The following is a 144,179-nucleotide window of genomic DNA, read 5'->3' on the forward strand; positions in this document are numbered from 1 at the left end:
GGGTTGAAACGATAAAACAAAATTTGCTAGTTTCTCGTATGAGACAGGATCCTATCTCGCACGATAAACCAAGAAACCCGACCTAAAACCCGTAAAAAAACGTGAAAAATACACAAAAAAATTCAAAATTGGAAACATACAGAGGCTAAAGATTGATCACTTACCGCTGCCTCGTAGTTTCGGGGTCGATTATGTCTTCTCTGGCGCTCAAATCGATGCTGACGAGTTGGGACCACCATTTTTCTTCGTAGAAGGCTTTTTGAATTTTCAAACTTGGAGGGTTAAAATGAATTGAAAATGACACTTTTGTCCTATATATAGCCTAAAACCTAATTTTTCAACTTGCTCCGATGGACATGAAAATTGTACCCTTGGCTAATGTGCCTGCTTTGATTCCATTTTCGGGATCGAAATCGAAATTCGAGATCGTCTTGCTAATCAATTTCACAATTTTGACCACTTAGCGCTTTTTTCATTAATGCTCATTCTTTCTTCAAATTGCGCTCAATTTCAACGCTGAATCTTAATTCAATTTCAATTCTACACATCCACATTTCAATTCTACCAATCAACTCTACGCTCAGTTTCTCATCAATCATTGCCAAATCTTTAGAAAAATCCTCAAAATCAATTTGTGCTCAAATAACTTATTTTCGCCAAACAATTGCCTATAATTAACTACCCTTGCTATCTTTCGATTTTGCTCTTGAGGGGGCATACTCATGACCTTATGACTTCACATCTCACAAGTCGAGAATTTTTTTCAAATCTTCATCAAAAGTCGAGCAAAATCTTTCCAATTAAATCTTTCCAATTAAAGAAAAAAAATCCTTATTACTAAGGGGCATCTCAACTTCATCGCTTCACATCAAGTTGAAATCTCTCAATCATCTGAATCAATCAATCGCTAGGGGCATATCAGTTTCATCGCTTCAAATCAAGCTGATATTTGTCTTTCATCTGAATTAATCTCTTAACATTAATCAGTTTCATCGCTTCAAATCAAACTGATTATTCGTTTAAACCCAATCAAAAGTTTAAAGAGTTTCTTTGGTCATTCTAAATCTAAGCAGGTGTTCAGTATTCGTTTCTTGATCAAGCTGGACGGTTTATTCTTCGCTCATTGTGTCTTGATCAATCAAGTTCAAGATCGATTTTTATCATCATTCACTGTATCTAAGATCAATCAAGTTCTAGATCAGTAAGATCCGCTTCTTGATCAATCAAGTTCAAGTTCGGTATCTTTGTTTTCTATCGTTCCTTAGTTCAATCAAGTTCGAGATCGGTATCACTTTAATCAGACCTCATTTAGCTTTGTCGCTTCGAATCAAGCTAACACCTCACTTTTTATCTAGTTCATGATCAATCAAGTTCAGAACTAGTATCTCCTAGACATCACACATTCTTTGAATCAAAGCGCTGCTCGCACATTAATTCAAAGAGGGGCAAATGTAATACCCTAAAATTGGACATCTAAACCATGGGCCCCTAATCTCGACAACATCACCAAGGTCCTAACCAAAGACAATTAAATCAATCTTGAGCACATTATTAATTCTTTAATTATCAAAAATCACGTGGCAAATCAATCACTCAATATTAATTAAATATTTATTTAATTAATTGAATTATTTCAAGAATAATCATTTTGATCAATTATCCCATTTTAATTTATTAAATATCTTTGCATATTTAATTAATTAATAAATTTGCCATTCAATCATGCGAAAGGATTAATTTATTACAAAAGATGAATTAATTTATTACAAAGAGTTGAATTGAAACAAAACAAAAGTCAAAAGAATTGAACTGAGAGAGAAATCAAACTTGAGATATTATTTCTTTTTTTTAAATTTAGAACTTGAAATCAGAAAAGCAATTTAATTGAATTGTTGAATTATTCTCTAAAATTGGAACTCAAAGCTTTTCAGAAAAAGAAGTTCAGTTGCATTAAGAAAACTCTTTTCTTGATTAAATTGAAGAATTATCTATTTTTATCAGATGTGCATGGAACTAATTTATTATTATTTTCCAATACAACTTGGACTTCTAATTTGAATGCATTTCAATTAAACTATAATTGGAATCTGTCTCAAGGTTAACTCAACCCGATTTCTCAATTATTTTCAATTAATCCTAAATTGAGCTTTTTGTAATTCTCTATAAATTCAGTCTTCAGCTCTCATTCCAATTCACCCCAGAGATTTTTGAGAACACACTTGGAAATTATTATCACGCTAATTTCGCTCTGGAGTCATTGAAATCATTGTGCTTTTTTTTAGATTACTTGCATCCATTTTACATTCATTATTGCTTGCATGCATTGTTGTTTGAATTTGCTTGAATTACTCATCCATCTTGCATCCATATAGCTTAATATCATATAGATTAAATCCTTCGTCTTGGTGTAGTCTAGTCACTGGTATTGCTTATAAAAATCTGAGAGCAATCTTATACTCGCATTTTTTAGAAGGCAATTAGTTGCTTTGCTATGGTTTATTTCTTATTGATTATTGATTACTAACCATGCATATAATGACTTAATTGAAGTGTTGTGCTTGCAGCTACAGGTTCACTTTTTCACACACACAAATATCATTGGCGGCGATAAAGGCAACATTTGGGCTCGACCAAATCACATTGCTTGGATTGATGGTTCACATGAGTGTAATAGATTTCGTGATGGCGAAATCATTTTAAACACTACTTGCAATAATCGCAACGTTTATTGCATGATTTTATTCCAGAGTTGGCTAAGTTTTCTTCTCAACTCTACCTCTGCTTTGGTTCGGCCCTGTTTCTTTGCTGCCTTGTTTCTCATTTGCTCTACTAAGCTGGAAGAAACGACCATGGGGGGTGACAGGCTAAGACTGGAACCAGACAAAACTAATGAATTTAAAGCCAGGTTGGCGGTGTGGTTTGTCTGCTCGGAAGGCGGGATAGATAAATTTATGGAGAGCATGAAAGGAAACGATGAGAGACTGTCTAAGCAGTTTGTCGTCTCCTGGGAGGATAGAAGGGTTACCATGGGTGGTATTTCGTTTAAAATCATCGAAGAGGTGATCGCTCAGTCGACAGGTCTATCCATGGAGGGTAGGAAATGGAAGAAACAAAGCTGCATTTCAGACACCACCAACCTGAATTGGTTTTTTCGTGATGGGGAGAACCCTGTGAAGAGGGCAAGCGGCTTCAACCAAGAAGAGCTTCCACCGCCTTGGGATGAGGTATGCTACATCATAATGAAATATTTCACCCTTGAAGGACGGTATGGGGTCTTCTATTATTATCGCCTTCCTTTCCTTAACCATCTTAGGAATAAAGATCTTATCTCCATTCCTTTTTTTCTGCTGCACTCTATGGACCCTAATGTTAAAGATATTGTGGAAGCTAAGAAGAAAGGCAAGGACTTTCCTATTCTTGTAACATACATAAATCTCTCAAGCATATAAAAGTTTGTTTTATACTTTAAATAACAAGAAAAGCAAGTAACGATTAGTTTTATTCTGAAAAAAAGAAAATAAAGAACATAAATACTAATGCCATTATCATATGCATTTTTTATGATAAGCTAAATGACAGAGCAGGAAGAAAAAATATTCTTTATTGAACAAAATAACATCAATTCTTTGGAAACTTGAACAAAAAATATGTTTGCAACTATTTTCTATATATAAGAAAAAGATGAAGGGTTTAGAATGTACTTTTCATTTGTTATCTAGCAAACTTGCTCATCTTTAAATTCTCTATGAATCATAGAGGGGAAAAAGATATCACCTGGGCGTTTATTCACCCATCCTTAGATCGTTTCCGATCCCCCTTGCTCACTTCTAGTTGAAGTGGCTCGACCCTCTGCAAGGGTAAGAGAATGGTTACGTCAAGTCATGCTGGAACTAGTGTAAGACCCTATAGTCGAAATCAATTACACCCTATAGCTGCCTGCTAACTGGTATAATTCCTGACTAGGACTGTATCTGGATTCTTAGAACTGACAAGCACTACATGCAACTAGTGCACCTTGGCCAAGGTTTTGTCTACATGTTTTTGTGAGACTCCGTTCCACCCTATCTGACTTGCACTTTTAATTTATTAACAAAAATAAGAAATTGGAATTCACCAGAAATTTCTTATGGTACTTGTGAGGTTAATACTTTTATCTCACACTTACAAGTTAATCTTTTCTGACTGGGTGTAAACCCTTATATCAAATTTACCATTCATTAATTTAAATTCTCTTTAATTTCTTGCTGCAGTAGAGGTTCCTATTGAACAGTAAATGATTATATTACCATTCTTTAATTAAATTCTCTTTAATTTCTTGCTGCAGCCGAGGTTCCTACTAAATAGTAAATGATTATATAAGGAAAAACTAGTACTCGTATTTACCAAAGACTCCTTCAGGAACAACAACGCATAAATTATGAAGGAAAGAACAAATAAGAAGCTTTTGTTGAGTTACAAAGGAAATTTAACTAGCTAGATTCTTAGGAGAATACAACTCTTAAAACTAAGTCCCATTCGTAGTTTCTGGCTAAGACTCATTGCAACAGTATTTTTGCTCTCTACTGAAAAAAAGAAAAAGAAAAGAAAGACATAAGAAATTCCATGTGCCTGGAATGTGAGAGAATTTGCACAACAAAAGGATTGAACAACGAGACTGACAGAGAGGTCCTGGCAACCATGGTGATTGGATACACTTCCTTCCACTGTAGAAGAATTTGAAATTACAGTGCCTTCACTCAATCCCATAGGTTCTCCTGTTCATCAAGAAAAATGAAGGAAAATTAAACTAGAGTTGTCAAAGAAGGAATAATGCCCCTCAAAACCAAAATTCATTTTCCTTTAAGCCCCGCCACCCTAATGTTTTACGGGAGGCAAAGCTTCTATGATTCCGCCATCTCCCGTTGTGGCTCTGGGAGGCAAAATCACGTCTGATGGAAAATAAATAAATTTTCAAAACAAATCTCATAGCTTCCCCCCCCCACCTATACCAAACAAGTACGAAAATATAAATGTAGCCCGATAAGGTTAGAGGATAAAGTATTTAATCGAGAAGGTTCAACATTAAATAAAATTAGATTTTAAAAGAACGTAAAAGGTCCAAGAGAGATTAAAAGACTAAGTCATAGAATATTTTTTTTATAATAACATTAAATTAATTAATAAATATTTCTTTTCTTTTTTTTCAAAAAAAAAAAAAACAATTTAAAATTTAATAACAATATATCTTTATTAGGATCATTTTTCAATTGATCAAAGTATATATTTTATCGTAAATATATACGGAGTCGACTTTCACAAGATGAAAACATGTCTTATTAAGGTATTAATTAAGACAATAATAGAAGGTACATAATAATGATTTCGCAACGCAAGAACAAAGGTTCGACAAACAAGCCGGAGGGAGACACTAATAGACATAATTTCCATGGTCCTAATAGGGAAAACTAGGTTGACTAAGTCACACTAGTACATACCAGTCTTATATTTCATTCGGCCATTGACCATAACCATTTCACTTCCCTCTTTCCCGGTGATATCTTTTTCCCCTTCTTCTTGGAGGCCAAGTCATTACTGCATCCGCTTGTCCAAACCAGAGTAGTTAGTCCATCATCTCGATAATTCAACCTTAATGTTTATATTCGTTAAATCAAAAGATGAGTTACAACATTACTTTACATAAATGAACATCACAACATTTCATATATTTATAATATTAAAAAATAAGAAATAAATGCATTTTCAACTAGGGCATCATTTAGGCTAAACCACTGTTTCTAGCATTCAATACCATTTAGGGCATCATTGAAAAACCAATACCACTGTTAGCAAAACCAAAATCTTGTAGGGCATCAAAATCATTGTTTCAGTAACCAGTATCCATCTAAGGCACCAACACAACTAAGTATCAAAATAAGAGTATCTAGGAGGGAATGTGACAATTTTGCACCAAGGCCTTGACCTCCGCCTCTACAATTTCCACTTGGCCCTTTGCCCCCCTCGCACAATTTCTATCCAGAATGTCCCTGAAAACCAACCCCTAGCCATTGCTGCTGATAAACCCGATTTAAGCCCTCCTTGGTTGCCTGAACTTGGCTCCTGTAGTAAGAAGAATAAAAAGCGAAGTTCAGAGGATGCTAAACCCCTTAAGAAAGTTAGAATTCAGGAAATTGACTCTGATGTGGAGATTACAGATGAGGCTAACACTCCCTGCCGCTCTGTGAGACTGGCCTCCAAACCCACTAAGAAATCCTTAAGGGACCCCTCCTCATCCCATGAAACTAAGAATTCCATCCCTTCTGACAATGTGGCCCCATTTTAGTCCACCTCGACCCCCCACTCTGTCACCTCCACCCATGCTTCTGAGAGTCCTGAAAATTCCATGAGTCCGGATGCTGGCCCCAAATCCCATACCAACTCTCCATCCCCTATTCTTAGGTTTGATAAGATGATGGTGGTGGAGGAAGTGTGCAACATAAAGGAGGAAGAGGACTGCAAACTGACAGATTTGGGTAAGAAAGTGGAGGGTATGTTTGAAAACCTATAGGAAATCACCAGCAGAACATAGGCCATTGAGAACAAGCTGCAGGATGTCTCCAGGTTTGCTTTGAATGTTATGCACTGCTCGACAACCACTCTGTGTCTCTTGCAGGAAAGCACAATCAAAGGTAAATGGAAGGAGGACGAAGACTACAAGGACCTCTTCAAATTCCTCACCAAGGAATGGGCTAGGAAGCTCCTCCCCAAGAGGAGCCATGGAAAAAAGAAATAGCTATTTCCTATGGTTTGGGTTTTTGGTTTTTTGATTGGCCATAATGGCCTATCGACTTATAGTTTTAGTTTCTGGTTAAGCTTGAACTTAACTATCTTTTGCCATGCGTGACATACTTTAATTAAGACTTTTATTTACTTGATTAATATGCGTAGAATGATTAAAATTTTTGATAGAGGAAAGTTTAGGGGGCTGTGATTTTGTTGCTGCTCTGCTGACAGTTGGCTTGCCACTGTTTTTCCTTTTTCTATACCTGGGTCAGCCCCCTTGTTTTGGCTGCTTTTAATATAAAAAACATAGGTCTTCCATCTTTTCTTCATGCATTCAAAATTCCATAAAAAGACACCTATACTCTTTAAATGTGTGTAAAAACCAAAAAAACAAAACAAAATAATTTACCAATTTCCACTAAAATTTAACACAAATAAAATTGAAATTTAATATGTTTTGATTAAAAATAGGGCAATCTTCAAATGAATTTAAGCTTACGTGGTCACAACCTGGAATAGCACGAGTCGTGAGTATATTCCAGCATGAATCCCGGACACATACCAATCTTTAGCACGTAAATAGTATCTCCGCTTGTTTGTACCATACTTCGATGGAGGGCCCACCGGCCCAGGGATACTAAAAGCCCTCTCGTAACTAGTATTAGAACTCCACGTCACTACGATCACAACGGTCGTATATCCACGTGTCATTGACTTTGAGTACGTGGCAAATGGTGGGCCTAGAAATACATCGTGTCGAAGAGCCCACCCTGAGCCCTAAACAACCGGCGGGCCCAAAACCTTGTTGAGGTGGCAGCAGAAGATGTTTTGCATGTGAGCGCGGAGACCTGCAAAGCGGCGCCGCCAGCGGTTTGCGTTTTGTCTGAAATTGGCGGAAGGGGATTTGTGTGCGCGAATAGAAGAAGAATACACAAAGATTCAAAGATAAGGAAGAGTAGTGGAAAGCCAAATTTACATCCATTGCGGGCTCTCAAGGTATTCATGATCGCCTTCCTTCGGATAAATCTTTTTTTTTATAGAGCTGTAAAAATCTCTATTGCTGGTCTCTTGTTTTTTCTTTTTCTATCAAATTATCTTCATGCCTTTTATGTTTGTTTTCATATGTTCTTTATTGTCTCGAAGGAGCTTTCCGGAAGTTTATAACAATCTTGATTTTAGTTTTAGCTTCTGGCAGCTCTTAGGCGGCGTTTGTGTGATTTGTTTAAATGCTTGGCATGTTTTCAATCGTTTGCTTGGCATGAGCTTATTTGTTTTTCAGCAAATGCAAGGGTTTAGTTTAGATACATCACTTAATTGAAAGCATTTTATCTTCATTTTGGAACACTGAACGAGCTGTGTTCCTTTCTGTAGAGAATGCTTTAATGGCGCTCATATCAGAAACTATGCTTGTTTATTTTTCTGCACAAAGTGCCTGTCTTGTTCTCCATATAATTATTTTATAGTTGTTTGTTACATATTCGGTGTTTTGTCAGATGCTATTTATTATGGTATCAAAGTCCAGATTTTACTTATGAGTTTAACCACGCTAACCACTCGACCCTGTGTTCTCTGTGCTCTTCTTCTAAACGTTTTTTTAATAAATTTTTTGAAGTACTTATTTTACCGAGTGTACATTGTAAGTTATCACTAAAATATGCAACTTTCTTTACTGATTTGAAAAAAAACCAGTCCGATTTCAGTAAATTTGTTTCTTTCGGTTTTTATGCTTACGATGTAACACCTACAATGATCCGATTATATGCTCTCCATGCCCTCTCTTTTCCGTTTCTTGGTCAATCAGAAAATGTGTCTTTTTTTATGATTTTTTCTAAGTTTTTCTGCCTGCTTGTTTATTATGTTTTTCTTTTTGAGTTTGTGGTTACAATTCTACGTTAACTACTATCATTATTTTCTTATTCTTTGATCTCTATGCACTGTACTTAAAGTTTCATGGTTAATTAGAAGACGTGCTTCTTTATGCATATTTTGAAGTTTATGGTTAGATTTTCTGCTTTTAAAGATCTTCGTGGAATTCTATACATCTCAATGATTGTATTAGTTTATGTTCTTTATTTATTTATATCTGTTTAGGTCTTCCTTGATCGTTCTTGTTTTGCAAAAACTCACGCTACCTTGATGGCAATTTAGAGTCTTTTAAGTCTGCTGAAAAAAATGCCTTCTCTTTTTTTGGTTTTAGCCATGGAACGGTACCAGAGGGTTGAAAAACCACGGCAGGAGGCTCCAATAAGTGAGAATGAAATCCGTATTACCACGCAAGGAAGAATGCGAAATTATATTACATATGCAACTACATTGCTTAAGGTAAGATTCGTGGTTCCGTTATTTATGCTTTATAAAGGTTTGGAAGTTCGAGGAAGGGAAAGGTTTGCCAGAATTTGAAAATCTTAAAAATGTTCCAAACTATGTAAAGGAAAAAAAGAAAAAGAAAATTAATAGTCACATAAATAAATATAAAGAGTGACGTAGATGATTTTCATTGCTTAGTTCATATTACATGAAAGTTTGATACATTATAGTATCATACGACATTCAAAAAGTGGCATAGCCAACCTTAGGCCGTTGGGGACTCTTTGCTTTAGAAAACTTAAAATCAAAATCTGCTCCATTATCAAATTCGTAGTCATTACCAGCTATTCCAACATCATCCTCAAATGCATCTGCACTACCACTGATTCTGCTACAATGATTTAAATTGTTATATTCATCTTTTTCAAATCATCCTTCTCTCATTTGAGAACTGTCATCCTCAATTTAAAGAATATTTTGAAGCAATTGCATATTGCTATGAACGAACATAAGATCTCAAAGTTTTTGAGCTTCTAATTGATTCCTCTTGATGCTGTGTATTAGAAGCACCATGATTCTACCTTGTACCTGCCTTTGCCTACATTATTCCAAACAATTTCTTCTGAATCTTGAAATGGTTAGCTACCCACTAACTTTTTACCCAACTCGATCTTGAGGGGCCAACATATATGTTGCTTTAGATTTTATCTCATCATTTCTTCACAATCAACTTCTACTAATTTTGAATCTAAATAATTAGCAACCGCATATTCCATCTTTTGTCCACCATTTTCCATATACTCTTAATCTATTCCCCATCATCTCCAAGAGCTTTTTGAATATCTTCCTTTCCTTTATCCATATTGTTATAAATGAAATCTTTGCAAGGTTTATCTTCATCAACACTTCTCAACATTCCGATTAGGGGTACTCAAATTTTCAAGGTCTTCTCAGCTCCCTCCCAAAATACCCTTCTCAGGATAATGCTTTCAATGCATTTGTAATTGTTTCCTTAGAAAGCTTGGAGTTCACTCATTCATCACTATGATTACCTTTGTCAAAGCTGTCCTCTCTTCTAATTTTCTCTGCAAGTTGTGGCAAACCTTGTTTCACCAGGGAGTTTTGCAAATTTGCTTTACAAACTCAAAGTCAAACAATGGTTGAGTGAAAACCTGGCCTTTTCCTTCTTGTTTGCTTGAACACCTTTCATGTTAATTTTAAGTAATCAGATGTTAATTTAACCAATTAGATTATAATCAGACTGTGCATGAACAGTAACAGCAATAAAACACAAGACACAAGACACCAATACCCTGGGAAAACCTCCCTCTTGGAGGTGAAAAACCCAGCCTTTAAATGTGATATGTATTATCTCAAATGTAGACAGTTTACAACGCAATGACTTATCTCAGATTGCTGTTCAAGATATCGGTGATGAATGCAGCCCTTCATTAACAGAAGATGATTAGGAGGAGCAGCAGATGTTTAGATCAGATTCGCACAAGAGACCTTATGAAGAGCTTTGACAACGTCGCCACAATCAACTTTGAAGAGTTTGCACAATCGCCTTATACAAGTTCGCATGAGGAAGGATTGCTGCTAGGAGAGCAGATAGCATTTGATTATTATTGTGTGTTGAAATGACTTCATCTTGAAGTGGTTATATATCAACCTTTGGCGCCAATTATCCTAAAGTCGGCTTGCATGTTAATAATGTTATATTGTCATTGTACATTTCCCACGTTAGACATTTGGGCCCAGCCCAATAGTCATTGAATTGCCTTTCCACGTTGCCTTTGGGCCCAGCCCAATAACATATGTAATTCCCTTTACATGTTACATTTGGGTCCAGCCCAATAATATATTTAATTGCTTCCCACGTTACATTTGGGTCCAGCCCAATAACAAATTTAATTGAGATAATACATGTGAATTTTAATTGTCATTTGACAACATTAAAATTCGATAATTAGGTATTCAAACTAGCTAACATTTTCAACACTCCCTCTTAGCTAGGGAGGATATCTGCTATATGTCATGATCCATTCATGACTTTCATCTTGCATTGCCCGCAAGGATGAATGTATAAGCTCAATGGAGTATACCTGCAACAAAAACACATAAATATCATGAACTCATTTCATGATGTCTATCTTGCATTGCTCGTAGAGGATGGATCCACCTTGCATTGCCCGCAGAGGGTGGAAGAGGTCTTACACCTCAGCCTTCTCCTAGAGGAGGACACGCTGTCACCTTGCATTGCCCACAGAGGGTGACTCCACCTTGCATTGCCCGTAGAGTGTGGAAGATGCAGACTGAATTGCATCACTAAGATTGAGACTCCCTCTCAATCAATGCTGTGTTCTCCACCATTCCAAGCTTCTCCCTGAAGTACCCAAACTTCACTTGAGCTAGAGGCTTGGTGAGAACATCAGAAACCTGTTCATCAATGCTGATATATTTCAGCTGGATGGCACCTCTTTGTGCCATATCACGAATATAGTGATAATGAGTTTCCACATGTTTTAACCTGTCATGAAACACGAGATTATTAGACATTTTAATACAACTCTGATTATCACAATAAATAACAATGGATTCCCAAGGTTGTTCAAACAACCCAGCAAGAAGCTTGCGAAGCCAAACTGCTTCTCTAGTTGCCACACTTGAAGCAATGTATTAAGCTTCTGTAGTATTTAATGCAACTGAGGACTGTTTCCTACTGGCCCAAGAGATCATAGCAAAATCCAAGCCGAAACAGATTCCTGAAGTGTTTTTCCTGTCAGCAACACTTCCAGCCCAATCAAAATCAGAGTAGCCTTCCAAATTGATTACTGTGTTGATTGGATACTTCAGCCCATAGCCAATTGTTCCACGCAAGTATCTCAGGATGTGCTTGGCTGCAACCAAGTGAACATGCTTTGGCTGGTTCATGAATTGGCTAAGTGCACTCACTGCATAGCAAATATCTGGTCTAGTGTTGACTAGATACATCAAGGATCCGATCAACTGCCTATATTATGAGGGATCTACAAAATCAGAGTTAGCTGCAGAAATACTCAACTTCTTCAAGTTAGTTTCCATAGGAGTAGACATAGGTTTACAATCCATCATACCAAATCTTTTCAATATATCAATAGTATATTTACCTTGACTTAGAATAATTTCATTAGGTCTTTGCCACACTTCTAACCTTAGAAAGTAATGCATTAGACCTAGATCCTTCATTTCAAATTCAGTAGCTAATTCTTTCTTACACCTAATGGTGAGACTATCTTCACCAGTTAGAAATAAATCATCAACATATAGAACTAGAATTAGCATTTCACCATTAAATGCTTTAAAGTAAATGTTAGGGTCAGCATCATTCTTATAAAATTCTAAACTGACTAAGTACTTATCAATTCTTTCATACCAAGCTCTAGGGGCTTGCCTGAGACCGTAGAGAGCTTTCTTCAGTCTGCAAACATGAGTCTCCCTATTATGAATCTCATAACCTTCAGGTTGTTCAATATAGACTTCTTCCTCAATAACACCATTAAGGCAGTCTTTACATCCATTTGATGTAATTTCCAACCTTTGGCTATAGCAATAGCTATAATAGTTCTAATAGAAGTATATCTAGCAACATGAGCAAATGTTTCTTCATAATCTATGCCTTCCTTTTGAGAAAAACCACGAGCTACAAATCTAGCTTTATATTTCTCTATACTACCATCAGCAGCATGTTTAATTTTAAACAACCATTTGGAAGAAACAACAGACTTACCCTTAGGTCTAGGCACAACATCCCAGACATCTTCTTGATGATGGATTGATACTCTTCGTCCATAGCTAACTTCCATGCTTGCTGGTTCATAGCTTCTTCTATGCTGGATGGTCAATGATGTTGCACATAATTGCAACATAGTTAGGGAGCTTCTGAGGTCTCTTACTTTCTCTGAAAGTGCCACTAAGAGCTGCAAACTTTTCTGCATCTTGAATTGTGCTCTTAACCTAAAGTGGTCTTTTCTTGCTAATTGCAATATCTCTAGGTCCATTAGTTGGAACTAGAGGCTCAAGAGGATTATCATGCTCAATAGGTTCAGGAGGCTCAATAGGCTCCCTCTGAACTTCTTTATCATTATCAATATCCATATCTTGATTATCATTAACTTCTTTATCATTATCAATAAGAGAACCTTTAGATTTCTTGAAAGCAATATTTTCTTCAAAGGTGACATCCCTACTTACCTCAATGTACCTTTGACCAGGAATGCAGATGCTAAATGCCTTGGAAAATTCACTATATCCAACAAGGATACCCTTCTTCCCAGAAGGCTCTAACTTAGTCCTCTTTTCCTATGGCACATGAACATAGACATGACTTCCAAAGATCCTTAGGTGGCTGATATCTGGTTTGACTCCTGTGAAAGCTTCCTCGGGAGTTATGTTCTTCAGGACACGGTGAGGACATCTATTTTGAATGTACACAACAGTCTTGGATGCTTCAGCCCATAAGAAGGTCTCCAGGTCCTGATCGTGAATCATAGCTTTGGCAGCTTCAACAATGGTTCTATTCTTTCGTTCAGCTACACCATTTTGTTGAGGATTGTAGGGAAGGCAAAACTCCCTCTTAATTCCTGTTTCTACACAAAAGTCATTGAAGCTACTTGAGGTGTATTCACCTCCATTGTCAGATCTTAACACTTTAATCCTTTTACCAGACATATTTTCAGCTAGAGCTTTAAATTCTTTAAACCTACTTAACACTTCATCAGATTCTTTAGATTTTAGAAAGTAAATCCAAGTCTTTCTAGAAAAATCATCTATAAATGTAACATAGTATAGAAATCCGCTAGGTGAAGGAACAGACATGGGTCCACATAGATCAGAACGAACAAGTGCTAATTTTTCTTTAGCTCTACTTTCACTTTTATGAAATGGACTTTTAGTGTTCTTACCTAATGCACAACCTTTGCAAGCATCATCATGAGATTGATTAAGTTTAGGCATACCTTTAACCATCCTTTCAAGTGAAGGAAGTGCCCGATAGTGAAGATGACCGAGCCTTCTCTGCCATAGCTCGCTAGATTCAGGAGCTTCATGAATGAGTGCTCGAATGGGGTTAGCTGAAAGCTTATACAAACTATCATATCTATTTCCAATAACAGGAGCAGATTTAATACTAGATTTCTTAGGCCATTGAAGTACTTTACCCTCATAAAATGCTATTTGATAACCTTTATCTTCTAGAGCAGAAATAAAAATTAAATTCCTCTTAATTTTCGATACAAATAAGATATCACTAAGATGCAAGGACATGCCAGATTCTAAATTTAAAGAAGTGCTACCAAAACCTCTTACCGAATACTGAGCATCATCACCAATTACCACATGAAGGTTAGACTCTTTCTCCATCAAGTCTGAGAGATGCTCTCGATATCCCGTGATGTGTCTAGATGCACCACTGTCGATCAACCAAGTGTTGCCATCAGTTGACACATTGCTGGACAAGGCAGAAATTAAGTGGTAGTCTTCATTGTCTTCTGAGTTTGCAACTTCATTTAGGTTGGCCTCTCCTTGCATGGGCAGGTTCTGACATTCTTTAGCATAATGTCCAAACTTGTCGCATCCGAAGCAATGGGCACGTGAAAGATCCCTTGGCTTCTTCCTTGAATCGTAAGCAGGAGGTCTGAAGTCTCTATCTCTTTTGAGGTTGTTCTTCTTCCAATGACCTCCCTTTCTTCTGACATGTTGAGATGCAAGCACATGTTGATCTCTTCCATGAGAGCCTTTATGCATTTCTCTGGCAGCAAGGCGTGACTCCTCTTGAATGCAATTTGACCGGAGGCGATCAAAGGAAGGGAATTTAGCTCTTCAACTTATGCTTTGAATAAAAGGATCCCAAGAGTCAGGAAGACCATTCAAAACAATCATGACAATATCCTTGTCCACAACCTCGCTTCCAATGGTGCTGAGTTGGTCCTTCAATTCTGAAATCTTCATGAAGAAGGACATGACTGAATCACCTTTGCTCATTTTGACTTGAAGAAGTTGCTGCCTCAATGTAAGTGTCCAGCTGATGTTGTTGATCTCATATATCCCTTCTAGATGTTTAAACATCTCTCGAGCTGTCTTCAATTTGGAGATGATTGGAACAAGATGATCTTTTACGGAATCAATAAGGAACTTCTTTGCTTTGAGAGCATTCTTCTTGAATTGCTTTAGCTCTTCTGGATCCGAAGGTTTAGTCAGATCCATATCTTCCACAAACTGTAACAGCTCTAATTCTTCAAGAGCAAGGAGAACACAAACCTTCCATGATGTGAAATTGAGGGCACCTTCAAGTCTATCCTCTACTTTCAGACTTGTAACTATCTTGCAAAATTAAAACAACAAACTAAAAGTGAAGGGCAACTAATAATCTGATTATTTGAATGAACCTAAAGCTCTGATACCATGTTAATTTTAAATGTTAATTTAACCAATTAGATTATAATCAGACTGTGCATGAACAGTAATAACAATAAAACACAAGACATAAGACACCAATACCCTGGGAAAACCTCCCTCTTGGAGGTGAAAAACCCAACCTTTAAATGTGATATGTATTATCTCAAATGTAGACAGTTTACAAGGCAATGACTTATCTTAGATTGCTGTTCAAGATATCGGTGATGAATGCAGCCCTTCATTAACAGTAGATGATTAGGAGGAGTAGCAAATGTTCAGATCAGATTCGCACAAGAGACCTGTTGGGACTCATTAAATTTGAGTCAAAGTTTAGAAGCCCATTTCAAAATTTTGCTCTGCATTTCTAAATGAGTCAGTTTGAATGGCCTAGTTACAGAGGGGGCAAAATGGAGCCAGTTGATTTTTAAAGGGTAAGGCTTTGGAAACATGTCCTACACCTTTCATTTGGCATATTCAGTGATGTGCAACTTTCAAAATTCAGTTTGGATAAGTTTACCTGGTACCCATTTCGAGGGGTGAGCTGAAAGTGCATTTTAGGCACAAATGCAGATTTTACCAAGTAGCCTACTTTGGGTGTTTATATCTTTTGCCCTGTTGATCATCATGAAGAATTTCAAAATGGATTGAATTGTATGTATAAATGTGAGTCAGCATGCAAAATTTCAAGTCTTCATGAATCCATTTGCTCAGTTTTCAAAGCTCGATCCGTTTGCAGTTGGTGTTGTTTGACAAGTTCCTGTTTCAGGACCTAGTTGGAGCCCTGTTTTGCATAAGTGTAAAAGTTGCCTCAGTGAATGTCATGTCATAATGTTTGTTCCGGGTTGTTATTGGTATAAATGACAAGATATGTTTCAAGTTTCAAGCCCCTACCAATCCGTTTAGTTGGTTTTCAAAAGAGTTCATTGAACCATCGTTTTCAGTCTTCCGCACTTTCATTGTTATATCAGTCAAAGTGGCCATTTTCATGAGCGCACTATTTGTATCGAGTCAAACTTTTGATCGAACTGAGAATTCAAAGATTTAATATGTACTTCAAGGTACCTATGTTTCAAATTTGAGGGTCTATGGAGGTCATTTGATATTTTTGAGAAAGGCATCATGTGTTGCCAGAACATTGACTTCATCAGGTCCGCAGTGTCGACAAAGCCAGTTGGTCATTTTCGACAATTAATATCTCTTCGCTCGGGATTCGTCTTGGAAAACCATTTGGTAGAGTTCATGCTTGTATATCAGAGTACACGCCTGTTAGATGGCAAGGTCCAGAAAGGTGTTTTGACAGCTTTGAAAATTACGTCTTCGCGATTAAATGTGAAAATGTGTCGCACGCGCCTGAAAGTCGCGAAACTCAGTTTGATGATCCGAAAATGGTTCCGATCGATTCCAGAGGTATGTGTAAGGTTCGTGAGGCGTTTCAGAGGCCAGATTGCATGAAAACGAAAATTGTTTTAGTCGGACCCACTTTGGGGCCCGACCTGGCTCATGCTTGTGCAGTATTATTTTATTGGTGACTTGGCCCTATGAGCAATTCCAGAATAATATTGACATCCATTGTTGGAGTAGAATATTTGTATGTTTCCCACTAGAGGATAAGGCAAAAATGGGAATGCCTCTTGTAGTCAAAACAACCAAGGCATTTTACGAGTTCATGGTAAACACGCAAATACTAGTGCAATTTTGAAATGGGATGTGGCAAGTAATGGAAATTCATCACCACCAGAGTTTGAAGGGGAACAAAAGCAAATGGAAAAGAGAATCAAGAAGTTACAAGAATGGGCAAATGAAACTAATCAGCGAATGCACACTATGGCAGGTGTAAAACCAGTAGCTCTCTGCCGTAGCATGGTGAAAGACTGAAGTTAAGGATTCAGCAAAGGCAATGAACTTCAAACAGCAAATGGAAATTGGCATGTGTATTGCAAATGCTCCAACTTGACCTTTGTTGGCCTCCTCTCCGCGTGCATAAGTAAAGGGCATTCAAAGTAAACAGCAAATGCATGTAGAGCAGATAGCTCCCTCCTCCCCCACGTGAAGCCTCTGATAGATGGCGAAGTAGGTACATTAGTAGCAGGTAACATGGCTTTGGCAGCATCAAACGTTTCAAGCAAATGCAACAGTGTAGAGTTCCTCTCCTTCACGTGGACTATGAAATCGTCAAGCAAATAAAATGGAAGGTGTACATAATTAAGAACCACGACCTTTGCCAGCAATCCTCCCTCACGTGCTATGGTTGGGCGTTGAAGTAAGAAGGCTTTAGAACTTTCAAAGCAAATGTAATTCACAGTCAAAGCCAAAATCCCTCCCCTATGTGCAGCAGAATGCAGAAATCCTCATGTGCAGCAGGCAACGTGGTGGTGAAAGCCAGTTAAAAGTTCTTTTTTAAATACATTGAGCCTTCCCCCTCCTTGTCGTGTGTCTCTGACCTGTGGAGATGTGAGTAAGGTTTTAAAATTTCAAAGTTTATATTGGCCAGTGTAAAGCAAAATCCACGCCCTCTACCAGCATCCTTTGCCAGTGAAAATGCAGTTAGCAGTTTTCTCCTCCCTACCGTGAGCTGGAGAAGGAGTTTTGAAAAGGTTTAAAGCAAACCTCAGCCCTCCTGGGAGGCAACGTTGCAGACATAGGTGGTTTTAAAACTTTTAAAGCAAAATGTAACCTGCAGGTTACTTTCCTTTGGCGTGGCAAATGCAATGGGTAAATTGTCAAACAAAGCAATTGCAATTCCCCTGCGCGGTGTTTTGAAGAAGGCAACAAAAGGTTTCAATGCGGATGCAAACCAACCATTGAAAGTCTCAGAAAAAGCTTCAAAATGCATTCTCAGGCTAAAATGCATTATCCCACATTGGCTGAGGAATGAAATTTTTTGGTATTTATAACCAAAGGCACACACATTCATAGTGTCAAAGCCTTAAGGGCTTTTGACACAAGGTGCTGATGGGCGCGCAAGGTAGACCCCACCCGGGCGGGCACGGATACCAAGGCGACCGAGGAGGCTGACTGAGCGGCGACCTGCTGGATCCCACGCAGGCACGAATCCTGAGGCAAATTTTGCAGACAAAGGCCGAGTTAACTGGTGAGCAGGTTGCAGGAGATCGACGGTCGACGCGACTTCGTGAAGGAAAGAAGCTCGCCAGTTATGGTCTGTGAAATAGCGAAAAAATATGTGCGAAAAACCAAAGTTAAAGACCCTGCAGGTTCCAGGTGATCCGACGGTGCACGTGGATTCGCGAAGGAAAGATGCAAGCTCGTTAGCCATCGCGAAATGGCGAAAGACAGGTGGAGGTCCAGCTCGCGGGTCCCAGTGACATGGCAGTGACGTGGCGCACAGGTGGCAGACACGTGGAGATGACGTTGCGATGAGCAAGCAGCCTGGTGGCGGACACGTGGCGGAGTGATGATGTGTCATCCGAGGTGGCGCCCAGTGGATCCTATCTGCGAATCAGAGGCTGCCACGTGGCAGGGTGTCAGGCAAAAATTAGAGGCAAAAATGGATGAAAAATCAAATTTAAATGTATAGTGCAAACTATATAAGAATTTCGAAAAATTTAAATGATGGATCCATATTTAGAATTAATTCGCCCAGGGGTCCATTTTTGCCCGAAATGCCAGGTATCATATATCACCGGAAAGCTCTTGGGATAAGGAATCCAATCAAGCAGTTAGTTTCAACAAATTTTGGATGATGGATTCTGATCTTTTTCCCTCTCCTTATTCTAATTTTCTTCTCATTGTAAGGGTTCCAGAATTTTGGAGGAAGTGCTCCAGTTTTCATGGCTTCCATTTTCTGAATTTCTTGACCCAAACTTGTAAAGTTCTATGGATCTGTTCAGGCTATAGAGGTTACATTGCAGGATGACAGATTGTTTTCTAGTTGCAGGTCTTACTTGTGTCAGGCATGAGTAAACTTCCCATAGTATTGTCTCTGTGCATGTATTTCATTGTTATGAATTGAATCCTCAAGGAGGCTTATAATTTGTCATCTCAAGGAGATTGTATGATTGTTTGTAGGCATTCTTCAGTGAAGAGTTTAAATTCTATAATCAGTCATAAACAATGGAATGTGTCCCAGATCTGATAATTTTTTGAATGGATTGAGTAATGCATTAGTATAAGGTATTAATGTAGGGATATCTTGTAAGGAAAACAAATTTGCAGCTATGATTGGCATTTTGTAGTTCTGTGTGTGACTCTGTTGCCCAATGAACAAGGCACTGGTCTTTGACAAATTTGGGGATGGTTTCAGATATACAAAATTAAAGACAAATCTATTTCCCTTTGTGTTTAGGGGTTGTGTTCTTTCATTCCAAGCTCTTTTTCATCTGTTGTTTATACAGATTTAGCCAATCTGTAATGTTTTTCTAAATTTGGTGAGTCTGTTGAATGATCTATTTGCTTCATTGATGCTGTCATGGTGAGTAAATGAGTTAATTTCATGCATCAAAAGGGTGTCCCCCCCTAGGTCTAGCAAAACCTAAAGTGCAGGAGGATCAATTAGGGTCCTGTGTTATGTTGTCCAAGCCTTGATATGTTTCATAGACTGAAATTGGCCATTTCATAGAAGGATTGCAGGTGTTCTTGGGTTAATCACTTTTGGTGAACAACAAAAATGGCGACTTTGCTGGGGAAAAATGAAATGTTAAGAGTCTCTGGTTAAGAAAAATTTGCTTAAATATAAATCTTGTGATAATCCCATCCGAGTCACCACAACAAAAATGGCGACTCTGCTGGGGAAGCTGAATAGAAATTGCCTAATTTCATCCTGTTAGTCAGTCCATTGAGATTGCACAGAGTAGAAGATGTCTTTTATGGTTGAGGGATTAGTGGATGATTTGATAAATCACATTGAGATCCAGATGATTAAATTAGTTGTAGGCTCAGACATGAATTCTTCATCATAAAAGCTTGATAAAAAAGTGCAGTATAAAGAGACTCATAGATTTGGTGTTGTTTTTCCCAGATCTATATGTTAAATAGCCTGGAAGAGTGTTGGTTGCAGCGAGATTGAAGGAGACAGCAGAGAATTAAAATAAGTGTTGAATGGTATCCTGCTGTTCAAAATGTCCTCTATGCAAGAGGTGGCGACTCTGAGGTAAAAGACCGTGCTGAAAGTTGAAATAAGTGTTCAGATCTGAAGTCTTACAGCTGCAAATCTCCAGGTATTTTCAGAGGTTTCAAATGCAAAACAATTTGTTCTGAAAATTTGAATGTGTAATGTAGTTTTCCCATTAAGTGAACAGCACTAGTAAAGAGGGAAAGAGAGGAATTAAAAAATTTATTTGCATATCTATTTTGCTGAAATGTCTAGTGTATATGTTCTTCCGTAGTATGCAAATTTGGAAAGCTTTGTGTCAAGCAATGTTATGAAAAGATTCGAAAAGGATACATGCTTGAAGTGTTTTATTATTCAACCCAAGATTGTATAATCATTTGTGGGAGAAAGAAGGATTGGGATAGTGAAGTTTTTCAGCCTTTTGTATTTCCACATAGAGCCATGCCTAGTGAAATGTCACGCCCATGTAGTAGGAAAGGTTTTAGTATGAAGTACTATGCTGCTCTAAATTTCAGAGATATTCCGGGTTACCCAAATCCCATACCCACAGAAATTAGAAAGTATTTGCCAATGTTCAGTGGGAAGAAATCAGAATCAGCATGTCAACATTTGAAGAGATTTTCAGATTTGATAGGAGAGTTTGAAATTTGCCAAGAGGATGTGTGCATGAAGTTATTCGTACAGTCATTGAAAGAGGATGCAAGGGATTGGTTCTCTTTTTGGCCGGCAGATTGTATTTCCTCATGGGAAGAATTGATTTCAGATTTCTTAGACCAATTTGATGAAAAGATGAGTGATTGTGATTTGCTGAAAGAATTCACTTATATACAAATTAGGGAAGATGAATTGGTACCAACATTTAATATTAGGTTTTCACAAACATTGACCAAAATTTCCAGAAAGTATAAGTTTGATGATAAAGTATGTTTGGATATTTATATGAGTTCTTTTGACAAGAAGATAGGTTTCTTATTGAGAAACAAAGAACCCGAAACTTTGTATGAAGCTTTTAACACAGCTAGGGACATTGAAAATAATTTGAAATTTGGGATATCCAAGAGAGTTGTGTCTGCTGCTGTTTCTTATCAAAATACCTTCAATGGTGAAATACCATGTGAAGCTGAACAAAATATTCCTTGTCAAAATATGTCAAGCCCTGCTGTTCCTAGTAGTTTTGCTGATGTATGTGATTCAAAGCTAAATGAGAGTCAAGAATATCTGCTGTCAACGCCGGTTGCGTCTCACAGTAATGATGGAATGATCAGTGGGAATTGTTGTGATAATGCTGATACAGAGATAGACATATCTAAGGGATATGCACCATTTGATTTGTATGCCGGTTATGCTGATTATGTAGCTGCCAATTATGAAGTGAATCATGCATCTCTCAAGGATAGTGAAAATGAAAACAATGATGGTGATGACCATCGATATTTACATGCTGCTGATGTGTTTGATGTTGCAATACCAAATACTGAAGGATCACCAAATGTTGTTGATTATGCAAGTGAAGATGTGCAATATGATGTAAATCAGATTTTGATTAAGTTTGATAAATCTGAAAATGAAATTGTGGATGATGCTGATAGTGTTCTCAACGCAAGTATACCCAGTGATGAATGTGTTTCAGAATGGAGTGGTGCTGCTGATTATGAGGACACTGAGTTCAATTTTCAGCACCTTGAAGGTATACAGAGGAACAATGAAGATAAAATTCAGAATGAGAGCGATCTTGGCACAAGTTATTCACTTTCTTATGATCAACAAATGAATGCCAGTCATGCAGCTGATGATGGTTATGCAAATTCTTATTATTCATCTTGTGAAGATGATATAAGAGGAGACCAAGTCATATTCTTCAGTCATGAATCTGAAAACGAAAGTATTTTTGAAGATAAGAACATATGTGAAAGTGCTGATAATGTTCCAGTTTCAGATTTAAGTGAACCTATGTTTGAATGCTTTCAGAATTTCAAGTACCATGAAGAGAATGTGAATGTTGATAGTATGCTTGAACCGGATATGGAATTCTTTGTCTCTGATATAAATGTTCATGGTGCTGATTTCATTGATGAAAATGCTGAAGTTTTCCCTTGTTTTGAACAAGTTTTTAATGCTGATGAAATTCTGAACAGCAGTAGCATGTGTTGTAAAATTTTACTTCATGATGAAGATAAGAGGCATGGGTTGTGTGATGACTTCTTCAGACCACAAATGGAAGTTTTTCGGGTGGATATAAGTTTGAATGAAGAAGATTTAGTTGAGGATTTGCTTCAGCCAGAGGTATGCATTCTTTTCCATGAATGAGATATTGAGAATGCGGAGGTTTTGAGTTTGATAAACAAGGATAGTATGGAGTGTGATCAGCATAGTGAAGTATCACATCCGGATTGTAACATTTATGTTCCTTGTTTGCATCAATTGGTTAGTAATGTCCCTCATTTTAGGAATTTAAATGGTAATAAGGCATGTGCTGATGGGAATTATAATGTTGAGATTGAATGCTTTATTTTTGAAGTTCAACATGATGATGCCTTTGCAAATGGTAGAATTGATTGGGATAGTGAAGTGTATTGCAGCTTGTGGGAAGGCCTCTATAGTGAGTTGTCTCATGGTTTTACTTTTGTTGAGATAGTGTGTGATTACAAAGTTCAGAATCAGACAAGAGGTATGCACACCAGCTGTTACAGTAATGAGACAAAAGAGGTTGATTATAAGGATTATTTTCAATTGTTATTGAAAGGTTCCTTTGTTTGGATCATGATGTCAAGTGATGAAAATCAGATTTTTGACAGAGGTAAATGCTAAAGTTGTTTGGAGCAGCTTATGATCAGTTGTGAGTATGTTTGTATCTATTGTATAGTTGCTTTGCTTCAGTTGTGTGGTTTTCAATAAAGTGCCCTGCTGTTTGGGTTGAATAAGGAAGCCCTGTTTTTGAGAAGAGAACAGAAGAGTTAAGATCCGTTTTTGGGTGGTCTGCTTAACCATAGATTCTGGATTCTTATGTTGATCTTGCAATCAACCATCCCCAGTCAGAGCCACTGTTGGGACTCATTAAATTTGAGTCAAAGTTTAGAGGCCCATTTCAAAATTTTGCTCTGCATTTCCAAATGAGTCAGTCTGAATGGCCTAGTTAGAGAGAGGGCAAAATGGAGCCAGTTGATTTTTAAAGGGTAAGGCTTTGGAAACATGTCCTACACCTTTCATTTGGCATATTCAGTGATGTGCAACTTTTAGAATTCAGTTTGGATAAGTTTACCAGGTACCCATTTCGAGGGGTGAGTTGAAAGTGCATTTTAGGCACAAATGCAGATTTTACCAAGTAGCCTACTTTGGGTGTTTATATCTTTTGCCCTGTTGATCGTCATGAAGAATTTCAAAATGGATTGAATTGTATGTATAAATGTGAGTCAGCATGCAAAATTTCAAGTCTTCATGAATCCATTTGCTTAGTTTTCAAAGATCGATCCGTTTGCAGTTGGTGTTGTTTGACAAGTCCTTATTTCAGGACCTAGTCGGAGCCCTGTTTTGCATAAGTGTAAAAGTTGCCTTAGTGAATGTCATTTCAGAATGTTTGTTCCGGGCTGTTACTGGTATAAATGACAAGATATGTTTCAAGTTTCAAGCCCCTACCAATCCGTTTAGTCGGTTTTCAAAAGGGTTCATTTAACCATTGTTTTCAATCTTCCGCACTTTCATTGCTATATCAGTCAAAGTGGCCATTTTCATGAGTGCACTATTTGTATCCAGTTAGACTTTTGATCGAACTGAGAATTCAAAGATTTAATATGTACTTCAAGGTACCTGCGTTTCAAATTTGAGGGTCTACAGAGGTTGTTTGATATTTTTGAGAAAGGCATCATGTGTTGCTAGAACATTGACTTCATCAGGTCCGCAGTGTCGACAAAGCTAGTTGGTCATTTTCGACAATTAATATCTCTTCGCTCGGGATTTGTCTTGGAAAACCGTTTGGTAGAGTTCATGCTTGTATATCGGAGTACACACCTGTCAGATGGCGAGGTCCAGAAAGGTGTTTTGACAACTTTGAAAATTACGTCTTCGCGATTAAATGCGAAAATGTGGCGCACGTGCCTGAAAGTCGCGAAACTCAGTTTGATGATCCAAAAATGGTACCGATCGATTCCAAAGGTATGTGTAAGGTTCGTGAGGCGTTTCAGAGGTTAGATTGCATGAAAACGAAAACTTTTTTAGTCGGACCCACTTTGGGGCTCGACCTGGCTCATGCCTATGCAGTATTATTTTATTGGCGACTTGGCCCTATGAGCAATTCCAGAATAATATTGACATCCATTGTTGGAGTAGAATATTTGTATGTTTCCCACTAGAGGATAATGCAAAAATGGGAATGCCTCTTGTAGTCAAAACAACCAAGGCATTTTACGAGTTCATGGTAAACACGCAAATACTAGTGCAATTTTGAAATGGGATGTGGCAAGTAATGGAAATTCATCACCACCAGAGTTTGAAGGGGAACAAAAGCAAATGGAAAAGAGAATCAAGAAGTTACAAGAATGGGCAAATGAAACTAATTGGCCAATGCACACTATGGTAGGTGTAAAACCAGTAGCTCTCTGCCGTAGCATGGTGAAAGACTGAAGTTAAGGATTCAGCAAAGGCAATGAACTTCAAACAGCAAATGGAAATTGGCATGTGTATTGCAAATGCTCCGACGTGACCTTTGTTGGCCTCCTCTCTGCTTGCATAAGTAAAGGGGATTCAAAGTAAACAGCAAATGCATGTAGAGCAGATAGCTCCCTCCTCCCCCACGTGAAGCCTCTGGTAGATGGCGAAGTAGCTACATCAGCAGCAAGTAACGTGGCTTTGGCAGCATCAAACGTTTCAAGCAAATGCAACAGTGTAGAGTTCCTCTCCCTCACGTGGACCATGAAATCGTCCAAGCAAATAAAATGGAAGGTGCACATAATTAAGAACCATGACCTTTGCCAACAATCCTCCCTCATGTGCTATGGTTGGGTGTTGAAGTAAGAAGGCTTCAGAACTTTCAAAGCAAATGTAATTCGCAGTCAAAGCCAAAATCCCTCCCCTACGTGCAGCAGAATGCAGAAATCCTCATGTGCAGCAGGCAATGTGGTGGTGAAAGCTAGTTAAAAGTTTTTTTTAAATACATTGAGCCTTCCCCTTGTCGTGTGTCTCTGACCTGTGGAGATGTGAGTAAGGTTTTAAAATTTCAAAGTTTATATTGGCCAGTGTAAAGCAAAATCCACGCTCTCTGCCAGCATCCTTTGCTAGTGAAAATGTAGTTAGCAGTTTTCTCCTCCCTGCCGTGAGCTGGAGAAGGAGTTTTGAAAAGGTTTAAAGCAAACCTCAGCCCTCCTGGGAGTTAACGTTGCAGACACAGGTGGTTTTAAAACTTTTAAAGCAAAATATAACCTGCAGGTTACTTTCCTTTGGCGTGGCAAATGCAATGGGTAAATTGTCAAACAAAGCAATTGCAATTCCCCTGCGTGGTGTTTTTGAAGAAGGCAACAAAAGGTTTCAATGCGGATGCAAACCAACGATTGAAAGCTCAGAAAAAGCTTCAAAATGCATTCTTAGGCTCAAATGCATTATCCCACATTGGCTGGGGAATGAACTTTTTGGGTATTTATAACCAAAGGCACACACATTCATAGTGTCAAAGCCTTAAGGGCTTTTGACACAAGGTGCTTATGGGCGCCCAAGGTAGACACCACGCGGGCGGGCACGGATCCCAAGGCGACCGAGGAGGCTGACTGAGCGGTGACCAACTGGACCCCACGCAGGCATAGATCCCGAGGCAAATTTTGAAGAGAAAGGCCGACTTAACTGGTGAGTAGGTTGCAGGAGATTGATGGTCGGCGGGACTTCGCGAAGGAAAGAAGCTCACCTATTAAGGTCTGCGAAATAGCGAAAAAACATGTGCGAAAAACCAAAGTTTAAGACCCTGCAGGTTCCAGATGATCCGACGGTGCGCGTGGATTCACGAAGGAAAGATGCAAGCTCGTTAGCCATCACGAAATGGCGAAAGACAAGTGGCAGGTCTAGGTGGAGGTCCAGCTCGCAGGTCCCAGTGACATGGCAGTGACGTGGCGCACAGGTGGAAGACACGTGGAGATGACGTGGCGATGAGCAAGCAACCTAGTGGCGGACATGTGGCGGAGTGATGAAGTGTCATCCGAGGTGGCGCCAGTGGATCCTATCGGCGAATCAGAGGCTGCCACGTGGCAGGGCGTTAGGCAAAAATCAGAGGCAAAAATGGATGAAAAATCAAATTTAAATGCATAGTGCAAACTATATAAGAATTTAAAAAAATTTAAATGATGGATCCATATTTAGAATTAATTCGCCCAGAGGTCCATTTTTACTCGAAATGCCAAGTATCATATATCACCGGAAAGCTCTTGGGATAAGGAATCCAATCAGGCAGTTAGTTTCAACAAATTTTGGATATTTTGGGAGCAGTTTCCACGGGAAAGATGAAGGAAGTGAAATTCAGTTGGAAAAAGAAACATTGGGCAAATTCTGATGGATTGTGATTTTTTTTCCTCTCCTTATTCCAATTTTCTTCTCATTGTAAGGGTTCTAGAATTTTGGAGGAAGTGCTCCAGTTTTCATGGCTTCCATTTTCTGAATTTCTTGACCCAAACTTGTAAAGTTCTATGGATCTGTTCAGGGTATAGAGGTTACATTGCAGGATGACAGGTTGTTTTCTAGTTGCAGGTCTTACTTGTGTCAGGCATGAGTAAATTTCCCATAGTATTGTCTCTGTGCATGTATTTCATTGTTATGAATTGAATCCTCAAGGAGGCTTATAATTTGTCATCTCAAGGAGATTGTATGATTGTTTGTAGGCATTCTTCAGTGAAGAGTTTAAATTCTATAATCAGTCATAAACAATGGAATGTGTCCCAGATCTGATAATTTTTTGAATGGATTGAGTAATGCATTAGTATAAGGTATTAATGCAGGGATATCTTGTAAGGAAAACAAATTTGCAGCTGTGATTGGCCTTTTTGTAGTTCTGTGTGTGACTCTGTTGCCCAATGAACAAGGCACTGGTCTTTGACAAATTTGGGGATGGTTTCAGATATACAAAATCAAAGACAAATCTATTTCCCTTTGTGTTTGGGGGTTGTGTTGTTTCATTCCAAGCTCTTTTTCATCTGTGGTTTATACAGATTTAGCCAATCTGTAATGTGTTTCTAAATTTGGTGAGTCTTTTGAATGAGCTATCTGCTTCATTGATGCTGTCATGGTGAGTAAATGAGTTAATTTCATGCATCAAAAGGGTGTCCCCCCCTAGGTCTAGCAGAACCTGAAGTGCAGGAGGATCAATTAGGGTCCTATGTTATGTTGTCCAAGGCCTGATATGTTTCATAGACTGAAATTGGCCATTTCACAGAAGGATTGCTGGTGTACTTGGGTTAATCACTTTTGTGAACAACAAGACCTTATGAAGAGCTTTGACAACGTCGCCACAATCAACCTTTTAGAGTTTGCACAATTGCCTTATACAAGTTCGCATGAGGAAGGATCGCTGCTAGGAGAGCAGATAGCATTTGATTATTATTGTGTGTTCAAATGACTTCATCTTGAAGTGCTTATATATCAACCTTTGGTGCCAATTATCCTAAAGTCGGCTTGCATGTTAATAATGTTATATTGTCATTGTACATTTCCCACCTTAGACATTTGGGTCCAGCCCAATAGTCATTGAATTGCTTTTCCATGTTGCCTTTGGGCCCAGCCCAATAACATATGTAATTCCCTGTACATGTTGCATTTGGGTCCAGCCCAATAATATATTTAATTGCTTCCCACTTTACATTTGGGTCCAGCCCAATAACAAATTTAATTGAGATAATACATATGAATTTTAATTGTCATTTGACAACATTAAAATTCGATAATCAGGTATCCGTACTAGCTAACATTTTCAACATTTCAATCACCCTAATCATGATAAATCCTCCAACAAAACATTTGTGAAATTTGTAGCATGCTATGCCCCAAAGAGGTGAGAAAGCCTTTCCACAAGTAACTTGCTCTTTTTGCAATTTGATGTGTTTTGTAATAACTGCAGTGACATTCTTTTATCCTTTTATGACTGTTATTCTTCGGATCACAACATTTTATGGCTGCTGTACGACATCCTAAGTTAGGCATAGCCTAGGGTTTCACTCATTCTGTCATACAGTTGGTATTTTTTGCAAAAGGGCATGCCACACATGGGTATAGAGCTAGATGTGACTTCCTTCTGCTATTTGCTACCTCTAAGGTGTAAATAAAATTTGTTAATGTTTGCAACTACACTTAGCAGGCTTGCTATACCACCCACCCGCTAGGTATGACATTCTTTTCAAGCTAAAGTTATTTCAAGTTTTGAAGATTGTGATGCGATTGGAGCATAAATTGTATGAGTAGTTTATCATTTAAGAAATATTTAATAGCTGATATTGAGGTTTTCTTAAGTTTATTGGTGCTGGGTCAATAATTGTTAATGAGGAATTTTGCTGATCATGACATTAAGAAATTGTGTTGTCCATAATAAAAAAATTGAATGGTGTGCAGTTCTCTGCCAGTTTGTATATTCATTATTGATCTTTGTGTGGGGTTTTGGATAGCTTAGTCGCCAAATTAGCCTATCAATTGTTGTTTAATAATTTGAATATTGTTCGCACCTTAGCCATTGTATGCTCTCACCTTGCTTTTTTTGGGATCTTAGTGATCAATAAGTGCTAGTTGATGCATGAATATTGGGTTATTAACTTATTGTCATGATTATCAAATATTCCAATTGGGGACATTATAAAATCTCGATGACCCAAACTTACAATTAGATTCTTTCACAAATAGAGACTATTGCTCTAGAATTCCAAGGACCATATCTAGGTGCCTAAGGTGATCTTCCCACGTGTTTCTATAAATCAAAATATCATCAAAAAATGCTAAAACAAATTTCCTCAATTGACCCTTGAATACCTAATTCATTGCAGAGTGGAAATTGGCTGGTTCCTTAGTCAAACCAAATTGCGTGAGCAAAAAATCAATGTGTTCATAATGGTATTTGAAAGCTATTTTGTGTACATCCTCCGTGCAAACATGGATCTAATGGCAGCTAGGTCCCAAATCAATCATTGAGAAAGAAAATGCCCCATGCAACCATCAATTAGCTCATTGATCATGGGAATGGGGTATTTGTTATCTATTGTCTTCTTGATCAAGGCTCTATAATCTATGAACATTCTATGGTTCCAACATTTTTTTTCAAAAGAACCACAAATGCAACAAAAGGACAAGAACTCAATTTGATGAGACGCATCTCCAATAATTATTTTATCGCCTTTTCTATTTCTTATTTGCATATCCATGGATGGCAGTAACGGGTGGTCATGATAGGCGTAAATGCTTGTTTCCAACTCTATGATGTGATGGAATCCCCTATTCGGTGGTTATCTTGGTGGCAAATTACTGATCACCGCACTATGTATATCCAAAATATTTTGAATGTCAAAACCAGTTTGATGCTTACCCAAAGATGTATTAGTAGGCATTCCTTCTAGCATCAAGCAGCCGGCTGCCCATGCAACTTGTCCCTTGCAGAAGGCCCTCTCCATATTTTTTGCTGTGATCACTTGTGGTGATCCATCAAAACTGCCTCTAAGAACCATGTTTTTTCCTTCCAATTTGAGCTTTGATTCTATGGATTGATAATTCGGTGCAAATTATCCAATTAATGCAACCATCATTCTCTTAAGACCATTTAGTTTCTCCCAATCTTAGGGCATAAAGATCATCACATACCTTATGATCAGTAGGAGATAATTTGAGTAAATTATCTTTGTTCATGGAATAGTGAATTTATTGGCAACATTGACATTGAAAATAACGAAGTCTTCAACTCTCAATCCTCTATTAACAATAAGGCCTTCATCAATGAAGTTGAGGGTAGCTTCAATAACAATAAACACCATGATCCACTACTTGGATAGCAGTCCACAACCCTTAAATGGATGATATTAGGGCGCTCCTACCAACATCCAACTTCTCCAGTTTATGCTTGATGGATAGCTCTTTTGTGACATGTAGTAGTTTAGGCTCCTCATGATTTGACTTATCATCATATATTACCTCAATATAATGGACTTGGCCTTTGCTAGTGCATCACTGACTAAGTTCCCATGGCTCTTTTAAGGGGAAACAAACTTATTTCGTTTGAGTTCATTTCTAGTGGGATCATCCAATCTTTTGGCTGCAAATGGTTGTGGTGTGGCTCTTTGAAGTTATGAGTTGAAGCCTTCTTCCATGTTTAATTGGACCATGTGTGTGTGTGTCCAATTGTGTTGAGTAAGTCATGCTTGAATGTGTTTTCACATGTTGCCAAAATCTTGTGCGTTTGACACGTGTTGCAATCCATGGGCGTATCTCTGTAGTCTTTAAATGATCAGAAAAATACATTTTATAATATTAGAAAATGAGGTTAAGCCACTTGTCTAAGGGATTTACATCTATTTTGCCTTAAAAAATAGAAATATTTAGATGGACTTGTACCTTATATGATATTTGGCCTCCAAGCATCTATTTGGTGTTGGAGTTGATGGATTTCATAGAGATTAGGCATGGTGCAAGTGCTGAGCAAAGTGATCAGTGATCCCTACTCTTTCCTGTGCATAATGTTGCTCTAATTTATCTCTATCATTAGTGTTCTTTATCAACTTTTGAAACAATTATGAATATGGGTGTCTTTGGTGTAGCTTTGTCTGCCATCTGCTGAGATTTTAAAGGGAGATACAATGTAAGGGTCTTGAGTTTTGAGACCAAGCTTCTGGAACTCGGACTTCGTATGAGTGGGCATACTATTGATCTGGGGCCCAGGGGTGCTGGGGCACCATATGCTCAAACAGGTTCAAAGTTTTTATGTGTGGAAGCAATTTACAAGAATGATAGAGTGCAAATATTACTGATGTTCTGTACAAAATATGAGATAACAAATGCACTACGAGACGTGTATCTATCATATACCTTCATCAGCTTATGAATGAATAGTCATAATTGATTAATATACAAGTGTGGAAGACAAAGAAACGTCTTGATGGTTACAAGATGCAGAACTGTCTGTCTTGAGTTGACTCATTTACTTTGTTTCATTGTTTCCTTAACTGCTGCGAAATGGTTGTGCAGAACAAGGTTGACACTATTGGACCTGTCTGGCATAAAAAGATAAGAAATAGGTTGTTGCAAAAACTTCATATGTTCTAGGGCATCTTTAAAAACTAATGGTGAAGATGGCATATCGCATGGGCTAATGCCATTGCACTGTGAATCAATCAGAGCCACAAATCCTCCTCGTTCAAAAGGTGTGTAGTTCTAATTTAGAATTGGAGTCTGATGGATATTTGCCCCATCCAATATTTCAATTTGATGACATGCTATATTTCCCTGTTAAATACTACTTGCCTATGACAGTGCTTAAATTACTTATTTTGAAGGTTACTAATTTACTCTTATCATTTCAAATTTCCAAGTATGCAATAATCATTGTTTTCTTCTGTGTTGGTTTTATACTTTTGTTTTCTTCTGTGTTGGTTTTATACTTTTTTCTGATACCTTATAGATGTTGCAGAGACATTTTCCTCCTGATACCTTATAGCGTGTCTTATGATATATTGACAATGGTGCAAGAACTGTAATTTGTCATGAAATCATTTTGTAAACTAGTGATCAAGTTCCCAATGATAGGCTTTAGTATAATCTATTTTTCAGAAATGAATTTGTCCTCATCCTTAAATTTTTTTTATAAGAATGTCTAAACTTTGTTTATTGCAGATATGTTAGATGCTAATTTTCCTCAAGTGTGTTTAGGGTTGTTTCAGATTTGCTTCATATAGCATTTATATGATATAATGATTCATTTGGTGCAGTTTTTATCCTCTGTATCTTCTGGAAGGTGAAGTTTTATGTTTGACTGATGCCCTGAATAATTTGCATAACATTCAATTTTAACTTGTCAGTTGTTGAGGTAGAGAATCGCATGAAATGGTACACCTGAGAGTAATGGAGAGAGCAGTGAACTATAATTTAATGTTGCAGTTTGCTTAACAAGTTAAATTTGCTGTATGATATTTGTTCTTTTGTGAATTCATGTTATTGATTACGCTTTATAGTGTAGATCTGAAAATAATTATCTATTTTTTTTGTCATGTGGCTTCTGGTATGAATGCTTGTCATTGCCTCCTGCTATGTATAAGTGCATACAGTGGACACTGTATTGCAGGATTTTTATAGACTGTCCTTCTCTAAAGCAGGATATTTATTTCGGTATTTTGTTTTTTAGTATTTTTGATATACTCTACCTTTAGTGTATGTTTATGCTTCTGTGTATTTTTCAGTAGCCTCTTACTGTATGTAAGGCTGTTCAAGTTTTTTTCTTGGACAATTTTTGTGCTCATAAAATTTGCATGATGTTTAAGGATAAAGGATCATCTGAAATAGTCCTGAAAGCTATGGGAAGAGCGATTAACAAAACTGTGACAATTGCTGAATTAATCAAGGTAATTCATGGCTTTAGTTGGTCTTTTGTTAGGATCAAAATTTAAATAAATCAGGAATTGGACTTTAGGCTTCATAGCACGATTGGACAGGTGCAAAGATGATTTTTTTTTGATATATTCAATTTGTTAATCTGCACATATTCTTATCTTGCAGAGAAGGATTGCTGGTCTTCATCAAAATACAAGCATTGGATCAACTGATATTACTGATACATGGGAGCCACTAGAGGAGGGGCTTCTCCCGTAAGCATTATTTGCAGAATTCCTATTTTTGTTTCTATAAGATGGAAAGATTTCCTACAGGCGTGCTGACCTTTACTGGTATTTATTGGCATTAAGATTATAGGTTTAGTTTCTAGCTTTTTGACTAATGGCTTGTTGCTTACAGGCTTGAAACAACACGACATGTCTCTATGATTACAATTACTCTGTCTACCAAAGAGCTGGACACCAGCTCAACTGGGTAAATGAAGATGCATGGTTGTCTCTTATGATGTCTGTTCTTCTTTGTTGTATTTCATTTTACAAGTTATTTACAGGCAGCTAAATGCCTTTTCTTCCTTGTTCAGGTATCAGCCACCTCTGCCAGAAGATCAAGTTAAACCATGGACTGAATTTGAGTATGAAGGAGGTAGCTATAACTTTGAAAGTATTTCTTGGATTGTTTATTTGAGCTTCATCTTATTGGAGTTTTCTACTCATAAATTCAATTCCATCCTCATTGGTTCTGTAGAGGGCTCGCATGGAGGAAGAGGCAGGGCACGTGGTGCTCGGGGGAAAGGTAGAGCAAGAGGTTAGTATCTTGTTTTGAAATTAGTGTCTTTGGAAATATGTTCGTCAGATTCTTAATCTTCTAGGTACACATCTTTGTTGAGTGTGATGATGAGTGTGTCCCTATTTCAGGGAATGGCAAATTTGGTGGTGAATATACTGGTGATGTGAATTGGGAAAGGGGCCGTGGTTCAGGTCAGGGTAGTGGTAGAGGACGAGGAAAGGGTTATGGTGCTGTAACAGTCCAGCAGAATGCAGGTGGATACAATGATATTGACACATCAGAAATGCCTGTACAAGACTCCAGTAATCATCTTTGTGCACCTAGCTTTTGCTATTTTCTTTTATTGTAAATTGCACATTGACTATTACTGTCAAATGCTCTTAATATTGCTCACAATATGCATGAATGTTCTACTAGTCAGGATGGCTATAACTTGACCTTTTTAAATATGCATTTTTTCCATGTTTTCACTTCAACTATCCTAAAGAGCTTCTCATGTTTTTTAAAAGAGATAAAGTTTTAATTTTGTAACTAATTTCTTTAGTCTGGGTACCAGACAATCATATTCAATTTTTTGCTTTAAATTCAGCAGAAGAACTAACTTTAAATATTGGAATCCAATTTAGACTACCAAAATAGGTATCTTGTGATTGCAATAAACAATTTTTGAAATACTTTCATTGATCAATCTTATATCCTGTACTTCACATAGTTGATTAATATGCTTTTATCACTCATGGTTTTCAAGTTCAAATAAGTTTAGATTCAAGTTAGTCTTAGATTTTCAATCTTCTTATTATAATGAAAATTTCTAGAAACACACACTAAGTCTGTTGTTTAGAATAGAATACAAAACTTTACAACTAGAACCTTCCCATCACCAACAACCACTTTATATCCCAATGTTATAACAAGATCACTTGATCACTTTTAGTGTCTTTATTCTTGATACCCTTGGGCTATGAAATTGTAGGATTTTAGAATTGCATTTAACAAAATGCTAAAAGCTTTAAGTACAATTTTGATAATTAAACTAACTACTATTTGCTCTTTCTATGCATGGAAGCAAAAATTGAGAATTCATGCGAATAAAAGTTGACTAGCTCATTCATTATTCAAAAACACAAACACACACTGCTTATCGGGTACATAAGCCTTAGTGACAAGTGTCCAAGAGGAGTGGTATTTGTTACCCATTTTTTTTGCTTACAGCTCAAATCAAGTTGAGCTTATTGCCATTAGTTTTAAAAGGAAAAAAAAAAAAAAAAAGTGAGGTGCATTTAATTTTGGTTTTCCCTACATTGCATTCAGGTGTATAAACATAAGAATCAAGAAGCTTTTATTTTTAGTAATGGACTGTTGCATTTATACAAATGTATACAATATTGAAAAGATTACACAAAATTGCTGAAAAGAAGTCTTTATTGATTCAAAGTTAAAATCTATCTCACACAAGCCGTGAGATTTAGCTTGTCTCATATACATAAAATGCAATATACACAAGAATGGGTTGAAAAGAAATATAAGATACATATATAGGAAGGGAGACCGGTTATTGCCTGATGGCTAGTTTGGGTCTCCTGTCTGAGAGATCTTCAGCTCCAGTTTGCTTGTCTTGTGTCCTCTGTAGCTTTCAATCTTCATATCCTACATCTGAAGGAATTGCAATGGTTAGAGCTGGGCTCTAAGCAATAAATAGTCTCTAATCCTACATACATATGCACCCACTAATGTATAAACTGTCTTTTACATTTATCAGGCAAGCTAAAAGTCACTCCTGACAAGCGAAAAGAGAGAAGGAAATGATCATACATTTTGAAAATATTTTATTTCTAATCTGTTTGTTTCATATACAGCTACAGGTGCAGCTATAACTTAAATCGGAATGAGTGGAGTGAAATGTGGCTCCCACAAGGGTTGAGCCCAGCTCATCAAAAGATAGGCAATATGAACAACATGAAAGTCTATATTGTGTTTTGCAGATTTTTTGCAAAATTCATAAAAAAAAATGCAAGTGTGAATATGTTAAGTGTTGCATATTTAATTCATTTTCAAAAAAAAAATGCACTATTTGCAAGAATGCCGAGATCAAGAAATAGCAAATGAAGAATCTTTTATCATGCTTTTAACAGATTCAGAAATGAACGCACACGAAAATATTCATTTTGAAGTGTTAAGATATGGATAAGTTTTCTGTCATTTCAATGGAGTTATAGCAGAATCAAACTTATTTCCTCAGAAAACCTTCAAGTATGGTACTGGAAATGAAGCTCAAACAGCATGTAATGGCGGTCAACCCAGAAAATGTAAAAGCAGCAGTCTTTTTAGGCCACGCCTAGATTAAAGGAATATTGGATTTATTTATGGCCGCACCCAAGACACAAGTAAAAAAAAAAAAAAACATGGCCATACTCTCAAAGATACAAAACTCTTCAAATATGCAAGGAGATTCATATTTTCTATGAAAATGAAGGCCGAGTAATATGCCAGGCACAATAGAGGAACAAAAAAACGTATTTCCCTGTTAAATAATAGTACATAGCCCACGGCCATAAGGAAAAAAGCAGAGTTTTGCACTAGGGTTTCCAAGTAGCAAATATGAGAACCAGAAAAGGAGCCATTCGAAGAGGCAAGGTTAGCCGCGACCTGTAAACACATGCACAGAATAATAGAAAAGTGTGAAATCCTCTATAATAGGTTCGCAGAATTGAATACCCAATGGAATTCTAGTTTCTAAAGAATATATCACAAGAAAATCATCAGGGAAATGTTAAGAAGTCGCACCATAAGCTGAAAAAAAAGCTTCAAAATGAGTTAGAAATTCCAGATTTGAATACAATGGAAACAATAATAAGATCTTAATGGCGGCCATGACAGAATGAAGAACCGAGCTTTGAGAATGCAGTAAAGAACATGGACTAGCCAAAGGAAAACTTATTACCCAACATTTTTGAAGTTATCATCTGCTAAAATCTGCCAGAATACGAGCTAAAAAAGCCATATTCATGCGTACAGAAGGCTCCATGAAACCTGTTAACAACACTCCTTCCAGCAAAATTTCCAGATGGCCGCTAGGGTTTCCAGCAACATGGCAGCGCTTCTCCAAGAAGCCTTCGAAAAATAAAGTGAGAATGAATGTCTTTACATTCATTTTAGGGTTCAAACCCTAAAAGTTCGATGAAACTTGGCCTTGCTTTTATTAAAGCTTTATTCATCCTATTATAGTCATCACTTTAAGTTTTTTTTATATAAGCTTAGGGTCTTATTTTAATTTTGCATTTTAAGTCAAAATTGTAAATCTTTATAAAAAGTGATTTATTAATCATTTTTAATAAATGATATTATTTAAATGCAAAATTAGTGCTTTTTGATAAATTTGACCTTGCTAGGTGTTTTCCTTCTTGCATTTTTTTTTAAATTGTAAACTTTATTTAAAAAAAAAAATGATAATTATAAATCATTTTTTTTATAAAAAATAAATGTTATTAATGCAAGTTGAGGTCATTTAATGTATTTTTAAGACCTAGTCAAGTGGTGGAGCATCAAATATGGAGATGTGGCAAAATGTTTGTGCCAGGTGGAAAGACTTTGTCATAGAGGTTATGAATTGCTGGATTGAGGGAGAATTTGACGGAGCTTCTTTAAGTCTTTTTAAGAATACATCTTGGAGTTGATTTGAGTTATCATCATATGTATTCATGAGGAGAAGAGTTTCATACAGATGGGATACCTTTTGGAGTCTTCGGAGTCATCTTTTGAGGGATTTCTGTTTTGACCCGGGTCTTGGAGACTTTTTCTTGATTTTGAATAGGTTGTCGATAAGTTTGAGGTCCTTCTTTTTAGGCCTTTTACTAAATTCGACCCCTTTATTCAGGATTCAGTTCCTCTTTTCTTGGGTTTTTTGGTGGGAGATTGAGCCTACTTATTCTCTTCCTGATTTCCTTTTGAAAGGATGCAAAAAATTTGGGAGTAAGTAAAAAGGAGACTTTGTACTTTCTGGAGAAGATTGTGCTATTTCGTTCCAAGTATTGTATCAGATTTTGGAGTATGCATTATCAGAGCCTTTGAGAGCTTTTATACAGCATTTTCGATCTATTTCTGGTGTCACATTTGTATGCAGATTGGTGATTGATTTTTCTTTTCTGTGTTTCTTATCTGAAACCTTTTAAGTTTGTCTCATTTTGGCATCTTTGTGGCTAAGATTTCTCTTCACAGGTCAGGGATTGAATAAATTTCTAAATATATTTATTGTGATTAATGTCCTTTAAATATTATTCTGATTACTGATCTTCCTTTGAAATATTTATGTGTTGAGGGTTTTATCAGATATTGTATCATTATATGAAGCTGTAGGTTCAATCTGTGTTAAGGGATGTGTTGCCCCATTTAGCTTTTGGTGTATCACCTTTTTAATGATTATTGAGTTCTTTTTAAGTTTATGTTAATCTTTCCCTTTTCCCTCCATTTAGTTACATTATAAAGATCTTTAGGTGCTATATCATATAGGAACCGACCTATAATCCGGAGGTTCAGTCTAGTTATAGGTTAGCCACACTTTTGACTGATCCCATGTTCTTCAGAGATCTTGAGTGTTTAGGTGCTTGAGAAAGGGTGCAATTTTTGGAGTTAACAGTATTAATTTGACAATAGAGGCATTCACAACAGTAGGAATTGGTGGCATCTAATTGCCTTCAATCAAGGAAACATATGTTAGTGTTTATAGCTTAGGGAGATATTTTCTCCTAAGTTATTATTAAGATAATCAAGGCAGGTTGGCCTTGTTAATTAATGCTGTTTTATGTTTGTTATTTAAACTAAAGAAGGCCGACCTATGTGAAGGGTCACCTTGTCTGGTATATATACAAGGAGTTCATTCAATTATATTAAAAAGTAATTCTTATTCCTATCTGGCCTAGCAGCAGCAGAGCACCATTTCATGACAGCAGATCTATATGAAGAAGAGTCATGTTCTTTGTTTCAAGTTGACCCTTGTGAAGGGTTTGATTGTAAAGCAGATTTCTGCTCCTTCATTAAATATATATGAGATATATTTGCTGGGTTTTTTTCTCCCTCGAACAGGAGGCTTTTCCTAGGATAATCTGATGTGTTCATTGTCTTATGTGTTTTCTGATTGCTTACATTTCTGATCTGAATAAATTCAACATGGCATCAGAGCCAGGTTAAGAAAAGACATAATCAGATTTGCTTAAGCACTCTAGTGTGGTACCTGTCGTTGAAGGAAAGAGACAGCCAATGGTGAAAGAACGATTTGTTTGTGAATCTGAAAGAGTCGATTATTGTCTACATCGTTATTTGATACAAGTTCGTTCATTCCAGAGCAGCATCTCGCTGGAGTCACAATTTGAACAAAAAGGTCATCTGCATTTGAGGGAGTTGATATTCAATAGCAAGTAATCGAGCACGGGGAATCTACAGAACGGTGGCCTTAACTTGTGAAGTCATAAGTGACGATCGGGAGTTGATTGGTTTCATCGCTTCACATTGGCGTCCCTGGACTTAATAGGTCTATCCATTGCTGGAGGTTTCACACACACCATCATTTTTGAAGAATCATGATATCATTCACGATTGATTAATGCTATGGACGCTTGGTGAGCACACAATACTCCCGTGTTTGCTAGCCGCGTTGAGTTCCCGTGGACACTTCGCCCGTGTGTGGATGGAATATGTGCAAGGACTATTGGTGCTGGAAATACACCGTTGACATCTCTACAGGTAGGAGTCGATTTACACAGATTGAGAGTCGATTTACACAGATTGAGAAGCGATTATTCATTTGAGCGGTGGACCATCGGGACATGCACGATATTCGCTCCTGTGCTTTGTAGTGATTCCTTGTTGTGTTAAGAGATTCTCTTCCCAGTTGTGACAGGAGGTTTTAAATATAATAATAATTCCTAGTGCATTTGTGCATATTAATCTATTTAGATTCCCGTATTACAAGGGTGCGACTTAATTGGTGTTGCTTTCCAAGACTTTCGAGTCCAGTGAATCGTGTTTGGTTTTGCATGCTTCCGAATATTGAGATGCTCATGTCACTTTGTTCGTCATTTCTATGTTTGGCACTTGATGAAGGAGATTATTATAGAAATGCTGGATGCTGTTTTTGCAGTATGGGGATGATGATGAAGATTCTAATACATTGCAGTTTTTTTAATTGATAGTGATGCAATTGTCGGCCAGAGCTGAAAGTTCGACCTCATCGCTCCTATTGTGTCCCTCCTGTAGTGGAAGTGGACTAAGGTTTTGAGATTAATCAATAAAGAGATAAGTATTCCATGTTGATTAATATTCATGAATTTTTTTTATGTAGTTATTAATTCATGCAATAACATCGGGATAGTGAATCATGTATGCTTCTAGCATTGATATTTCTCTTCGACATAGTTTAGTTCTATGAACTATCATTAAATTGTCTAAATGCTTTCAGGAAGCACCAAGAAGCATAAGATATTGCATTCAAGGGAGAAAGAACTTGATGCTTGCAGTCATGGGACTGAGTTGATGGCTGAAAACATTTCTCGAAGAGGAAGAACCCATACAGATTGTCTTTGCGATCAGTTTTTTCAAAGAGGAGGAAAGAACATTCAGAGGGAGTCTGACAAATCCATTGGAGGCAACCTTGGACGAGGAGGTCAGGAGGTTGATGCATGTACTTGGAGCTTCACAGGGAGCTGTTGTGACCTAATCACACATCACCCCATCCCAGATAGGGACCCCCCCTAGCTTTTAGGCCCTTTCGGTCGTTTGGTCTTGGTTTTTTGTGTGTTGGTGGCAATCTCTTCAATCTCTCCGCGTTGCAGGTGTTCGGGGGTCGGTAAGTGTTAGCCTGCTTCTCTGTCGGGTGAGTCCTGTGAAGTTTAGGGCCTGTTTTGTCCTTTTTCTAGGGTTTTCCCTTTTGTCCTAGATTTTAGGGGTTCCTGTTAGGGTTTCGGGAAAAATAAGCATACGACTGGAATCAGGACCCTTCAGGGGACCTCCTAGCAAAATTTGAGCCCAAACAGAGCAACTTTCTGTTTTTAGAAAGTCCCTATTTTTTAGGGATTTTTTTGAGCCTCGGAATGTCGCCATTTTGCCAAAAATCAAACTTACTATTTTTAGTAAGTTTCTATTTATAGTAAGTCATTATTGCACCCCGTTCGGGGATCTAACACTGACTCCTGGAAAGTTTCTATTTTTGGAAAGTTATTACTGGCAGGGTCAGTCAGCCAAGGCGACAAGGATCAGGCATTCGCAGACATTTCTAATTCTAGAAAGTCAGACAACAGACATAGATAGCCAGAAATGGGTCAAGTGCTGGAAATCCATGCCTAAAATGGAAAGCTCAGAAAAACACTTCAAGAGCACAGGAGGTCTAAATATCCTAAGTCTAAAATAAAAAATGCATTCACACGTGGAAAATTCCATGTATCCATGGACATGTTGAAAATGCGCCCAAGACTGGGCTGGGGCGCCAAAATAAAAAATGCATTCATAGGAGGAAAATTCCATGTATCCATGGACATGTTGAAAATGCGCCCAAGACTGGGCTGGGGCGCCAAAATAAAAAATGCATTCACAGGAGGAAAATTCCATGTATCCATGGACATGTTGAAAATGCGCCCAAGTCTGGGCTGGGGCGCCAAAATAAAAAATGCATTCATAGGAGGAAAATTCCATGTATACATGGACAAGGCTAAAATGCGCCCAAGTCTGGAAAATTGAAAATTTCGCCTAAGGCATGGAATCCAAGGAGTCAAGGAGGAATAAAAAGCAGAATTCCCCTCGGGCGAATTTTCGAATATGCTATTTTTAGACACCAAACCCCGACCAAATGTGGAAATTTTTATAGATCCGGAATCAGGATGAAATTCCCCATCCAATGAACCTAACTCCTAAATTTTAGGAAGATCCCTAAAAAATAGGGATGTGGAGAAAAGCCATGAAAGTTCCTTCGACAGTGAGAGATGACAAGTTGGAGCAGAATCGAGCAAATCCTCAGAAAGATCCTTCAGAATTGGAAAGAATAAAATCAACGAGTTGGCAGGAGGAATCTTCCAAGTATGACGCATGACTAGGAGCATTTAAGGAAAGTCCTAAATTTGAACTCGTTCACATGGGAAGTTGCCTTTGCATGGCATAGTGATTGAGGAAAGTATGACGCGCCATAAATGCAATTACTAATTTGATGCCTCTTGAGAATTCTATATAAGTTGGGAATGGCATTTCATTTTTCACGTGCAAGATTCAGGAAAGGAGTGAAGAAGTGAAGAATATTCATACATAGTCTCTATTTTCATCATTTCGAGGTACTCCCAAGATGGCAGAACCTAGCAAGGCAGCTACTATCTCCAGGCAGGCGTTGATCAAAGCGGAGACGAAGGGTTTTCTCCCCCATTCTCGGTGAATTCAAGATGGGATGAAATCAGCGATACCAACCTTGGCACGTTCAACTGGGCTGCATTCAAGATAAGAATGTTCGGAACTGCAGGGCACAATCCATCCCCGACAGCTGTCAAAATTGTGAGAAGTGGAATAGTTGCAGCAGCTGGCTTTCCTCCCGCTATTCAATGCCCAGATTTGGTCTTGGAATGTGCAGCACATTACAATCTGGAGCGGAAAACAATCTCAACGCCAGATGGCAAGTTACTGGCAACATTGACTCCAGAGTCAATTGGTGAAGCCTTCGGAATCCCTTCACATTATTCCATGACGTACAGGACCAGCAGCGGAGCTCAAGCAGTATATGAAGCAGGCCCCGCTAGGTGCGCTGATTTTATCAACAAGCAGTGGTTGCTGAAGCCTAGAGTGCACGCTTCCAAGATGCCTAAAACTCTCACAATTTTCGAGTTTAAGCAGGAATATGTGGACATGATAAAGATGCTGAGCAGAGTAATGGGATGCCCATACTCGGTGAACTTCGAGCCTTGGATGTTCTTCTACATAGGCGAGATCATGAATTCAAATACACTGATCGACTGGGCTAGATTGATCAGTCACTACTTGCATGAACAATTGAAGAACCTTAAAGAGAAAAGGTCTCAGTCCTTTTTTATGAGCTCCTACCTATTCTGTATGCTTGCAAGAAGGAGAGGATTCGATGGGCTGCTAGCAAGAGGAATCATGGGCTGCGGACTAGCTCAGTTAAAAGTGCATGAGTGTTATCCTCAGCTACATCTCTCCAATGTTAGCTCTTACAGGTTGGCGAATGACACCTTCACCATGTACCTGACACGACTTATGCAAAATAAGTTACAAATGAGGTTGTCTCCACAAGCAAGTGCCTTGGTCCAGAGGTATGGCATTGCGTTCTTGCAATTCCCCAAATTCACCTACATCAGGACGCAAGGGTTCTCCTTCCAGTCTTACAAATTGCCCAGATATCCATTAGATAAGCTTATATTGCTCGAGCTCATAAGGCAGTTAACTGCCTATGATCAACTACAGAAGAAGAAGAAGAAGCAGTCATTTGAATTTCCAATTGTCTTGGGGGATTTCATGGAGATATACCCAAGTTTGGAGGCCGCTGAAAGTGCAGCAGGGGAATTGGCATTCTATCGCCTACCATTCTACACATCCAGGGCCCAATATGATCCTTACAGCCAGATTAGGAAGGTTGCCGGTGTCAAATTCGTACACAGATTTCACTTGGAGGATTACTGGGCAAGTGTCGAGGATGACCTTGAGGTCCGGAGAAGAATGCACTCCAGACTGCCCCTCGACACCATCAGAATAAGTGAGATTCATCAGGTATCGGATCAGGTAAAGGAAGATTCAGATTTGACGCAACCCGAATTCGAGAAAGTAAAAGATCAACCTATCCAATTGCCAGATTGGTCAGAGCCTGAGGTAGATGATTTGAACATCTTAGCTAGACCAGTGCTTAAATTCACTAAGCACTGGATTGACAGGCAGACAAGAAGGTTGGTGGAAAACAATGTCCATCTAACATACCAGCTGATGGGAAATCTGGATTCCCACAATGAGGCAACTGAAGGCTCTTCACAGGGTCAGGTAGGAAGAGAATCCCGGATGGACAAAGGAAAAAATGCCCCAAAGAGGCCAAGGGCAGCAAAGATGAAGGATATCCAGCAGGAAATCCCGCACGAGGTTCAACAAGAAGCCCAACAAGAGGAACCTCCACAAAAGAGAACAAGGACAGGAAGGGAGCATTCACCAGTTAGCTCTTCAAGCGTACGAGAGGTGGAGATGTTCCCACATCCCGCAGGCCCACTTCCAGGGAACATTCCAGCACCTGATATACTCAGCATCAATGCTTCACAGGGCCGTCACCAGCCAAGAGGTCAGAGGCAAGAGAGTTCCCCGCACCAGGAAGAAGTTCGGCAGGATAGTTTCGTGGAGACTATCCTTTGTGAAATGGAAGAGGAATCTCAAGAACGGGAGCATGCAGAAGATTACAGCCATTCCATCCCCGCGCCAGATTGGTTGGTAGGTGTTGTGACGTTTTCACACATCGCCCCATTGCAAATGGGGACCCGTGTTTTTTGCTTTTTAGGGTTTTTTTTTTAGGTCTTTTAGGGTTTTGTCAGTTGGCTTTTGCATTTTTGAGTGCTGTCGGGGAGATCAATAGGATAGCAGGTCCTGCTGGAGTGAAGTCCTGATCCTGAAAATTTGGCTAAGTTTGAAAGTCCTGATCCTGAAATTTGGCTTAGTCTGGAATGTCCTGATCCTGAAATTTGACTAAGTCTGGAAACTGAAAAACCTCAAAAAACTAGATTTTGCAATATAACTCCTGGAGGTCTGAAACCACTCTCAAACATCCTGAAAGTATATATGTCCATAAAAATTATCCTGATAGAGAGTTCAGAAAGTCAAATTTCGCTCCTGTCCTTCATTGAGGATCCAGAGCGAATTTCGCTCCTGTCCCTCTCCAAGGGACCAAGGCAAAGCGCTCCTGTCCCTCACCAAGGGTCCAGGGCGAAAAGGCTTATTTGAGTCATTCCTGACCTTGTTTGGTCAAATTGGAACATCAAAGGCATGGTGGAGGACGAAATGAACGTGATAGAGCATCCAGATTTGATTAAAAACAATGAAATGATGAAGTTTTTGCCTAGAAGGTCAAAAGTGCTCCTGTCCCTCACTGAAGGACCAGAGCGCTTTTCTTTATATGCACAATTTTAGACCTTTTTTGGACATTAACTTTTATTCATAGCATGAAGTAAGGTGAAATCTTCCCTAGCAAAGGAATTTCGAGATGAAAAGTGAAAAGGTTTGGCCTAGAGGGCAAAATTCGCTCCTGTCCCTCGTTGAAGGACCGGAGCTTGAATTTTAAAATTTGCATTATCCTTGCAAGAGTAAAGTGATTTTACGATTTGAAGAGGTCAAGGGAGGCGTGTTTTGTCTGTTGAATATAACTTGAGTGGACCACAAAGGAGGGAATCAACCCAAAAGACAATAATCGCTCCTGTCCATCTCCAAGGGACCAGGGCGAAAATCTTGGGAGAGCCTATTTTGCCTTGAGGAAACGAGTTAAGCATGCATAGAATGAACAATGGGGATCATTGCTTACCCCACAACATGAATTGGCAATTTAAAAGATAAAGATCAAGGACAAAAGTAGAAAATCGCTCCTGTCCCTCACCAAGGGACCAGGGCGAAAATGTTCTAAGGCACGCTCCTTCTAAAGATCAAGTGAATTAAACTCAAAGTTCCAAATAAAAATGCCATTTTGGACGCCAAGGATGAGGTTTTGAACGTGAAAGCAAGGAATGCAAGGCTTAAAATGCAAGAGCGCTCCTGTCCCTCTCCAAGGGACCAGAGCGAGGTTATTGACATTCGTTATTTTTTACCATATTTGGGCATTAATATCCTCCAAATCGCATTAGATGCCAAATTGCTAACTTTGGAATATTTGAAAAAAATTAATTAAATTGGCATTTAATAAATTAATTTTTAGCCTCAAAAAAAAAAATCGAATTTCTATTGTAAAGGCATTTAAAATTAATTTTTGTTTTTCAATTTTATTTATTTCGGAGCCTATTTTATCAAGTCGGCCTATGGGGAGGTAAAATGGTGAGCGCTCTATATATTTGGGTGTGTTTGTTCATTATTCAAATCATTCACTCATTATTTCAAGTGCGATTTGGAGGGCAAAGAAGTGCAAAAGCTGGCGTATTTGGAGCAAATTTTCCTCAAGTGTTGAAGACTTAAGGTGGTGGAGTTGATGCTTGTGAAGACTAAAGGAGGCGCATTTTGCTAAAGGGAGTCTTGATCTACATTTTGCCTAGCAAATTCACCTTATTTTTGCATCATTTTTTAGAATTAATTCTCAAGTGGAGGTATCAAGATGGCGACTCCAAAGCCCAGAGGATCTACAAGTCGGCAGGTTCTCATCAAGGACGATCAAGCAAGGACAAGGGCGACCTCCTCCAGCCTAGCATCGACAAGGACGGCCTTCTTTGGACTAACGTCATCAAGGGCGACTTCTCCAATCCAGTATTCCAAGGCGAGGTACATCAATCATCCTGCACATCAAGGACACAAGAAGTTAGAACAAGGGTTCGTTGAAGAAGCAGATAGTTCTAGATGAATTAATTAAAGCTAGCTTCTCAACAACATCAAGTTGAATATCTACCAAGTTACAAGTGTCAGACGAGGTGGCATCCTAGTCATCACTTCTCCAGTCAGTGTGGTCCACCTCAGCATTTCCAGATTCAATGTACCTAACTCATGGAAGGTGGCACAAACTCCGATGTACCTACCCCAACTATCCATTGGTGGAATTTTCTAGAGAGGACATGTGTCCAAGCAATACAATTTTATCATTGGTCAAGCATTAAATGTTATGTAATGGTTGTAACAAACCCTAATTAGGGTTTTCATTGTTGAATCTTGGCCATTGATCTCGAATTGATCTAAGCCATCGAATTGTATTGAGGGCACTATATAAGCCGTGGCATTTCATTTTGTAAAGGCAGTTAGAATATAGTTGGAAGCAGTTAGAAGACAGATAGAGAGTAGTTAGAAGGTGATTAGCTAGTTGATAGAATAGCAATTAGAGTAGAGTAGAGAGAGAAGGCAAAGATTGTTGCCAAGATGTTGTAAAAGACTTGTAACTTCATTGAAGAAATGGTGAAATTTATGGGTCAATTTGACAATTTGCATGGTCTCTATACTTCTCGTATTTGATTTCATGTTATTAGATGAGTGGAAGAAATGTGCTTGATTGATGGTGGAATTCGTATATCCATACTACTAGCAGTTTGTTGATTGCAGACTTGCCTTGTGTAGTCAACTAGAATCATTCAGCTTAAGCTTAACTTCAATTGTCGCTTCTTCATTGATATGCATCAACCTGATGGTGTCCATGCCTGCAGTGATGATTTGAACATCATAAAGCTTTCCTTCGAAGATCGCACTAACCTTGTGGAGATGGTCCTGGGATGTCAAAACAAGACTTAGTTAGAATTTCATCAAAGATCATTCATTGCTCCTACATTCTTAGTATTAGAATTAGATCCTTTCCTCACCCTCCTCTTTTTTCCTTTTTTTCAAATCAAAGCTAGTAAGAGCCTGTGTTCCAGCAATATTCAAAGCAGATCAGACGTTCAATCATCAAATGTAAGTCCCCTTGTGATTCCAGCAAATCACATCATACCACAGAGAGCTTATCCACACGTAGAGATCCTACAACGAAGAACCTTGGAGTCATCCTGATTGATCCTTTTTCGCTATATCTTCAGCAATCAGAGGCTTTACTCAAGAGAGGATAAGGTACCTTTAGGTATTTTATTCTGTGTTTGATAGTGTACAAAATACACGTCAACAGTAGGCAGATTGGGGAATGAAGCAGAAGGAGGGACCAATCCTGCTCAGGAATTAGAAGAATTATTGAAGAGGATGGATCGACCACCGGAAGAAAGGCCCCTCGGAAGTTTTCCAAGGTAGTCAGAGAAGAATCTGGAGCCTGGACCTTGCACATTGTCGAGCCTGTAGTGGATAAGGATAGGAGTGAGATTAGACAGGAGGATTACGTCATCAGACAGGTTGATCTTGGCCATGCTTCCACCGGTCAAGTAATGGGAGATTTCGACGATTCCTCCTTAGCCATGAAGGAGAAATTGCTGAAGTCAAAGTCAAAATGTAAGCGGCTGGGGGAGGAAAACAGATTTCTATGCGAATACGTCAGGAGTTTCAAAAGACCCCTCAGGGAAGCAGGTCCTTCATCCACTCCTCCTCCCTTCCTTCCCAAGGAAGTAGTTGATGATGCAGAACTTATTAGAGCAATGGCACAAAATTCCGGAGAATGGGTAGAAGATGTTTATGCTGAGGCAGGAAAATTTGTAGAAGATCTAGCTCAGCTCCATTCTAGGTTCGTGGCCCCCTAAGCAGGTTGGAAACGGCGGAAGGACTATGGGAAGATGTTGATGTCTACCAAGACTTAACCATTTCCTGACTCAGGGCTCTAACAAAGACTCCAAGGCAAACATTGGTGGACGGGAAAGTGATCCAAGAGAATGAGGCCTATGACTTTCCCCGATGGTTCTATGCCATCTGTTCAAGAAAGAACACCCTTGATTAGTTCAGCATTGATTCTGTCACCTTGAAGGAGTCTATCAGAGGGATACAGGAAGAAATCCTTAGTGCCATGGAAGCTTTATTTTCAAGGAAACTCAACGACGGAGGAATAACGGTGAACTCCTTGAAATCCCAGTTGCATGATTTCTTCTTCGTCGGTTCGTTTACTAAGGAACACTTTGTAAATGTTTGTTCATTCTCTGGTATGATGAAGAAAACACAGGAAGTCATGGCAGAATGGGAAAGTTTCTTTTCCAGAAGCGAAGAGGAAATTGCCTTGATGGAATTCAACATCGAGAATGTGCCAAGTGTCTCCATCGGAGAACTAGAGGCCGTCGTCGGTAGGTTCATTGCATACGCCAGTAATGAACGAGATAATGCTCATCCATTTTTGGATAAAAGTCTTTTGACTGAATAGTGATGGTGTATTTATGGCTGAAGGAACATTGACTAGGCGTGGGACCGGTCAACGCATGCCACCACGGGATAGGGAATCTTCTTGCATGTCGTCCTCTCATTATGGTTTTATGACGGATTCTTCGTGCATGTCGCCATCGCTTGGAGAGTGATGGGCATTTATGATGACGTCAGTTGTATTCTGGGCATAATCATCATCATGGGGCGCATTTAATGTGCTAATGGGCGCTATTGTAGGCTCTTTTAAATTTATTGTAAATGGACGTAATGGGTTATTAAATACAGATTCCCACCTTGTTGCACCTTGAGTGGGGAATCTTTAGGGCAAACCCTAATTAGGGTTTTGGATGTAATCATGGCTTGAGGCCTCTATAAGGGGGTGACCCCCTCATTTGTAAGGAGGAGAGACTATCGTTAGAGATTGTTGCTAAGAGTTTTTGAAGCAAACACTTAATACATTGTTCAATTGTTGGTGTGTTCTTGTGTTGTTTTGGAGCTTGCATGGTCTCATTCTCTTCATAGATTAGATTTGCTTTCATGCTGTTAGACAAACTGGATCTGATAGGATCGCTTGTTGCAAAATTCGTGCTCATACTTTAGGTATGCAGTTGATTGTTGCATACCGTGCAAAGTTAGCCTGAGCCTCTGTTATATGTGTATGTTTAACTTCGATTATTAGGAGAAGTTGTTTGATTTGATGGTTTCTCTTGATGATTTGAAAATCCTTAAACACACGCCCTGAAGATTGCCCCGCCTTCGTGTAGCTTTGCGTTGCTGGCAAAGCGAAGCGTGGTTGGATTTTGCACAAGTTATCCCGTCTGTTTGTTCATAGGATTAGATTACTTCTAGTTTAGTCTTTCTCCACCCTGTTCCTATTTACTTTCTGCATAATTCAAAGTCCAAAGATCCAAAACAAGAGCTTTTATTGCAAATCATCCGTACAAAAGATCCTTGAGCCTATATAAGTTTCTTCAACATACGTAAGGCCCCTTGGGTTATCAGCAAACCCATCAAACAATTGAGTCACATCCACGGAGTAAAGAAACCTTGGGAATTAGCCGCTTGACCTTTAAGTAATCCTAGCATACAGACTAATCTTGATTGAGAGAGGATAAGGTGACTGTTGGTGACTTTATTCTGCGTTAGATGCAGTCTTATGAAACATGCAACAGAATTGGCGCTAGAAGGAGGGCATCTGTTTTCATTTGAAGAAGAAATTTTATTGTTTGAAGAAGAAGTTATGACTCAAGATGGTGCTACTTGGCACTAGAAGTTAACCTCCTGTTTTGCAGCCTGGTTTGGGATTTCACGATCATCAGGAAGATATCATTGCTGACTTAGCTTATTTTGCTCAGAAGATAAGTAGAAGCGAAGAACAGTACAACGAAATCCGACTAGTATTACAAGGAGAATGAGAGAAGGCTCTTGAGATCGCTATTGAGATTGAAAGGGATTTGCTCAACCAAAGGTTTCCACTTGCTCCACGTGCTCCCCGCCTCCGGTTATCCAAGAAGCTGGAGCGTATTAATTCATTCTCACTAGAAAGACATCAAAGAATTCTGCGATCTACCCCCAGGAGCAAAGGAATTCCAAGAGCTTACATTCAATCCAAGACGTGGGAAGAAGGAAACCGCATCCTCAAGCCAAGGTTCACCAAGTGTTGAAGATCTTACCCGCTTGTTCCAGACCCCACCATCACATCGGACAATAATAAGAGTAGTTGGTGCGGGTATTCAACAAAGGTTCACTCAAGCACCAACACAACCAGTTGTTCAGCAGCAACCGATACCTGCAATGTCACACCAACAACAACAGCAGCAGCCACAACAGCAACAACATCAAGCCCCGGGGCTGAATTGGCGCCCTGTGAATGCCTCACCGCTCACTTCTTTTGCCACGTATCACGACATGCCAAAGAATCCGGAGCATTTATGCACCAAGTTCTACATTAATGATGTCAATCGTACTGCTGAAGAACATATTAAAGTATTTGAAGATACTCTCCAGAATCGGGATATCCAACACGAGGATGTCGCCTGCCGACTATTTCCATATTCTTTGGGCGAAGAGGTGTTCTATTGGTACATCAATTTGCCGGTGGATTCTATTGGAACTTGGCAACAAATGAAAGACACATTCTTGGCGAAGTTCAGATTGTCAGTCTCCCTAGCAGAAGTATATCGACAATTTATTGAAGTAAGGAGACAAGAACGGGAGCCAATTGGCGCCTTTAATAATAGATTCCAGAGAGCCTACTCTAGGCTACGCTCCCCTTACAATGTGAATGATGAAGCCGCCCGAAATATATACTATGCGGCACTGGACTGTTTACCTCTATGTTTGTCCAGCAAACTAACCCCGTTGACCTGAAGATGGCCTATGATGAAGCTTTCAAGATTAGCCTACGATCACCGGCGACTGCTGCAGGAACGATGCCTTATAATCCACAAGTTGGCGTAGCAAATTATCTCCCTGCCATTAATCCAGTTCCCGCACCAGTGAATCAGTTAGTGCCGCATCGGGGGGCCCCAATGTCACAGGCCCCACCATCGCAGCCGGTCTATCTACAGAACACAGCCACTCCATCTAGAACTCAAGAAGAAAGGGATGACATGAAAGAACTGATAGAGCAAGTGAAAACGCTGTCTACTGAAGTGACTTACCTTAGAAATCAGAATAACTAGATGCAAAGCATGCAGAGAAATTATCAGCCATACCAAGGAGGCAACAGAGGGTACCATAATAACCCTCCGAATCATCATGAAAACCATCAAGGACATAGTGCCGTACATCAAAACAACAATCACGGTTTTCAAAATAACAGTAATAACCAAGGATTCCATAAGAAAGCATGGAACACGACACCAAATAATGGGGGTGTGCCTTCATCGCTAGACAATCCGCCACCATTCGACAATAGGCCTGCAGATAAAATATTCCTCGCAGAAGCTGCCCTGTCAACTTGGTGTAGGCTACATAATACCAGTCAACATTCTGAGCTACAGTGTCATGAATTTCAAGTAGCTGCTGATATTTTCCGGCAAGAAATGAGGAATTCTAAAGGTCTCGAAAATCCTCCAATAATGGGATATGAGATAGTCCCGACACAAAGATATGACCAGGCCCTTATTCTAGAGGATTTCAGATTCCCACCTGAATTCAAGGATTACACGCCACCACAGGGATCTTATAGATTCCCACCAGCATCGGCAAATGGCCCCGTGGAGGCCCTTGGATACCAGGGATCCTCAAAGGTCTCGCTTGACGAACCTCAGGTTAAAGATGGATACATTTTTCCTCCATTGAATAATAGTGTTTTAGTGGAAGCGGTTGGCGAAGTTCAAGCATTTCAACAAACAAATGGAAATGCCGCCCCAAGGGCATATCAGATAAATTATCGGAACCATGAGCCGCTCACGTCTTCTATCCCTCCAAATAATTTCTCAACTCCGCCCAATCCCAACGCCAGCAACGTTCTTGGTCCGCCGAAGGATTTGCCAGAGTATAGACAAGCAGCCGCTCCTCAGAATGAACGAGTCCCACCATCCGCTCAACCTGCAGAAAGGAGACAACAAGATAATCATCCCAGGGAGGAATTCAAAAGATTAAGCTCTTACGTTCTGGAAGAGTTCAAGAAGATTAAGATAAGCTTGCCTTTGTTCGAGCTAATGAAAATCTCGGAGGTGAGAGAGTCATTGTTGGGAAGCCTGAGCGATGCTCCAGTACCTAGGAGTGTCCCGCAAGCCATGACGAATGTTCAAAAGAATACGCCCAACAATTCAAACCTGACATCAAACACGAACGTTGTTCAAAATGTACCACCAGTCTTTCCCAATGCATTTGACGCTCCGCAACAGCCCCCAAGCTTTATCGGAATGGTGCAAAAATCTCCTTATGATCCACAAGAGCAGAATCCTGCGACGACTCAACCAGCCCTGCAAAAGACCCCTGTAGCAAGGGAAGAAGAAACAACTCAGAAAGTTAGTGAACTTGTAAGCCAACCTTTACAAAGATCATCCAAGCACTAGCCACGGGTCAAGACTCACAGCAAGAGGCAAGAAACCAAGAAGTCATCAACGACAGTGAATAGAGGAGGAAGCCCACAATTTGTTACACAGGAAGGGATGAGCTTGCTCCTTTCCTGGTCTCTGTCAGGATTTTTGGCAAACTCTTACACAATTGCCTGATAGACTCTGGTGCTTCAAGCAATGTAATGCCATTGGTGGTATGCCAGAAACTAGGATTAATGCCTTTACATACAAACAAGAAGGTGACACAATTGGACAAAACTGAAGTACTCGTTGTTGGGGAGCTCAACAACATCCACATGCAATTGGCCGCCGACCCTAGGGTGCAGAGTTGTATTGATATTTTAGTGGTCGACATCCCAGACGGATATGGCATGCTGCTAAGTAGAGATTGGTCGAGGAAGTTAAATGGATATATCTCTACCGACTTTTCCCACATGTGGCTTCCATGGATGGGCGTTCCCAACCAAATCAGAATTGATAGCATGCCCAAATTGCGCTTGACAATCACTGAATATGGAGAAGGCAATGAGATCCTGTTTCTAGAGACCGACTTGGGTACCTACAGGCCCAAGGTTGAGGAGGTTCTGATGCTGTGTGGCTCAACAAAGACGGAACGGAGAGAAGAAATGCTTGACTCCACGGAAATTCTTATTGAAGATGACCTTTAAGAACAGCCAGGTGGAGGTAGGGATATGTTTGACAGTTTCAGAGAGTTCGTCATGAGAAGTATAGAGCAAGAAGCCCAGTTGGGTGAAGGCATTGGCACCCGGGATCTATTGCTACCCAATTGGTGCAGAATCCATAACACCTTCCATTCAAAACTTACCTGCGAGATGTGTAAACTTGCTATTGAGCAAGTAGCAAAAGTGGTCCCCTCAAACCTAGCAATAGCAAATATGGTAGAGACCAGTAATCTTGGAGCCCCTTCCAAAGTAGTTCCGGATCACAAGGATTCTCAAAAGGAAGAAAAGAAGAAACAAGCCATCCAACCACCCCAAATTCAAAATGCTAATCAAATATGGACTCTAAGGTTTGATGGGTCTAAATCCAAGAATGGAAGTGGCACTGGAATTGAACTAATTAGTCCAACTGGAGAAGCTTACCTGGCGGCATACAGGCTACAATTCCCCTGCACTAACAATGTAGCCGAGTACGAATCATTGGTCCATGGATTACTCCTTGCAATCCAGAAGGGCGCAAAGGCCTTGCACGTACTGGGAGATTCACAGATTGTGGTGTGGCAAATAAGAAAATTATATGCTTGTCATGACAGAAGGCTGTGCCGCTACCGTAATAGAGTATGGGACCTGATTGAGAGTTTTGATGCATTCAACATCAAGAAGATACACAGAGGTGACAATGAGGCCGCAAATGCATTGGCTCAAGCAACTAGTTCCTTGGAGCCCCTCGCCATGGAAGGTTTGAAGAAATTGACAGTGGAATTAACTTCTGTCCCCTCCGTGCCAGATAATGTTACGAATTTCCAAGTCTTCGAAGATGATAAACACATCTTGGATTTTCTTACAAACTCAGATGTGTTTATGGCACAAATTATTGACGAGGAGGAGCTTGAAGAAGCAAAATTTGATGCCGACAGGATAATGAACTTGAAGACAAATACTATCCCTCGTGGAATGATTGAGTTGGAAAGACTCTTCGATCCTGATAGGTTGAGTAGGAATCAGACTACAGAAGGAAGTGAATGTGAAGCCGTGAACCTGGGGAAAGATGGACAAACAAGAAACGTGTTCATTGGGAAAGTTTGCACCCCAGAAGAAAAGGAAGGAGTTTTAAAGAACCTGAAAGAATTCTCTGATGTTATTGCATGGGGATACGAGGATTTGAAAACCTATGATACTTCCCTTTTCACCCACACAATTCCATTAAAGCCAAGAAGCAAGCCCTTTCGGCAGAGACAGAGGCCTGTGAATCCATTGCTGGAGCCGCTAATTTATCAAGAATTTAAGAAACTGCTCTCAGCAAGGATAATATTTCTTGTCAAGCACTCGACGTGGGTCGCTAATCTGGTTCCTGTAAGGAAGAAAAATGGAGAAATAAGGTTATGTATAGACTTCCAGAATCTAAATAGGGCTTCTGAGAAGGATAATTACCCCCTGCCATCTTTGGAGGAGGTGTTACAAATCGTCAATGGATCTCAAATGATGTCGTTCCTGGACGGGTACTCTGGATATAACCAAGTTCTGGTGGAGGAAGAAGATAGACTGAAGACAACTTTTACCACCAAGTGGGGCACCTTCGCCTACAGAAGAATGCCGTTTGGCTTGATCAATGCAGGAGCCACCTCCCAGAGGGCAATGGACATAACATTCTGTGATTTGGTGGGAAAATGCATAATAATTTACATGGATGACCTCACGGTATTTTCCAAAAGAAGGGAAGATCATGTTGATGATCTCAAGAAAATCTTCCAACGCTGCAGAAGGTACGGGATATCTTTGAATCCCAAAAAATGTATGTTTGGCGTTACTGAGGGGAAACTTCTTGGACATGTTATCTCCGAGAAAGGGATTTCTATTGATCCAGAGTGCATTGAAGCCATTTCAAGGATCGGCCTGCCCGCCAGTCAAAGAGAATTGAAATCATTCTTTGGTAAGATTAACTTCGTTAGGAAGTTTATTACTGGATTTGCTGAAATCGTGAAGCCATTGAATGACATGCTGAAGAAAGGAGCAAAGATCGAGTGGACAACTCCAACAAAGCAAGCATTTGAAGAGATAAAGCAAGCAATTGTCAATGCCCCGATCCTGGTCAGCCACGATTATACCAAACCTTTCTATTTGTATTCCTTTGCCTCAAAACATACCTGCGCGACAGTCCTCACCCAGAGGAATGAAGAGAAAGATGAACATCCAATTGCTTTTATGAGTTCTCCATTCAAAGACGCAGAGTTGAGGTACCCAAACGTGGAGAAACAGGCCTATGCACTGGTCAAGAGTATTAAGAAGTTCAGACATTATTTATTGAGAAGCAAGGTGTTTGCCATTGTTCCTGATGCGGTTGTAAAGACTTTATTAATGCAGAATGAATTGGGTGAGAGAAGAGGCAAGTGGGTCGCCACGATCCAAGAATATGATATCGAGATACAACCAATGAAGATAGTCCGAGGTCAAGCACTAGCATAGACAATTGCCACGATTGGGCCTGGACTTATACAGCAGACTTATATTCTGGAAGAGGTGTCTCCCGGAGAATGGTACGATGAAATTGTTTTCTATCTACTGAACCACAGATGCCCTCCGCAGTTGAACCCTGTCCAGAAGAGGGCATTGAGAATGAAGAGCCAGAAATAATGTTGCAAGGAGCTGTCCTATACAAGAAGAATCACGAAGGAATATACTTGAGATGTGTAGGTAGGGAAGAGGCCAAGCAAATTATGGAACAATTTCATGGTAGATTTGGAACCAGTCACAGGGGCAGTTTGGCTACAACACATCAAATTGCCCGGGCAGGATATTATTGACCCACACTGTTTAAGGATGCATACCAATATGTGAGGGCATGTCATACATGTCAGATGACCGCTGTGCGGGAAATGAATCCTGCTATGCCGCTTCAGCCACTTATTGAAGTAAGACCATTTGCTCAATGGGGATTGGATTTTATTGGAGCAATCAACCCCCCTTCTTCAGCCCAGCACAAATACATCCTTACTGCCACAGACTATTGTACCAGGTGGTCCGAGGCCCAGACCCTGAAACTATGTACCTCTGATGTAGTAATCAAATTCCTTGAAGAGAACATTATTACAAGATTTGGATGTCCACACGCCTTAGTGTGCGACAATGGCCCTGCATTCTCATCATTAAAGTTTTCTAACTGGGCCTTCGAATACAGAATCACATTGAAATTCTCTTCGAATTACTATCCCTAGGGAAATGGGCTGGCCGAATCAACAAATTAAAATTTGCTGAGTGCTATTAAGAAGCTGTTAGACAAAAATCCCAAGGACTGGCATACACAGCTAATGTTTGCTCTTTGGGCAGACAGGACGCGAATGAAGAACTCCTTGGGAACATCTCCCTATCATCTAGTCTACGGACAAGATCCAGTGTTTCCCATCCAGCTGAGAATCTCGACTTTACAGTTCTTGCAAGAATATTTGGATGGTGAAGATGGGATTTAGACACATCTCTCACAGTTGCTACATCTCGAGGAGAAGAGAGACCAAGCATTAGACAACTTCGCAAAGAATCAGGGAGCGGTCAAACGATGGTTTGATAGACAAGCCAAGGTCAAATGTTTCCGGATTTCTGACTTGGTTTTGTATTGGGATAAGGCCCATGAAAGAAGAGGTGATCATGACAAATTCGACAAGCTGTGGATGGGTCCTTATCAGATTTCCGAAATCCTCGGGATAATGCATTCAGATTAAAGGCTTTGACCGGAGAGGACGTCCCATTGCCCGTCAATGGGCAGTTCCTTAAGCATTATTTCCAATCATAGGCCTTTCTGTGAGGCTTTCTTTGTACCATATTAGTTTAGGGTTTTGGGTTGTTTCTTTTGGTGTGTTTTGCTTGCTTTCGCTTTGGTTTTGGTTTTCGGCCTTTGGTGCCGGTCTCCCTCGAGCTTGTCCGCTCGTGTGGTTTTGCTTAGGTCTAGGGTTTTTGGTGGCCTTAAAGTATTTGGAGTCTCCGTCTGTTGGTGGGATGGTGGTGTTATGTGGCCTATCTTTTCTACAGTACCCAGACCTCCATCCTGAATCATCCAGATCTTTTAGGAGAAGTTATGGTTGGTGAAGACTTTACATCTTGCTTCAGCGCCACTGGAATCTCCAAACCCATAGTAGGCTTCATCGCTTATGAGCCAAAGGAATTGATGGGAATACAATGAAATACCAAAAGAGAAAGAAAGAAAGATGAGAAATAAAAGAAATATTAAAATATTGGCTTTGGGAATATGGGGATAATTGCATCAGGGCTATGGATGCCTGGCCGGTAGTGGAGCTATGTTTGTGGAATTCCAGAGACAACCTCGTCGAGGCTATGGACGCCTGACTGGCAGCGAGGCAATGTCCCAGATGCTTTTGAAGTACAGATACCACTAGCCTGCCATAACTAATTCTAAGAGCTTTTGATGATCTCTTGGAACAAGGTTGATACCTACGCACTTGAATTTTACTCTGGGTTCAAACCTTGAAGTGTTTCTCAACACTCAAAGTGTTTTTCAACACTTCACCCGTGGAGTCGCCAGATGTTGTGACCTAATCTCACATCACCCCATCCCAGATAGGGACCCCCCCTAGCTTTTAGGCCCTTTCGGTCGTTTGGTCTTGGTTTTTTGTGTGTGTTGGTGGCAGTCTCTACAATCTCTCCGCGTTGCAGGTGTTCAGGGGTCGGTTAGTGTTAGTCTGCTTCTCTGTCGGGTGAGTCCTGTGAAGTTTAGGGCCTGTTTTGTCCTTTTTCTAGGGTTTTGCCTTTTGTCCTAGATTTTAGGGGTTCCTGTTAGGGTTTCGGGAAAACTAAGCATACGACTGGAATCATGACCCTTCAGGGGACCTCCTAGCAAAATTTGAGCCCAAACGGAGCAACTTTCTATTTTTAGAAAGTCCCTATTTTTTAGGGACTTTTTGGAGTCCCGGAATGTCGCCATTTTGCCAAAAATCAAACTTACTATTTTAAGTAATTTCTATTTTTAGTAAGTTTCTATTTATAGTAAGTCATTATTGCACCCCGTTCGGGGATCTAACGCTAACACCTGGAAAGTTTCTATTTTTGGAAAGTTATTACTGGCATGGTCAGTCGGCCAAGGCGACAAGGATCAGGCATTCACAAACATTTCTAATTCTGGAAAGTCAGACAGCAGACAGAGATAGCCAGAAATGGGTCAAGTGCTGGAAATCCATGCCTAAAATGGAAAGCTCAGGAAAACACTTCAAAAGCACAGGAGGTCTAAATATCCCAAGTCTAAAATAAAAAATGCATTCACAAGTGGAAAATTCCATGTATCCACGGACATGTTGAAAATGCGCCCAAGATTGGGTTGGGGCGCGCCAAAATAAAAAATGCATTCATAGGAGGAAAATTCCATGTATCCATGGACATGTTGAAAATGCGCCCAAGATTGGGCTGGGGCGCCAAAATAAAAAATGCATTCACAGGTTGAAAATTCCATGTATCCATGGACATGTTGAAAATGCGCCCAAGTCTGGGCTGGGGTGCCAAAATAAAAAATGCATTCACAGGAGGAAAATTCCATGTATCCATGGACATGTTGAAAATGCGCCCAAGTCAGGGCTGGGGCGCCAAAATAAAAAATGCATTCACAGCAGGAAAATTCCATGTATCCATGGACAGGGCTAAAATGCGTCCAAGTTTGGAAAATTGAAAATTTCGCCTAAGGCATGGAATCCAAGGAGTCAAGGAGGAATAAAAAGAAGAATTCCCCTCGGGCAAATTTTTGAATATGCTATTTTTAGACACCAAACCCCGACCAAATGTGGAAATTTTTATAGATTCGGAATCGGGATGAAATTCCCAATCCAATGAACCTAACTCCTAAATTTTAGGAAGATCCCTAAAAAATAGGGATGTGGAGAAAAGCCATGAAAGTTCCTTCGACAGTGAGAGATGACAAGTTGGAGCATAATCGAGCAAATCCTGAGAAAGATCCTTCAGAATTGGAAAGAATAAAATCAACGAGTTGGCAGGAGGAATCTTCCAAGTATGACGCATGACTAGGAGCATTTAAGGAAAGTCCTGAATTTGAACTCGTTCGCATGGGAAGTTGCCTTTGCATGGCATAGTGATTGAGGAAAGTATGACGCGCCATAAATGCAATTACTAATTTGATGCCTCTTGATAATTCTATATAAGTTGGGAATGGCATTTCATTTTTCACGTGCAAGATTCAGGAAAGGAGTGAATAAGTGAAGAATATTCATACATAGTCTCTATTTTCATCATTTCGAAGTACTCCCAAGATGGCAAAACCTAGCAAGGTAGCTACTATCTCCAGGCAGGCGTTGATCAAAGCGGAGATGAAGGGTTTTCTCCCCCATTCTCGGTTGAATTCAAGATGGGAAGAAATCAGCAATACCAACCTTGGCACATTCAACTGGGCTGCATTCAAGATAAGAATGTTCGGAACTGCAGGGCACAATCCATCCCCGACAGCTGTCAAAATTGTGAGAAGTGGAATAGTTGCAGCAGCTGGCTTTCCTCCCGCTATTCAATGCCCAGATCTAGTCTTGGAATGTGCAGCACATTACAATCTGGAGCGGAAAACAATCTCAACGCAAGATGGCAAGTTATTGCAACATTGACTCCAGAGTCAATTGGTGAAGCCTTCGGAATCCCTTCACATTATTCCATGACGTACAGGACCAGTAGCGGAGCTCAAGCAGTATATGAAGCAGGCCCCGCTAGGTGCACTGATTTGATCAACAAGCAGTGGTTGCTGAAGCCTAGAGTGCACGCTTCCAAGATGCCTAAAACTTTCACAATCTTCGAGTTTAAGCAGGAATATGTGGACATGATAAAGATGCTGAGCAGAGTAATGGGATGCCCACACTCGGTGAACTTCGAGCCTTGGATGTTCTTCTACATAGGCGAGATCATGAATTCAAATACACTGATCGACTGCGCTAGATTGATCAGTCACTACTTGCATGAACAATTGAAGAACCTGAAAGAGTAAAGGTCTCAGTCCTTTTTTATGAGCTCTTACCTATTCTATATGCTTGTACGAAGGGGAGGATTCGATGGGCTGCCAGCAAGAGGAATCATGGGCTGCGGACCAGCTCAACTAAAAGTGCATGAGTGTTATCCTCAGCTACATCTCTCCAATGTTAGCTCTTACAGGTTGGCGAATGACACCTTCACCATGTACCTGACACGACTTATGCAAAATAAGTTACACATGAGGTTGTCTCCACAAGCAAGTGCCTTGGTCCAGAGGTATGGCGCTGCGTTCCTGCAATTCCCCAAATTCACCTACATCAGGACGCAAGGGTTTTCCTTCCAGTCTTACAAATTGCCCAGAGGTCCATCAGATAAGCTTATATTGCTCGATCTCATGAGGCAGTTAACTGCCTATGATTAGCTACAAAAAAAGAAGAAGTAGTCTATTGAATTTCCAATTGTCTTGGGGGATTTCATGGAGATATGCCCAGGTTTGGAGGCCACTGAAAGTGCAGCAGTGGAATTGGCATTCTATCGCCTACCATTCTACACATCCAGGGCCCAATATGATCCTTACAACCAGATTAGGAAGGTTGCCGGTGTCAAATTCATACACAGATTTCACTTGGAGGATTACTGGGCAAGTGCCGAGGAAGACCTTGAGGTCCGGAGAAGAATGCACTCCAGATTGCCCCTTGACACCATTAGAATAAGTGAGATTCATCAGGTACCGGATCAGGTAAAGTAAGATTCAGATTTGACGCAACCCGAATTGGAGAAAGTAAAAGATCGACCTATCCAATTACCAGATTGGTCAGAGCCTGAGGTAGATGATTTGAACATCTTAGCTAGACCAGTGCTTAAATTCACTAAGCACTGGATTTACAGGCAGACAAGAAGGTTGGTGGAAAACAATGTCCATCTAACATACCAGCTGATGGGAAATTTGGATTCCCACAATGGGGCAACTGAAGGCTCTTCACAGGGTCAGGCAGGAAGAGAATCTCGGATGGACAAAGGAAAAAATGCCCCAAAGAGGCCAAGGGCAGCAAAGATGAAGGATATCCAGCAGGAAATCCCGCACGAGGTTCAACAGGAAGCCCAACAAGAGGAACCTCCACAAAAGAGAACAAGGACAGGAAGGGAGCATTCACCAGTTAGCTCTTCAAGCGTACGAGAGGTGGACATGTTCCCACATCCCACAGGCCCACTTCCAGGGAACGTTCCAGCACCTGATATACTTAGCATCAATGCTTCACAGGGCCGTCACTAGCCAAGAGGTCAGAGGCAAGAAAGTTCCCCGCACCAGGAAGAAGTTCGGCAGGATAGTTTCGTGGAGACTATCCTTGGTGAAATGGAAGAGGAATCTCAAGAACGGGAGCATGCAGAAGATTACAGCCATTCCATCCCTGCGCTAGATTGGTTGGTAGGCAGATTGGGGAATGAAGCAGAAGGAGGGACCAATCCTGCTCAGGAATTAGAAGAATTATTGAAGAGGATGGATCGACCACTGGAAAGAAAGGCCCCCCAGAAGTTTTCCAAGGTAGTCAGGGAAGAATTTGGAGCCCCAACCTTGCACATTGCCAAGCTTGTAGTGGATAAGGATAGGAGTTAGATTCGACAGGAGGATTACGTCATCAGACAGGTTGATCTTGGCTATGCTTCCACTGGTCAAGTAATGGGAGATTTCGATGATTCCTCCTTAGCCATGAAGGAGAAATTGCTGAAGTCAAAAGCAAAATGTAAGCGGCTGAGGGAGAAAAACAGATTTCTATGCGAATACGTCAGGAGTTTCGAAAGACCCCTCAGGGAAGCAGGTCCTTCATCCACTCCTCCTCCCTTCCTTCCCAAGGAAGTAGTTGATGATGCAGAACTTATTAGAGCAATGGCACAAAATTCCCGGGAATGGGTAGAAGATGTTTATGCTGAGGTAGGAAAATTTGTAGAGGATCTAGCTCAGCTCCATTCAAGGTTCTTGGCCCTCCTAAGCAGGTTGGAATTGGCGGAAGGACTATGGGAAGATGTTGATGTCTACCAAGACTTAACCATTTACCGACTCAGGGCTCTGACGAAGACTCCAAGGCAAACATTGGTGGACGGGAAAGTGATCCAAGAGAATGAGGCCTATGACTTTCCTCGATGGTTCTACGCCATCTGTTCAGGAAAGAACACCCTTGATAAGTTCAGCATTGATTCTGTCACCTTGAAGGAGTCTATCAGAGGGATACAGGAAGAAATCCTTAGTGCCATGGAAGCTTTATTTTCAAGGAAACTTAGCGACAGAGGAATAACGGTGAACTCCTTGAAATCCCAGTTGCATGATTTCTTCTTCGTCGGTTCGTTTCCTAAGGAATACTTTGCAAATGTTTCTTCATTCTCTGGTATGATGAAGAAAACACAGGAAGTCATGGCAGAATGGGAAAGTTTCTGTTCCAGAAGCAAAGAGGAAATTGCCTTGATGGAATTCAACATCAAGAATGTGCCAAGTGTCTCCATCGGAGAACTAGAGGCCGTCGTCGATAGGTTCATTGCATACGCCATTAATGAACGAGATAATGCTCGTCCATTTTTGGACGAAAGTCTTTTGACTGAATAGTGATGGCGTATTTATGGCTGAAGGAACATTGACTAGGCGTGGGACCGGTCAACGCATGCCACCACGGGATAGGGAATCTTCTTGCATGTCGTCCTCTCATTATGGTTTTATGACGGATTCTTCGTGCATGTCACCGTTGCTTGGAGAGTGATGGGCATTTATGACGACGTCAGTTATATTCTGGGCATAATCATCATCGTGGGGCGCATTTAATGTGCTAATGGGCGCTATTGTAGGCTCTTTTAAATTTATTTTAAATGGGCGTAATGGGTTATTAAATGCAGATTCCCACCTTGTTGCACCTTGAGTGGGGAATCTTTAGGGCAAACCCTAATTAGGGTTTTGCATGTAATCATGGCTTGAGGCCTATATAAGGGGGTGACCCCCTCATTTGTAAGGAGGAGAGACTATCGTCAGAGATTGTTGCTAAGAGTTTTTGAAGCAAACACTTAATACATTGTTCAATTGTTGGTGTGTTCTTGTGCTGTTTTGGAGCTCGCATGGTCTCATTCTCTTCGTAGATTAGATTTGCTTTCATGCTATTAGACGAACTGGATCTGATAGGATCGCTTGTTGCAAAATTCGTGCTCATACTTTAGGTATGCAGCTGATTTTTGCGTACCGTGCAAAGTTAGCCTGAGGCTCTGTTATATGTGTATGTTTAACTTCTATTATTAGGAGAAGTTGTTTGATTTGATGGTTTCTCTTGATGATTTGAAAATCCTTAAACACACCCCCTGAAGATTGCACCGCCTTCGTGTAGCTTTGCGTTGCTGGCAAATAGAAGTGTGGTTGGATTTTGCACAAGTTATCCCGTCTGTTTGTTCATAGGATTAGATTACTTCTTGTTTAGTCTTTCTCCACCCTGTTCCTATTTACTTTCTGCATAATTCAAAGTCCAAAGATCCAAAACAAGAGCTTTTATTGCAAATCATCCGTACAAAAGATCCTTGAGCCTGTATAAGTTTCTTCAACATACGTAAGGCCCCTTGGGTTATCATCAAACCCATCAAACAATTGAGTCACATCCACGCACTAAAGGAACCTTGGGAATTAGCCGTTTGAACTTTAAGTAATCCTAGCATACGGACTAATCTTGATGAAGAGAGGATAAGGTGACCGTTGGTGACTTTATTCTGCGTTAGACGCAATCATAAAAAACACGTCAACATGAGCCACATTAACATGAAGGTCTGGTATTAATGCATTCTTCTTTGAGAGAGGGAAGTTTGAGGTGCAAGCCCTTGTTAATGCATCTTTCTCTGTGATGGAGAAATTCGAGGTGAAAGCCCTTGTTCCACCCTTTGGGAGTAGCCATGGTGGATGTTATGTTGAGAGACTCCATGACAAGCATCACTTGTGTTTATCCACCCTCTGGAAGTAGCCATGGTGGATGTCATGTTGAGATGACAACATCACGTTGAGAGACTCCGTGATGAACCTTTGAGATTTTCACAAATGGGAGTAGCCATTGTGGGCGTCATGTTGAGAGACTCCATGACGAAGATTTCTGGAAATATGCTTAGTGTTTATAGCTTAGGGAGATATTTTCTCCTTAGTTATTATTAAGATAATCAAGGCAGGTTGGCCTTGCTAATTAATGCTGTTTTATGTTTGTTATTTAAACTAAAGAAGGCTGACCTATGTGAAGGGTCACCTTGTCTAGTATATATACAAGGAGTTCATTCAATTATATTAAAAAAGTAATTCTTATTCCTATCTGGCCTAGTAGCAGCAGAGCATTATTTTATGGCAGCAGATCTATATGAAGAAGAGTCATGTTCTTTGTATCAAGTTCACCCTTGTGAAGGGTTTGATTGTAAAGCAGATTCTTGCTCCTTCATTAAATATATATGAGATATATTTGCTTTGTTTTTTTCTCCCTCGAACAGGAGGGTTTTCCTAGGATAATCTGATGTGTTCATTGTCTTATGTGTTTTCTGATTGCTTACATTTCTGATCTTAATAAATTCAACAACATACACGTTTATTGCTACCTAGAATAAATCTTATTTGCTTGAGTAAACTTAATTAAAGAGGTGCAATACAAAATATTACACCAACACCTCCACACCTTTCCCCACCTTGCCTCTCTCCCTCCACCCTTAAGTGCAATCTAGGGAGGATAAAGAATGGGCCCTAACAAACAAGGTGTCATGTAAGGTAACAAAATATATCTCCCCCAAAGAAAGAGAGAGATAACTTGCTACCTCCTCCCAAAGAAAAATGGGAAAGAGAAGAAGGGTGAATTAGTCCCCTTGAAGAGCAACCTCCCAACACCTAGCAATTTGTACTAGATCTAGATGAAGATCGATAATATTGGATGTTGAAGAAAGTTTACTTGCATTTGAACAACATTCCTTCCCTTCGGAAGAGATATAAGTGGAGGTGCATGCTGAAAGCTTCCAACTCCAAAAGAGGACATGATAGAAAAAATTGGAAAGTGTCTTGAATTGGTTCTAGTTTCTAAGAATGTGGTGGTGAAGATATCTTGATAAAAATTTTGGAACAACTCTCCATCAAAGAGAAACTAGTAAATAGAGATGGTTGATCTAAAAGAGGGATTTCCATTTCCACCACTATAGGAGGGTCTATGGCAGGTGTCCTTTATTTATCCACTAAAAGAGGAGAATACAGTGATACACAAGACAAGGTGAATCACTGAGTGGAGTAGTTGATGAAGTTACAGAAACAGTGATGGGAACTTGTAATAACCACCCTTAAATTTATTTTTATTTTTTGGCAATATGTAGCTCAACATAAATATATGAAACAAGATTTATCTGCTGTCATTGAATGCTGGTCAGACAATTAAGCTGATACAAGAGCTGATATGGAAAAATAGTTGATATATATTAAACCCCAAATGTGTCCTGAACCACAATAATGACAACTCAACTTGAAATAACGACAACTTACCTTTATAATAATAAGTAATGCAATAGAAGCTGGTAAAGATCTGAAAAGCTTAGTCTGAGCGCTGCTACAGGTCTGTCACAGCATTAAACACACCAAGAACCCCCTCCAAATCACCTCCAATACACCCAACTTGAATACAAGTCAAATCAATATATCATAGCAACTCAGATTCGTGCCAAAGCTTGCTGATATTATGCAACTTCATTCAAAATAGGAGATTATCAAACATGTGCAGGTCTGAAACCCCTGTTACAGCTTGTATAACTGATTTGGTACAGCTCCCTATACAGCACATCAACACCCAAGTACAATCCCAGTCAAGAGCTACAGATTTCCAATGATTAAGATGACTATATTCAACATGGTTGATGTCTCCAAACAGCAGCGAACCTCCCTTTTTTCTTATGAATATCACCTCAAGATACAGCCCCATGAATGGTACGACTCCAATGAAAAGAGTATGACTGGCAATATCCTCCAGTATAACTTCCTCCTTGATGTATCTACCTGCAATGAAAGAGGATGGTGATATACAACAAAGGAAATAACATTCAACAACCCTTGTACCTGCAACCAATTTGTATGGCCAGGCCTGGAAATGAATGGTATGACCCAATAGGACTTTCCTTATGCAAAAACTAAAACCCATACTCCAAATCTGCAAACTATAATACATCAAAAATCTTCATGGCTGGAAACTTAAAAATTGGAAACTTTGTTCTGCACACCAGTGATTCCTGAATGAAACCACATCGTCTAGCTAGAGATTATCTTTCAAATCTGAAACTAGAAAATCTAAGTACGGTTTTTGTCCCCAGAAGATAGTGGAAGAACTTACAAGTTCAATCTGACAGTATTTTAGCATCAAAACTTTAGTATATGAGGAAATGAGATCCCTCAAACTCCTTTTATAGCTTTGAACTTTGAAGGGAAAAAGCAATTTGAAATAATTCATTTTCTCACCAAAAGATCCTTTTGAAATATATAATGACTTTTCACGTGCAAGTCCTCCTCACTTTTCCCTAGGCATCAGCTTTTGAGGGAAAAAATGAACGCTTTATTAAAATATAACACTAAGAAAATATTTTAACATTAAACATTAGAAACTAAGTGTATATTTCAAATGCTCCACCTGAGTTGCAGAAAGCATTGCCAAGGCTGTGGACTCCAATTTTGATCATGCCATGAAGTAATCGAAATAGATGACGAGTGCCAATTTGGAGACTTACTAAATAGACATGCTCTCCACGAAGTTTGGAGAATACTGTAAGAGTCCAAAAATGCTTCTAAAAGCATCACTATGATCCATAGTGTCAACTGAGCTCCATGTCACAAATAGAAATCTTGAAATACTGAACCTGCATCCTCCAAGAAGTTTGGAGTTCTCCCTCATGCACCTAGAAGCATACAGGAACATTCAAAAACTGGCCAAAAGCTCACAAAACAATATTGCATAAAATAGGGACTTTATAAAACACTTATCAATAAAAAACATAATGTTCTCCAAGAAATGAGGACAATCATTAAGCTGAGATTGAACAAAGAGGCAACCATTATTGCATAAATTGAATGCCAAAAAGGCGGCTCTCTAATGAAGGGAAGATTTTGCAAAAAAAATGTCAGTAGATTCATCACCAATATCTTTGGTTAAGTTGCATGCAATTCCTCAAGCTTTGTATCATCATTGTCAGATAAAAGTGTCATCCATGAAGCAAGGTGTCACCAAATAATTTCAAAAGGTCTTCGTAAGTTGTATAGTACTATAAAAGGCATTTGTTTTCTTTAAATGATGTAGAAATCCGATGGAAAGTGACAAAAAAGGTGACCACAAATAATCTCATATATATTGAGCTACCTAGTGGGCTTACCCAAATTGATTGGGGGTAGATCTTGTCCCAATGGTTTTGATTTTGGTAATTGCAATTTGTATCTTAGAACAAGATGAGAGTAGACTTCTAAGGAAAAATGAGAATAAAATAAGAACACCAATATAAAGTACACAAAAGCCATGCATTTAAAAACAACATTAAAAAAGGAGTCATATGTGCAAGAATGGAGCTTTGAAAATTCCCAAAACAAGAATGACTTGACAAATGTCTAAGAAAACTATAAATTCTAGGAACAAGAGGAATAATTGCTAAAAACAAAGACTCCACAATATAGTCATATAAAAAATAACTAGATAAAATGATGCCAATTGAAGTTTAGATGGTGAGATTGGGCTTTCCACAGTTCAGGTATTAAATCAGAATGTGAATCTCCTTAGACAAAAAATGCAAAGGCATTTGATGTTGTCATCATAATGTCACGTTGATGTCGCATTGATTGTGTCATACAAATATTGATGTGGTAATTGATGTTGTACTGTTGATTAGGGTGCACGAGACTACTGATATGGCAGATGGTAGGTCTATATGGTCCTATTGATTTGACAACTAATTAGTTTGTACAAATCAAATGACATGGCCCTGCACTATAGATGATGTGGCGTTAAATGTTTTTCACAGCATGTTAAGGAATAGTTTGAGGAAATATTCTAAGTACTTATGGTGGCAAGCAAAGGGTGCTAACAATGAAATATTTGACAAGAATATTCTGTGAAGGATGTTGGTAAAGGCTGTTGAATAGAGTGCTAGTGGTGGCAATGATTCTTGGGTAGTGAGTTGGTGTTGCTATTTCTTTTATTCTTTATGCCCTTCTATGGTATTATATGGATGTGCAAAAACCTATATAAAAAAAATGCAATTTTTGTACCTCTTGTTCAATTTTGATAATTTGATAAGCAATCCTTTTTTTTAAGGCACTTTGGGTGCAATTGTGAGCTTAGATTTGCTTCAACATGCTTCTAAAAAACTATGTTTTAGGAACAAGGGGCACAATTACTAAACAAAATCTCCACCATGTAGGCATATAAAAAATAATTATATTGAAAATGACCCCAATTGAAGTTCAGATGGTGAGAATGGGCTTTCTAAACTTTAGGAATCAAATCAAAATGTGAATCTCCATAGGCAAAAAGTGCACAAGGCATTTGATGTTTTCATCATAAAATCATGTTGATGTGGCATTGATTGTGCCATACAAATGTTGATGTGGTAATGGATGCCATAGTGCTGATTGGGGTGCACGACACTATTATGGTAGATGATTGGTCTATATGGTCCTATTGATTTGGCAACTTATTAGATTTTACAAATCAACTGACATCGCCCTGCACTATAGGTGATGGTGGCACTCATTTTTTTTGACATGTTAGAGAATATTCTAGGTACTTTTGGTGGCAAGCAAAGAGTACTAGCAATGAAATACTTGACAAAAATATTATGTTAAGGAGAGGCTATTGAGTATGTTAGGATTAAGGTGCCACCTAGCTTGTAAATCCTATGTCATATTGCATGGTTTCAACATCTTTGGAAAGTGTCCCTAGGCACTTAGGGTGTATTTGGAAAATAATTTGTAATATTTTATTCTCACCATTTTTTGTTATACATTTGTAAAGGATGAAGAGTTTTATTATCAGTGGTAAATGTAAGTCATGGACAAAAAAAATTAATTATTTCTATCACAAATGTGGATGCCTAAAATGGGATAGTAAAGGACAAGTGAAGAGGACAAAAGAGTGACTGCTGGGCTTCTCCAAGTGGGCATTTCGAAAGAGGCAACATGTGTTTCTTAATATTCCTTCATTTGTGGTATTTCATGTGATGTTTCATTTCCATGTTTGGGCATGTAAGTTGAAGGGAAATTTTTGGAGCCAAAACCTGTGTCCTTGCACATTCTAGGAGAGAAATCAAAGGATGGGACGTTTGAAATGAAGAGTCATCTTTGGCCACCAAGTTTGGTGCATAAGACCTCTTTACAACTCTACAAAATCAGCTCCTTGGATGTGGAAAGAAAAAAGGAATAGTTGAACGTAGAGTTATACTGCAGGTCAAGATGGAGCATAAAGAGGTTGTTCACATTCACAAGTACATAGGTGCTGCCATGTTGGATGCAAAGAGGAGAATGGAATTGTATGACAAATTGTAATCTTGTTTCAACGATAATGCATAGTTGGCCTCTCTTTTTGGTGAAGTTTTTTCTCACAATGTTTTCTCCACGTAAATCTTGTGTCATGTGATGCTTTTATGTTGCTGATTTGTGCCTCTTTGCTGCTATCTTATGGTGATATTGTCCTTCACATAAGGTGGTATTGTTAAGCATGTTATGTTGGCTGATTTTCAGCATCATAAAGAAGATGGCTCTAATAATGTTAATTCCATCCACATTAAGTTTAATTTCATATTTTCATACGTAATTCAGATTTCCATATTGTAGTTGTCCAAGTCTGGTATCTCATCCATTGATGCCATAACCTGAGAACAAGTCTTTAATGTTAATTCATTCGATAGAGATTGGAAATATCCCAATAAGTAGTATAAGAGCTAGTTTGGTGTAAGAGTCATTGGACTAGTAAGAAGGGGGGTTTGCTACCTTTCTTAAACTGTTGGAGGCTTGTGTGTTGCAATGAATCTTTTCAGAGTCAACCTTGATTTGCAAATCTGTGAGATTGGAAGCCATGGATATTGTGTTGGGCATTGGAAGCTCATGATTGTGGATCTTCATGGAGTTGGTCATATTTCTTGCATAATGGTAACTTGGAACTCTTCTTTGGCAATATGTGAGTATCCTCTTGTTTGGCGGTTTTGTTCCTTTATCTTGTGGTGTGCAGTGAGAAGGTGTTCATATTGGATGGTTACTTTTGACATACTGTTCATATGGAGAAACATTCACTATTTGGACTATATAATGGAGCGCTTATGTTGGCTTCATTGTTTTAGCCCTTGATTACATGAAAGTACTGGAAGGTAAGCTACTGATCATCTGTAAGTTGTGGAGTTAGTATATTTGTAAGCTCCTAGACAACCTAGTTCACATGTTTCTTATGTTATAAGCTCTTGGACAATTTGGTTCTCTTATAGGTTTTCCATTTTTCTTGTTTGTAAAGCTATAAGTTTGAAAATTTGTGCCTATTCCATTGTTCAGAATCCAGATGACATGTTTAATGTGAATGTTTGAATGTTTAAGTGGAATTCAGATTTATAAAGATGGTTTTGTAGGTCATACATGTTAAACAAAATTTTTGGTATGTAGATTTGCAATAAGAGTGTTCTTAGTGTGCTTTGGATGAAGACAATTATAGGTTTTCATGGTTTCTTATTTGGGTTCCTAATACTATGGTCACTTTATTTGTAGATTCTCTTGGCAAATTAGGTCTAGTAGTGATCGAGTGTTTGAGTCTTGGAATCTACATGTGATCTTTAGTCATCTCCGTTTATTGATGAGATGTTGAATCTATTTTTGATGTGGACTTCATGATGAAGATTCTGTTTGGTTGGCTTTTCTTGTTCATCCTATTCCATTGGTATGTTTATTACAGTGAGACAAAGGGATGGCTCAATGAAGTACTTGATATAGTTGTATATTGGACCTATAGGAGTTGGCTATGGTGCATGAGAAGCTCTGTTTAATTTTAATGGAGTTTCGGTAGTGATGTTGGTCATAATGCCATGCATAGCTCATTATCACTTTCAGTGGGAGCTTTGTGCACTTACATATTGTGTTCTATCTTTTTGTTTCAAGATCTTCATTCTTCTTTTAAAGTAGTTGCTGTTGCAATTGGTATTTTAACTATGTGAGCTATGGATCTTTGATTAGGAGATGGATGATTTTTTGCAATGGTTGTTGGTATCATTAGGAGCTCCTACTATGTGAGTGTTCATTGGCATTGTTAATACTATTGATTAAGGATGGTTATTGTTGTCATTTTATGACACCCTTGGTCCATCAGTGAGAACCGATTAGAGATACGTTCTATGGACCAACGCTGCCCCAGTTGATCAAGGAGAAAAGCAATAGAATTATGAAGTGTGAAGTGTTGTCTTGTCTGGAGGAAGTTCCTTCCTTAGCCTTTTCCCCCTTCCTCGAAACTCCGGAACCCCGAGGTTCCGAAGTTCTTTCCTTTGCTTCCTTTTCTCTCTAGTTCCCCAGAACTCTAGAACCCCAAGGTTCCGAAGTTCCTTCTTTAGCCCCTTTTTTCAGTTTCTTGGAACTCCGGAACCCCGAGGTTCCGAAGTTCCTTTCCCTTGCCCTTTTCTTTTCGTGGAACTCCGGAACGCCGAGGTTCCGAAGTTCCTTGTTGCCTCTCCTTCCCTTCCTCGTAACTCCAGAACCCCGTGGTTCTGAAGTTCCCTCCATGGCCTTTTCCTTTTTTTCTCCAGAACTCCAAAACCCCGAGGTTCCGAAGTTCCTTTCCTTAGCCTTTTCCTTTCCTTGTCTCTTCCTTTGTTCCCCGGAACTTCGAAACCCCGAGGTTCCGAGGTTCCAGAGTTCCTTTCCTTTGCTTCCCTTTCTCTTTCCCGAAACTCCAGAGCCTCGTGGTTCCGAAGTTCCCTCCTTGCCTTTTTTCCAATTCCCCGGAATTCCAGAACCTCGAGGTTCTGAAGTTCCTTTCTTGCCTTCTCTCTAGTTCTTGTGAACTCCAGAACCCTGAGGTTCCGAAGTTCTTTTCTCTTTGTCTCCTTCCCCTTCCCCTTCCCTAGAACTCCGGAACCTCAAGGTTCCGAGGTTCCTTCCCTTGTCTCCTTCTCTCTTTCCCGAAACTTCGGAACCTCGAGGTTCCGAGGTTCCTTCCTTGTCTTCCCCACTTCGGGAACCCGAGTTTTCGAAGTCTTCCGACTTCCTTCCGACTTGCAACACTTCTGGATGGCGTGATCAACACTCAAAGCTTTAAATGCTCCGACGACTCTTGTGACTTGTGCACCTTCTTTTGTGGAGCTACAGGGGTGCATTTAATGATTTTGCAGAATTCCATCAAGAGAGGTACAAGGCCATGCTTATTGTGGTTACTTGTGTCATGCCTGCATGCTCTGACTTTGGAATGTCAGTCAATCCACCTTCTAGAAGTACCTTTCTTCTTAGGATTGTATTTTCAGGGTATGGCCAGGTTGCTTGCATGTACACAATGTCAGGTGCATGCACTTCCTTGCATTCCCTGACCGACATTTCCTTGCACACACAAGGTTCATGATCTCTCTTATGCAACCATTTTCTATATAAGGCTGTTATGCCTCATTGTGAAGGGTTCTCTCTCTGCTGGCTTGAGCTATTCTATGCTCTTTCACTTCTCTTAAAGACTTGTATATTTTTTGCATTTCTGCAACTGTAAGTTTGGCCATTGGCCTTTGAATGAATTGAAATCATCATTCTTGCCTTACTTCAACTTATGAATGTTGTGTATGTGGTCTTACCTTCATTATAAGTGTGTATGTTTGTGGCTTTCTTTCACATATATGCTGTGTTAACCTATTTCTGGGTGTGACTTGTGGGAAGCCTTCTCTCCTCTTGACATTCAGTGAATTCTAGCCTCCATACATGCATTGGGGTCATTCATACAATTGAAGCTTGTGCATCTCCTGGGTATTTCAGTTGATTCTTTGTGTCATTTCGGGTAGGGAGAGAAACAATCTTTTTTCTTGGTGCATCACCTCCTTTCATTTTAAGCATTTCCCTCTTCCCTTTTCCTCTGCAGGCTGTTAGGATAGGCTTAGGAGTAAGTTTTGAAGTGTTGAGTTGGTTCAACACCTGCAACTGGATTGAGAAGGAAGCCGACCTTCTCTGGAGACTCAACCCCCTTGCGCAAGGTCCCACACTTTGAGGTTGTTTCCATGTTTCACGAGGTTGCTAAGTTGATAGCTCAGCAAGGGTGAGAGCTTTTGTGATAACAGTTTCTGGCACGCCTGGTGGGACTTACTTTCGATGCACATGCTAAGAATTTAGTGCTGTTTTTAGTGTCTCAACCTTTAGAGGCAGTCATCTTTCAAGCACTTGGCGACTCTGCTCAACAACTCTAGTTTCTTGTTCGTAACTAGTTCCTAACTCTGGAACCTCGGAACCCCCAGGTTCCCAAGTCATCAACTCCGCAACTCCCAGGTTCTGAAGTTCGCAAACTTCGGAAGTCCGGAACCCCCAGTTCCCGAAGTGCTTAAGTCCGGAACCCCGGAACCTTGAGGTTCTGAGGTCTCTGCTCACAGGCCCATTGCTTGTTCATGACTTGTTGCAATCTGTATTTCATGCTCAGAATTCATACAAGGGCGTCTTCTAGAGGTAATTTCCAGTTTGAAGAGCTCTCATCTTCAGGTTCTAGAAGGCGAAAAGGTAGACCTTCATTGTCACCAGTCAGGGGGCTCAAGGTTGTGAACACTCCATCTCCCAGGTCTCGTTCTACCCCTCCATTTACAAGGCCATTACTGTCAAGGGCTCTCAACACTCATATCAATAGACCATTGTTTCACATGGCCAGAAATCAGGTTTTTGTTACCTTCAATGGGGGGAGTCCTCTTATTTTGACTCAATGGAATGATATACCCGTGGCTGCGTTAAAGAGTATACCATACTTCACTGGTGAAACAACTACTACCCCCATTTGAGCACATTCAAGACATTGCGAACATCTGCTCCGTCCATAATGTCACTCAGGATGATATTGCTTTCAGACTCTTAGCCACATCTTTGAAAGGAAAAGCTTTGCAGTGGTATAGAGGATTGCCGTCTAGCTCCATTCACAATTGGGATGAATTGGGGGAGAGAGGTTGTGCAACCATTTGGAAGACAAAAGTGATCACCTATCACTTGTGGAGCAGTTGACTACGATCAAGAGGGCACCTCATGAGTTTATAGGAGATTTCAATTTCAGATTCCATAAGACATGGAATAGAATTCCTGCTCTAGTAAAGCCATCTCCGAATCATGCCTTCTTGTATTATCTTCGAACTCTCAACATCGATATAGCTGTCATGATACAATCAATGGGTGGAGCTTCTCTACCGGGTGCATTTGACATAGCCATAAGGGCAGAAAATTGTTTGATACAGGCTGGGAAGATAGCTTCAAGGCCTCCAATGCCTCTCTTCCCAGAAGCTCCTACTCAACAACCCACCTTGGCTCCTATCCCCATGGCACCTGTAGGTCAACCATCCACATCCTCTAATGAGCTCCATGAAGTCAAGACTCTATTGCAAAACTTTAGCAATGAGTTGGTGACACTAAAGAGGCAACAAACCCAACATAGCAGACCTTATCAAGCACAAACTTAGAACTATAAGCAGAATAGGCCACCCTTTCAAGGGCAAAACCAATGGAGCAATGCCAGGCCTTTGAATAGTGTGAACCCCACAGCTGCAAGCAACTCAAAAGCAATGGTTCCAATGCATAACAACCTCGCCCAGGAGCAAGATTGGTGTCAACCATGCAATCAACCACACAACCAAGGTGCATGCCAAAATGGAGCGTTTGTGCAAGCTTTAGTAGTGCAGGACAAGCCAACCACCTCTAACCAGCAATATGACCCAAATCAGCCTAGTGTTGGCCCTCAGGCTTACTTGCAAAGTGATTCTACCTTTGTCAACTGGCAGGAGGCAAAATTCTGTGGTATGAACCAAACAAATGTTGAGTCTATGCTACAATATACAAGGTCAAAGAAGAGAGCCATGGAAGCTGCCTCACCTTCAACATCAGCCCAAGCTCCAACACCCAATATAGCTGTCCAGGATACAAGCCAAAATACCATGCAAGGGAGCAAGAGGCAGGAGGAGGCCCAAGTCGTCCAAAGAGCAAAGGTAGACCTTGTAGCCTCAAAGGGGCCTCTAAAATCAGTTGGTGTTCCTTTCAACATAGTTGATCAGATGAAGAAGGCCAACCTCAGTGTCACTATGTGGGAGGCTCTTTCCATCCCATCTCAAAGGGATTTTCTCAAGGAAGCATTGAAAGGCATCAACCAGTCAGGTGATGAGGCAACAGTCAACAGAAAGGCAGTCTCCACTAGTTTGGTGCAACTCATAGAGGAGGAAGATTCAAGCAAGATCAGCAAGCCTCCCCCTTTCTATCTCTCTCCTTAATCATAGGAGATAACTTAGTTCACAACTGCATGATAGATTCAGGAGCTAGCAACTCAATCATGCCTAAGAAGGTAGCTGATCTTCTTGGCATAGAATATGAACCTGTGACTAAAGGGGTGGTCCAATTGGATGGCACTTCTATTAAGACAGTAGGGGTTGTTAAAAATTTGAAGTTAACCTTGCATGCATGCCCTGGTTGCACTGTCTTGCAAGATGGTTCAATCATCGACCTCCCTGCTTTCTTTGCCATCTGTCTGTCTAGAGACTTTACCGCCAAGATAGGTGGATACCTGTCTTCTGATTGGTCCCATATGCTTTTTTGAATAAGGTATGGTACCAAGGTTACCATAAGGGCAGAGCCTATTGTGCAAAACCACATTGAGCCCTACACCCCCAACCCTATAAACATGAATTGCACTTTGCACAAAGAGGGGGAGGAGTGCACTGTTCGTGAGCCTGCTACTCTTTTGCAAGAGGTCCCTAATTGTTTGCTGGATGAATGGGCCAATGCTTTTCAGTTTGACCCATTAGCTGAGACGGAAGAGACTGGGCTTGACACCTATTGTATCCATCACGAGGAGGATACTCCTATCCCTAACCTCATCAAGACACAAGGAGATTCAGAGGGATTATGGAGCATGTTTTTTGATGGTTCAAGAAACAAGAACAATGCAGGTGCTGGTGTGATGCTTGTTTCTCCTGAGCAAGAGAAATATTTCTTCTCTTCTAGGCTTCCGTTTGGTTGCACCAACAATGTCGCTGAGTATGAAGCTGATCCAAGGCCTCCAACTTGCACAAAGCAGAAAGATCAGATCTTTGCAAGAATTTGGAGATAGTGAGTTTGTTGTTAATCACATCCGAGCTCAAAGTATAACAAAAAGCAACCTGCTCAAATCATACAAACACAAGGTTTGGGACTTGATTGAAGGATTTGAGGCCTTCAACATCCAGAGTATTCCTAGAAATCAGAACAAGCATGCTGATAGGCTTGCAGTGGTTGGTGCTCAGTTCGACATACCAATGCATGTTGCAAGCGAGAAGGAGCAACACATTAGGTTTGTTGTGAGGCCCGCTGTCCCAGACAATCAGGTAAATTGGCAAGTGCTCGAAAGTGATCAGCAGATTGTTAACTTCTTGCAAAATGAAGCAGAGTTCTCTGCTAAAAATTAGTCTAAGCTGCAAGACCAGTATAGAGATCAAATCATGCAGCTCAACTCCAACAAGTTGCCTAAGGTCTAGTTACCTTGGACGGCATTTTCAACTCGGATGATCAATTGAAGAAGAAGATGAACCTAGCTGCAAAGAGGGGTGATTACAAGCTAGTTGTTGTTGTTGAGGGTAGGTCTCTAAACTTGGGCAAGGTGTGTTCCTCAACCGAACAAGAGGCTTTGTTGAGCTTTGTCAAAAATACGATGACATAGTTGCTTGGACCTATGAAGATTTGAAGGGTTTTGACCCTAGCCAAGCCCAACATACTATAGAGCTAAACCCGAATGCAAAGCCAGTTAGACAGAAGCAAAGGCCAATAAACCCCAAGATTGAGCCACTAATGAGGAAGGAGTTGACCAAGCTCATAGAAGCCAATATCATCTTCCCTATCAAGCACTCCTCTTGGGTGGCCAACCTTGTCCCTGTAAGGAAGAAGAATGGGGAAATCAAACTATGTGTAGACTTTAGGGACCTCAATAGAGCCTCCCTCAAGGATCATTATCCCCTTCCCTCCATGGAGCAGATTCTCCAAAAGGTCAGTGCTCAGAAAGATTTTCATTCTTGGATGGGTATTTAGGCTACAATCAAATTTTAGTCCAAGAATCAGACCTATACAAGACTGCATTTACTACTAAGTGGGGTACCTATGCTTATTGTAAAATGTCTTTTGGGCTAACCAATGTAGATGCCACGTTTCAAAGAGCAATTGAGATGGCTTTCAAGGGTGTATTAGCAAAGTTTGTGCTTATATACCTTGACGACATAACTGTTTATTCGAAGCATGCAGCTGACCATCTTAGTCATCTTGAGCAGGTGTTCATGAAATGCAGGGAGTATGGTATGTCTTTGAACCCTAGCAAGTGTGTATTTGCTACTGATCAAGGAAGATTGCTAGGACACATTGTATTCAAGGAGGGCTTGACCATTGATCCAGAGCGAGTGGAGGCTACTCTTTCTTTCCCACTCCCCAATCATAAGAAAGGATTGCAAATTTTCCTTGGTAGGATCAACTTTGTGAGGAGGTTCATTCCCAACCTTGCCACTATGGTAAAACCCCTCACCTCCATGTTGAAGAAAAAAATGGTTTTCAGTTAGACCAAGGAGGGAAGGGCCGGTTTTGAAGAGATTAAACAAGCAATTTCTCAGGCCCCTACTCTTGCCAATCCTAACTATGAAATTTATTTTATCCTCTATACCTTCGGAGGAGAATCCAACATCTTAGCTGTCCTAACACAACTGAACAATGATAATTTGGAGCAACCTATTGCTTTTTTTAGTGAGGGGTTAAAGGACTATGAGCTTAAGTATAGCTATGTAGAGAAGCAAGTCCTCACTGTTGTAAGGGCATTAAAAAAGTTCAGACACATGTTATCTAACAATAGGATCCAACTCTTAGTTCCACATGCAAGTGTCAAGGATTTCCTTCTAAACAAGGACATCAGCGAGAAGAGGGCTGGGTGGATAACCAAGGTCATGGAATACGACATCAACATCAAGATCACCAAGCTTGTAAGAGGCAGGGGCCTATGTGAACAGCTTGTCTCATCTTCTGAGACTACTTCAGAGGTCGCTCTTGTATTACAAGAGGATCAACCAACTAGCAACGACACTCAATTCAATTGGGTAAGCGACATGACCACCTTCTTAATGGAAGGTAGATACCCCCAAGGTCTGGACAGGACCAAAAGAAGGCATTTCAGGTTGCAGTCCACCCCCTATGTCTTAGTGGATGGCACCCTTTTTCGAAAAGACTCTAATAGAGTCTTGTTAAGATGTATCAAGCAAAATCAAGTCAGCAGATTGTTAGAAGAATTTCATGATGGCTCTTCAAGGGGCCACTTCTCTGCAAGGACTATAGCTATCAAAATAATGAGGGCTGGTTATTACTGGCCATCCTTATTCAATGATGGGTAAAGAATTGCAAGAAATGTGCTTTCTTCTCTGGAAAGCAAAGACTAGCTGCCCTACCTCTTCACCCCATCCAAGCAGATCAACCATTCACACAATGGGGTTTAGACTTCATTGGCATGATAAATCCACCCTCTAGTGCTGGCCACAAGTGGATCTTGGCCGCAACAGATTACTTCACTAGGTGGACAAAGGCAGTTGCATTGAGGGATGCCACTGAGGCCTCAGTATTGGAATTCCTTGATGGAATTGTGACAAGATTCGGTGTCCCCTCCACCGTCATATCAGACAATGCCAAGGAATTTGTTGGAACCCAAATCAGCTCTTGGGCAGTGAAGCATGGTGTATACTTGAAGACGTCATCCAATTATTACCCTCAAGGTAATGGCTTAACTGAATCTTCCAACAAGAACCTCATCCGGATAATTAAAAGGACGATTGAAGACAACCAGATGTCGTTGCATACTAAGTTGAGGACAACTTTATGGGCTGACAGGATCACACCCAAGAGGGCGATCAGTAACTCCCCCTTTATGCTGGTATATGGGAAAGAAGCAAGACTTCCAACTTCCCTAGAGTTACCCTCTCTTGAACTAGCACATCAACTAGAATTGACAGAGAATGATGCCATGACAGTAAGGCTAGCTGAGCTGATGGAGCTGGAGGAGGTTAGAAGTCAAGCTATGCATACGCTTGAGACTCATCAAGAGCAGGTCAAGAGAGTTTTCGACAAAAGGGCTACTAATAGTGTCTTCAAAGAGGGCGATCTAGTTCTAAAGTGGGATGTAGATAGAGCCAAAGTTGGGCGACACTCCAAATTTGATGCTGTCTGGAGTGGTCCATATGTCATCACTAGTTGCAAGGAGGCCAATGCATTTCATCTCTCCAGGCTTGATGGCGAAGTTCTTCCAATCCTAGAGAATGGGATTCATCTCAAGCCTTGCTTCTAAAGAGGGTGTTGATGACTATGTAAATATTAGACTAGAAGTTGTTTTGCTTTCATAAGTGCTTGTGCACATGCCACAAGCTCTTTAAGAGGGTGTGCGCTCTCGTTTCCGGTTTCCCTCCAAGTGATGGTGCACACATGTTTTTGGTCTTTTCAATGACTCGGTGCCCAATGGATGCTCAAGGCTTCTGGACTTCATGCTTTGTAGGCAAGCATCTTGTAGAGATCGCCAAAAATGTTGTCATTTTATGACACCCTTGGTCCATCAGTGAGAACTGATCAAAGATATGTTCCATTGACCAGCGCTGCCTCAGTTGATCAAGGAGAAAAGCAATGGAATTATGAAGTGTGAAGTGTTGTCTTGTCTGGAGGAAGTTCATTCCTTAGCCTTTTCTCCCTTCCTCGGAACTCCGGAACCCTGAGGTTCCGAAGTTCCTTCCTTTGCTTCCTTTTCTCTCTAGTTCCTCGGGACTCTGGAACCCTGGAACCCCGAGGTTCCGAAGTTCCTTCTTTAGCCCCTTTTACTAGTTTCTCGGAACTCTGGAACCTCGAGGTTCCGAAGTTCCTTTCCCTTGCCCTTTTCTTTTCCCGGAACTCCGGAACCCTTAAGGTTCCGAAGTTCCTTGTTGCCTCTCCTTCCCTTACCCGGAACTTCGAAACCCCGTGGTTCTAAAGTTCCCTCCTTGGCCTTTTCCTTTCTTTCTTCGAAACTCCAGAACCCCGAGGTTCCGTAGTTCCTTTCCTTAGCCTTTTCCTTTCCTCGTCTCTTCCTCTGTTCCCCGGAACTCCAGAACCTTGAGGTTCCGAATTTCCTTTCCTTTGCTTCCCTTCCTCTTTCCCGAAACTCCAGAACCCCGTGGTTCCAAACTTCCCTCCTTGCCTTTTTTCCAGTTCCTCAGAACTCTGGAACCCCGAGGTTCCGAAGTTCCTTTCTTGCCTTCTCTCTAGTTCTTCTAAACTCCAGAACCTCGAGGTTCCGAAGTTCTTTTCTCTTTGTCTCCTTCCCCTTCCTTGGAACTCCGGAACCCTGAGGTTCTGAGGTTCCTTCCCTTGTCTCCTCTCTTTCCCAGAACTCTGGAACCTCGAGCTTCCGAAGTTCCTTCCTTGTGTTCCCCACTTCGGGTACCTAAGTTTCCGAAGTCTTCCAACTTCCTTTCGGCTTGCAATACTTCCGGATGGCGTGATCAACACTCAAATCTTTAAATACTCTGACGACTCTTGTGACTTGTGCACCTTCTTTTGTGGAGCTACAGGGGTGCATTTAATGATTTTTGCAGGATTTCCATCAAGAGAGGTTCAAGGCCATGCTTATTGTGGTTACTTGTGTCATGCTTGCATGCTATGACTTTGGAATGTCAGTCAATCCACCTTCTAGAAGTACCTTTCTTCTTAGGATTGTATTTTTAGGGTATGGCCATGTTGCTTGCATGTACACAATGTCAGGTGCATGCACTTCCTTGCATTCTCTGACTGACATTTCCCTGCACACACAAGGGTCATGATCTCTCTTACGCAACCTTTTTCTATATAAGGCTGTTATGCCTCATTGTAAAGGGTTCTCTCCCTGCTGGCTTGAGCTATTCTATGCTCTTTCACTTCTCTTAAAGACTTGTATATTTTTTGCATTTCTGCAATTGTAAGTTTGGCCATTGACCTTTGAATGAATTGAAATCATCATTCTTGCCTTACTTCAACTTATGAATGTTGTGTATGTGTTCTTACCTTCATTATAAGTGTATGTTTGTGGCTTTCTTTCACATATATGCTATGTTAACCTATTTCTGGGTGTGACTTGTGGGAAGCCTTCTCCCCTCTTGACATTCAGTGAATTCTAACCTCCATACATGCATTGGGGTCATTCATACAATTGAAGCTTGTGCATCTCCTTGGTATTTCAGTTGTTTCTTTGTCATTTCGGGTAGGGAGAGAAACAATCTTTTATCTTGGTTTATCACCTCCTTTCATTTTAAGCATTTCCCTCTTCCCTTTTCCTATGCAAGCTGTTAGGATAGGCTTAGGAGTAAGTTTTGAAGTGTTGAGTTGGCTGAACACCTGCACCTAGATTGAGAAGGAAGCGGGCCTTCTCTGGAGACTCAACCCCCTTGCGCAAGGTCCCACACTTCGGGGTTGTTTCCATGTTTGATGAGGTTGCTGAGTTGATAGCTCAACAAGGGTGCAAGCTTTTGTGATAACAGTTATCTTCATGTGATTGGAGATGGTTAACATCTTGGTTGCCATGAAAAACTCTTGGAGTCTTTGGTTAAGGTGTTTATTATGATATTCCTTTCGAGAGGATGTAGTTCTCTTTAGTTTTGAGCTAGGTTATCGGGTTCGCCTCTGAGCCCCCCTGGTGTGGGTCCTGGTTCGATCGGGTCAGTGGTACGGGTCCGGTTCGACCAGGGTTCGACCAGGGTTCGAAAAACCCAGAGTGAGTTCGACCCTGGTCGAACCCAGTCGAACCCGGGGGACCTAGTCGAACTCGGGCTGTTGGGCGGCCCGTAAAGTAAAAAATTAATGCAAATTTAATTTTTTTTTCAATTCCGCCTTGTAAAAAGTGAAAGTTATAACCTAAAATTGACTTCTAAAACATTTTATTGACTCATTTCACCTCATTTGTGTTGCAAACAAAAGTTTTATGAGAGCAGGTTGAAGAAAGGGTGAACAAAATTTGGCTTCCAAGATCAAAGAGGAGGAGTTGAAGACTGATTTTTGAAGCTTCAACAAGTGTTGCAGCATCATTTCCATACATTTTTAAGCTTCCATTGTCTGCAAGAGGTAGGTTTTTAAACATTTTTTTCCAACTATTTTTGTTTCACAAATTGTCAAACATGAAATTTGAATTTTTTTTCATTATTTAGTTTTTGTTTTTGAATATGTTTATATTATTTCTTGCCATAGGAACTAGAATGGCATCTACATCTTCCTCCATTGGCAATGAACAAGTAATTGCAAAACAAAGAAATGATCCAAATTCTCCCTTATGGAAATATGTGGACATTATAAAACAACTTCCGGGAGGTGGGGGATTCCGTTGGAAATGCCATGGATGTGATATTGAACGTAATAGTTCATATTATCGGGTGGTAGGCCATTTGTGTGGAATAAAAGGAAGAGGCATCAAAAAATGCCCTGGAAAAAATGGTAAACCTATACCAGATGAGACAGTGATGAAATATATTAGGGAGCATGAGGTGGCAGAAGAGAGGGAAGCCCGTAGATTGAACCAAACCGCATCAAAGAAAACAAAGGGAATGCAAGGCCCTTCTAATCCCAGTATTGTAGTAGAAGACCACCCCTTCTTTGCCACAAATGAACCTCAAAGTGAACCACCCTTGACACGTAAAAGAGCAAAGAGGCCTTTAGAAACCACATTCCAAAATGAGAGTAGAGACAATGCTGACGAAGATATAGTAAGGTGCATTTATGCAAATGGGTTGTCATTCAGTGTTGTTCGCTCCCCATATTGGAAGCAAATGATAAAAAGTGTTAATGAGGCTCCAAGAGGGTATAAGGGCCCCAGTTATGAGAAGGTACGTGGAACATTATTGGAGAAAGAGGTGAAGAGGGTTGAAGATGCATTGAAACCCATAAGGGATTCATGGGTTGAGACAGGTGTAACAATTGTTTCAGATGGGTGGAAAGATTCTAAAAACCGTCCCTTGATCAATGTCATAGTGGTGTCCCCTAAAGGGGCAATGTTTTTGAGAGCTGTGGATTGTGAGGGCCAAATAAAAGATGGCCAATTTATTGCAGAAATTCTCATCTCTGCCATTGAGTCTGTGGGACCTCGCAATGTTGTCCAAGTCATAACGGACAATGCAAAAAATTGTAGAGCTACTGGTTTGTTGGTTGAGCAACGCTATGATCACATCTTTTGGACACCTTGTGCGGTACATTCACTCAATCTTATGCTACAAAGGATTGAGCAAAAAATAAAATGGATCAAAGATGTGTATGCAGAGGCCGAGGACATTTAGATGTTCATCACAAACCACCACATGTCTCAAGGGATTTTTAGAACCTATTCGAATTTGGAGCTATTGAAGGTAAGTGAAATAGTAATTTAATTTTACATTTTCTGATTTTTTTGAATTTTCAATGTTCATAATATCATTGTGTAAGCTATATTGTGTATTCTTCTTTAAAGTTTGGCTTTATTTTTTAATCATTTGGCATTAATTTGTGCTATAGGTTGCTGAGACCCGTTTTGCATCAAACACAATCGTCTTAAGATGACTTGTGAAAGTTATAGTGGCACTATGCAATATGGTGATCAGCACCAATTGGACTGTATGGAAGCAAAGTAGCACTGAGAGGGCAGAAAAAATTAGGGATAGAATATTGAATGAGAAATGGTGGGATCTTGTTACATATCTCCTAAGTAACACTGAGCCCATCATGAGCATGATTCGCTATACAGACATGGATAGGCCTTGCATAAGTGAGATTTATGATGGCATTGACTCAATGCTTGAAAAAATAAAGGTCACTATAAATGAAAAAGAGAATGATCCTCAGGAGAAATTCTTCAAAGAACTGGAAGTAATTATTGTAGAGAGGTGGAATAAGATGACCACTCCTTTGCACCTTCTTGCCTATGCCTTGACACCTAAGTACTATAGCAATCGGTTTCTTGATAAACCAGGAAGGATTCCACCATGGAGAGATCTAGAAGTATCTGATGGGTACAAGGCAGCATTTCTTAGACTATATCCCGATGATGATTTGCGAGATGTTGTTACAAATGAGTTCATAGAATTCGCAAATGGGAATGGTCTAAGTGTTGATGCACTTCGTCATAGATCCAAGAAGGATGCTCATAGCTGGTGGTACTTCCATGGCACATGCTTCCAACACCTACAACCCCTCGCTATAAAAGTTTTATCGCAAGTAAGTTTAATTAATTAAAATTTTAAATTTACAAGTTTTAGTTTATTTATAGTTTACTTTGTCTTCATAGGTTGCTAGTAATTTTATTTTTATTAATGTATAACTTTAATTGTTTACTTTGTCTTCATAAGTTGCTAGTTCATCTGCTTCAGAAAGAAATTGGAGCATATACTCTTTCATCCACTCAGTAAAGCGCAATAGGCTGCTATCAAAAAGAGCGGAGAATTTAGTATATGTGCATTCCAACCTACGTCTTCTTTCACACAAACAACATGACTACACACAAGGGGAAACCAAGATGTGGGATATAGAGCCAAAGCATACCGATATGGATGCTCCCGCTTCTCAGCTTCTTGCATTGACACTTGATGACTCGGAAATTGAGCCAACTTATAGTGCAAGTGCAAGTGGCATTGGCTCATCTAATGTCAATGTCAATGAGGAGGAGGAGGAGGATGAATTAGATGATCTATTTGATGATTAAACTTTAAGTTTATATTGTTGAAAGTTGAAACAATGATACTTGAATATTTTGTCATTTTGATATTAAACTTGATGTATATGATGCTATTATCAATTATGGTATGATCATGATGCTATGATTACAAGTTTATGTTTGTTTTGTTGTTTATATGATGCTATGTGACATGCAAATTTTAATTCATGCTTATAGGCTTCACAAATATTAATATATATATATATAAAATTTACATGTTTTTGTACTAACGAACCCAAACGAACCCAAACCCCTTTTCAAAATTTTGCCGTACCGGCGTATCGGGTTCTTCGAACTCGAACCAGTGCCCGAACCCGAACCGATAACTTAGGTTTTGAGTATTAATCATTTTCTTAGAGCTTCATGATTTTGCAGGGTAGCATTTGAAGTTGGCATGGAATGAACAAAGATGAAAATCTCTTAGTTGACAATAACTCTTTTGGCCCAAAATTTTTAAAAACTTAGGACTTGGCAAAAACTCGGGAAAAAATCAGCAATAAATCGACAAATTTATCGAACATTTGAAAATATATAATTTCTTAAAATATTCTTAAAAAAACACACATAGACACTAAATTTATAGAACATAATAACATACTACTGGTTTCCATCATATATAAATCAAAGTTTGAGTGAAATACATATCATATACCAAAAAACTAGTGCAACCTCTAAATAAAATTGAGTCAAATACATATTGTAGACCACAAAACAAATACAATCTCTGAATACATATTAAGTTCAAGCTTTCATATCAATGAAAATTAGAAATCATAAATTTCGTCTATGACTAAAGCTCAAAAAAGTATGTTGCCGCTGAGTGGGTGTTGAAGTAGATGGTGCTGCTGTTGCAATATCCTCAATAGGTGAGGAAACTACCTCTGCTGGATCACCAACCTCCTCTTCTGCCTCCTCTCGTTTTGCCACTTCTGCCGCCCATTCAGTTGCCTCCCTCTCCATCTCAACTAAGTGATCGTACGTTTTGCCACTTTTGCCGCCCATTCAGTTGCCTCCCTCTCCATCTCAGCTAAGTCATCGTCAGTGAAAAATGGATCCACATCAACATTAGTAGTGTTGTGACCTTTTCACACATCGCTCCATTGCAAATGGGGACCCCCCTCTTTCCTACTTTCCGGTTTTGTTAGTTTAGGGTTTTGCAGTCAAGTGACAATTTTGAGCTTCAAATGTCCGAGTCTCGTCTTTGGATATGGTCATGTTTCCATGCCTTCATGATGCAAGTAATGTTAAATCTTTTAAGTTTTGAAGTGAATAGGAACAAAATGCTGAAAAACATGTTAAAAATGTTTAAAATGATCCTAAGTGTCAAGTTGCCTTAGCTTGGCAACTTATTTTTTTAAGTGTTGAGTTTCAATTTTGCCTTAAAGTTTGAGCGAAAAATAATGGAAATATTGCTAACTGATGCAAATTTTGTGTGAAAATGTTAAAAGTCCCTATAGGAGTCGTTTTTCCACTCCTAAGAGGTGAAACAAACCCAAAGATGCACAAAGTCTTGATGGACTTCAATTTTCCACCCTTGAAAACTTGGGGAATTCACGAAGTTCCGATGGGAATAGAATTTCCATTGTATAAATTGACAAAATTGGACTTGAAAAGCATGGAAATCAACAAAGTCCCGATGGAAAACGTTTTTCCCCTAAGCAATTAAGTGAAAATCAACAAAGTTCTGATGGAGGATGTTTTTCCACTCCATTTTGAACAAGTTACTTATTTTGTGTTAAGGACAAGCAAAGTCCCTATGGAAGTCGAATTTCCACCCCAGGAGTTATTTTACAAGCAAATGAAGATGTTGTGGAAAGTACCGATGACGGTTTAATTTCCACTCAAGACAAAACAAATGAAATTAAGTGTCCCGATGGAGGTCGTTTTTCCATTGGGCTTACAAGGTGAAAATGTGAAGGAAAATGAGAGTCCCGATGACCCACGATTCTCACTTGAGAGGAAAAGTGATCAAAGTGAAGTGAATTAAGCAAAAATCATGAGCCCTGATGAGGATTGATTTTTCACTTTGAGAGTAAATGATCAAATGATGCAAAAACAACATGAATATTGTGTCCTGATGGAGGTCGATTTTCCACTTGGGGCTGATTTACAAAGATTTGACCAAATTAAGGTGCCCAGATGAGCATCGATTTTCCACCAAGGGGCTAGAGATCAAAGTTACATGGGATTTTCAAGGACAATTAGTCTTGATGCAAGGCGGATTTCCACTCAAGGGGAAATGTGCAAGGATGGGTGAATTAATGATGAAAAACTAAGTCACAATGGCTATTGATATTCCCCCCTTGCAAAATTGAATGAGTTTTAAAGGCAAAATGAATACGATTTGAAGGGTATATAGTCCTGATGGAAATCGGTTTTCCACCATTTCATTTGGTGGACGAAATAAAGAGAAATGCGGCTAAGTTTTAATGTCCCAGTACATATAGTTTTTCCTCACTTGGCTGATTTAACATTTTATATCCCACATTCTTTGTATGGTGACAATGTAAGGTGAAGTGCTGAATAAAACATGTGCCAAAAAGCAATATAATAATCATTAAGTCACTGATCCAAGTTCAAGTGAGCTGGAAGAAGGAAGAATCAAAATCGTCTAAGTCAGCAAGGGAGGAGAGGAAGTGAAATTGCCTAAGATGTCAAGCATAAGAATGCCACCATTAAGGACGTTTTGCAGCCCAGCTGAAGATGCCATTGCCAGTTGAGGGCACCATTTCCAGCTATCATTTCAAGAGAAAACGTCTCATTCCCAACCAAGCAAATTCAGATTGCATCAACAATGAGAATTGCACAAGAAGAATAATGACTTTCAGCTGATAAAAAACGATTTCCAGGCTGTGTTTCAGACTTTTACACTCAGAAATCAGACTCAAGGCAGCGAATTTGGTTGCAACATCATTCAATTTTCTGAGTTGAGAGGACATTTTCAGACTTACAAATTAAAATCAAACCTTTCTCAAGTCTGAAAATCAGGTTTCTTTAAGGCAAAATTTCCAGATTTTGATCAAATCCTTTATATTTTCCAGAATCAGTGTTACTTAGTTTCAATTTTCTGATTTAGAAGGCTTATAAGTCTGAAAATTAATTGAAATCAGAACCTAAGTTAATTCTGGAAAATTCTTTGTTCAAATTTATTGACTTCTAGTTCTAGCTTCATACAGGTACCATGTCAAAAGCGGGGATAGCAGCAAGGAAGACTCAGTTGAAGAAGGTACTTGAGGGATACTATCCGGAATCCTAGATATCTTCCAAATGGAAGAAGGTTGGAGACATCAACATAAAGTACCTGGATAGGAAAAGGATGAAATGAAGGATGTATGGAACAAAGAACCAGCTACCCTCTCTCTTAGCAGTCAACATAATGAAGAGTGGAATTTACCATGCAGCTAGATGCCCATCTACAATACAATGCAATGAGCTCATGGTTTAGTGTGCTAGACATTACGACCCACAGTCAAGAACAATCCAAACATCTAAGGGGTCAGTGCTTGCATATCTCACCGAGGATTTTGTTAGAGAGGTGTTTGGGATTCCCAATCACCAGGGGATGCAAACAAGAACTAAGGAGGACACCCAAGCTATGTTCGAGAAAGGACCAGATGCATGTATGACTCTTATTAACAATGAATGGATTCTTGAGACAAGGTGTCACCATTCCAAGCTATCGAAGAAACTCCTAAGTTCAGATTTCAAAGAGGATTTTAGTGATATGATCTTCCTACTCAATAGGATCATGGGAGCACCTCAAGGAGATTTATTTGAGACATGGGTGTTTTATTTCATTGAGGAGATATCAGCTGGAACAGTAATGATAAATTAGGCCGAGATCATAAGTGATAACTTGGATATCCAGTTGAGGAATTTGGAGAGAATGAAGTCTTTCTACACGACTTCTTACTTAGTTTACATGCTAGCAAGACACATCAAGTACAAAGGACTAATATGTAAAGGTGAAGTCGAGAACAAGCAAGGACAACATAAGGTGTATTAATGCTATCCGCAACTCCCCCTACATGAGAAAGAACAATATAGAAGGGTGAATGACACACTCACCATGTACCTCACACAGTTGCTATAGGGTGGAGTACATAAGAGGTTGTCAAGGAGGCAATGTCGTTAGTAGAAAAATGTGGATCATGGTTTGTCCAATTCCCTACCTTCACATATATAAGAATCTAGGGATTCACCTTTGAAACTTACAAGCTTCCCAAGTATCCTACCGATAAGATGGTGTTGCTTGAGGTGTTGAGGCAGCTATCAGAATTTGATTGCATTGAGAAAGCAAAGCATAGGCAAGGTATTACTTTTCCTATCACACTTGGGAAAATGATGGAGATATGCCTCACTGCGATAGTAGCAAATACAGTTAACGAAGAATTAGGATTTTTCCATCTTGGAATATACAAGGCGAGAAAATGTTTTGATCCATTTCAGAGGATTTTGACAGCCAAAGGAGAGAAGCTTACACACAAGGTTGAAATTGAGGACTACTGGGCGAATTTTACAGATGAGTTTGGAGTTAGAAGAAAGATATGGTCTCGAATGTCAGTGGACTTCATGAGAAAGTGTAACTTCTTCTCAATTCTTGATCAAGTAAAGGATGATGGGAATCATATTCATCCTCAATATGCAAAAAAGAAAGACAAGCCGATTTCATCACCTGGTTGGTCACAACCTAAAATTGTAGACTTGAACATTTTGATGAGGGAAGTTAATGATTGCTCTAGAGAATGGGTAGACAAACAAATCAACAAGCTAAGGAGGTGGAGTACCACTTTGACCTATGAGAAAATGAAAAGCAAAGAGACTTCTCTTAATGATGATGTGAGAACAAACGATGATGAAGAGGGTCAAGCTCCTAAGAGAAGAAAGGGTATAGATGGAGGAACACAAGCAAAGGGTAAGGAGATTGTCAGTCAAAAATCCAAACACAAGAAGCACAAATCCGACACTCCTCAGTCTACCATGAGTTCCTCATCCGTTAAGGAGAATGAAATACCGGAGAAGGACAATGAGTCCGAACAAGGTTCTGATATGGAGATCCTACCAGATAATGATCAGGATGAGCACGCATCAACACAATCAGCACCGCATGAAGATGCAGAACAACAACCAGGATCTCCAACCATTCAACTCGAGGTCCATTTAGGAGATGATGTGGAAGACCTCAGTAAGAGAGGAGCAGATGAAGAGAGAATTTTCGCCTTGAGAGGAATTGATGAAGATCATCAGCTTGAGGATGGAATGGAATTTTCCACAATTCTTGATTGGTTGATGAACAATATGGAAAAGAAGAAAGTTGTAGAGGTGCAACCCATTGAAGATATAGATGACTTCTTAGCTTGGATTGGTAATGCTAAAGAAAAGGAGGCAAAGTTTTCTAAAATTACTAGAGATGATTCAGGATCGTGCATTTTGCAGGTGGCTGTCCCAGCAGTTGACAAGCCTAGAGATGAGATCACTCCCATGGACTATCAGGTTACAACAGTTGATCTTGGACCAGTCGTGAAGCAACAAGAGTTTCAGGAGCTGAATGGTTCCGCCAAGGCTATCGAGGCACGATTAACAAAGTTGAAGAGAAAAAGGAAATGTTAGAAATAGAAAATAGGAAGCTCAAGGAATACATTGAGGGGTTGAATCTCTAAGGTGTAAGGATTCTACATTTTTTCCACCCATTGCTATTGCCCAAGGGTCACCTAATGATCACAAGGTAATGAGGAATACATATCAGGAGGTTGGAAAATGGATAGAAGATATTTCGAAGCAAGCCGATGACTTCCTAGTACAGTTTGTCCAAGCCTATGGTAGAACAATGCTGCTCATAAGTAGGATACAATGCTTAGAGGGAGTATGGGAAGAGTTTCAACCAGTCCAAGACAAGACTATTCCTTGCCTCAAGGTGTTGAAGCGGATTCCTACATCATCATTGATCCAGGAGGGAGTTATTCAAGAGGGAAATGTAAATGATGGATGGTATTGTTCTCAAACAATGAGTTAATCAGTGTTTGATCATGCGAAGGATGAGTGCATGGAAATGGAAGGATCAATTTTAGAGATACAATGAAAGGTCCTCACTTCAATTGAGGAATTATTGGGACAAGATGTCCACACTTCTAGCAATTTGAATTTAGAAGGATTGAAAGAGAATGAAGTTTGTCTATCAAGAAGAATTAGCTGGATGATTTGGTTTTCCTTGTGATCTTCATCAACAACTTGCAAAAGCATACATCAAATTGGGAGAACATCTTCGATGCTTGCTCAAAAATGCCTTGGATGTGATTGAAGGCAACAAGATGGTTTGCCAAGTGTCACAATGGAGGAGCTCAATTTAGTCATGTCTAGATTCGTTGAATATGCAGCCAAAGAGAGAGATAGAGGAAGGAATATTCTAGAAGACAACTTGCTTGATGACTAGGCAACATTTCATTGGACCTCAAGCTTTGTGATATGGATAAGATTCCATTTTTTGTTAGAAAACCTAATTAGGGCTGTGTTGGCATAATCTTGGCCCTTGATTCTAAATGAATCCTGGCCATTCATTTCATTTAGAGACTCTATATAAACTCCTCTCATTTGTAAAAGAGATTTTGAGAATTGTCACTTAGATGCTGCCAAAATTGAATAAAATCATTGAACTTGGGTGATTTTTATGAAATCTTGGAGTATTATGTGGTTATTTAATCCTCAATTAGTTTAGAATTTTGCTTTAAGTATTTTAGTTGAATGAAGAAATTGTTGAATGGATCTATATGAAATTCATTTGTCCATACCACTAGCTATTTGCTGATTGTAAATTTGCCTTGTGTGGTCAACTGGAATTTGATCTAAGCTTAACTTCGATTTCTATTTGCTCATTGATATGCATTGAATGGATGGTGTTAGTGTTGTGAGTATAAATCTGAATATCAATTGATTACCTTAGAATATTGCACTAAGCTTTGTGGACTTGTTCATTGTATGACAAAACTGAGCCTAGTTGAATTTCATAAAGTCATTCACTATCTCTTGCATTCAAGAATTAGAGTAGAATTTCTTAACCCTTTCCTTTTGCATTTTATTTCAAAATCTTTGTTAGAAACAGATCAAGTGCTCATCTTGCTAAATCATAAGTCATTTTAAAACCGTAGCAAATACACTTCTATTCATGAAAACTTGGTTTGATCAGAACAATTGTGTAAGTACCTTTGTGCATACAACAAATCACATTAGCCATTGAGCTACCCACACATCAAAACATGACATTAGGAACCTTGGAGTCATCTTGGTTGATCATATATCCAAGGTGATTTTGTTCAAGAGAAGGTAAATATCTTTGGGTATTTTATTCTGTGTTAGAGGTGTCTAAAAAACACATCAACAAGTAGTAGCACTGTCAAGTTCAACAATCCAATCCACTGAATATGGATTAATGTCCTCTAGGTCAAGCGATTCATGTGAACCTTGCCCTTTTACTGTCTTTTCATACAATCGAAGGTTATACTGCACATATACAAGGTCATTCAAGTGCTTTTGAGTCAACCTATTGCGCTTTTTTGTGTGAATGGTCTTAAGAACACTCCAATTGCACTCACAACCAGAAGCACCACAAGGCTGAGATAATATGCGGATTGCAAGCCTTTGAAGATTAGGCGTTGTGGCAACATATCTTCACACCACAAATCTGTAAGGATAAAAATTGCCATTTTATTACTTGGTAAAGATTTTAATAAACTTAAAGATTGAAATAAATGGTAAAATAAATTTAAGAACATGTTTTTTTTTACTTGGCAGCAAGGTGTTTCTCTTGTGAACACAAATAGGTAAAGAAAACAATGGCCCTTCTTCCCTCTTATAACTCCGTAACTCATCAAGTATGAGGTCTCGAATTTTCTCATCAACAACTAACCTTTGAATACATGTGTCGAGGCCAACTTGAACCTCTGCATCTGTTTTGAAAGTAGGGGAGGAAAAAAAACTTGGGGTTCAAATAGTAGGCTGCAACATGAATATGTTGGTAGAGTTGTCGGTTCCACCTCCAATTGATTATGCACTATATGGGTTCATATTTGGTCCTATTTGACCCATACAAGTGCTGAATTGCCTCTTTGACCTTATCCATGGCCTCATATAGATACCCTATGGGGTTTTTATCCCCATCCACCATCCGTAGAACCCTCACCAACAGTTTTGACATCTAGATATGAAATTTTTTACAAAAATCAGCAAATTGTAGTAACATCGTAAATTGTACACCCTTGATTAGGGTTGTCCAATTTCACGTTTAGGTTAGCACCCGCCTTAGTGTGTTGCATTGCATTTTAAGCATTTAATTATTAATTTAATTTTAAATCTAAGATCCTTTCTCACCAACTCACATATTATAAAATTGGCTCTTATCCTTAAGTGTGCCCCTTTTTATTTCATTTTAATTAATCTTGATAAAGTCCCAATTTCGAGTTTCAAAGCCCATTTTTGCACATCTAAACACCTTGGATTGACGCACCGAGCTGGATTTGACTTTGTAATCACAATATTTTGCTTCCCTAGAAATTTGGAAAAAGTCAGCGAAACTGTAGCGACCATCACATTGGTCCCAACTTTTTCTCCCCAAATTTTGGGAGCTTAATTTGGCGGTATTATAATGTTCAAATCCCACTTTGTGCGAAATTTATCAATTCTAGGTTGGCCTATGATCAAAATTAAAGCTAGGGTTTCATATATATAACCTTTTCTTTCCTCATTTGAAGCATCCAACAATCAAGCAATGGAAGGAGACTCCTATGAAGTGAAAGTACATGTTTTATGTGAAACCAACAATTAGCAAATTCATCATTCATCAAGTCTTCATCAATCATGGAAGCTTAGGAGATGTTGAAGAATAATAAGGAGATCACCGACTGTTAATTGGCTTGTACCTTTCCCTTAGGGTTTGGTATGGTTTCATGTTATTTTCATATCTCTTTGTGAGTTTTCAAATCTACATATTATTTATTTTCAGATTTACATTATTGCTTTAGATCCATATTGCATTTGAGATTTGAAGTATTTACATTATGTTCATTACGGTTTTTACTCCAAACAATGGGTAGAACTCTAGTTTGCATTTTAGCTCATAGGAATCTTACATATACATGAGATTCTAGGGTACACACACTTTTCAATACTTTATTGGTTATTTGTGGAGGTGGAAATCACCAAAACAAGGGGTTTGACTAAGGCAAAACTCTATATAGCCACAAACACCATTTTCAAATTTCCATCAGAGCTGCAAGTTTCCAGGAAGTCTCAATCAACAGGCACAGATCTAGATCCAGAATCAGGACCCAGACCTCTGGGACCGGAGCGCCCAACTCCTTGGTCCTAGGACCAGAGCGCCCAACGCTTTGGTCCTCCACAATTGAGTGTAGATTTTGGCAGTTCAGGTGTAGAGGACTTCAAGTTGCAGAATCTCAGTTTCTTTCTTAGTTCAGTAACAGGGATTAGAGTGCCAAGTGCCCTGGTCTTGCTCAATCAAGCTTAGATTTCAGTTATAGGTGCACATTAGAATTCCCTCCTCAGATTTGTACTTTGTGTTTTAGTTTCATCTTTGTATCAGTTTGTTATTTGCTGTTATTCTAGTTGTTCTCATTACTTCTACTAGCTTAGTTTGTATGCATCTTACATTTGACTCATTTCTCTTTCATATCAACAAAGGAATAGAAATCCTAATAGTATTCCTTGACTCTCTTTCACAAGAATTAGTCAAAGTGAATCACTTCCTTAGGCTCTTTCGTATTCCAATGTATGAATGAGGGTGGGATTAGGTCCTAGTTTAACCGATCCCATTTTCATCCATCACAATTGTAATATTAAAAAATTAAAAAAGAAGTCATCAATTGAAGTTTGAAAACTTACATTGATGATCTCCTCCATGAGTTTGGCAAAAAATCTATCATCAAAAATGGTCTTCACGACCTTCACTGCTTCAGGCTTCCTAGAATAAGGACTCTCGAATAATCTTTCACTCATAAACATCCATTTCAGGTTGGGCAATGCATCTAATATGCTCTATAAGTTGAAGAAATTCGTGGCAAAATGTGTGACTCCTAAACGCACAAGATTCTTACCATCAATGTGTTGTCTCATAAGCTCCAGGACTCATGTGTGGTTGTAGATGTACTTTGTGATTTTCCTTCCATCTTCAACCACATTCTTCACCCAACTTAGTTTCCCTATGTCCTCAAGGAGCAAATCAAGGCAATGAGCAGTACAAGGGCTCCAAAGTAATGCCAGATGCCTAGCCTGTAGAAGTTTGTTGGCTGCCACATATGCAACTGAGAGGGGGGGGGGGGTGTGAATCAGTGATCTACCGGTTAGCAAATTTTCAGACTTAACTTTAAACCACCGTAAGCATAAACATGAAATAGAAATGCAGGGACATAAAACAATCAACCACAAAATCATAACACTAGAATTTTTACGTGGAAACCCAAATGGGAAAAACCACGGTGGGATTTGAACCCACAATATTATTCCACTATGGCGAGTAGTAAAACAATATTACAATATGGGGAATGCACAGGCATTCAGGCACACTACCTAGAGCTCACTGCTCAAATACAACAAGGGCTACAACCCCGGAAGGCTCACTGCCTTACTGATCAAATACAATGAAAAGAACTCTAGATTAGCATCTACAATGCTTGGATGAGTTCCGGTTGAGTGCCAAATATACTAACTGTATCACCTCTGTTGTTCTACTCTGTTTTGCCCTCACTATCTTAGTCAACTACCAGATCAAGAATGCGCACGTGAAACTGCGCCAAAATGGATTCTCGATCACCACTCGTTCACATACAACCATACCATACATAAAAAAGATCATCTACACCAGACTTATATATCTGCAATCACAAAATAGATCATTTATCATGTCGGCCTGCTAATGTAACGTGTAGTCATATGTCGGCTTGACCGGATCACCAAAGATAAATGCAGATCATCAAAACAACAATAAAATGACGTCTCTATGTTAGCTCAATCAACCCATACACAATTCATAGCTCCGTAATCACCAAAAAGCTTCAGGACCAAAACTGCTTTGTTCAACCTGAAATATCGGTTAGCTGGCTACCGGTTGACATCCACTTCTGGAAATCAAGATCTGTGATTACCAGATAGGAATCTCATGAAGAGTTGCCATCAATGACAACCCTAAACCAATAACCAACCATCAAAAGCCACCAGATGAGTGTCAATTGCCAACACTTCTATCACCACCTCATCCAACATGTTGCATAAGGTTTCTACATTTTTCACTTCATTTGAGGCATCAACCGATTTTAAAAATACCACCTGTCCCCCTAAAGCAACTAGAAATTTGATGAGTGTCCTATTCTTGCCATCTGTCCACCCATTAGATAAAATGGTGCAGCCATTCCTTTCCCAAATCCTTCTTTGTTGTTCCACAAGTTGTAGCATGTTTTGGACCTCATCCTGCAATAATGGCCCACTCAACTCCTAATGACTTGGGGCCTTGAACCCCTTACCTGCCATGGTCAATGCAGTGACCAATTGCTCCCAATATGGACTAGAAGTAATACTAAACAAAATACTATTTTAATACCAAAATCTAGCACATGCCACCTTTGCCTACTAATGCACTTCTTTATTCCATGAAGTACCTTGCAATCCAGGTTGCACACTAGGAGTGTTATGGGGAATAAAATAATTAGACATATTGCTGCCCATCCACACACTTCTCATTCATCTAGAATTGAAATCTGTCATTGGAGCTGCCATTGCCTTTGTTGTCCTCTTTTTATCTGTCTTCTTTTGCTCATATTCTGAAAGCCTTGCTTTTGCCTCCCTCTCAACCTCTTCAAGATTATCGTCAGATGGCATAATATTCATTCTAGTGATCAATGCAAGGTGATATTTGAGTCGGTGTATGCCACCCGTCATAAATTTCGAGCAATGGTTACACATAACTTCTTGCATTGTACCTGGTGTGCCATGTTTCCATGAAGGATCCCTCTTTCTACCAACACCTCTACTTCCACCACCTCTAGTTATAGAAGCCATTGTCTTTTATAAAAATATGAAAGAAGCCTAGCAAAAAAAAAAAATTAATAAAAAAGTTCATCATATGTGACAGTTCATTTTACATATATTGCCAACAATGGGTGAATAATTTTTAAGGGAGAATTATAAAGAATTTCTTCTCTATGTATTTTTCATAGTTATAGACTTACAACTATAAATTTTTTTAGAAAATTTATGGACATTTGAAATAACATTAAACAACCCATCCTCATACATTGTTGGTGTCTTCTAAAAAATGTGACCTTTCAAAGAGTAAGCAAACAAAAAAATTTAGAAACCTATTATAGATGGGTATTGCAAGTAGATGACTCACTAAATGCAAGGTAGTGTTGACGTGTATTTTGTACACAATCATACACAGAATAAAATACCTAAGGGTATCTTATCCTCTCTTGAATAAAGCCTCTAACTGCTGAAGATTCGCATGAAGGATCAGTTAGGATGACTCCAAGGTTCCTTCGAGTGTTTGAGAAAAAGCTTTCCACTGATCTTCCTTGGATTCAAGAGTTCGTGTTCGTTGTCAGGCACTCCTAATTCAATTCTGTCTTGAAAATTTCTTCAAATGTGACTTGACAAGATCGATCTTTCAAATGCTCAGCCCTCCTTCTAGCGCCAATTCTGTTGACGTGTATTTTGTACACAATCATACACAGAATAAAATACCTAAGGGTATCTTATCCTCTCTTGAATAAAGCCTCTAACTGCTGAAGATTCGCATGAAGGATCAGTTAGGATGACTCCAAGGTTCCTTTTGGTAGGGTCTCTACATGTGGATAAGCTCGCCGTGGTATGATGTGATTTGCTGGAATCACAAGGGGACTTACATTGAATTCCCGATCTGCTTTGCTAGAACACAAGTTCTTACTAACTTAGATTTGAAAAATGAAAAAGGATAAGGGCGAAGAGAGGATCTAATCCTAATACTAAGAATGTAGGAGCAATGATTGATTTTTGATGAAACTCTAACTAGATCTTGTTTTGACATCAATGGAACATCTACACAAGAGTAGTGCAATCTTCTAGGGAAGCTTTATGATGTTCAAATCATCACCGCAGGAATAGATACCATCCAAGTTGATGCATATCAATGAAGAGGCGACAATTTGAAATTGAGCTTAGGCTGAATGATCCAGTTGACTACGCAAGGCAAGTCTGCAATCAACAAACTGCTAGTAGTATGGATGTACGAATTCCACCATCAATCAATAACATTTCCTCCATTCATCTAATCATCTACCATCTAAGATTGAAGACTCAACAAGGAACCATGCAAATTGCAAGAAAAACGACATATCTCACCATTACTTCAATGAAAATGGAGTTTGTTTACAATCAATGGCAACAATTTCTTGCCTTGTCCTCCTATTCTACTCTCTAACTACTTTCAACTATTTACAACTCTCTCTAATTCTTTGCTAATTAATTTTTACAAATGAAATGTCTGGGCTTATATAGTGCCCACAATACAATTTGATGGCTTAGATCAATTCAAGATCAATGGCCAAGATTTTACAATGAAAACCCTAATTAGGGTTTGTTACAACCATTACATAACATTTAACGCTTGACCAATGATAAAATTGTATTGCTTGGACACATGTCCTCTCTAGAAAAATCGACCAATGGATAGCCGGGGTAGGTACATCGGAGTTTGTGCCACCTTCCATGAGTTAAGTGCATTGAATCTGGACATGCTGAGATGGACTTCACTGATTGGAGAAATGATGACTAGGACGCCACCTCATTTGACACTTGGAACTTGGTAGATATTCATCTTGATGTTGTTGAGAAACTTGCCTTAATTAATTCATCTGGATCTATTTTGCTTCTTCAACGAGCCCTTGTTCTAACTCCTTGCATCCTTGATGTGCAGGAAGATGATGTACCTCGCCTTGGAACGCTGGATTGAAAGAGGTCGCCCATGTCCTGGCTAAGACCGTCCCGGCGAAGACCGTCCTTGATCCGGCTTGATTTTTTCTTGAAGAGACCTCCATTTGATGCCTTACTTAAGAGCTAACTCTAGAATGCAAAATGAATAAAATTGCCTAGGCAAAATTTGAAATAAGATGGTCTTGATGTGATCTTCAAAAGAACGTTCCTCTTATCAACTTCGCCACCCTTCAAGTCTTGGACGTGATCTTCAATTGCACCTTTGACGTGGTCCTAAATGGATCTCCAAGTTCACCCTTGACAAATCGCTCCACTGAAGTCTTCAAAATATCGCACCACTCTAGATAATATTAGCGCCACCTTTGGTTTGAAATTCGCACTCCACACTTGAAATACTTCGCACTTCCTTCCTTCTCCTCAAGATCGCATGTAGAAAGCAAGAAATGATTATGTGAAAATGATTGTTTTCACCCTCCATATATAGCGCTTGCACCTTTTCATCCCTTAGGCCGACTTGAGGATATGAAACGATTTTTTAAATGATTTTTAAATTAAATAACAAGGCCGACCTCTAAAATACCAAGCGCTCCCTTTTGATTTTTATTAAATTAATAATTAATTATTAAATGCCTTTATTTTTAATTAATAAATTTCGATTTTTTACAAAGGCAAAAATAATTAATAAATACATACCATGCGCTATTTAAATGCTTTTAATTAAATATCGATTTTTTCTAACATTTAAATAAATTTAAAAAATGTGTTTGAGCGCCAAATTTTGAAGATGAAGGATACGTACCTCATCGCCCTAGTCCCTGACTGAGGGACAGGAGCGATCCATCAATTTGGTCATGATTCTTGCAATCTTACGTCCAAGGTCTTCATCCTTACGTCCAAATCGCCATTTTAGCTGGGTCCTTTGAGTTAGATTGACTTGCATGTGCGAATGAGTGCCTTTGGATGTAATATCGCCCTGGTCCCTTCCTGAGGGACAGGAGCGATCTCTATATTTTTACGTAGACCTTGCATCTTCGATCTTTGATCTTTCATTGTGAAGCGAATAACATCTTTGCTCGTTCCTTCTATGCTCGTTCCATTTGCTTGCATGAGGTGTTTGGACGTTTAGAGGGATCATCGCCCTTGTCCCTTGGAGAGGGACAGGGGCGATCCATGTCTTTCTTCATAATCTTAGCAACTTTAAACTTCGATCTTCGTGGTGATGTCTTCCAAATGCCGTCCTTCACCTTGTCCATCCTCGTCTTACCTCAACTTTGAAGGAATATGAGTGTTCTTGCAATAATCGCCTTGGTCCTTGTCCAAAGGACAGGAGCGATATGAGCTCTTTAGCATGTTTGACAATGTTTGGACGTTCAAAACATTTGCATGTCATCTCAAAAAAAAAACCTTGGACCCCGTATGACCTTGCAAAAGCTTGACCTCACGTAAATTTCGCATGAATTGGCCAATATATCCAATATCGCTCTGGTCCCTTCCTGAGGGACAGGAGCGAAGTTCATCATTTTGTGCTTGTTCTTGTTTTTACCAATTTGCAACCATCTTCATTACGTGAAATGATGTCCTTTCGACCCTCTTGGTTGCTCGAAACTTGTTTGTCTTTTGAAATTTATGTCATTATGGAGATATCGCTCTGGTCCCTTGGAGAGGGACAGGAGCGAACTGGGTCTTAGAGTGCAAATCCTTTCATTGTGACGACCTTTGTAACTTGTTGCTTGATGGAAATGCCTTGAGACGTCCTTGCCACCTTGTTCTTCGCCTTGGAGTGGTTTTGAACTTGAAGAAAAGGCAACATAATCATCATATCGCCCTGGTCCCTTGGAGAGGGACAGGAGCGATCTTGGCTTTGTATGCTTCACTTCACTTTGCTAGCTTCCAGATTTATATTCAACGGGTTCATAATGCGTCCTTCCATTCATCCATGCCTTGGAATCGGTCGTAACTTGGCAAGAAATTCATCTTAGACAAAAATCGCTCTGGTCCCTCCCTGAGGGACAGGAGCGAACTTAAGCATTTTATTGTTTTGATCAAGTCTGGATGTTCTATCATGCTCATTTCGTCCTTCACCATGCCTTTGATGTCTCGATTCGTCCGAACAAGGTCAGGAATGGCTCAACTAATCATTTTCGCTCTGGACCCTTGGTGAGGGACACGAACGATTCGCCTTGGTCTCTTGGAGAGGGACAGGAGCGCTTTTCGCTCTGGACCCTTGGAGAAGGACACGAGCGAAATTTGACTTTTCGCACTCTCGATCAGGACAATTTTAATGGAATATAACATTTAAGTTATATTCCATATAACTTAAGTATAAGTGACATTTCCTTCTATGTTTCTTCTTTCTTATACTTTAAGTTATATTCCATATATACTTTCAGGATGTTTGAGAGTGGTTTCAGACCTCCAGGAGTTATATTGCAAAATCTAGTTTTTGGAGGTTTTTCAGTTTCCAGACTTAGTCAAATTTCAGGGTCAGGACATTCCAGACTTAGCCAAATTTCAGGATCAGGACCTCACTCAAGCCGGACTTGCCACCCTGTTGATCTCCCCGATAGCGCCTCAAATTATATTCATTTGATAAAATGTACCTCTTTGGACCTTTTCACATCGTCAAGACGTTAAAATCTTGCAAGGACAAAGCAAAATTGGATTTGTAGCTCCGGTCCTTCACTGAGGGACAGGAGCGATTTTTCCCCTGGAGGCATTTCTGTGCTCATGAAAATCTTCAATTTATATTCAATGGAAAGATCTCGCCTTTCTCCATCACTTCCAATTCGTAATTCATCTTGACCCTGCAGGAATAGTAAAATATTTGAAAACGAGCTCCCGTCCTTCACTGAGGGACAAGAGCGATTTTGCTCCTACAGGCCAAAATAACATGATTTTACACATTTAATCACTTCACAAGGCAAAAACAAATCATTTCCAATGCCCAGGATCAAATATCAAAAAAGTCAAAATTTGGTCAAAAATATTCAATTGGACAAAAATTCACATTTCATCTTCAACACTTAGACAAATTTAAGCTTTGCATCAACATTCCAATTGAAAATTAGACCATTCTGGCGAATTCATTTCATTCAAAATTTGCATCCTACGAAAGGAAGCTCAAAAAGCTCTCAAAACTGACTGGATTCTGGCCTGAAAATACGGTAATTAGAACCCTAAGGCTTGACCCTAAATCCAGACAACTAACAAACTAACAAAACCCTAAAAAAGCAAAGCGAAAACGAACAAAACGAGCAAAAAACATGGGTCCCCATTTGCAATGGGGCGATGTGTGAAAACGTCACAACAGGTAGGTATATTTTTTTTTGTTACCAGTCGTTTTTAACTCACAAAATTCAGTATTTATGTCAATATACAATTGTTTTTAACTATTCATCATCTACAAGACTCACAAAATGTAGAAAAAATCCCTATTTGTTGTCTATAGGACTCAAGAAATGCCGAAAAAAACTCTACCCATTGTCGTCTTTAAGTCGCGACGTCTGTGTGCCCTTTCTCCCATGCGAAAAATGATTGGGTTCTGTTGTGGGTTGAATACTGTTAAAAAAAATTAGGTTTTTGCTTAAAAATAAAGACGTCTTTTTTAATGGTGATTTTTTGTAGATTTGGTCGCGATCTTTCCTAATTTTTTCATTAAAAATTGGCCCAAGTGCTAATGAGTTTTTCAACGATTTACTTGCAGCCATACTTGGCTGGTGAGAAATCGTGAGTCAAACGATTTGAGAATTGGGTGAGGCTAGATATCTCTTCTACTTAGAGATATGTGTTGAATGTTACTATGAGGATTTCACTAGAAAGGTTGAGGAGCCTACACTTGGTTATGGATGTGAATCCATTTACTTGAATAGAAGATTGTCATTTTTGTCATTTATAATAAGCTTTCATTGGTTGGTGGTGGATACACAAGACAATCTTGTATCCCACTCTTGGTCTACTCAATAGGTGAATGATCTTAGAGCTATTGCCCACTTGAATATCAGATGCATTCTTTATTTTGTATCTCGTCTTCTCATATGGGTTAGTCTTGAATATCAAAATTTTGAGGACTTGTTAAGAAGAAGATACATGTTTTATGAATTTTTGTTGTTCTTGTTTCTTGGTCTTCAGCTACGGATCTAGTTTGGAGAGGTACAAGAAACGATATGTGGCTTTGGGCAAATTTCCTTTAATGTGGGAATGTCTAGCTTGTTTGATCTACCTTCGGTATAAGGGGTTTACATCTATTGTTGTCATGTTTTCATCTTTTTTTGAATGTTAGATGTTGATATCCTTGCATGTTTGGGATGTTAGAGGAGATCTTACTTCACACAACTTGGCATATGTTAGTGTGGTACAAGGATATGGTTTGATTTGTAGGTTCTCTCTTTGGTCTTGTTCTTTTTTTTGGATGCTTGTATTTACATTACATTGGATTTGAGATCTATGTGGATAAATCTTTGGTGACAACATGGAGGTTCCTTGATCTCTTCTTTTGTTGAGTGTAGAGAACTTGGAAAAGTTATGAAGAGTAATGGTGAGAGATGTATTGCAGCATATTTGGTTGCAAGTTTTGTATATCATGTTTTCTCCACATTGTGATAGAGGAATTAGCTACATCCTCTATGAGATGTGCTATAGGAAGACTTGTGTAATGCTTTGATCATGTTTTTCAGATTTGACATTACTCATGCAGTGGGAGTTCTTGGATATGTCGTTTCTTCATTGGCAGGTTATCCTTGTATTTCAGTTTGCAGGATACTAATGTGATGATGATTTTGCATTTTGCATTTGTTTCGGACCTATGAGTAATGCAATTTCTAGGTGTGTACAACCTATTGATAGTAGTGGGATGACTTGGATGTGGACTGTCTATACCCATGAGATTGATTCAGTGTTGATGTAGACTTTATTAGTTGGCCTTGTTTGTGGTTATTTTTGCATTGGTATGTTGTATTAAGATATAAGGATGGATGCCTAGATTGGGGAACATACAAAGACTTTATTGAAGATTGTGGAATGATATGTTCATGGCATGGAGTTCTTCCTATGTTGTTTTGAATTTCTTTTTTTGAGGTATGGTTAGCTTGGATGAGTTGCAATTTGTTGTGGTTGCTATACCAACTAGTATGAGTAAGCTAGGTAAAGCCATTTGTTACGATTTGAATTTGATGCTTGTGTTCATGTAAATATTGGTGCAGGTTTCAGTGATAGTTGATATGTTATATCTTGGTATGTTCCTTGTTTAATCATGGGTGACATGATGTGGGGAGTTTTTTTTCTTGATGGTGGTTATCATGGTTGCTTTTGTAGGTATCTTATTGAAGAATGAGAGAATGGTGAAGATTTAGGTGGTACATGATTTGCTAAGGATGTTTTTTCTTTGTTTGTGATTCTTATGGCTTGGAAACTATCCCTAGGTACTTAGTTTGTATTTGGAAAATAATTTGTAGCATATTATTCTCACCATTGTTCGTATTACATTCATAAATAATATTGCTTGTAATACATGTATAAGAGATGAGTTCCACTAGCAGTGGTAAAGGTGATTTGTGGACATAAATAATTAAATTAATGTTTTCTCAAATGTGGACATCTAGAATGGGATGGTAAAAGATAAGTGAAGAGGACAAAGAGTGACTTTTGGGCTAATCCATGTGGGCATTTGGAAAGAGGCAACAATTGTCTCTTAATATTCCTTCATTTGTGGAATTTCATGTGATGTTTCATTTCCAAATTCGGGCACCTAAGTTGGAGGGAAAGTTTTTGGAGCCAAAACTTGTGCCTTTACACATTCTAGAAGAGAAATCAGAGGATGTGACATTTGAAATGAAGATTCATCTTTGGGCACCAAGTTTGGTGCATAAGACCTCTTTACAACTTTATAAAATCAGCTCCTTGGATGTGGAAAAAAAAGAGGAATAGTTGAATGTAGAGTTATATTGCAGGTACAAGGGACAACTTGGAGCATAAAGAGGCTGTTCATAGGTATATGGGTGCTGCCATTTTGGAGGCAAAGAGGAGAATGGAAGTGTGTGACAAATTGTAATCTTGTTTCAAAGATAATGCATAGTTGGCCTCTCTTTTTGGTGAAGTTTTTTCTCACAATGGTTTCTCCACATAAATCCTGTGTCATGTGATGCTTTTATGTTGCTGATTTGTGCCTCTTGGCTGCTATATTATGGTGATGTTGTCTTTTATTTATTGCTGTTATAAGTTCACTTAAGGTGGTATTGTTAAGGATGTTATTTCAGCATCATAAAGAAGATGGATCCAATCATGGTAATTTTACATTAAGGTTCCTTAATTTCAAATATGTATCCAATTTTCAGATTTTTATATTGTAATGGTCCTAACCTAGTATCTCATCCATTGATGTCATAACCTGAGAACCAGTCTTTAATGTTAATTCGTTGGATAGAGATTGGAAATTTCCCAATAGAGCAAAGTGCTAGTGGTGGCAATGATGCTTGATTAGTGAGTTGGTGTTGCTATTTTTCTTATTTTTTATGCCCTCATATGGTATTATGTGGACTTGCAAATACCTCTATAAAAAGTTGCAACTTTTGCACATGTTTGATTTTGACAATTCGACAAGCAATTCTTTTGTTTTTGGGCACTTTGGATGCAATTACGAGCTTAGATTTGCTTTAGCATGCTTCTAGAAAAAAGTTTACTTACAAAAATGCAAGATAACTTGCAACCTTTAAACTTGATTGGCAGTCCTCGAAGTGTTCAACTCGGACAAAACCAGCTTTCTTAGATCCTTTGGATGCAATGGCAAGCTTACATTTGGTTCAACATGCTTCCAGAAAAAAATCACTTATAAAAAATTTACTTATAAAAAATAGCCTTAGAAGATGGAACCCTTAGACTTAGAAAACCCAATAGAATGAGAAAAAGTGAATCAGCCTAATAGCTAAATGATAAAACATAGGATTTTAATTGCTTTAACAAAAGTGCAAAACCTCTACCCATAATCTTGACAATTAAATTAACTTCTATTTGCTCTTTCTCTACATAGAAGTAGATAATGCGAATACAAGTTGACTTTCTCATTCATTAACCAAAAGAAAATACACATATATTTAGGTTCTTAGATGCATGGGTTATGGTGACAACTAGAGGTAGTAGTGGCACCTAATGGGCCTCAATCAAGGAAACATATGTTTATTAGCTACCTAGGATAAAACTTATTTGTCTAAGTAAAATAAAATAAGTGCAATATAATATATTATATCAATAGAAACAATCTAACAAGAATTGATAGAATGGCATAATCACTTCCTTGAAAATATATGGTACTTAATTATCATCTTTTTTGAAGACTTAATTATTATCATTTGTTAATTTCCCCTAGCATAAATTTTATTTTAAAAGATTCACCCATAATTGGTACTTACATATTGTTTAGTTCGGTTGTAATGTCATTTAAAGCTTGTGTTAGAGAGACATTACCCTAAGGCATGGGAACCCTTAGGTCCTCTAGTAGAATGAGGTTATAGAAAGATATTTCACTCGATGACTAGATGTAATGTCCCTGTGTTGAAACATGATTTATTAATAAATAATAATAATAAATAAAAATATAAAAGAATAAAAATAAAATTTAATATAATTAAAATTTAGTTAAGTTTAATGAATGGTTAAAAGGCATGAAATGAAAAGTTGTGACTCCCTCAAACATGAGATATAAAAGGGAGAGAAGAGAACTTTATTTGGGAAAAAAAGGGATGAAGAAAGAAAGAAGGGAGCATTTATGGGAAGAGGATAAGGAAGTGACTCTTTCAAAGGGGCAGCAATGATGAAGGGTCGTGTTGGTGTACGTTTTATAATTTACCGAACATTAGAATAAAATATCCAAGGATACTCTATCCTATCCTGAACAAAATCACTACTTGTGCCAAGATTGCGAGCAAGACCACAAGGCGACTCCAAGGTCTATATGTGCGAACAAGCGACTTTGCGTTGGATAGCTACCTTGGTTATGTATGCTGAAATACAAGGGGGACTTACGCTTGGCCTGTTCAATTCACAATGAAGATCTATCGTTTGGGTTTGGATCATGGAAAACTGAAAAGGAGATAAGGCCTAGAAATTCTAATCTATTCCTAAGAATTCAAGAGACGGTATCGACTAGGTGACTTCAATAACAACACTTTACTTCGCCACACTTAGGACAACTACACAAAGTGAGTGCGATCTTCAAGGGATGTGCTTATGATTTTCACACTTATGAATAATACCAACAATTGAACGATATTACTCAAATTTGAAGTTAAATCCTCCACAAAATAAACTCGGACTAACTTTACACAATGAACAAAAATCATCTGTTCATCAAAAGTATGAGTGGAAATTCACCATAAATCAATACTTATCAAATCTTGCATTCTTCTAACATACATGAAATAAAAATCTAAACTATGATGAGGGATAAGAACCTTTCCAAATCCAAAATAATAGAGGTAATCACCATCAATTAGAACAATGCATTACTTATTACTTCGGCAGTTGTAAGCAACAATTACTTATCTCAACATGTTTTGCAACATGCTCCCATGATTTATAAATGAGGGGCAAGCTCAATTTATAGGCTTCCCAATTACAATTCAATGGCCAGGATTGGTTTTCAATCAACGATCGAGATTACAAAATAAACCCCTAATTAGGGTTTGTTACAACTAACTACTCTTCGACCAATGAGAAAATTACATTTGAGGACACTTGTCCTTCTTGCTAAATATAAACCAATAATAAAATAGAAGGTTGTTACATTGTGAAGTGTGCCCTCTAGAAGCTTCTGGATAAGTCAGGTTCATTGAACTTGGACATGTTGACTTGGAACAATTGAATGTTCTTCTTGAGTTCTCCAATTTGTGCTGAAAAATTGCCCAAGTATGGAAATTTGTTTGGAATAGTCTTCTTACCACTATCTAATGATGTTTGGGAGCTTGTCTTTGACTCTTCAAGAGATGAAATCCTTCAAGAAGTCTGGAATTTTCACCAAGCCTGAAGACTTTCCTTTCTCAATGCCTTGAAGTTATTTCGAGTGCTTTGAATTTTGGAGAAGAATTCCCTTGTGCCTTCGCCACAATGAAGGGAATTGGAACTTTTCTGTGAAGTATTTCCCATACTTGGCCAAATTTTGGCTAGTCAATTTTATTTTGTGACACCTTCATGTGGATCCTCCAGCACCTAGCCAAGATTTTGACCATTTCTATGCTCGGACACACTTTGCATGTGGATTTGCCTTCAATTTTTGGATCTGGCTTGTGCTGAGTAGAACAAACCCCGTCCTTGGACAAGGATTTTATTCATCTTCTCTTGACTTTCCCTTTTTATTCTTCTTCTTTCTTCCTGTTTCCTCACCAACAATTAGTCAAAATTTGATTGTTAGCCATTTTTCATGTGTCAATCTTTTATTTTCCAACCCGTTCGTTTGTTTGACCCTTGATTTCTTGTGCTTATTTTGTCAAATTTGTTCTTTTTCTTTAGCCATTTTCTCTCTTCGAAATGGCAAGTCGATTGTCTTCATGTCTTACCCTTGAGCCATAGGCAAATTTTTTATGTCTTGCTTAGGTATCTTCACATATTCCATTTATGCCTAGTCAACTTGTGTTTGTGCAATTTTATTTTATTCTTAACATGTCTAAGCCCTTTGCTTTTCTTTTTCAACCTTGTCTTAATGGCGGATTTGGAGACCTTTATGCCAAGTCGCACTTGGCCAATGTTTTGCTAACTTCAACTTGCCTAAGTTGGACTTTGCTCAAGTGTGGACATCTCCTTGGGAGGGCAGACTTTGAAGTGGTTTAGACACATTTATTTGCCAATGTCTATGTTTTTCTAGCTTGGCGGAGTTTGATCATGTCCTGCCATGTCTTGCTTTCTTCATGGCGGACTTGGAGGAGGTCATACCAACTTTGTTTTGGCTTTGCTTTATTCCATCATAGGCGGAGTCTAGTTTTACTTGGACATTGTCTTCTTATGCTTGGCGAATTTAGAAGATCTTTAGACATCCATCTTATGCTCCTTTCCATGCTTTTGTTTTGCTTTATCTTAGCAAACTTTGTCTAGGCGGACTTGAAGTATAGCTTGCTTTATTGGATCTTCCTTGTGTTAGGGGGGACTTTCTCATGCCTTGGACATTCTTTGCTTATGCCTTGGCGGACTTTGAGACCTTTTGGACATGCTCCCTCATGTGTTCCTTGGCGGACTTTACTAATCTTTTGCCATCTAAACCTCTTGCATGCTTAGGCGGACTTTGAATGCCCTTGGACATGCTTTCTTTACTAATGCTTTTCTTCTTCTCTTCGTGCCTAGCGAACTTTATGTCTTAGCCAACTTGGTCTTGCTTTATTCCACCATGTCTAGGCGGACTTGGCCTAGTCTTGACATGCTTCTCATGCTTTGGCGGAGTTGGAAGCTTCTTTGCCAACTTTGTTTGCTTTTCTAGATGGTGGACTTGGATGATGTTTGGACATCCATCTAGGCAGACTTCAAGTTGCTTGGGACAAGGCGGACTTTGACTTGTTTGTGCCATCTTTGGGTGGGCCAGAGTTTGAAGAGGTTTTGCCATCTTGTATATGCCTAGGCGGAGTTGGAAGTTTGTTTGCCAAGTTGGACTTTGAGAAGTCTTGGACATGGGTGGACTTGATGGTTCCTTAGACAGTCCAAGGGCGGACTTCATCTTCCTTGTGCCACCTTCCATGTGCCAATGTAGGGCGGACTTTGAACATGCTTGGACAATCCTCCAAGGCAGACTCCATGTGTCTCATGCCAAGCCGGACTTCACTCTTCCTTGGACAAGGTGGGGTTTGGAGAAGCTTGGACATGCTTCCACTTTGCTTTGCCATCTCTTTTTAACCTTGGCGGACTTGGAATCCTTTTGGCCATGCTTGGTGTGGGTGAACTTTGTCTTCCATTAGCCATCCTTGGCTTGGGTGGAGTCAGGAGATGTTTGGACAAGTCTCCTCATGCCTTGGGCGAATTTTATCCTTTGTTTGCCATTCTTTCATGTGCTTGGCTGGTCCAACTTGGTCTTCCCTTGAATTTTCATCTTCATGCTACTTTTTTTTCCAAACATCTTCATTCAAATTGTCATGTCCATCTCTAACCTGCCATGTTCATAGCTGGATCATCTGGAACAAAAACCCTAATTAGGGTTTACCTTGCTTTTTTGCACTTAAAGACATAATTTTTCAAATCTTAGGACATGGGCATTGATCATATGGCTAATCTTCTGGAACTGAACCCTAATTAGGGTTTCCATTTTGCTTTTAACCCTTAGAGACCAAATTTTTCAATTCTGACAACATGGGCAATAATGATATAGCCCGAGGATCAAAACCCTAATTCCAGAAAAAGGCAAAAAAAACATAACCCTACTTTTTGTACTGAGGCAAAAAATTTTGAATCTGAAGACATGGGCACTGACCAAATGACTTGAGGAACAAAACCCAGGTTCTACTTTCAAAAAAGCAGAAAAAAGCAAAAAGCGATAAAAAACTAAAAGCAAGCCAAAAAAAAATGCTTCCCGGATTTTGCCCAAAGTGCCAAAAACAAAACTTTCTATTTTTAGAAAAAAGCAAAAAAACAGAAATTCCTAAAAATAGAAAGTTGTTTTAAATGACCCAAAGCAATAGCAATACTCGTCCTTCAGACCTTCTAAACACTTTGACAACATTCAAACATTGATATGACCATGAATTCTCTACTTGGCTCAGGATAATCTCTCAAAACTCTAACTCCTCATTGCAAAAAGAGTGGTGATTAGCAGTTGGGACGCCAAAGAAAAACCCTAAAAAGCAAAAACAGGGGGTCCCCATCTACAATTGGGTGATGTGTGAAAAAGGTCACTACAAGTCGTGACTCTTTCGAAGGATGGTAATTGCGAAAGGTTGTGAGCATTATGAAGAGGTGCGACTCTGCCTCCAATTGGAAGATATAAAGGGGAGAAATTTTCGTTTGAGAAGGAAGGATCCATGGACTAGAACAAAATATCTGAAGCATTAAAAGCAGATTTAGGAGCAAACCTAAATCAGAATTATAAGAAAATTTGGAAGAATGATATGAACATTTATTGAAGAGATCAGAACACAAATACAAATCTGCAAACAATAATAAAGTAGGCATTAAAAGAAAAGAAGAGGAAACATTAAATCAATAACCAAGGAATCAAACCTGATGGAATAGAAAGGATTCTAATTTGCGCGTGCGTGCGCAAGCATGCACACACACCCACACACATGCACACGCACACCCACACACTCGCGCACATGCGCACACGCACACACACACACGCACACACACGAGTATAGACAGCAGATCAGATTGATATAAACAGTAGACCTATGCATTTACAAGTTGCTTGGGGAAAAATATAGGAATATCCCAATAGGGGACATTACACTAGAGGTAAAATCATGCTCAAGGTCTACAATAGACCTATTGACATCTAGGCTGATGACCAAAATCAACAAAGCATTTCTATGGAAGATTGACACATTAGTCAATAAAACATTAGGATGCAACCCAAAGGAAACATATTGCAAGATCATAACACTATTGTGTAGCAACTACATGACTCACCTAATGCCAACTACAACATTCTTCTACCAGGTTAGAAATGTTGCTGGTAGTAGTTCTAGCACAACATGCGACATTTGACACTAGAAACATGTTGTCACTACAGCAAGGCCTCACAGCTTCCTACAACAACAATTGGGAGCTATAGCAATGCCCCACAATGGCCAAAAGTAATCTGCAGCAGTTGTGGGAACACTCCAAAGTGTTCTACAACATCTTTGAGAACACTCCACTTTGTCCTATAGCAATTTGCAACAGCTTTGAGAACACTCCACATTGTCCTGAAGCAATTTACAACAACTACAGGAGTACTCCATTCCTACATGTTGGTTAACAAATTTGTCTTTCTAGAAATGATTACAAAATGACTCAATGTGCCCAGCATGAAAGACAAATGAGAACTAACAGTTGGAGAGATACACACTTCCCATATGCAGAAAGATGAAATTTAGATTCAAATTATTGAACGGGAATGCAGGCAACACACAGTCTGCTCACAACACAATTAATTGCATGGAAAATATTGAAATGTAATGTAAATAAATTGAACAGGGAACATGCAAAATCCAAAGTTTCTACATTATTCACATTTAACCATAGCAAGTAAATGAATACCAAGTAGAATTGCAGTAATTCAAAGCTTACTTCCAACATGAAAGAATATAGCAAACACAAAGTTCTGATATATTAATTCACACAAAGATATAAAACTCCTTAGAGATGGCTAACTATTCAAAATGTAACAATACTTTTCTAGTATTTTCCTTCCTTTCCATCTATCATCTATCTATTTATACTTAAAAGTCTGTTCCGTTTTCAAGAAACGGTTCTTTTAAAGTAACGGTCTTGAAAACGACCGTTTCAGACAAGACTTATATCAAAACAAACAAAATTACTCCATGAACCCCGTTGCAAAGTCTTAAACTATAAAAGATACCACATTCAAGCTTCTTCGTCGTGCACTGGATTATGTCTTGCAATTTGATGGTCAATCCTGTCCGCTATCATTTCTTCTTCAATCAGCACCAAAAGGACTTCTGTAAATTCATCTTCATCAAGTATGGTTGCCCAAACGAAGTCACTCATGTCGAGAAGAAGATCATCCTGCAAATATTCGACATTTGGTTGGATCAGGGGACCTTTGCCTTTGAGTACCATCTTTGCCATTGCTGCAAAACTAACTACTAGGATTCCTCTCTGCAGCGAGCTCTTCTTGTAAGCGCTGTTTGTGGTTCTCAACCTGTTCCGCGATTTTCCCTAATAGGATGATAGTTTTTCTATATTCACTGAAGTGGGTGCGCTTTTTCCATGCAAAAGACCGTAACTGTCGGATGATATCTTCTTGCTCAATTTCTGGCCAATTCAAGTTTGGGTTATGAAATGGTAGTTCGCCGTCATGAGGCAAAACCATTTCGACAGGAACAACTCATGATAGCATACGCTCCTTCAGCTAGTTTCAAAAGGTGGTGCATTAAATTGGCTCTACAAGGATGACAATATCAAGTGTTGCAACACATGTCGCCACCTTTACGTGTCCTTTATTGCTTAATTTGCCATTAATGATGGTACTTTGTGAATCTCTTCTTTGATTTGTTCCCTGGGGACTGTGCATGGCATAGCGGTAAGAAAGGTTAAAGTCGATAATGATAGGAGGCAGCTACTTTTATCGACTTGACAACCTTATTTAATCCCCAACGACGATTAATTATGGCGTATCCTTTGTCAACACTCGTGCTGCCACCTCAGCAAGTCTGTTGCATCGACCTTGGGTCACATCCTCAATAACCGCTCCAACTTCGAAGTCGGAGGTGTTCCTTGAAAACTTCATGAAATATCCAATCCGGCAACAAAATGAGGATGTTGGGAGTTGGGCAGGTTCATAACCTTGCACTAATTCGAGAGACAGTCAAAAGTCCGATCTTGTTATGAGACATCGGACTTTGTGAGTCTTTGAAACCATGTTGGGTGATCGGGCCCTTTCAAAACTTCAGAATCTCGCAACCAAGTTAGTAAATGTGAGAGGCTGGTGATTAAGTTGGGAAATACACAAAAGCTGCGACGAGATTCGGGTTTTGGTAAGGCAAATAAAAGGGAACTTTGCAAAGACTTGTGTCTTAATAACAAAAATTAAATTTTGTGGATAACACTACAACAACTTGCAATAGCTGGGGAACACCTTATAATATTCTACAACTTATAGCTGTTGTGGGACCACTACACAACATCCTCTATGTTACCAGGTTTTTCCCTACAGGCCTGGGTTTTGGTCTTGGTTAGGCCCGTGTACTAGTTCAGTCTTGTTATGTCCCTGGGTTTGCCCAAGCTACTACCCAGGTGCCTAGGTTCTTTGTGGGTTTCGCATAGGCCGAATCCTCAGAGAACTCAAGAGCCTGGGTAGTACCCTGGTCGAACCCAGGGATTTATCCGCAGCCCAGGCCATCCAAAAAGCATTAGATTCTAGAAATAAACAAAAGCTTAAGGTGATTACCAGCTGCTTTGCCTTCTCATTAAGCTTGCAAAGAGTCATCTTAAACCTTGATGGTATATTTAAGGGAGTTATTAAAAGAAAGAAATTGAAGTAACATGATTAATTTTTCCACAATAATTGGTCCTCATACCGTCCACTGGCACAACCTTGGGATGGGTTTGCCATTGCCAATAAAGAAGGATAATCAACTTCCAATATTGAAAATGACAATGGAGAAAACAAAAGAAAATGAATAGAATTTAAAGTGATACATCTGCTTTGCAGGCAATCATGTCAAACCATCATGTCAAACCCTTGGAGTAATAAGTTGCTGGTCTTGGTATAGCAAATTTGTAATTTTTGAATTTACATGTATGTACGTATACATACATATACATGCGCATATATATGTATATGTATGCACATATATATATATATATATATATATATATATATATATATATATATATATACACACACACACACACATGTATGTATATGTATGCACATACATATATATATATGCGCGCGCGCACACACATATATGTATATATATGTGTATATAAGTGTACATGTGTGCATATATATATATATATATATGTAGGCGCGCACACACACACACACACACATATATATATATATATATTTGTGCATATACATATATATATATATGTATATATCTATACACATATACACATATGCATGTGTATGTGTGTATATGTGTGTGTGTGTATATATATATATATATATATATATATACATATGCATGTGTGTGTGTGCATACATATATACATACGCATATATATGTATATGTATATATGTAGCTATGCGTGTTAATTCTCCAAGGGATTTCCAACAAGCCAAAAATGAGAATTTCCTACAATCTTTTGCCATCCATAAGACACAAGCCAGTGAAGTGTTCTGAACACACACACACACACATGTATGTATGTATGTATGTACATATGTACATATGCATGTATATGTATATGTATGTATGTATATATGTACATATGCATACGCGTGTGTGTGTAGCTATGTGTGTTAATACTCCAAGGGATTTCCAACCAGCCAAAAATGAAAATTTCCCACAATCTTTTGCCCTCCATAAGACACAAGCCACTGAAGTGTTATTTTAAAAATTCTCATACCTCCTGAATATTTTTCTTGTCTTTGCTTTGTACGCAGTCAAAATTCAATTTGAATTCATAATATCTCCTCTTTTATAGAACCCTTCAACTTGTTGTCAACGTATTCTATCTTATAACATTGCTTTACAAATTTCTTGACTGCCATTTTTTCAACCTTAGGAAACTTGGAAAATATGATCTCCTGCATATGTACTATATTGTTTTCATATTTTGAACATCTTTGAATCTTATGGTTGAGATCACATCAATGGTTTACCAACGAGCCTGTATATTGTGTCAATCCATTAACGATTTCAGTCTAGTTAGCTACAGCTTACTCTAGCAATGATTAAGCGATGCTTGTAATAAAGCTCAAATTCCTTTTGGCAGAACGGCAGACTGAATAATTCAACCGATTTTAACTTTTACGCTGAGCGTACATTTGTTCTAGCATCTCTGGCAAAATTAATGCATATCTGTTGTAATTTGAATGTATGGAAAGTATTAATTTTTAATACTGTTGAGAGTTTTGGTATATGTTTCTTCTTTGATGTTTTTGGGTAAGCTAAATTTTAATAACTTTCTTGCTAAACTGAATTCATCCAATGTGGTGAATTGGTGCAACTTGTACTGTTTTCCTTTATTTTGATGCACATCTAGTACATATTTCTTTCACTGTGCTCTAGCTAAGAGATTTCATTACCATGAAAATTCCATGGTATTTGCTTGACAAACAAGTCACTTACAAGGTTTCAAATATTGGAGATAAGATTTAGAGATTTGAAGTTGAGTCTAGTATAATTAATAAGGTTTCAAATATTGCGTTTTTTTATAGTAAAGAGGTTCTTACTACGAGAGTGCTGTCGCAAATTTTTGTGTTTTAATATCATTTTCTCCGTTATGATGTTTTGCAGGGCGTGGGCGTGGGCGTGGGCGTGGGCGTGGTCGTGGTCGTGGTCGTGGTCGTGGCCGTGGCAGAGGAAGAGGCCATGGAAGAATCTACAGCGTCATATCAGATGGACCAATAGAAGGAGGACCTGTGGCAGCTTGACTTTGGGAAAATTAGCATTACAATATATGAATGTCTGGTCAATGGTGCTTGGAATTTTCAGAGTTCATTATATTTTTACCTTGGTGTCTATCAAAGAGTCTCCCCTTGGGAGGGATGGCTGTTTTCTGTATATCTTTTATGAAAGTGTTTCATTCATTGTTAAACTTGTTTTTCCTTTCAGTTTCATGGAGGGTGATTTGTATGTTTTCTGTTTTAAAAATAGAACAGTAAATTCATTTATTCAGATACTTTAATATGCCTTTAAGATTCCATTATTCGTTTAAAGCTAAAATTCATATCATCATCCCCATTCCCTGCTCTTGTCATCCTGTTATTTCGCTATGAAAATATCATCTCTAAGACTTTGGGTTTACTTCTAGGGATTCCCCTTTTTGGCATTCCTGAATTTAGACTTGGTGGAACAGTCTTACGAGAAACATTCAAGAAGCCCTTGAATGGGACAATGTTTAGTTTGGGACATTTCTTGAGATTTCTATGGCATGATACTGGATAAATAATTTTGTTAGGTAATTTTTGTTTCGAACTTTATAGTTGTTCCAAATTTAGCAAGCAAATGAATTTCTCTCATATGTGGGGCTGCTTTAATGTTGTAATGCAGGTCATTTGGATGTCAATTTCCCTTGAATTTGTTGTATATATTTGTTTCTCAAAAGTTTAAATTTGAAGCAGAGTGATGGTACGAGTGAAAGCAAAATACTTCTGAAGTTAGATATACACAGGTGCTATTCAAACATCCTCTCATTCTTTGGATGCTTACCTTCTTGACATCATGAATCAGCTGTAAATGGTCTGAATAAAGTTCGTAGCATTATTATTTGCAAGGTATATGATTAAGATTCATTAGTGGACATGGGATTTGCAGTGTAAGTGTTTTATTGTATACACGACCTTTGAGCCATAGTTTTGGTTTTTGGTTGATAATTAGTGGTAGTTTGCTAGCTGCAGGGTGTGTCATTTTGGTAATCAGCGATTTCAGTTCAATGTGCAGGCTTGTATAGTTTTGCTGTTTTTTTTTTTGGAATAATTGGTTTTCCAAGTGATTTTATGAGCTGTGATCGGAGGTTTTCTTCCCAGGGTTCTTTCCTCTGGTATGCTCTTTGAATCCTGTGTAAAAAATAAAAAATATTAATAAAAAAGTTTATTGGAAAAAAAATTGGTTTTCCAAGTGTTAGTGTTTGTTGGCTGGACTGCCTGTACGTTTGCAGATGATATTTCAGGCAAATAATCATTCTTGTGGGATTGACTTATAGTGTTGTTACTTGTTATGCCAGCTTGTCATTTCAGGTTCGCGCATGCTTTGCATTGGACATGGTTTCTTGTGGTTTCCTATTACAACACAGAATTTTCCATTCCTTTGTATCAATTGACAGGTTGTGTGGTCTCAAGGCTTGCAAATTCTCTTTCTGGTACGTTTCCAACAAAATTAGGACAGTTTTACCAGTATCCTCTATTTCAGACAGCACGAGAAGATTTTTACTAGAGATTCTAAGAAATATTAGTAAATTCGTTTCCCTCAAAAACGTTTTCACTGTTATTCAGAATTTCAAACTATTTGTAGTCAAAAGATTGATTTTCACGCAGTTACCATGTTTTCACGCAGTTACCATGAACATGTTAGTCACATTTGAACTTCACTCCAATAATCTATTTTCCAGTGCACAAATCAACTTGAATTATATAAATATATGAGATAAAATTTTCAAGATGCTATCACAAACCTTTACAGTTGAGGAAAGCAACTAAAGGCCAACCTTTGTTGTTACCCTTGCTTTACTATTGCATCGGGGTATTTTATTACGATGTTGTCGCGATCTATTTTGATGTCACATTATAAATGGGATTACATGATGTTTGACGTTACATGACATGTTATATACAATTTTGTTACTTGATGATTAGATGTTTCAAGTTCATTATCTCCATATGATATTAGGATGTTTATCACAGATATATTATTTATCTCGATTCATGAGTTTGATATGCATTATTATCATTGTGGATATTATATGAGCTCATTTGGATGCATGTGCATTGCATGTACTGTTTATTGTATGGATTCTCAAGTCCATGATGTTATTTATAAGGTGAATTCTATTGAGATAGATTTCTACGAATACTACTACATTAGCGATGTGGTATATATGGTGTGTGCATGTATTCTGCGTTGACTTTAATCATTGTTGCTTTGGCTGTACTATTATCACCGTGTTTGATGTGTGGAATGAGTACAATAAATAAGAATAAGCCAGCGAGAATTAATTTGGAGAGTAACATGTACTGTATTTCCATTGCCTTAATCCACTTGTGGGATGATTAAGATGTATCTATGTGCATACTAGTAAAGCCACATAATCATTTGTTTAAGTATTTTTTCTTCTATTTGGTGGCATTGGGAGGAGTTAAAACACCATGTTGATACAGATTTGATTACTTGGAGCTCTTCTTAGAGCGATTTAGAGCTTGGTATTTGTGTGGTAGTTTTGGCAGCACTAAAGAGTTTGACTATCTCTAGTGGGTTCCATGATGGTTAGTATGAAAATTATTTATTTAAGTTGTAGTATGCCAACTATATCCATGATGAGAAACTTCTAATTAATCAATTTATTAGAGAGCTTATTTTAGATATGCATTACTTTTATGGTTGATAAAACTTGAGACAATGAGGTTTCCATGGAGAAGCTGCCCATTTTTTTTAGGACTTGTCAAAAGACTAGGAGAGGCAAGACAAACCTCATGTTCATGCACCATTTCAATTTGATATTAGATATTAGATATTAGATATTAGGGATCTTAGACACCACCTAAAGGAGTGCTTAGATGTCCATCCTTACCTCCCAAAGACCTTGCAACAACAATAGTTTTAGAGGCCTAAGCCCTGATAGGGATTGTAGAGAGGCTAACCCAAGGGTTGGAATAATTATAGTTGTAGAGATCAAGGCATGTTTGGATCCAAGATGGGAGTATGTCATGACCTTGACAACCATTCCAATGTGGGAAATCTAAGTCTAGTTGATCTAACTTCTAACATTCAAGCATACCTCAATCTTTGCAAGAGTTTATGAGAAATGCCTATTTTACTTGTGGTGTAGTTGGTCATCTTGCTAAGGATTGCCCTTATGGTCCCACAATGCGAACATTTAATCAAAGGATAGTAGGGTTAGAGTTGATAGTGGGAGATGATAGGTACCATCATGTTTATGTAGGGGATGAGAGCAGTTAGACAAAGCAACAAACTTTAGTGGTATTGGCCACAAGTATGTAATAGAGTTTATTTCAATAGTATTTGACTTAGAAGTTTCAAACTCCTTCATTGTACCTTCTTTAGTGGAGTTGTATAGGATGGTGGCCTCTAGGCAGGAGGTTAGTTGGCGACAAGTGCCAATATGGTAATGGTATCCCTTGTGCATAGTTGTGGGTTAGTACTTAGAGCCTTCACCACCATTGTAAATAAGCTAATTGTAGCTTTGGAATCTTATGAAATTGTGCTCAATATGGATTGACTTAATGTCCATTGAACTTTTGGACAACATGTTGAGATAGTAATGGTGTAGAGACCCATTTCTCTTTGTATTATTTTCATGATTCTCTTGAAGTAAAGCATGCAAAAGGGATGTTAGATGTTTTCTATGATTGTCAAAAAGTGAGGAACATGAGGTTTCCCTTAATAGTCATCCTCTCTTATGTTAGTATGTTGATGTTTTTGTAAGTGTTTCCTAGTATGTTGCCTAGGTGAGATTTGAACTATCATGTTGACCTAGTTCTAGGAGTAGAGCCTACTTGGTGAACACTTTAAAAGATGACCACTCAAGGACTCAATGAGCTCAAGTTGTAGTTAGAGTTGTTGGAGAAAGGGCACATTAATCTTATTGTATCTTCTTGTGGTGCACTTGACATCTTTGTGAAGAAAAATAATAGATCCCTTCACTTGTGTATATGTTCTCATGTTGAATAGTGAAGAACTATTATACTTTCCTAAGGATTGATGAGATTTCTTTGATATAATCTGGGAGCTAGGTGTTTTCCAAGATTGAATTGAAGTTACGTTATCATTAGTTATAGATAATAGAGGTTGATACCCATCGAACAATATTTTGTATGTTTTATGGATACATTGTGTTCACAATAGTTTCATTTGGATTGATTAATGCTCCATTGAGGTTCATGAGTCTCAATGACTGAGATATTTTGTACCTATTTAAACCAACGCGTCCTTGTCTTTTTAGATGATATCATTAGTGTTGGATGGAGTGTTTGTGTATGGCTTTGATGTCTAGTACATCAAGGGAAATGAGGACGCGGTTGTTGATGCTCTAGGAGACAACATGAGGTCTTGGTCATGAATTGAGTACAAACTTGAAATGTCATATCTTAGAGAAACTTCCTAAAGATTCTTCCTAATAGGAGTTCATAGTGAGCTTTAGTCGAAAAGGCCTCTAAAGTTCATGTTTGTGGTTTATACCTTAGAGCTTGATACTTAATTGCTACATCTTAGTGACATTTATATTATGGGAGGTCTTTGTGCAATTATTTTCATTGATGTGTGTCAAGCACCATTTGCAACTCATCTAAGGGTGAAGATCTATGCATATCTTTGTTAGTTGTATCATTAGACAATTGAGGTGGAATGTTGCTAAATTTGTCTTGTTGCCTAGAGACAAAGAGTAAAGGTTGAGTATTAGCATCTTGTAGAACTTTTGTAGACATTTTATTAGTGTAAACAATACACTATTTCTCTAGACTTTACTATTGGTTCGCTTATATGATCATTTCATCATGATGCTATAATAGTGATGGTTGATAGACTTGCTATAGTTATATTTTTTTCAATCATGTAGACTACTTATAGCACTATTTATAATAGTGATGGTTGATAGACTTGCTATAGTTATATTTTTTTCAATCATGTAGACTACTTATAGCGCTATTTGTGGCATGAGTCTTTTGGGAGGGTTTTGTCTACTTGAATTGAGATCCTTGGAGAATCATTTATGATTTTGATCCATTGTTCATATCATTGTTCTGGACATCTTCGTAGAATTCTCAACTTAATTTTTTCCTACCATATTAAAACTAATGGCTAGACTGAAAGGGTGAAATACATGTTAGAAGATATGTTTAATATGTATGTGATGGATCAGTAATTTGATTAGGAAGATAAACTCTATCTTTAAAGTCTATATACACTAACAATCACCTTTGTTCCTTGGGGGTGGCACTATTTAGATTGTATGGTTAACTATATTGAACTCCCTCGAACTGAGATATGATCAAGGATTGGGCTTTTATCAACTCTAATATGCTTTGAGAAATGGAGTAGTGGGTAGTGCACATTCATCAACATTTGCTCTAGGCATTAGATTCTTAAAATACATATTTCAAAGCCAAGAATTAGATTGATATTTCTCTGTGGGCAACACTTTTCTTGAGACCGTGACCATATAAGAGTCTTATTAGTTTTTGACTATTAGTTGAATGAGTTGACAATGAAAAACTACTAATAGACGATGTTTGACTTGTTGAAATTGAGGCGAATAATATGATATATTTAATGTTTTAAAAATAAAATTTTAGTTCCACCCTTGTGTCAATTCAAGGGTATAAACTTACAGAAGGCATAGTGGCTATATGCACAAGGGCCATAGGTAGTGAGATGAGTATGAAAAAAATGTAGCTATTCTAATAATAAAAATAAAACCATTCTTGTGAAATTGCTTCAAGAATTCTAAATATTGCTAAAATGATTGCAATTTTAGTTAAACAAGATTCAAATTAAAATAATTAACAAACAAACATAATAATTTTAGAAATTATTATATAGCTCAATATGTTCAAATGCTTTTTTTTTTTGGCAAAAGGCGTGATAAGCTTGATATTTATATTAAATAATAAAAGATTTACAAAAGGGGGACTCTTGAAAGTCATATTTTCATGAACACTAACGACCAATACTTGATTGACAAAATATTACTAAGAGAACTTGACATAATTCTTTTCCTATGAAACCTAGATAGGACCATTGAAACATGCTTCCAAAAAAAAGTGATTGGAGAAAGAGCATTGACATAGCAAACAAGCTAATAGAGGCTTCCATAGGACAAAATATGGATGTCAAATTATAAATTGACCATAACACATTATATCACCCGAAGTCTGACTATACATAACACATTGTATCTCTTGAGTAATGCAGACTGTAATTACTACCCGAGACCAAAAAGAAGGGGGGGGGGGGGGTGGGGGGGTAGAATGTTTATGTCATTCTTCCTCCATAGCAACAGTGTAATCTTGATTGTCTTCATTATCTTCAGTACCACCCGCAAGCTGATCTCTGTCCAATGCACCTGGGGCCTGTGAAGAGCTAGCATCATCCCCTAACCTAGGACTAGCATTTAGGTTAGGAACAACTTGTTGAAGAGGCCATGCAGGAGTGGCTCATTCAGTACTGATAAGGATTAGCAGTGCATTCACTTTCCTCCTTGTTTTATCAACCAATTCATGGCTGAAAACACGATGGTATCTATCCAGTGAGAAATTGACAAACCTAAAATTTTGCATTTTCAGGGAATCTTTGATGTTGTCATACAGTGATACATATGCATTTTCATTTAGAAGAAGATTTCTTGAAAATAAGCCCCCGATATCTGCTTGACCCTCCCATAGATCATAATTCTGAACTGCCCTCAATGACTTATTCCTAGGAAGGTAGGTTTCACAGACCACTCTTTCAGCAATGCGTTCCAGAGAATCAAGTGATTGCAGCAAATCCATTGCATTCGACAAGAATATGGACACTAATGTGAGGGGAAAAGAAGCTTGCTTGCCTGGGGGAAGATGATTTCCTCCCCAATAATCCTTTTGAGGCCCCTTCTTGTCCGATAATTCGGGGTGTTAAAAACTTGATCAAGCATATCATCAGTGATGTGGCTTGAGAAGGGGCGCTCCCAACTCACCACTGAAATGTGGACCCTATAGTTTCTGGGCTTGTAATTAATTGCAAACATCGAAAGATCCTTCTTCTCTACTACTTCCCAGCCTGTAGAAAGCTTCTGGAAACACCACAAGTGCCACAATTCTGCCCTAAACCCTTTCAGAGGAATGTCTCAAACTACTTCGCCACCTTCAACCTTGACTTTCATAGCTCAATTGTAAGTTTAAAAACCATGCTGCACATGAGTTAAAAGAAAGTGGTGCAAGGTAGCTAGCAAAGGCCAAATTTAACTCGGCTTGGAGGATGAAGGACAAATCGACATCTCAACATCTGGCAAAAAGAATCAAGTTGATCCTGCACAAATCCTTTGTTAATATATAAGGAGTCATTTCCATCATACTAAAACACACACCAATGTCCTTAGAACTCGTGTCAAGATTAAAAGACAATCGATTTGAGATGATAAGTGAGGTTACCTGAAGAAGCAATATTTGTCCACACGAATGATAGGGATTTTGATGTGAAAGCGACATGCTATGAAAATTATTAAACTTCTGTTTGTGGCAGATGGCTTCGACCTTCAATGACCTGAAATTATGTCATAGTACTTCACTATAATCATTAGTAACTGAATGTAAAATCACTTCAAGAATGTATACTTCACTATAATCATTAGTAACTGAATGTAAAATCACTTCAAGAATGTATAATGTTTTCTTTTTCTTCATTTAGAATATGTTGAAGATGAGGGAATAAATGTTTGTCTAATTTCCCATTCGTAGATTCCACTTCCACCTGATCACACCCTGTTGGTAAACCGATTTGTTGCTTTAAGTAATCTTCTTTGAAGAACCCCGTTTCGTCTTGTGATCAACAACAAAATGTTCACAACAGTTGAAGAATTGCAGAACAATAGCAATTCCTCTCCGCGTTTGAGAGGGGCAGCTCCCTCGTATGATGGGGGTATATGAGTTTTCTAAGATTTAAAGAACACCATGTATAATCAAAACTGATTGAGAAATAAGATATAAACTTATCAATTTTTAAATTCCACACATCCAAGTTAAGATACCAAAACTTGAAATGATAATCTTCTTCACATACAATGTTAAAGGAAAGCAAATGGTTATCATTGATAGGACATAAAAATATAAACAATAACACTTGACATGAATTGAACACACATCCAAAACATTTCTCTATTGCTTTCTTCCTTGAATAGTACTATTCGAGTCATTCATACAATGCTTTGCGAAAAAGTGGAACCCCTTTGATTGAATTAAAATGAGGTATATATAGGTGAGGTTAGTAATCACCTAAGGTAACTACCTTAACCACCTTTATAACTACCTAGAATAACAAACTCACTTTAAATGTAACAACTTGAAATAACTAACTCATTTTGGAATGATAGTTACTTAGAGTAACTACTCGAATTGAGCACTTAAAATAACTACCTCATAAGAAAGAGTTAGGGTAAACATAACTTTACAATAAAAGAGAAAAAGAGAAGACTCGAATAAGAAAACTCGATCATGAAAATCGTTTACAAAGCAAAGCCAAAAACATGATTTGAGTTACACACAACGAAAACGAGAACTATACAATTTGCATCATTGCATTTATTCTACGCCTACCAAGGATGCCGTTGATGAAGTTGCTGATTCTGAAAGAAGGTTCTGCTGACCGGATTCTTTATCTTCGAATATACTGAAAAGTTTGATGGCTGGAGTAACAGATTTCCCTTTAGGATGCTGGCTATCCTCATCCTCCAAGTCTTCAAGTTTTTGTAGATACTTCTCAACTCTGCAACCATAATAGGTATTTGAGAAATATAAATCTTCAAGGAAGTGTAGGTGTCAATCAACTTATCTATTGTGTTTTCATTGAAGATTTCTTTGTTAAAGAGTTGTTGATCAACCATGCTCTGAAAACCATTTTGTAATACTTGCGAGTCTTCCATCAATGATGTACTTGGAAGGATGGCAGTGAGCTGATTTTGAAGTTTTGCACACACTTGATCACAAGCAAGTATAAGCTTTTCTTGCTCTATTGAAACTTGGTTGATGAATACCAGCTTCCAACCTATATTTTCTATCTAGATATCTAAGTAATTCTCCTCGGTATTAGGTAGGATTTTCTATGCTACAAGGGTGTTGACATTAATCTCCATCATCTTACTGAAATCATTCATGATCTCTTTCCAAGTTGCTTCTTCTTTTCTAACACTTTTCATGTCCTTTTTAATGGTTTCTTTCTTGATTAAGGCCTCATCATGAACAACTTTCACCTTAACAAAGAAATTGGATGCAATGATTTTGACTTTCTCCCCCCAACTTTCAGTCACTTTCCCATAAACTTGATTTTTTTGGAGACTATCAATAACACTTTTTTTCAACTTCTCCTTCTGGGCCCAAGACAACTGGTTGGTGAGCAACATTGAGTGGCATGGTAGAAGTGTCAAACTATGCACAAAAATTAGGAGGACAAATTATGCACTTGTTGTTTCAGTTGATCCTTTGACTGCTTTTCTTTTTCAGTTCTCTCCACTAATCTTGCAGCTACAACATTGAAATTTTGTATGCCAGCTTCATGAGTAGATGAACCCATATCAATTTTTGTCATAACAAAATCTGCAAGAGTGGCTTCATTTACATTTTTTCAGAGATGGGCCGAGCTATCTCTAGGCACATATTTCCTAAATTCAAGTCAGTCTTTATTCTTGAAGTCACTTTGATTTTCTAAGGCTTCTAAGGTTTCTTGAAAAGATCAGATATTGTGTTGAATTCAGGAACCACTAAATTCTCCAATTTTCTCTTTTTTAATAGGCTTTGTTCCAACCATGGGAGGGAAAGACTTTCTGAGGGCTCTTGTACATTATTTTGTTGAAAACTTTGTTGCTCAAGTACTAGTGAAGTTGCTTCCTCTCTAACTTCTTTTATTTGATCAACTGGAGTCCTTAGTAAAGAAGGATGCATAGTTGAAGTAGGGTATTGTACTTCATGATGAGGAGATTCAATGAGGATTGAAGGTGACATAGTTGGTAAACCTTCATCAAGCCTCGGATCATCCCAGACTTCTACTGGGTCTTGATCTTTCTCTTCTCTTGAAGTAGAATTTTCTTCTTTGTCTTTTGATCTTGATTTCTTCTTCTTTTGTCTGGGCTCATCTCCGCATGTATTTTGGAGATTATTTCTTCTTGGAGGATCTTCATTTCCCCCGCTTCCTTGAGATTTCTGGTGAGAAAGAATATCCGTAGTTGGGGTATGAGAAGGAATTGATGAAATAGAATTGCCTTGATGGCTGCTTCTCCTTGGTGTCTCCTTTCTACTTGTTGGCTTTGTAGTAGTCATTTGTGCTATCCTCTTTCTGACCCAAGATTTTGACTTCTTGATCACGAAACTAGTTCTTTCTCTGACATGTCTGACCTTTGGATTTGCCCAATTAATAGCAGGAAGAGGTTGAGGTTGGATCTTCTCAAAATAAAAGGGATCAATTAGATCCGATTCATCATCTTCAATACCTTCAATGTTCCATTCCATCTTGAAATCATAGATTTATTTCAAGGTGAATCTTGTCCAATCTTTTTCCTAACTTCAAATTCATCCTCTCAATCTTCCCAGAAGTCTTCAAAATTTGGGAAATGGAGGTACCCAGGACCAAGTCTCAAATTATTCTTGACATATCCTTTACTATCAAAAGGGAATCTTATCTGGTAGGTGTACAAATTGATTTTGGCTAGAGCCCTTTCCACATCTTCTACTTTTGAGATAGACTCACATTTATAATGACCAAGGCAAATAGGGAAGGCAACTCCTTTGTTCTTCCTATCTTTGCATTTCTTCTGGACCAACACCAACTGTCTACAAAGATCAATCAAGAAGAGCTTATCATCCACATACCTTGGCAACCTATAAGGATAGCCATCGAATCCCCCTACTCGAAGGTAGGTGAATTTTAGAAATTGAACGAAGTAACTTTCGTACTTCTTTATCAATGTTGCTTCTTTTGATATTCTAATAGTTGTATTTCCTTGAAGTAGCCTCACTGCCAGCATTATAAAGGCATCCTTCACTCGTCTGAAATGAACAAAGCTCTCCTCCAACTACAATTGCTTGTAGTAGTTGTAGATCTGTGTTTTCGGATTCAAAACACCAGTTGCACTCAAACCTGGCCATGACCTTAAATTAGCAATTGCATATATCAAATAGGAAGACATGTGAAAGCGTTGACTCGCCTTGAAATGGATCAACTGATTATGTATGCAATCACTAATAAGATGACCCCTATCAATGAATTGTTTTCTGGCTGATATGAATGTGATGAAAAGGTACATCCACATTTCGATTTTCGTAGAATTAGGGCTGCTTGTTACTCTGTGGAGTAGAACTATTAGATGAAAGATCTCTTTAATAAAAAGAGAGTGATGAAGCGTCTTGGAAAGCTGAGATTGTCCTCCTCGAGATGTCACCATCCATTCTTTGGCTAATTTATTCAAGCATTTACTTCTGTTGTCACTTAAATACTTGTAAGCCTTTTGCTTATCAATGTAGGTGAATTTCTCCTTGTATGGCAATCGATGAATAAAGGCAATGGAAATTCCATCTAGCTTAGCCATCAGGTGCGCATCAACAGTTCTTATTTCTCTAGCATCAGGGTTATGTCCTCTTGCACATTCTACCACTAGTTCTGGACATTGCACTGCTATGGGAAAACAAGCTGCATCAACCAATCCACTGTTAGTTATTCTGCGGGATAACTTCGATCTATCTCCTTCTGTCAAAGATTTTCTGATATCTTGTAGATTAGTGTTCCCTGTTTTGGTGTCAAGAACCTCGGGAAGCATAACATCAATCATTGGAGAATATTCATACTCCTGTGCATTGTACTTCATGATGACGCTTTTACAAGTTCCACACTGAAATCTTCTTTACAATTCAAGTGTGCAGTATGATTTACAACCACCAAGAGAAAATAACCATAATAGCTTTGTTTGAAATTTATCTAATATGGCCACCACGATCATGAAGAACAGTTTGAAGATTCCTAAAGTCTTTGAACACATGTATTTTCTACGTATTCTATAAACTGTGATGACTCAAAAGTCTTTGAAGCTTGTTCTCGGGTATCATAACATTTACATTTCATCGCCTCTAATATTTCGGCTTTTCAAAACAAGTATATGTACCATGACAACTCGACCCATATACACATCAAATTTGTAGATGTCGAGAAGACAGGACCATACATTCGGTACAAGTTTACGACCTGCATCTATTAAGAGGAGTGCAAACAAGACTTATAACCTTGGAATGTATTTCAGAATGCTTTGATTATTTAAAGATTTTGAGAAATTCTTTGCGCAAACCATTTTCTGAATTACCATTCAACGAGATGGTGGGCATTCTACATGCAACTAGGTTCGTGTTTGTGAAGGTAACGACTAAATTATAGAAGTTATCTTTATATCTCCTAATCACACTTGCTTCGAAGGTCTCTGAAAATCGCCTTTTTCCTCATCCATTTCTTGCGACTTTTCTTTAAGATAGACTGATAAAATTTTCCGTGATTTATCTTTGATTCCTCATGATATACATATCCAACACAAGCAACTGCAACTCAAACATGTGATAAACCCCCATGCTTCACATTCTGCATGCACCAATTGAGCATCTCCAGGAGAATACATCCTCATTAAAGCAAGTATCGACAGAGGTTGTGAGATGAATACATTTTATTGAACATTTTCAATGAACTCGTTCTGTGCGGACTCTACAATCATCTCGTTCCATTCCTTGATACAATCTCCCTCGAGGCATTCTGTCATACAAATCGCAAGGGATTCTGTCAACCTTTTCAAGTTACATGTCTATGATTCCACATTTTGCACGCCATGGGACTAAACTGGTTTTCATATTTACTTCAAAGTCATTTCATCATATATGTTGAATGCCCACTATCAAAATTGTAGGAGAGTTAGTTAAAATAACTGACTTTGAGAGATATCGGCTACCTTCAACTTAAGCAATTTGCGGATACTTGGGGCTTTATCGACAACTTGTGTCACTCTTACAACTTACCGATGAAGTAATTACTAAGTTTTCCTTTAGAATGTATCGCGGTTCATTTGCAACTCTATCAAATTGCCCAAAGAATAAGTTAAAATATCTAACTCTTTAATGAGTGAGAGTGTGTGATCGGTCACTTAAGAACTTGTTCCAACTTGCCGATTTAGTCGATAATCTTGAATGATGTATGACAACTACTTTATGTCGTCGGATTCTTTGAAGACTGAAATAGGCTTATCACTGATGCGATTTTGAAAATGAAACTTGGCAAAAATGCATGCAAGTATATTGGCGATAATGACTTTGTCAACACCCACTTACCGCATTTCTTGGTCTTCATAATTCGGTGACTTTGAAAGGTCGAAATAAGCATTATTATTCCGTTATTGCTACCTTTAGCCATCTCTCCAAGCCATAGGGTCCAAAATTTGATTTTTGAAATGGATGTAAAACACCTTTGCCAACGACATTGGATTTTAAATCTTTCAATTTGCAAGTAACCATCCAGGTGAGTACCATTAAATTTTAGACTTCGACATGAGTGATCAAAGTAAGTGTTAACATTGATAGTAATGAATATCAATGCTTTTGACCATATGAGAAAGCCAAAAAAGTCCTCTTTATCAGAAATTTTCAATGGTTAACAATTTTAAACTTTTGTCACCAAAAGTTTGAACTTTCACTATTTCACAAATGGAGCAAACAACTGGCTCTGACTGGGGACAAGGACTGCAAGGGATGCAAGATGAACCTAGAAGCTTAACTGGCGAAGATCAGTGTATGATCTATTGGGGAACAAAGTCAAAATAAACAATGCACAACTCCACAAATATCAGGGAGACAAGCAGAAAACCAAAATAGGGAAGAACAACACACACACACACCAACTGAAGGAAAACAACTCCAAAACCCTAGCTAACCTATATACAAGGTGAAGGCTACCTCTCTGATTATACAATTTCAAGTGTTGCCCACTATAAGGAAGGGGCAGGCGTGTACCATCTAAGTAGGTAAGGTAGAATGAATTTTCACCATAGGCTTCTTTGATTTGAAATGGTCCCTTCCATAATGAATCGAACTTTCCATGCATACCCTTCGGCTCTCTTCATTTATCCCATAACAAGACAAGATCACCAACTTGAAATGATCTCTCTCTTACTTTCTTGTCAAACAATACTTTCACTCGCATCTGGTGTTCTTTGATTCTATCCACCACTGCTTCCCTTTGTTCTTCCATTTTGGTCAAGTACAATATCGGCTTTTCTAATGCATCCTTGAATTCAAGATTTTCCAAAACATCTTGCAGCTTGAGAGAAGACAACTCCAAAGGAATAGGCAACCTAGCTTCAGTACCAAAAATTAATTCAAAAAGAGACATTCCTGTAGCCCTTTTCTTTGTTGTACGACCATCCCACAAAGCTTCATATAAATTCTTATGCCATGTTCTCTGGTTTTCATCAACTAACTTACGGAGAATGGTGATAATGTTTTTATTGCTGGCTTCGGTTTGACCATTTCCCTGAGGGTAATAGTCAAATGCATGATAGAGCATGATTCCATACTTGTAGAAAAATGGTGATATTTCATAAGAAGAGAAATTGGTAGCATTGTTGATGACAATCTTATGCGAGACTCCAAATCTCACCAAGATGTTTTGCTTGATAAAGTCACAAACTACCTCTGATGTTGTTTTCTTTACTGGGACTGCTTCAACCCACTTAGTGAAGTAGTCTGTTGCTACCAAAATGTGAGTATGGTTAGCATTGGAATGGGGGTTTATAGGACCTATGAAGTCGAGACCCCATTGCAGGAAAAGTTCTTCAATAACTACTGGCTTCAATGGTAGAGAAACAAGCTGTACTTTCCCTTTGAATTGCTGGCATGTATCACATTTCTTTACCAACTCATCGACATCCTTGAACATCCCAGGCCAATAGTAGAAATTTCTTAATATCTTGAACGCTGTCACTGAAGAAGAGAAATGTCCACCACATGCTTCATTATGGAAGAACTAAAGAAGCTTCTCTCTCTGTTCTTTATCTACGCACCTTAGAAAAGTGTCATCAATTCCCTTTTTGTATAGGACATCACCACAGATAATATATTTGGCCACCTTCAACTTGATGGTCTTTTTCTCCTTAGGGGTGAGGTGAGTTGGGCACTCTCCATAAGTGAGAAAGTATTCTATGTTGGAGAACTAATCATTTGTGGTACTGACGAACAAGATTGAGGACAATTCAGACTCTTGAGTAACCTCTCCTTCTGAAGTGTTTTCGGCCATCAACTTGCATAACCCCCACCCTCGGACAAGCTTAGTAGGTTTGATGTCAATATCATACTCCTGAACCTTCGCGATCCAAGAAGCTCTTTTGCTCATTCCGATTTCTTGTTGGGTGAGGATCGTCTTCACGACAGTATCTGGAACATATACAATAGAGTGGGAATTTAGAATGTAGAATCATAACTACTTCACAGCCTTCACTACCGCATAGGCTTGCTTTTAAACCAGAGAATATTTCAGCTCGTGCCTCTTCGAAGGAATGCTCATGAAAGCAATCGGTGCTTCGACATTATCATTATGATGTTGAGTCAATATTGCAGACAATGTAGAATTCAAAGCATAACAATAAATATTAAAATCTTTGTTGAAATCTGGATACACTAACGTGGGCGCATCTGCTATAGCTGACTTGATTTGGTTGAATGCTCTCTTTCCTTCATCTAACCATTTGAATACCACATCACCTTTCATCATCTTGACAATAGATTTTGTAATCTTAGAGAAATCTGGGACGAACTTTCTTATGAAATTGACAGCTTGGCCAAAGAATGAGCGAACTCCAGGTTTGCTAGAAGGTAATGATAACTGTTGAATAGCTTTGACTCGCTTAGGGTCAATGTGAATGCCTTCCTTCAAAATAATGTGACCCAACAATTTTCCTTCGGTCACTCCAAAAATTCATTTCTTCAGATTCAAGGAAATTCCTTGTTGCCTACATCGCTGCAACACACAATCCAAATGATAAGTGTACTCCTCTCATTTTTTGGAAAAGACAATCAAGTCATCCAAGTAGACAACAATAATTTTATTTCTTAAGTCACCAAAAGAGAGATCCATCACACGCTGAAAAGTGGCAGCGGCGTTAATCAAACTGAAAGGCATTCGATTGTAAGAAAAAGTTCCCCACGGGGTGGTAAAGGTGGTCTTATGCCGATCCTCTTGATCCACACAAATTTGATCGCAACAAGAAAAACCATCAAGCATGGACATCATCTAAGATCCAGAAATAGTTTGAAGAAGATGATCCATAACTGGAATAGGATAGTTATCCTTGAGGGATGCTTGATTTAGGTTGCGAAAATTAACACAAATTGTAATCTCACCATTCTTCTTTCTAATAGGAACTATGTTTGCAACCCATGCGGAATGGTCAATCAGATAAATTATTTTAGCCTTCAACATTTTATCCACTTCTGCAAAATAGCATCTGCTATCTTTGGATTGAATTGCCTTTTCTTTTTCCTGAATGGAGTTGAATCAGGTTTAAGATAAATATGATTCTTGAATTCACCATTCATAAACTCTTTAAGATCATCATAGCACCAGGAAAAGACATCAATATATTTTATCAGTAAATCAATGAATATCTTCCTCTCCTTGTGGGTAAAGCTTTTTCTAATCAAAACAACTTTAGGATCATCTTCAAAACCTATGTTCACCTTCTCAACATCTAAAGATCCCAAGGGCCTTTGTTAATTTTTCTTCTTTACAAATTGATCATGCTTGCCAAACAAACTTTCAAGAGAAACCAAGCCTTTAGGAATGGTATTACCTTTAAGTTGCAAAATTTCAGGTTCTTTTTCCTCTTCTTTAGTAGTCTACTGACTTGTCAAAGGTTGATTCTCATCAAAAGACAAATTGGAAAAAGTTCCACTTCCCTCCAAGAACGAGATGATATGTTTGTCATCATCAAAGACTTGCCAATTCTAATTATTATCTGGCACACTAGGCCGATAGATCATCTCTACTATATAAACATCCTTATCAAACTCGAGATGAGGAAGTAATAAAGAGGCTGAGATGGCAAGAGAATCCACCTTTGAATTTCTCTCTCGGAATGACTTGTATGGAAAAAGCATCAAAATCTTTGATCTCATCCCACACTTTATTTCGATATGACCTTAGCATGTTGTTCTTGCTCTGGTATCTATTCCTTACTTGGTTAACAATTAATTCAGCGTCTCCCATTACTTGTAACTTTTTAATCTCTTTCTCCTTGGCAAAATCCAGCTCGAAGAGAAGAGCCTCGTACTCTACAGTATTGTTTTTTGTATCAAATGTGAGTTTGTAGGCTTTAGGAAGGTTTTCTTCTTGAGGGGAAATCAACACCACTCCTGTGCCCGAATCGGAAGATGAAGAACTTCCATCAAATTGCATTCTCCAAAGTTTTGAAGATATATCCGAAGCTAGGATTTCAGGAATATATTCCTCTTTTGATGATAACATATAAGTACCTAGACCTCTTACAACATACAATATCTCTTCCCTTGGATCATCAGACTTGAGGACTGTATACTTTCCCTTAGGCTCAGGGTCTAATCTGAATTTCTTGTTTCCAAGAGGTATCAAGGAATGGGACCAATCTAACTTAATTTCACCACCCAAGTCTTTACAAAACCTACAACTTAAGAGCATACCATAACTGGTTGGGATATTGACAATCAAAATATTAAGTTTTAACTTTTTTTGAGGGTGAGCGGCTAAAGAAACTTGAGCGTCTTTGATCTGTCCAACAAGGGAAACTTGTTTAGACTCCATTGAAAACACTTTACCGGTTGGTTTATTCAAAGACAAGCCTAATTCATGAGCAACTTTAGAAGGCATTACATTGTCGGATGCACTAGAATCTATGATACAATTGCTTAACTTACAACTGGATATATATAAGGATATATAGAAAGGATCTGGCTTATCAGAAAAGGAGGTGGCAACAAGGGATGATTCCTTTGAAATAGACCCCTCTTGATCATCACCATCAAATTTTTCACTTGATTCTTGGTGTACGTATGAATGAGACTACTTGAGATCCTTTTTGATACAATGCATTGATTTGTCCAACTGTTGTGGGTTCTTCTCGAGATACTCAAATTGAGAAATATGCACCTTATTCTTTTTACAATGTTCTATAAAATCAAAAGAATCTTCAAGAGAAGGTTCCTCGTGATCAATAGCTTTTTCAGTTTTGCTTGATGATCCTGGTTCTTCTTTTCTTTGCTTCCTCAATAGGATTCGCTTAGGAATATCTTTTGTTTCTTTATCTTTTGTAGCAGATTTATCTTTTTCCTCGAGCTTCTAGCGCCAATTCTTTGTGAAGACATTACAAGAATGATTATTTATGTCACTGTCTTTCTCATCTTCCTCACCAGACTCATATTGTAAAAAGTTAACTGTAGATGGACCAAACTACTAATCAGTTTGATCTTCAATATATTCTTCAATCTTTTCACTGGTCTAGTTCATTTGCATAAACCTAGTCATCATAGGGCATGAAGCTCCATCATGGTCAGTTGTGAGATGAAAATCACACATTGCAGTAGTTTGGCGATTACTTGTGGATGGATGTTCAATAACCAACCTTGGTATTGGAGCAAGAAGCTTTGGTTACTGATATTGTTGGTATGGAATATAATTCCTCCTAGGAATATCTTGATACAAAGGTGGTGGATTTTGTGGAAACTATTTCTTCAGCTGGAGCGGATAATTGGCTAACTTTTGAACCATTGGGTCTGTGGTTGTAGGGTTGGCTTGTTGCATTTTTCTTTTTTGCAAGTCTTTATTCCATTTTCCTATGCTCAATAAGTCATCTTCAACCTCAATAGCTAACCTTTGCGCTACTGCAAGATCAACAACTCGTCCTCTCCTTATCTGAAAAATTATGTCAGGAGGTTGTGCGTTAATGAAGAAACACTTTTGGTTTTCCTTTGTGGGCTTCTTATCAACTGCAAGTGTATTGACAAGTTTATTAAATTGTGCCACAAATTCTCTCATAGGTTCATGCACTTCCTTTTTCATCTGATTCAATTGGGCAAGAAGCAAATGCCCATCATCAATAGTCTTGAGCCTTTCCTTAGATTTATGTATCAGAGTCGCCCAATTATTAATGGAACCAACTTGGAGCTGGTTAAACCATTCAACTACGACATTGATTAGAGTTTCTACAAAAATTTGAATGGAAACATCCTCGTACTGAACCCTGAGGACTGCACATGCAATAAAGAAAATACTGATATGATCTTCTGCGGAAACCTTTCCATCTCCTGAAAAATTAGGAAGATGCTTCCTTGAACCCATTGGCAAGTCATGCAATTGATTTTCCAAAGCTAAAGGACCTATGTCTGCGCCCCATGGGACTAGTGGAGGATTTTGTTGCATGATTGGTTATGCAAAGTTAATAACAAGAGGAGGAAGTAAGGTTAAAGCTTGAAAAGATGGGGAATAGGTACTTTCTTTATTTGGCAAAGAAGGTCTACTAGTGGACTTAACCTTCTTTTTATGAGTTGTGAAAGGTGTGGAAAAGTTGATCTTGTATAGTTCAATAAAATTAGGATCAATGATACCCTTACTTTTATCACCTCTAGTATATCTCTTGGTTGCCAATGTGCTTATTGATTATCTTGCTCATGTTGATCTTGCACGTGTTGAATGTTTTGCCTATTGCGCCTTGGAATTACAACAATTCTTTCAATGACGATCAACTCTTGCCCAGGACGTACCCTCCTAAGAAGCTCACCAAAATTTGCCTCTTCAACCAACACTTGATGTACTTGCTGATATCCTTGATCACTTCTTCGACCTTTCCAAGAAAGCCTATTCAATTGTGATATTACATCTTCTTATTTGGCTTCAACCTGGTTAAGATTTGGCTGCAAGATAGGTGGATTATGACGAGTTGGGATCATAACTAGTCACAAAACACAATATCTTATCTTTTAAGCTGTCCTTAATTTTGATGTTGGTTGAGTTGAAAAAATTGATTTATTGCTAAGAATACAAGAAGAAACCTTTCAACTGTTCTTTCAAACACCACCACCGGATTCCTAGCTTGTCTTTGTTCTTCTTCTAGAATTAAGCTCACTCTTTCGTATTCAACCCGACTTCTTCTATTTCTCTAGGCTAAAGTATCCAACTAAGAAAGTATATTTTCTTGCTCGACATGAACCCAATCTAGATTTGGTTGCAATACAAGAAGGATGTTCTCATGCAGAAGAACCATCTTTCTTCATGGCGGGCAAAAGGAAAGAAAATATCAAGGCGACTATCTTCTTGTTTTGTGTCCCCAATAGAGTCTCCAAAAATCTGTTGGCAAACAGATTTTTTGCTTTAAGTAATCTTCTTTGAAGAACCTTGTTTCACCCTATGATTAGCAACAATATATTCACAATAGTTCAAGAATTGCAGAACAATAGCAATTCCTCTCTACATTTGAGAGGGGCAGCTCCCTCGTATGATGAGGGTATATGAATTTTCTAAGATTTAAAGAACAACATGTATAATCAAAGCTGATTGAGAAATAAGATATAAACTTATCAATTTTTAAATTCCACACATCCAAGTTAAGATACCAAAACTTGAAATGATAATCTTCTTCACATACAATGTTAAAGGAAAGCAAATGGTTATCATTGATAGAACATAGGAATATTAACAATAACACTTGAGATGAATTGAACACACATCCAAAAAATTTCTCTATTGCTTTCTTGCTTGAATAGTACTATTCGAGTCCATACAATGCTTTGCAAAAAAGTGGAACCCCTTTGATTGATTCACAATGAGATATATATAGGTGAGGTTAGTAACCACCTAAGGTAACTACCTTAACCACCTTTATGATTACATAGAATAACTAACTCACTTTAAGTGTAACAACTTGAAATAACTAACTCATTTTGGATAAATAGTTACTTAGAGTAACTACCCGAGTTGAGCACTTAAAATAACTACCTCATAAGAAAGAGTTAGGGTAAACCTAACTGTACAATAAAAGAGAAAAAGAGAAGACTCAAATAAGAAAGATCGATCATGAAACTCGTTTACAAAGAAAAGCCAAAAAAACGATTTTAGTTAAATACACACAAAGAAAACGAGAACTATACAATATGCATCATTGCATTTATTCTACGCATGCCAAGGGTGCCGCTGATGAAGTTGCTGATTTTGAAAGCAAGTTCTGCTGACTGGATTCTTTATCTTTGAATATTCTGAAAAGTTTGATGGTTGAAGTAACAGATTTCCCTTTAGGAATAAGGATGTTGGATATCCTCATCCTCCAAGTCTTCAAGTTTTTGTAGATGATGCTCAACTCTGCCACTATACTAGGTATTTGTGAAATATAAACCTTCAAGGAAGTGTAGGTGTCAATCAACTTATCTATTGTGTTTTTATTGAAGACTTCTTTGTCAAAGAGTTGTTGATCAACCATGCTCTAAAAACCATTTTGTAATACTTGCGAGTCTTCCATCAATGATGTACTTAGAAGGATGGCGATGAGCTGATTTTGAAGTTTTGCACACACTTGATCACAAGCAAGTATAATATTTTCTTGCTCCATTGAAACTTGGTTGATGATTACCAGCTTCCAACCTATACTTTCTATCTAGATCTCTAAGTAATTCTCCACTGTATTAGGTAGGATTTTCTCTACTACAAGGGTGTTGACACTAATCTCCATCATCTTCCTGAAATCATTCATGATCTCTTTCTAAGCCACGTCTTCTTTTCTAACACTTTTTAGGTCCTTTTCAATGGTTTCTTTCTTGATTAAGGCCTCATCATGAACAACTTTCGCCTTAACAAATAAATCAGATGCAATGATTTTGACTTTCTCCACCCAACTTTCAGTCACTTTCCCATAAACTTGATATTTTTGGAGACTATCAATAACACTTTTTTTCAACTTCTCCTTTTGTGCCCAAGACAACTGGTTGGTGAGCAACATTGAGTGGCATGGTAGAAGTGTCAACTATGGACTTAAAGTATGAGGATAAATTTTGCACTTGTTGTTTCAGTTGATCCTTTGATTGCTTTTCATTTTCAGTTCTCCCCACTAGTCTTGCAGCTACCACATTGAAATTTTGTATGTTAGCTTCATGAGTAGATGAACCCATATCAATATTTGTCATAATAAAATCTGCAGGAGTGGCTTTGTTTACATATTTTTGAGAGATGGGCTGAGCTATCTCTAGGCACATATTTCCTGAATTCAAATCAGTCTTTATTCTTGAAGTCACTTTGATTTTCTTTGGCTTCTCAGGTTTCTTGAAAAGATCAGATATTATGTTGAATTCGAGAACCACTAACTCCTCCAATTTTCTCTTTTTCAATAGGCTTTGATCCAACCATAAGAGGGAAATAATTTCTGAGGGCTCTTGTACATTATTTTGTTCAAAACTTTCTTTCTCAGGTAGTAGTGAAGTTGCTTCCTCTCTAACTTCTTTTATTTGATCAACTAGATTCCTTAGGAAAGAAGGCTGCATAGTTGAAGTAGGGTATTGTACTTCATGATGAGGAGATTCAATGAGGATTAAAGGTGACACCGTTGGTATACCTTCATCAAGCCTTGGATCATCCCAGACTTCTATTGGGTCTTGATCTTTATCTTCTCTTGAAGTAGAATTTTCTTCTTTGTCTTTTGATCTTGATTTCTTCTTCTTTTGTCTAGGCTCATCTCCGTATGTATTTTGGAGATTATTTTTTCTTGGAGGATCTTCATATCTCTCGCTTCCTTGAGATTTCTGGTGAGAAAGAATATCCGCAGCTGGGGTATGAGAAGTAACTGATGAAGTAGAACTGTCTTGATGGTTGCTTGTCCTTGGTGTCTCCTTTCTACTTGTTGTCTTTGTAGCAGTCATTTGTGCTATTCCCTTTCTGACCCAATATTATGACTTCTTGATCACGAAATTGGTTCTTTCTCTGACATCTCTGACCTTTGGATCTTCCCAATTAATATCAGGAAGAGGTTGAGCCTGGATCTTCTCAAAATAAAAGGGATCAATTAGATCTGATTCATCATTTTCAATACCTTCAATGATCCATTCCATCTTCAAATCACAGATTTTTTTCAAGGTGAATCTTGTCCAATCTCTTTTCCTAACTTCGAATTCATCCTTGCAATCTTCCCAGAAGTCTTCAATATTTAGGAAATGGAGGCACCCAGGACCAAGTCTCAAATTATTCTTGACATATCCTTTACTATCAAAGGGGAATCTCATCTAGTAGGTGTACAAATTGATTTTGGCATCTTCTGCTTTTAAGCTAGACTCACATTTATAATGACCAAGGCAAATAGGGAAGGCAACTCCTTTGTTTTTCCTATCTTTGCATTTCTTCTGGACCGATATCAGCTGTCTACAAAGCTCGATCAAGAAGAGCTTATCATCCACATACCTTGGCAACCTATAAGGATATCCATCAAATCCCCCTACTCGAAGGTAGGTGAATTTTAGAAATTGAATGAAGTAACTTCCGTACTTCTTTATCAATGTTGTTGCTTCTTTTGATATTCTGATAGTTGTATTTCCTTGAAGTAGCCTCACTGGAAGCATTGTAAAGGCATCATTCACTCATCTAAAATGCACAAATCTCTCCAACTGTAGCTGCTTGTAGTAGTTGTAGATCTATGTTTCCGGATTCAAAACACCAGTTGTACTCAAACCTGGCTATGACCTTAAATTAGCGATTGCATAGATCAAATAGGAAGACATATGAAAGCATTGGTTCATCTTGAAATGGATCAACTGATTATGTATGCAATCACTAATAAGATGACCCCAATCAATGAATGGTTTTCTGACAGATATGACTGTGATGAAAAGGTACATCCACATTTTGAATTTCATAGAATCAGAGCCGCCTGTTACTTTATGGAGTAGAACTATTAGATGAAAGATATCTTTCATAAAAAGAGATCAGTGAAGCATCTTGGGAAGCTGAGATTGTCCTTCTTGAGATGTCACTATCCATTCTTTGGCTAAGTTATTCAAGCATTTACTTCTATTGTCACTGAAATACTTGTAAGCCTTTTGCTTATCAATGTAAGTGAAAATCTCCTTGTATGGCAATCGGAGAATAATGGCAATGGAAATTCCATCTAGCTTAGCCATCAGGCACACATCAACAATTCGTATTTCTCTGGCATCAGGGTTATATCCTCTTGCACATTCTACCATTAGTTCTAGACATTGCACAACTATGGGAAAACAAGCTGCATCAACCAATCCACTGTTAGTTATTCTGCGGGACAACTTTGATCTATCTCCTTCTGTCAAATATTTTCTGATATCTTGTAGATTAGTGTGCCCTATTTTGGTGTCAAGAACCTCAGGAAGCATAGTGTCGATCATTGGAGCATATTCATACTCCTGTGCTTTGTACTTCATGATGATGCTTTTGCAAGTTCCACACTGAAATCGTCTTTACAATTCAAGTGTACAGTATGATTTACAACCACCAAGAGAAAATAACCATAATAGCTTTGTTTGAAATTTATTGAATATGGCCACCACGAACATGAAGATCCATTTGAAGGTTCCTAAATTCTTTCAACACATCTATCTTCTACGTATTTTATAAATTGTGATGACTCAAAAGTCTCTGAAGCTCGTTCTCAGGTATCATAACATTTATATTTCGTCACCTCTAATATTTCGGCTTTTCAAAACATGTATATCTACCATGACAACTAAACCCATATACAAATCAAATTTGCAGATGGAAAGAAGGCACGACCACACATTCTGTACAAATATTAACCTGCATCTATTAAGAGGAGTGCAAACAAGACTTATAACCCTAGAATGTATTTCAAAATGCTTTGATTATTTAAAGAAATTGAGAAATTCTTTGCGCAAAACCATTTTCTAAATTACCATTCAATGAGATGGTGGGCATTCTATGTGCACACTAGGTCCGTGTTTGAGAAGATAACAACCAAATTATAAAAGTTAGCTTTATATCTACTAATCACACTTGCTTCGAAGGTCTCTAAAACCACCTTTTTCCTCATCCATTTCCTGCAACTTTTCTTTAAGATAGTCTGATAAACTTTTCCATGATTTATCTATGATTCCTCATGATATACATATCTACCATAGACAACTGCAACTCAAACATGTGATAAACCCCCATGCTTCACATTCTGCATGCACCAATTGAGCATCTCCAGGAGAATACGTCCTCATTAAAGCAGGTGTCGACAGAGGTTGTGAGACAAATACATTTTATTGAACATTTCCAATGAATTCATTATGTGCAGACTCTACAATCATCTCATTCCATTCCTAGACACAATCTCCCTCGAGGCATTTTGTCATACAAATCACGAGGGATTTTGTCAACCTTTTCAAGTTACATGTCTATGATTCCACGTTTTTCATGCCATGGGACTAAACTGGTATTCATATTTACTTCAAAGTCATTTCATCATATATGTTGAATGCCCACTACGAAAATTGTAGGAGAGTTAGTTAAAATAACTAACTTTAATTTGAGAGATATCGGCTACCTTCAACTTAAGCAATTTGCGGATACTTGGGCTTTATCGACAACTTGTGTCACTCTTACAACTTACTGATGAAGTAATTACAAACTTTTCCTTAGGAATGTATCATGGTTCATTTGCAACTCTATCAAATTGCCCAAAGAATAAGTTAAAATAACTAACTCTTTAATGAGCAAGAGTGTGCGATCGGTCACTTAAGAACTTGTTCCAACTTGCCAATTTAGTCGATAATCTTGAATGATTTTTTTTTGTCTTCGACTTCTTTGAAGACTGAAACGGGCTTGTCATTGATGCAATTTTGAAAATGAAACTTGGCAAACATGCATGCAAGTATATTGCCGATAATGACTTTGTCAACACCCACTTACCGCATTTTGTGGTCTTCATGATTCAGTGACTTTGAAAGGCCGAAATAAGCATTATTATTCTGTTATTGCCACCTTTTGCTATCTCTCCAAGCCATAGGGTCCAACTTTTGATTTTTGAAATCGATGTAAAACACCTTTACCAATGACATTGGATTTTAAATCTTTCAATTTGCAAGTAACCATCAAGGTGAGCACCAATTAATTTGAGACTTCAACATGAGTGATTAGAGTAATTGTTAACATTGATAGTAATGAATATCAATGCTTGTGACCATATGAGAAAGCCATAAAAATCCTCTTTATCAGAAAATTTTCAATGGTTAACAATTTTAAACTTTTGTCACCAAAAGTTTGAACTTTCACTATTTCACAAATGGAGCAAACACACCCCAAGTTGGCCAAACTGTCCACCAATCTATTGACCTCTCTGTATACATGTGTGATAATATGATTTTCAAAGGAGTCTATTAAAACCCATATCTGATTTAGGACATATTTGATATTCCAATTATATGATTTCCTATTTACATGCATTTGTGATCAGAGTGTTGTCACCTTCAATATGGATCTTAGTAATTCATATTTTCTTTTCTAATGAGAGACCAATCAAAAGGGTCTGAGCTTCTCCCCTGTTATTTGTTCTAGGAGAAAGGGCAGATCATTTATATGCTAACATTTCCACCAAATGGTTTATAATACAAATACCTACCCCTAAATTACATGGATTACCTCTTGATGATCCATCAAAATTCAACTTTGCAAAAGTAGATTGAGGAGATTGTCAATAAGTATGGGCTCTAGCAATACTTGAAATGCCTGCTGGGGATTGACTACCCATGATTGGTAAACATATGTTTTTCCATTTATTTATTATTGTTCCATCCCATGAAGTAAAAGTTGAGCAACCAACCTGGGCTTTTTGTACATAATAGTTTACTATCTTCGAAATTGATTTTTAATTTCAAAAAACACTTTTTCCACTGGAGAAGTAGTCTTTCTGAATATTCTTTTATTTTGTTCCCACCATATGGACCACATGACTGTTGTTGGGATGATTTTCCAAATACAAGAGAACCAAGATGACTTAAAGAGGGTAGGCCATGCTTGAAAGAAATCCCAAATTGTGTTTGGGAAGGCCATTGATAATTCTAATTTGTGTGTTACAAATCTCCAACATTGGTGAGAAAAAGGGCATTGGAGAAAGAGATGGTCCACATTCTCAGACACCTGATCACACATGACACATTTGAACTATTGGGCTATTTGGACCTTGGCCAACTTGTCGCTTGTGAGAATTCTATTTTTAAGTGATAACCATGAGAAACATCCTAGTTTAGGCATGAATGCACTATTCCAACAAAAGAAGAAAGCTCTCTGTGATTGTTGTTGGTTCATCATGTGTTGCAATGAAACATATCCATTTTGAACTATATAGTTTCTATTTGTGGAAGGGGACCATATAATTTTATCTTCCTTGTCTAATAGGATAACTGTTCTCTGTGATAGAAGTGAATCAAGTAGTCTTCTTAATCCATCTTCAATGTAAATGTTAATATCCTTCCAAATGACTTTCTTCGAGTAAAGAGTAACTCCACATACATAATTTATTAGCT

General features: G+C 38.6%; 1 protein-coding gene across 2 annotated transcripts; it reads left to right on the top strand.

Moving 5' to 3' along the window:
* Positions 1-7,526: 7,526 nt before the first annotated feature.
* LOC131064683 (protein argonaute 3) lies at positions 7,527-116,865 on the top strand. Of its 2 annotated transcripts, XM_057998917.2 has the most exons (9): positions 7,528-7,755; positions 8,957-9,081; positions 33,040-33,120; positions 33,275-33,363; positions 33,509-33,583; positions 33,690-33,751; positions 33,854-33,913; positions 34,024-34,197; positions 116,485-116,865. In XM_057998917.2, the coding sequence occupies exons 2-9, from the start codon at positions 8,959-8,961 to the stop codon at positions 116,619-116,621; spliced, it is 801 nt and encodes a 266-aa protein (XP_057854900.2). In that variant the 5' UTR covers positions 7,528-7,755; positions 8,957-8,958; the 3' UTR covers positions 116,622-116,865. The 2 variants fall into 2 exon arrangements, with proteins under 2 accessions (XP_057854902.2, XP_057854900.2); XM_057998919.2 differs by lacking the exon at positions 8,957-9,081 and having other exon boundaries at positions 7,527-7,755.
* Positions 116,866-144,179: the final 27,314 nt, after the last annotated feature.

Source organism: Cryptomeria japonica, chromosome 8 (assembly GCF_030272615.1).
Source record: "Cryptomeria japonica chromosome 8, Sugi_1.0, whole genome shotgun sequence".
Classification (NCBI taxonomy): domain Eukaryota; kingdom Viridiplantae; phylum Streptophyta; class Pinopsida; order Cupressales; family Cupressaceae; genus Cryptomeria; species Cryptomeria japonica.

Excerpts from the sequence above, each read along its gene's own strand:
- LOC131064683 (XM_057998917.2), top strand. The coding sequence starts at position 8,959 with ATGGAACGGTACCAGAGGGTTGAAAAACCACGGCAGGAGGCTCCAATA. Across the intron at positions 33,752-33,853 it reads TGAATTTGAGTATGAAGGAG|AGGGCTCGCATGGAGGAAGA; the intron begins GTAGCTATAACT and ends TTGGTTCTGTAG. Across the intron at positions 34,198-116,484 it reads AATGCCTGTACAAGACTCCA|GGCGTGGGCGTGGGCGTGGG; the intron begins GTAATCATCTTT and ends GATGTTTTGCAG.